The following is a 144179-nucleotide window of genomic DNA, read 5'->3' on the forward strand; positions in this document are numbered from 1 at the left end:
CACGACAATTCGGGGAGACAAGAGAGGGCGAGGAGGGGGGAAGGGGGGCGAAGACGGAGAGGGGGTGAAGAGTGGGAGGGAGAGCCGGTGAGGAGGGGGATGAGAGGGGATCGCCGTGGGGAGGGGTGGGGATCGCCTCCTACACCCTATAAGGCAGGTGATTAGTATGGCTGGCGTATGAGAAGTATTTTGATCTCACTTAATATGTAACCCTCTCTTATTAAACCCCTTTACGACCATCAGAGGTGAGGGGCCAAGGTTTAGTGAGGGTTGAGACCAAAGCTGCAGTAACAGTAGGTCTCTCTCTCTCTCTCTACACACACAGACACACACACACATACCGTAAACACAGACATATACATACACACACACATACAGTACACATATACTGTACACACACACACTCTGCGCACACACACACACACACACAAATAATCATAGTCATTTAGCTGTCAGTAGATAAAACATCTTAATGAAGTCTGTAAGGCCAGAGCCTGCCATTGGGCTCACCCACCGGCCTGACGACCCATGAGGGACAGTGTAGATAACAGCACACTGTTCCCCAGCCTGGAGTACACCAGCAGCGTCGGTTAACCTAACCTAACCAAACTATTTAACCTAACCTAACACAATCTAATCAAACAATTTAACCTAACCTAACCCAACCAATCTAATCTAACCCAACCTACCCAAATAATCTAACCTAATCTAACCAAGCTAAACGGTCTGCATCATTCCAGAAGCACGAATGGTTGACGACACATACTACACACCTCAACACCACACCCTCAGCACACCCCAGCACCACACCCCCAGCACTCCCGCACCACACCCTCAGCACGCCCCCAGCACCACCCCCAGCACCACACCCCCCCAGCACCACACCCTCAGCACACCTAGCACCACACCCCCAGCACCACACCCCAGCACCACACCCCCAGCACACCCCAGCACCACACCCCAGCACACCACACCAGCACCACACCCCAGCACGCAGCACCACACCCCCAGCACCACAGCACCACACCCCAGCACGCCCCCAGCACCTCAGCACCACACCCCTCAGCACCACACCCTCAGCACACCCCCAGCACCACACCCCCAGCACCTGACAAGTTTACTGTGAGCAACACGAGAGCCCGGACAGGTTGACTCAGAGCAGCTGTTGCTTGTCCCTCACGACTCACTGACGCGACGGAGCGGAAACAGCAAAAACTCCTCTGTGTGTGTGTGTGTGTGGAATCTATACGCCATTCACACAGACACACACAGTTTGAGCTTTTCCCCATCTAGTTATTATATATCAAATATGTATCACTTATGTTACTTGTATATTATTTGTAAATCGAAACCCATTCCCCAATTATGTAACTGTATATTTTCAACCTTCTGGCTGCTATGCTCTTTCCATAAACCGTTAATTATTATTATTATTATTACACACACACACCTCATTAGTATATGCAAATCCATGTAAACCTAATTAACGCTAATATGATGATTATCCAATAGGTCAAAGTCAGTGGGTCAGACGTAGAAATTACATAGGTGTCGACAGGAGTTCATCACCCAGGGTTGAGACTCCACCTTGTGTCCCCCGTGAGTCACCACACAAGACAAATGAGGTACTTCAGGTCATATAACTATAGGAATGAAGGAATAACGCCAGTAGTGAGGATGAGAGAGAGAGAGAGAGATTGAAAGAAAGAGAGAAGTGACAAAACTACACCTTATATCTCCTTCCTAATTACAGGTATTCTCTCCTACACAAGTTACCAACACGTGAGACTAAATAATTAATTAATATTCTTGTCGCACCTGAAGTGAGTCAATTAACTAAAACACCTCCTGACAGCATCAGTTATAGGAGATAAATTTACCGTGAGAATCATTTATGTCTCAAGAGGCACCGATTGATTCTGGAGTTGTGGTGATTCTAAAATGATTAAGTTTGTGTAAGAGTTTTAAGTGTGTAAGTGTCAGCTTTTGTTGTTAAGTCAAGTAGTGTAGTGTGTGTGTGTGTGTGTAGTGTAGTGTAGTGTAGTGTGTGTGTGTGTGTGTGTGTGTGTGTGTGTGTGTGTGTGTGTGTGTGTGTGTGTGTGTGTGTGTGTGTGTGTGTGTGTGTAGTGTGTGTGTGTGTGTGTGTGTGTTTGGTTAAGTACGCGTTTACAGTGGGGGGGGGGGATATTGCAAGTGTCATTTACGTACACACATATCAAACACATCAATACATACACATACGCACACATCTCAAAGCATCAATACACTCATAGAAACCTCACATACACACGCACATTAACACATACCAGGACACCTCACATACTCACGCAAACACGTCCACTAAAGTACCGGCACGCAAACTTTACACACACACACACGCATAAGTACAGATACACACACATCCACAGGTATATACACAGACACACGTACACATATACATACACATACATACATACAGACACATACTGTACATACACGCATACATACACACACACACATGTACACACCATTATCAACGACAGTCACAGCATAATTGAGCCCCGTTTTCTGTAGTAGTTAAGGACCATTTTCTATGACAGTGGCTTCGTTTTCTTTATGGGTGTGGGAGGCTGATCAATATGAAGGTGGCGGTGGTGTGGGCGGAGGGGCGGGGTGGGTGGAGGAGGGGCGGTGTGGGCAGGGCAGGGTGGGCGGAGAGAGGCAGGGCGGGCAGTGAAGGGTGGGGCAGGCAGTGAAGTGCAGGGCTGGCCAGGCAATGAAGGGCGGTAGGGCAGATAGAGGCAGGCCAGGCAGTGAGGGCGGGGTAGGCCAGGCAGTGAAGGGCAGGGCAGGGCAGGCAGTGAGGGCCAGGGGCAGGGGCAGGGGGGCAGGCAGTGAAGGGCGGGCAGGCAATGAAGGGGTGGGGCAGGCAGTGAAAGGCAGGCAGTGAAGGGCAGGGGGCGGGGGGCAGGCAGTAAAGGGCGGGGGCAGGGGCGGGGCCAGAGGCAGGGCAGGCAGTGAAGGGCAGGGCAGGCAATGAAGGGCGGGGCTGGCAAACGAAAGGCAATCAGATTGGGTGGTGGAGAAAATGGCTGGAAGGTGGGTGTAGGAGGTGCCGAGTGGGTGTAGGAGGTGCCGAGTGGGTGTAGGAGGTGCCGAGTGGGTGTAAGTAGGATTGGGCAGGTGAAGGAATGACTTAGTAGGCGGAAATTTTTGTCTCTGTACGCGCGCGCGCACACACACACACACACACACACACTTAAAAAAAATTATATTCCAACAAGTAATATTTGTCTTCAGCGGATTATATCAATCTATTTATCTATGAATATATAATAGACTGTACAATAGACTATACATTATATTTATTCATTGTTGTCCCGTGAATAATAACCTTTTCTGACGCTCCCCTGACAGGTGTTAATGAAATGAATGACTGATTATGAATGAATGACTGATTATGAATGAATGAACGAATGAATGAGTAAACGAATGAATGAATGAAAACTCATCTATTAATGGACCAAGCTTACCAGATGACAACGAAAAAAAAATTAAAACCACGCAAAAAAAAAATACAATACATAAATGAACTTATGTATGAGGATTGCCTCGCCGTGTGCTGGTGTTCATCGCTCTCTTGGTTATGTTCTATCGCAGCTGTTCAATGGCCAGTTTACGAGAGGCGAAACTGAAGGGAATTGAGCGCCAAATTCTCAAAACGCGTAAAATAAATTGTCAAGCGGCGGCCACGATGTTGACACGGACCGACCAATACAAACACCCACTGAAGGATTACTAAATTCTGATTGGTTGTTTATTGGTGTGTACGGTATACAGCCGATATGATTGGGTGTTTGAGTAACAGCTCGTGTGTGATTGGTTGTTTAGTAGTAAATAAAGGGAGATTAAATGTTTCATAACTTTTTGATTCGTCACTCAAGAGGTAAACAAACGCGAAGTTTGGGTGTTTTAAAACCAACATCGCATTTAATTGGTCAAGTATTGGCAAATACGCGCAGTGATTGGGTGTTTAGTAACGATCCCTAGCTCTGATTGGTCTCTTAAGAGGCCAACAAGCGTTGATTGGATATTTCATAGCCATCCCTACTTCTGATTAGTCAATTAAGAGACCAACAAGCGAGATGATTGGACACTCAACAGCGATTCCAGCTTCCGATCGGTCACTTAGAGGCCAACAAGCGATATGATTGGATATTTCATAACCAGCTGCTGCGCCCGACTGGTGAGGGTCAGCTAAAGTGCCAATCACAGGTAAAATATGAAGCATTATGTTATCCTGACTCGTGGGCCAAACACCTGAGCTGTATCAATCACAACCACCATATATACTGGCTGGTCAAATGGGCCCTGTCCTTAAAGACCCCAACAACCTCACTATTAACACTGGGCCCCACTCCTAATTGCAAGGTCAGGGGCCCACCAGGACTCATGTGACCAGCAGGTAAATGATGTACTGAATAATGTAATGGCTGAGCAGTGTAAGGTCAGTTGGATGTCATTAAGAACTAATTACCACAGGAAGGCGACGACCTGTTAGTGTGTGTGTGTGTGTGTGTGTGTGTGTGTGTGTGTGTGTGTGTGTGTGTGTATAGTGTATGTGTGTGTATGTGTGTGTGTGTGTGTGTGTGTGTTACATTACCTTACATTACCATTTATACCTAAACCTGTACACAATAGAGTTGAGCATCAAAACATCTGAACCTGAAATAAAATAGATCTAAGGGACGAGAGATGAAGGTCACAATTATAGCATTATTAAGTCACTGTCAGATAACATTAGTCACTGTCAGATAACATTAGTCACTGTCAGATAACATTAGTCACTGTCAGATAACATTAATCACTGTCAAAATATTTAAGTCACTGTCAGAAACCACAAATCACTGTCAGAGTATAAGTCACTGTCAGAAAACATAAATCACTGTCACAAATCACAGTCAATACACAACACAAGACAGGCCAAGACACAGATACAATCAACATGCCTAAAAATATTAATCTTGCCTGGCGCTCTCAACACAAAACACACCTCTCATGGGTAAAAGGAAGCATCAGTTGACAGAACGACACACACACACACACACACACCCAGAGAGTCAAAGTGTGTCACCCAAGACCCAATCGATACATCAGTAGGTTCACACACTCTCTGGGGGGCGTCACGAGAGGCTGGATGCCCTATGTAACTACTCTTCCTTGGTCTAAATTTTTCAATGATTCACCAGTTAATTCCAATTTAATCTATCACCAAGTAATTTTATTCCTTAATGGAGAAAAATTGATGACTTTAGTTACTTATTAAATGTCACTTGAGGTTTAGCAATCATAAAAGTTCACATGATAAATATTCTTCAATTTATGTAAGAATGAGTTAAATTTTTTCAGTAAAACTAAAACAGAAAAAAATCAAGATTATACCTCGAGTCTTCATTAACTAACACAAGTTAAGGAGACAGTAAATGGTTAATACAGTTTTAGTATAATTATAAAGTGTTTAAACTCACAGTCGAACAATAGAGAGTATCAAGTTAAAGCAGTAGAGTCACAACACCATCCTGACGCCATTCTGAGTCATTTTTTTACGCCTCATTCCCAGTCAACCAGTCAGGTGTATTCTCTTATCTCAAGTTACGAGGAAAATTAATCGTAAACGCTTCTGTGGGTCCGGGAGGCACAGACGGTCATTATATCTGCCTTAACTCCCTCAGCAACCTGGTGTGATGGAGTGAGTGAGTGAGTGAGTGTGATGGAGGAGAGTGAGTGAGTGAGTGTGATGGAGGAGAGCGAGTGATTGAGTGAGTGAGTGAGACAGGTGGTCGCTTTTCCTCCCAGGTTATGACCCACATCCTGTTTCCAATGTGATGTATAGCGGTGAGTTTGTCTGTTGCATGTGTAAATAACCCCTGGAGTAATGACCACAACCACCACCACCAACTACAACCACCACCTCGCTCTCACGTGGAGGACAAGTCAAGCAGGGTTCGATCCCCAGGCAAGGTGAAACTATTGGCTAAAGTATCCTGACCCCATTTGCTTCTGTCTACCCAGCAATTAATGGGAACCTGGATATTAAATGACTTGTGGATTGTGGTAATGGTTAGCCAGTGCAGTAGGCGAGTTGTCCGGTCTCCTTGGTTTACTCCTTACAAGAGGGTCATACAGCTCGTTACCTTAGACCTTAGGATGTGGTTGTAGTGTTAGTGGCTTAACTAAACAAATTCATGATTAAGTTTAGATCCTAGGGCTGGCGAGGGGCACCTCTTACTAACCCGGGGCACCTCTTACTAGCCCGGGGCACCTCTTACTAGCCCGGGGCACCTCTTACTAGCCCGGGGCGCCTCTTACTAGCCCGGGGCACCTCTTACTAGCCCGGGGCACCTCTTACTAGCCCGGGGCACCTCTTACTAGCCCGGGGCACCTCTTACTAGCCCGGGGCGGCACAGGGCACCTCTTACTAGCCCGGGGCGCCTCTTACCAGCCCGGGGCACCTCTTACTAGCCCGGGGCACCTCTTACTAGCCCGGGGCGCCTCTTACTAGCCCGGGGCACCTCTTACTAGCCCGGGACACCTCTTACTAGCCCGGGGCACCTCTTACTAGCCCGGGGCACCTCTTACTAGCCATAGTTAACCCCGGGAGACTGTAATAACTCTCGCAGACTGTGTGTAGTACGAGTTAAACCAGACTGTGTGTAGTAAGAGTTAAACCAGACTGTGTGTAGTAAGAGTTAAACCAGACTGTGTGTAGTAAGAGTTAAACCAGACTGTGTGTAGTAAGAGTTAAACCAGACTGTGTGCAGTAAGAGTTAAACCAGACTGTGTGTAGTAAGAGTTAAACCAGACTGTGTGCAGTAAGAGTTAAACCAGACTGTGTGTAGTAAGAGTTAAACCAGACTGTGTGCAGTAAGAGTTAAACCAGACTGTGTGTAGTAACAGTAAACCCTGGATGACTGTGTCCGTAGAGTTAAAGCGCCTCAGGATCAGATTCTCAAAAGTTTCCCAAAAGGTGAATTATTTCCCCTAAGTTAAGTCGTGTACACAGTTGGTGAGGAGAGAGAGAGAGAGAGAGAAGATAGAAGAGAAAAAGAAAACGAAAGAGGAAACGGGAGAGAGAGAAAACGAAGGAAAAAAGAATATAAGAGAGAATGACAGAATTCCCAAGAATGTTAATCATTAGGGAGAAACAGAACAGTTATTAAATAGTAATGAAAGAGTAAACACAAAAACCACTTTACACAAGACACGATAAACCAGGAGGAAGTTATCGCCTTACGTCCACGATAAAAGTGTCTACCCCAAGCTAGATGTTGACCTGACCTGACCTGACCTGATTTCCAACATTTCCTGCCCCACCGACACACACACACACATCGATCCCTCACTGATAACGGTTCATCACTGTCTCACCGCTTACACACACACACACACACACACACGGGTTACACTCACAAAACAAATACTGCTTCATAATCACACACACATCCACGGGGGTTCGTTATAAGTAGCTTTACCTTCGATCTTTAGTGTTAAGAACAGTGAAGACATACGGTACTGAACGAAATAGTTACGTAGAAATTATTAAATCACTTCCTCAAAATAAAAATGTTCGGTAATTAGGTCGAGAGAATAATAATGTTAGTTTAGGTTAGGTTGGTTAGGTTAGGTTAGGTTAGGTTGGTCGCCGTGATTTACTCCGCCCTTGGTATAAATTAGGTTGTGTGATCTATCCGGTCATAACTTACATTCAAGAGAGATTTGTCCTTTATCAAACACCAGATAGGCGTACTATCCACCTATCCTAACGAAACCTAACCTAACCTAATCAAGCATAATGGGTAAGACACCGTTGATATAATAATAATCTGAGGTTGAAGTAATCATAACCACAACAGAGAGAAGAGCTATATAACGTGCAGCAACAATGGGTCAAGTATTTTATCATTTTTTTAGGCGAAACTCGATACTTTTTTCTACACAGCTGTAGGATCTGGTTGTGGAAGTGTGTCATACCTTCTACCGTGTGTACAATGATCTCCACCCGTGTACACTGTCGGGGTTACTACGACAGGAAGGCGAGTATCAGTATTACCAGCAAGAGAAAGAGCACAAACTGTGTTAACAAGAGGAAGAAAAGATAGGTACAGCAACAAATGTGTCTACAGGAGAACGCTACAGCAGCAGGAAGAGGCAGGTGGCAAGGAGTATCGGGAACATGCGCCGTGGCGAGCTGAGAGGGAGGGAGGGAGAGGGACCCGACACACACCTCTCACTCAGTGATCCCCGGACCATCGGTGTGAGGCCGTCTTTCACCACCGCTCCATTTTACTACACAATATCTTCCCTACTCTCCTTACAACCCAAGGTAGGAACTGAGAGACCTTACATAGTGTTTATGTAGCAACAGTGTGCGAGAGAGAACAAGCGGGTGAGAGAAGGAGAACTATGAGGAGAGAGGAAGGGGAGGGAGGTGGCCAACGTCGCTACCATATGGTTGACCCAACACCTGTTTGTAGGTTACTGCCTGCCTCCACACCCACCACCCCTAACTTCTATCTTTATAAACAAACAGTAACTGCAGACCTTCCTGCTCTAGTGTACACGAGAGGGATATATGACAGAGGGATGATACAGGATCGATTACAAGATTAAATTCCAAATATAGAAAAGCGATACAGGAATCACCAGACACACACTCACTGATGCTTAACACTGGTTGAGAGAGAGAGACAGAGAGAGAGAGATTTCAATTATCTCAAAACAGCCTTGCCTACTAAAAAGGCATTAATCATCATCATCATCATCATCATCATCATCATCATCATCATCATCATCATCATACCAATTTTCTCTCAAGTTAAAATAATAAATAAACAAACATAATTTAAAACATCTCTGGAAGCTATTTAGTCACTGATTATATAATACACACACAGTATATGAGGCAGACTAAGAACATCATCACTACAGGAACCTGACTTTGTGTTACAGTCTAATTTAGCATTATTGGTTGAGTTACTACAGAGTCTACCGTATGTGAACCGTAAAGCTGACACACACACACACACACACACACACACACACACACACACACACACACACACACACACTAGTGGAAAGAGAAGTGTGTATGGTAATCGGTGTGACAATTTAGTTCGACTGTACGCGTAATGATCTGATGAGGGTGTTTTGTCCAGTAGAAAATGGGTGGTGTTTTGTCCAGTGGGAAATGGGTGGTGTTTTGTCCAAGTGGGATATAGATGGTGCTATGTCCAATGGGTGGTGTTTTGTCCAATAGGTGTTATACTGTCCAGCAAGATAATAACCAGAGCAAAATTGTCCAGCAGTAACGAGAAATAATTCACTTTTTTGTGGGGGTTAATTAAGAGGTGTTGACATTAATTACTGTAGCTAGGCTTTTATTTATTTACACTAAAATATATATATTTACTTTTGTTTGACTTCTATGTGTACCGGCTCCCATGATTCTCTCTCCCCACCCACGATTCTCTCCTCTCCCCACCCATGATTCTCTCCCCACCCACGATTCTCTCCTCTCCCCACCAATGATTCTCTCCCCCTCCCCACCCATGATTCTCCCCCCTCCCCACCCATGATTCTCTCCTCTCCCCACCAATGATTCTCTCCCCCTCCCCACCCATGATTCTCCTCTCCCCACCCACGATTCTTCTCCCCACCCACGATTCTCTCCCTCCCACGCATGATTCTCTCTCCTCTCCCCACCCATGATTCTCTCTCCTCCCCACCCATGATTATCTCCTCTCCCCACCCATGATTCTTTCCCTCCCACCCATGATTCTCTCCCCTCCCCACCCATGATTCTCTCCTCTCCCCACCCATGATTCTCTCACTCTCCCCACCCATGATTATCTCCTCCCCACCCATGATTCTCTCCTCTCCCCACCCATGATTCTCTCCCTCCCCACCCATGATTCTCTCCTCCCCCACCAGATTCTCTCCTCTCCTCCCCCGATTCTCTCCCTCCCTACCCATGATTCCCTCCCTCCCTCCCTACCCATGATTCCTCCCTCCCTCCCACCCATGATTCTTCTCCTCCCCACCCACCCATGGTTATAAGGCCACCTGTGACGCACCATTATTGGCCAAGAATTGATTCTTTTGCTGATCGATAACTGATAAGATATACCCTGATATTTTTACTGTGTGTGTGTGTGTGTGTGTGTGTGTGTGTGTGTGTGTGTGTGTCTGTGTGAGTTGCCTGTGTGACTATTTATTTATGTGTGTGTGTGTGTGTGTGTGTGTGTGTGTGTGTGTGTGTGTGTATGTATATGTGATTTATGTGTGTGTGTGTGTGTGTGTGTGTGTGTGTGCGTTGTGTTGTGTGTGTGTGTGTGTGTGTGTCTGTGTGTGAGTTGCCTGTGTGACTATGTATTTGTGTGTGTGTGTGTGTGTGTGTGTGTGTGTGTGTGTGTGTCTGTGTGTGTGTGTGTGTGTGTGTGTATGTATGTGTGATTTATGTGCATGTGTGTGTGTGTGTGTGTGTGTGTGTAACTGGGTGAAGCACAATGTCCACTGAGCCATCGGTACACAAGGTATCAGCGTGACCGTTAACACTGTACTCGACCGCCTTCACTTCCGCAACAGTAACGTCAGGTGTCCCCTTACTGTACTGTACAACTGCAGGGTGGACTGGGGATCGAACCAGTGACTCTCCAAGTCGTGAGGCGATCTTTGTATCCAATCGGCTACAGCTAAGTGACTGCTCTCTCCTCATGACTTAACTCTTGGTGCAGTGTGGCTGTTGTACTGATGGTGGCAGCTAACCTAACCTAAACTAACCAAACCTAACGTAACCTAACCTAAACTAACCTAACCTTAACTAACCCAACCTTAACTAACCCAACCTTAACTAACCCAACCTAACGTAACCAAACCTAACCTAAACTAAACTAAACTAACCTTAAGGAAAGTCCCGCATAATTCTTAACCATTCCTGCACTTTATATCTACAAAAATCCGGGGGAGAGGATATTTTGAAAAAGTTTCCCTTGAAAAAGAAAACAATCAACTTTCCTTCAATCGTAACTCCTTGAGGATGACATACCATCACCCAGACCTTTTATTTACAAACCAGACGGGATGATTGATGTGTTGCAACCAATCACAGAGCAGATCATTGTGAACGAGGTCAATGGTCATTATCGACAGTGGTAAATGGATTGTTTTTGCTTCGCTGGGATTGTATGGCACAAAGTAATAAATATTTTGACCTTGAAATCAAATATATGACATTATGTTAAATTTCATACACACTATATAGTCGCCGATATACCACAATAACAAGCTTCTCCTGCTGTATGAACAAGGTGCTTTAAGCTTCAATTTTCAACGTGTATTACTCAGTAAACATAGTGAGCTTCAACGTGCTTCACAGAGCCTCACAACACAGGTCAGAAACATTAGCCTAACGCGTGTCAGACAACCCGGGGTCTGGAGGAGGATGGAGCCAAGATCCTCACTGGGTTCTTTATCTTTTATCACTAATATGAACAAAATAATACCGTAACACCTGAAGAATAGAACCCCCCAGTTTATTTCACCTGATGATTAACAACAATAATTCTAATCCTAACCCAACCCGACCTAATACAACCCATCCTAACCCAACACAATCCAACCAAGGTTCCCACATTCATTCTTTCAAGAGAAAATAAAAGAAAATCCCCCAGCCTTAATCTGCATCTCCATTATGCCAGATAATTGAATTCCATAAAATATTTAAATTAAAATCAATATGGTTCCCAGATGGTGGAGCGCAGATGGACGATGTGACAAGATAAAAGTTTACAGTGGTAACCTAACCTAACCTAACCTGTAACATCCCCTAACCTAACTTAACCTCATGCAACGCCACCTGACCTAACCTAACCTAACCTAACCTAACCTAACCTAACGCCACCTGACCTAACCTTCACACGGGGCTGTAAGTTGAGGGAGTGTCTTTCAGCCTCATCAGGACAGGGAACTACTTACCCCGGCAGACTACAGTGTGTACTATGGGTAAATTAAAGGGTGGTACAGGGCGGAGGGCGGAGGCTGGGTGGGCGGAGGGCGGAGGCTGGGGGGCGGAGGTGGGGGGGCGGAGGGCGCGGAGGCTGAGGGGCGGAGGGCGGAGGGTGAGGGCGGAGGTGGAGGGCGGAGGCTGGGGGGCGGAGGCTGGGGGCGGAGGGCGGAGGTTGGGGGGAGGCTGGGGGCGGAGGGCGGAGGGCGGAGGCTGGGGGGGCGGAGGCTGGGGGGCGGAGGGCGGAGGGCGGAGGGGGGGTGGGGGGCGGAGGGCGGAGGCGGAGGCTGGAGGCGGAGGGCGGAGGCTGGGGGCGGAGGGCGGAGGTTGGGGGCGGAGGGCGGAGGTTGAGGGCGGAGGGCGGAGGCTGGGGGCGGAGGGTGGGAGGCTGGAGGCGGAGGGCGGAGGCTGGGGCGGAGGGCGGAGGCTGGGGGCGGAGGGCGGAGGCTGGGGGCGGAGGCGGAGGCTGGGGGCGGAGGCGGAGGCTGGGGCGGAGGAGGAGGCTGGGGCGGAGGGCGGGTTTAGGTTATGTCGCTCACACAGTCAACTAGTGGCGGAAAATTGTGTTAATGAAGGATGTAAACACGATCAACAACGCGTGGTGAACAGTGAGAGGAGGGGAGGGGTGGAGAGGGGAGGTGGTGGTGAGGGGGGATTGATTTTTATTTTGTTGCCAGTGGTTACTTTATTGTGCACCCCACACTCATCCTGTGAGAGCGGTAGCAAAAGGACAGAGTAGGGTTTACAAAGGGTCATAATAATTAACGGTTGTCAGGGGTGGTGGTGAGGGGAGGTGAGGAGGGGGAGGTGGTGAGGGGAGGAGGAGGAGGGGAGGAGGGGGTGAGGGGGAGGAGGTGGTGAGGGGGGAGGGAAATTATGGTACAGACACAAGTTAATGACTGGTCACTAGTCTCGGAGACCTAACTTATGTAACAGTCCGCCGTCTAGCATCCGTCCGCCCGTCTAACTGACGACAAACACTCATGATAATACACAAATTTGAGAATAAAACTGTCGAGCTGAATAACAATTACGACAGCAGACAAGTCCCCAGGTACACTCTACGGCTTTAAGGTAAAATTTGTGAGTCAAATTTTTATAGTGTAAATAATAATGATGAGTTGAGCCAGCCGCCCCTGGAGTTCTCCGACACACCGGGTGTAATTTCCGGGGCTCACGCTATCCATTAATAATTCAGAGGCAGGTGGTATAGGAAGTGCCTCCACGGAATTTGACCCATTCAGCGAGGGCCTTTGAGTGTTTCCGCGTCACCGCTGCTCCCCCTGACGGCTGTGACGTCTACCAAGTGACAGACGCTTCCCTAACACAGCTTCAAATAGCCTGACGGAGGAGGTCGACGGTGATGGCCTTGTGCCCGCCGCCCTTTCAAGGTGAACCTATATGACTTCCAGGTCTACTGCATGTCTCTTGTGTTTAAAACTCAGGGAGCCGTTATCTTGTGCCTTTTAACCAAGTCTCTTACTACGACACTAATAACGTGACAAATGTTACAAACACTTCCCAACAGGTCAAACTGCTCACCTTACTCTGACATGACACAGTGGGTGGTTAGGTTCCCTCACAGTCATGTCAGGTGAGGCTCCTACACACCTCACAGGGTCAACAGCCCCTCACTTGATCTGTCAGAGCCCGGTGTTCCAAGTAGAGATCTGAAAGTGCATTAGTTATTAGTGGCAGTATTTTGATTTCACGTTTATCGAGTCAGCTAACGAAACCCTTGAGTACAACAAATAAACAGTTCCAATTTATTCCATCAATACAAGTGACATCAGTTCACAGACTCAACCCTGACAAGACGTATTCTATCTCCACTTGACGAAGGGACGTAAATTAACATACGAATTCTTACCAATTTAAAAACCTGAACTTAAAGAATCTCATAGAATTTAGAAACTTCCAAAGGATACATAAATACAGCGAGGAATACAGCGAGGAATACAGCGAGGAATACAGAGAGGAATACAGTACTTAAGTTACGGCGTTATGGGAAGAGTCGTGACATAACCTTGTATACAAAATAACTAAAAGTGACAGGAGCCAAGTCACACCTAATTAAAATAAACCTAACCTAACCTACCTTAACCTAACTAACTGCCTTAACCTAAAGTAAACCAAACTCAAGCTAACCAGAGTAAACCTAAGTAATTATAAACTAAATAAAGTAAACCTCACCTAACTACCCCCCCCCTCGACAACAACACAAGTCAGTATCGGTTACAGTGTATAAACAATTAAGGAATAAGTGTTTGTCGTTGACCAGTTTCACGTTACAGTATCAGCAAAAATGTGTTAAAAAATTAAACTTTAGTATCATAATTACTTTCCATTTAACCATCACTATAAACATTAATTCACTCCACATTAAAAATAACGTCCTGTGTATTAGTCATGGCCACGATAATGTTGATGTGTTCACCAATATTCCAGTTTACGGTGAAAAAAATTTTGCGTCAAATATTATAATACTAAAATGTGCATTACAACCACTAAATTTGAATTCGTTTTCGCATTTAATTATAAAAAAATATATATTGAATGGGCAGCCGACTCTCCAAAATTCGAAAAATATTTAGATTCTAATTTAAAAATATTCAATGAGTATTTGAATCTCTATATATGAATATTAATAAGTATTTATCTTCCACTGTTAGTATACTTGCTGTTACACTTCCGCCACACAACACTATCACAGTAGGCTATCACCACCACAATTATATTTACGGGCGAATGGTTGTTTATTAAGTCACCTCTTTAGTTTATGATCATCACCAACTCCCTCCCTGTAGTATTTTTCTTGACTTAACCTTCATCAACTCGGAACATCACTTTCACGTATCTTACAGTTGAGTGTTTATCAAGGGGACGGCTCGCTGCACAGATATAACGAGGCACCTAATCTCTTTCTGCGTTTTTCATTTGTTTAAAAAAAATTATTGTACCAAAAAGTTTTAGCGTTACGGTGTTATCCAGAGCGGTTGATACACTATGTACTGTATTAGTAAATTTTTGGACGTGGCTAAACCTGGGTGCAGAGGCTTTTATTATTTTTAGCGAAGGGAGTAGAGTGAACCCGATTTGCTTTAATTTAGAGGCTCTGAACTACCTTATTAACAACAAAGTCATTCTCCTCAACTTGGCACAACTAAAGTCCATTATTGTACTCAATTTAGTTTTAATGAGAGCAAACATTCTCAAATCTACTACAAACAATACAGGTTTTACAACTGTCATTAACAGTTCAACGATAAAAAACATTTAAAGGCTTAGCCAACACAGCTCAGTGGAAAAGCCAAAATATCCTTACCATGAAAATAAACCTTATTTTGCTGGCCAACACCTCAATGTTCTTATCAATACACATTACTGTATTACGGCGACGGCAGTCTGGTAAAAGATGAACAGAATAGAAGTGACAGCTGACCAAGCAGGGGTGTTGTCTGTGAGGGCTGAGGGAGTGTACAGAGTTTACGTCACGGTGCAGGAAAACACAAGTAACAAATGAAGATCGCCATGCTCGCTAAGACCATTAAACCCTTACAATAATTCTCATTTCACACAAATACCATACAATACCTTTATATATATACTGTAAATAGATTCTTAACGATTAAAGTATTATAACTGACATGATTAACCCAACAATTATACTAAGAAGCACCAAAAAGGAGAACGGTGGATAGTAATTTACAAGTGATCGCGGGCCCTTCGTGCCCGGTGAAAGTTTGAACGCTCGTGACAGCCTACAGTGAATGAGGGTGCGCCAAATTCGTAGACTTGCATGGTTAAATTAGGGTGCGCCAAGTCAGTAGACTTGCATCGTTTTCCATCGTAAATAAAATGGTTAATTAATGCCTTCCTAAAGAAACCATCGACATGGGACCAGGTTTGTTCCACTCTACGAATTTTTTGCGATTTTTCCACCAAGTTTGATGAAAAACTATTGTGCCGTTTCGGCTGCCCAGAACAGACAGACAGACACACGGCTATTCCTATAGTATATTAGATAACAGGGCAGACTATAGTAATGTTGACTGACATGATTATAGTAAACAAACACAAACAATACTCTGTACAAGTGGAGGACAACCACGGAAATTACTAACAAAGCCTGGGTGGGTGGGGGGGGGGGAGGTTTCAACTGGATCTGACCTTCATTACTGGCAGGGCTTTGAAGTTGAGGGAAATAGTAGGGTAAAAAACAAAACCCTGACCAAACCAAACCTAACAAACCTTACCTAGCTTTACCTGACCTGATCTTACCTTAATTATCAGGACAATGTCTTTTTCTTGGGGTTTTGCGTCTTTTCGAGAAAACCAAACGTATTTATCTTAACTAAACTTTTTAACACTAAAAGGAAGTCTGGAAAACACCATTAGCCTTAAATATACGAAAAGCAGCGGCTTCATTTTGCAAAATACGTTGATTGGTTTACCATTCAGAGACAGATCACCGTTCACACAAAGAAGCCTTCTCGCGACTGACCATTTAAAAGCAAGAACTATATTTCTTGCGCATGCGGCAGTGCAGTAACGCAACAGGGAACTTACAACCCTCCAAATTGTACTTTCCTAAGTTAATTCGAAGTCCAAATAGATACAAATATAAATTTGCGCCAAAACGCTATACAGTAAAGTATTTGTTTTAAATAAAAATCAATATAGAGTTCCGTGGATCTTAACCACTCGTGCACAGGATTCCCTCTGTTGAATAAAATCTTCAGCATTAGACAAATTAAATATCAAGACTGGCGTCCCCGTAGTGAAGGGGTTAGGGCTGGAGTGTTAAATAAGGGACGACTCTGGGACGAAGAAAGTATTAAAAAAAATGGCCAGTCTCATCGGGGTTCAAGAGACTCTTTGTAATACTGGAATTGACGAGAAATTAACGGGGGAGCGGGGACACCTACCTGGTTTTCTACAATTTCCCACTGAAAGTTTGAAGCTTAGAACCAGCTTAGTTTTCTCGTTAACTAACTTGACGAATCATTACAGTAAAGGTGATCGGTGGTGGTGATAAGGGGTGGGTGTGAGGGTGTTGGTGGTGATAAGGGGTGGGTGTGAGGGTGTTGAGTATTGATAAGGGTGGGTGTGAGGGTGGTGGTGAGTGATAAAGGGGTGGAATGTGTGAGGTGTTGGTGGTGATAAGGGGTGGGTGTGAGGTGGTGGTGGTGATAAGGGTGGGTGTGAGGGTGGTGGTGATAAGGGTGGGTGTGGGGTGTTGGTGTGATAAGGTTGGGTGTGAGGTGGTGGTGGTGTGGGGTGGGTGTGAGGGTGGTGTGCAACTTGGTGGTGTGGTGTTGGGATGGATTTGTAATGGTGGTGGAAGGATGCTGGTGGTGACAGTGAGGGAGGTGGAGAGGATGAATTGGTAATGATGAAGGTGGTGGTAGTGGGGGTAGGTTAGGTGGTGCTCAACAAATGGGCCAGGTGGTACAAGAGGTGGGCCAGGTGGTACAAGAGGTGGGCCAGGTGGTACAAGAGGTGGGCCAGCTGGTACAAGAGGTGGGCCAGCTGGTACAAGAGGTGGGCCAGCTGGTACACCACTAAACAAGCTTCCGGAGTTCTCACACAAATTTTCCCTCAGCGTGTCTCCTCGTTAACACTGGGGTGGGGTGGGTGGGGTGGGAGGTGGGGGATGAGATTGGGGTGGGGTGGTGTGTGTGGGGAAGAGGTGGGAAAACAGTGCGGTAAAAATTCAATATAAATTGTCGATGTACAGAAGAGCTTCTGAAGAGTTTGATATACACGTTATAACATTGTATATACTTAATAAAACAACCGGGATGGATGAGCCAGCAAGGCCCTATTTTACTAAACACCAGGTCAGCTTCCCCACCCCGGGTGTTCTGGAGTCATCATGCCAGGGTAATGAGGGGCAGAGGTCATGGAGAGCTTAGGGTTGGGTTATGTTATCACCAGTTGGTTTGGGTTAGGTGGAATTAGGTTGGGTTAGATCAGCTCCAGTTAATTAAGGCTGGATTGGATTAGCTCCGATTAGTTTCAGTTAGATCAGGTCAGGTCAGGTCAGGTCAGGTTAGATCAGGTCAAGTCAGGTTAGATCAGGTCAGGTTAGGTTAAAAGATATTGTCGTAATTTAGGTAATTAATGATACTAATAACCTTAAATGAGCTGCGGTAGTACATCTATTCGTTGGTTCACTCACTCACTCATTCACTGACGGAGAAAAAACATCATCTACTTTTACTCGTTTTCTCCAAGATTAAAAAACCCAACAACAGTGAAATGTGTTGTAGGAATAAGGAACTTGGGGTGATGACGGACAGCCTAACTCTGCTGTTGAATCTTGGGACTTTAACTAGGAAGTGTTTTAATCCTTTCTTCAACCCCCCCTCCCTCCTCCAAGTCCGCTCCCCCCTCCTCCAGGTCCCCTCCCCCTCCTCCAGGTCCCCCTCTCCTCCCCTCCCCCTCCTCCAGGTCCCCTCCCCTCCTCCAGGTCCCCTCCCCCTCCTCCAGGTCCCCCCCTCCAGGTCCCCTTCCCCTTGAATCATTCCCGTTGGTGTGTCATGCTTCACCCACCTCCAGTAGTGTGTTACCCGAGTGTCACTAACAAGGTGCTGAAGGTGTGCTGGTTTGAGTATCAGCGAGTTGTCAACACGAAGGATTACACAAGTAGTAATGAATTTTAACCAGTCTTAGTGTGTGTGTGTGTGTGTGTGTGTGTGTGTGTGTGCGTCAGCCCTGTACACTTTTGACACTTTGGACTTTGTTGTGATGCGGGGAAGCACTTAACCACTTTTTCTGCCAGCCTTGTGAACCTCCTGCTGTTGCCTGAAGCATAATTCAACCATAATGATCCAATTACTGGTTAAGTAGCCCTAAACTGTCCTTGTTGGCAGTTATGTCTTGTAAACTGTGAAAGAATTATCATAACAGCCAACAAACTGGTTCCCAGGATATGGTGGAATTGCTGGTGCCCTCGTGGTAGTGATGGGACGAGTGCTTCACGTGCTCCCGGGAACTCTTGAAGGATTAACCTAACCTAGCCTAACCCAACATGTCCCTAACGTAACCTAACATGTCCTTAACCTAACCTAACCCAACATGTCCCTAACGTAACCTAACATATCCTTAACCTAACCTAACCTAACCCAACATGTCCCTAACGTAACCTAACATGTCCTTAACCTAACCTAACCCAACATGTCCCTAACGTAACCTAACATGTCCTTAACCTAACCTAACCTAACCCAACATGTCCCTAACGTAACCTAACATGTCCTTAACCTAACCTAACCCAACATGTCCCTAACGTAACCTAACATGTCCTTAACCTAACCTAACCCAACATGTCCCTAACGTAACCTAACATGTCCTTAACCTAACCTAACCCCCCAAAAACTAGCTTCTATGTAAAATTGGTAGATATTTCCATGGAATATTTAAAGTAGTTATATACTGTTAAATTAAGGCAGGTTGGATGATTAGGATAGGTAGATTAGGTTAACTTAGGTAATTAGGTTAGGTTAGGTTAATTTGGTTAGGGTAATTGGGTTAGTTTAGGTTAGATTAGCGTGAGGAGATAAGGTAATTAAGGAGAGTTAAACAAGGTAATTAAATCATGAAAAATGTTAATTCTCGCCATTATACTGCTGCCTCTTTCAGGGCCTCCACTTACACCATCCACTTTCTCCTCCTCCTTCATCACCGCTTCTTCTTCTTCCTCCTCCATCACCTCTTCTTCTTCCTCCTCCTCCATCACCTCTTCTTCCTCCTCCCCCTCCTCTTCTTCTTCCTCCTCCTCTCCCACCACCACTCTTCCTCCTCCACCTCTTCCTCCACATCCAATTCTCTTCCTCCACCCTCCTCCACCCTACTTCTTCCTTGTCCTTCTCTTCTTCCTCCTTCCCCTCCTCCATCCCCACATCTCTTCCTCCTCCCCTCCTCCATCACCACCATCTCTTCCTCTACACCTTCCCCCCTTCCTCCATCTCCTTCCTCCTACCATGTCCTCTTCCTCCTCCTCCTCCATGACCACCATCTATTCCTCCACCCCTTCCCCCTTCCTCCTCCCCTCCTTCATACTTACCATCTCTACCCTCCCTCCCCCCCTCTCCATCACCACCATCTCCTTCCCTCCTCCCCCTCTCACATGACCACCATCTCTTCTCCACCCCCTTCCACACAGCCTCCTCCCCTCCTTCCACCACCCACCATAGCAGTCGCAGTATATCTCAACCTCCACCACCACCACCACCAAAACATTTTATGGTACTTGAGAACTACTTTACATGTCGACCCTCGTAGCTAGAGCGTTGTGTATGCATTACGACCAGTTTAGTGATCCCGAGGGACAAATTGGTGTAAGTTTCGTGATCCCGAGGGACAAATTGATGTTGGTAAACGTAAGCACTATTTAATTCCACGGATTATAACAACACAGTAATGTAGTTATGGACGAAATTATCCCAGATTATTATTTTTTTTTAGAGGCAATATCTGTTGTTTATTGGATGGTTAGATATGGCGATTAGAATTTGGATATTTTTGTTTATTTGTACCTGTGTTTGTACCTGTACCTGTACCTGTGGCTGTGTGTGTGTGTGTGTGTGTGTGTGTGTGTGTGTGTGTGTGTGTGTGTGTGTGTGTGTGTTAAGTGAGTCACATACCTCCACATTGACTCTCTATGGCTCCTTAACAAAGGGTGAGGCCACGACTGCTGATGAGCAGGGAAAGAGGAAGAAGGGGAGGAAAAAAGAAGGAGGAAGAAGGGCAGGAGACGTAAAGGATGTAACCATGACTACTGATGGTGTGGTGGGGAGAGAGTGAGGAGGAGAAAGAAAGAAAGGACAAAGGAAGGGGAAGTAGAAACCCGAGGGAAGATGATTTAAGCAGGTGTGCAGGTAAACACACTCACACAGGACATATGGTTGGTGAGATACATGGTGTATATAAGCAACAAATGGCAAGGTAGGAAAGAGAAGAAGAGAAAAAAGGTAGAGGAGAGAAGAAGAGGAGAGGAAGAGGAAGAAGACAAGAGGGAGGAAGGAACAATACAGTTCATCACGCTATTAGAGGAGATTCATTACGGCAGAGTTCACGACCATCAACAAATTTCAAGTGATTCACCCAAGAAGACCCTGTCGTGTGTGTGTGTGTGTGTGTGTGTTATGTGTGTGTGTGTGTGTGTGTGTGTGTGTGTGTGTGTGTGTGTGTGTGTGTGGTTTATGTATGTGTGTGTGTGTGTGTGTGTGTGTGTGTGTGTTTATGTGTGTGTGTGTGTGTGTGTGTGTGTGTGTGTGTGTGTGTGTGTGTGTGTGTGTGTGTGCATGTGTGTGTGTGTGTGTGTGTGTGTTTTCCAGTGTGTATGTATGTAACAGAGATATATAAACAAATCTATGTATTCTTGCAGGTTGGTGGATCGTCGGACTGGCAGCGGCGTATAGGAAGTATCGTCCGGACCAGCCAAAACATTTCGCCTCCTCTGAATAAATGAAAGAAGAATTACATAGTCTAGGCTGACATAACACAACGAATGACACGTAGTGATATAATAATGGTTTCCTAAGAAGAAGAAGAAGAAGAAGGAGAAGAAGAAGAAGAAGAAGAAGAAGAAGAAGAAGAAGAAGAAGGAACAACTATAACGAAACACACAAGATTCTCCAACACCACAATGACCATCCAGGAGTTAAGAGTCATCGTCCATCTGGCATCTACAAACTCGGCGCTAAACAACTGACTTAACGACCCTTATTGCGGCGCTAAACAACTGATTTAACGACCCTTACTGCGGCGCTAAACAACTGACTTAACGACCCTTACCGCGCCGCTAAACAACTGACTAACGACCATTACAGCGGCGCTAAACAACTGACTTAACGACCCTTACTGTGGCGCTAAACAACTGACTTAACGACCCTTACGGCGCTAAACAACTGCGGCGCTAAACAACTGACTTAACGACCCTTATTGCGCCGCTAAACAACTGACTAACGACCATTACAGCGGCGCTAAACAACTGACTTAACGACCCTTACTGAGGCGCTAAACAACTGACTTAACGACCCTCCTTACTGCGGCGCTAAACAACTGACTTAACGACCCTCCTTACTGCGCGCTAAACAACTGACTTAACGACCTTTACTGGCGCTAAACAACTGACTTAACGACCCTCCTTATTGCGGCGCTAAACAACTGACTAACGACCCTCCTTACCGCGCCGCCAAACAACTGACTTAACGACCCTTACTGAGGCGCCAAACAACTGACTTAACGACCCTTACTGAGGCGCTAAACAACTGACTTAACGACACTTACTGTGGTGCTAAACAACTGACTAACGACCCTCACTGTGGCGCTAAACAACTGACTAACGACCATTATTGCGCAGTAATTATCAGGTGCCGCCAGTAATCAACAAGCACCCTGGAGGAAGCACTTTATATGCTGATTCACCGAGACAAAAAAACGTAAAATTAGAGAAGAAAGATTAAGAAAACTCGTGAGAGAGAGAGAGAGAGAGAGAGAGAGAGAGAGAGAGCCTACCGTACCTGAAAAACTAACCAGGTAAAAAAAATCAATTCAGCTTAATTACCCCCTCCACCCGACTGTAATTACCTCGTTGTCAGTAATTACCCCAAGCGAGGTTAAGGAACTCTTTTTTAATTGGATTTATCTGGAGAAAACAGAGAGAGAGTGAGAGAGAGAGCGTAAATTACCTGTGTATTTCGCTCGTTAATGAAACAGGTGTTATAGAGGTGTGAAGAGAACGCCGAACGATGTTGTAAAAATAACCACGGACGGGCATAGGACGTGAGAACTAGTTGAGACAGCGAAAGTTTTGTCAGCGGGAAAGTTAAGGATTTTTTTTTAGTAGTTTGTAATAAATGGTTGTAAACGTCTGAGAGGTGTAGATAGTTTTAAGACAATTTGGATTAAAGTTTTAGATGGTGAGGAGTGACTGACTGACTGACTGGAGAGTGACTGACTGGAGAGTGACTGACTGGCTGGCCTCAACCGTCTTATAAGGGAGGGAAGTGACTAACTGGCCGAATTTCACCAGTTTAAGAGGATTAACGATTTCATTCACCAGTTTAACGTAAATAATATCAATTACTTCTACATCACATTAACAGGATTATATTTTAACTGACGGTCTTAACTTAATATTAACAAAATAGTTGAATTAATGTTAACGTTAAATATCAACGGAATTAGTTAAATGTCTTCTCGTTTAACGTTAACAAAAACAACGATAAGGTTTAACGTAACGAGAGTAATTTAACAAAGAAAATTTAACGAGTATTCTAATTTAACCATAACCAGATTACTGAATTCATTTTCCGATTTTAACACGACAAAAATTAACGAGTTTGCCAGAAGGTTAACGAATTCATCCAACGGCACGATTAACTAGCAACAAAGTTCACTGTTAACAATATTACTAAAAGAACGCAAAACAAATTCCTTTAGTTAAAACAGAAACAAAATCAAGGTAAAAAGAAACACGTCAATACAGCATTAAGAAAGAATTAAATGCTGAGGATGAATATAAGTCGTAGAACTGGTCAAGAATTAGTTAACTCTTTCAAGAATTAAACCCGACTTGGCTAGTAATTGAATCAACAAACACCGGAGTTGAGAAGAATTTGACATGATAGAATTAACAGCGAAAGGTAATTAATAAAAAGTAAATAATAAATAATAATAATAAAACAGATATAACGGTAATAATAACAGAAACGGAATAAGCGTTTAACATTACTAACAAACAGAAACTAACGGCAGGACCATTTAAGCCCTCTGCCAGTAAGGGCATTCAAACCTCGCCAGGCGCTCCGTGTTACTCAGCCACAACGATCAACCATTAACAAAACAACGACAGACGTTTCTTCGCCAGGCCTTCCCTCCGCCAGCGATACTGTTTAAGCTGAGAAGGTCAGGTCGACTACCACAGCTGCCAAACACAACACACCAGTCGTCTCCAGCAACATGTCGGGCAAGACGGTGGACTGGAGCCGCTTCGGGTTGGCGTCTGATGCCGACCAACACGCCTCAGAGACCACACGCCTCAAAGATCCCGCCCTAGAGGAAGGTTACTACGGCGGCCAAGACGCTGAACTCTTCGCCGAGGAGAAGGTAAGGGGCGAGTGAGGGTGAGGGGCGAGTGAGGGTGAGGGACGAGTGAGGGAGAAGGACGAGTGACGGAGGGGGAGAGGGAGGAGGGGGATCGGAGGAGGTAGTCAATGTTTTATGTTGGGTGAAGCTGAACACATCATACCATGTTGACCTCACCACCACGACCCTCACCATCACCAAAATACCATAACCTACTACTGCCACTGTAAACAACCATGACCACAATTACCAACCACGAACACCATCACATCTACCACCAATACACAACAACCACAATCACACTACCACCACTACCACCATGTTTCGACTACAGTGAGGGTCGTAGGGGTCTCTCCGGTATAAGCCATTAATCACCTTCTAAATGCCTCACTGCAATGACACACACACACCTGTAACTTTTCATTTAGTTTCCATAGTAACCCAGCGATCTTGCACGGCAGGTTAGATTGCCATACTAACCCCTTTACGTTCGTCATTCTAAGGTTTTTTTCACGCTGCTTGTTGCCATCCTGAAAGACTTAGCCGTTCGTAACTTGCCATATCCCTTTAGATCTTTTCCCCCGCCTCTTGCCACATTCAGACCTTCTCGTCCTCCTGTTGCCATATTAAGGTCCTGTCTTCCGCACCCTTGCCATACCAAGACCTTTTCGTTTGCCATCTTCCCACACACACACACTTACATTCATCCAAGTCGCCATACTAATCCGGACATTCTTACCATCGTACCTTATGCCATCTTACTATTGTCATACTAATTGTCATACACACATGGGCGGCCGACAGGGGGACGTGCCGTGGTGGAAGAGCACATTCTTCGTCAGCGAGCGAGTGCTGTTTGGGACGTGGGACGGCGTCTTCACCTCCTGCCTCGTCAACCTGCTGGGGGTCATCGTCTTCCTCAGGGCGGGTTGGGTCGTAGGGGAGGCTGGTGTACCCCTGGCGGCTCTGGTGGTCATCGTCTCCGGTAAGTGATGAGAGAGAGAGAGAGAGAGAGAGAGTTGTGTGTTTACCCCTCAGTAATCTCGGTCGCAGATGTCCACCTAACAGTATTGTGTTCGTTCCTATCAGGGTGAAGAAATAATGTCTCTTGTCTTAACCTCTTTACTGAGAAGACCTGACCCCCAGCCACCGTCTGCCATCACCAGTAGCCTCCACACCACCACCCTACAATGTCATCACCACAATCACTTCTCTAGCAGCATTAACACCACTACCACCATTATTACCACTGCTATTACTACCACCTCAATCATCTCTCCAGCATCGCCACTACTACAATCATTAACATAACCACTACCACCACCTCCTCCCCAGTATCATCATCATCACTACCGTCATTATTTCTATGACCACTACCACCACCAACCACCACTCCAGCATCACCACTAACATTATTACTATCACCACAATCACCTCTCCACCACTACCATCCCTACTACCACAATCACTTCACCAGCATCATCACCGCCACCAACTACCTCCCTACACACCTTAACGACATTTCATTAAACTCGTTACAGTACAATTACCTGCCAGGTGGTGACAGCCTCAGGTGGCTCGGCTGAAACTGGTTTAATAAAGCTTTACATCATTATACTACTGACTGCGTGTGTGTGTGTGTGTGTGTGTGTGTGTGTGTGTGTGTGTGTGTGTGTGTGTGTGTGTGTGTGTGTGTGTGTGTAACCAGAGGCGTTGTTATGTATTGTGAGATTAAGGTGTGTATTAAAGTGGTGGCCCTCACACACACACACAGGTAGAGACAGTTAACAGCGATGTGTTTACAGTGGTGGTGGTGCTGACGTCCGTGGTATCAGCAGTAGGGATCTGTGAGCGCACGAGGATGGAGAGTGGCGGCATATATTTCCTCATCTCTCACGTCTTGGGCTCTCAGGTGGGCGGATCCGTCGGCCTCGTCTATTGCTTCGGGCAGGTAAGACACTCCGCTACACAGACAGACATCTACTCTCCTTACCATAAACATCAACTCCTAGCGGGTCCCAACAATGTTCTTATTACTAGAGTACAAATAACTGAGTACATTTAACCAAGCCTAACTTTATATAAGTATCTAAACAAACCAGACTTAACCTCAGCGTTAACACTAATGTAAATTTTGACATTGTTCTCTCAGTTTAGGCTCTTGATATGAATATGCACGGAGCTATACCACACACGGTCTTGTTGGCTGAGTCTGTGTCAATGTGTTGATGTTGTAGACTAGATGTTATGTACATACTAATTTGAAAGAACAATTTAGTTGACGTGTGTTAACCTGTGTAGTTATCACAGGATATGAGTTCACTATTCCCCTCAGTAAAATATACAACTTTTGTAGTGGTTATATACATGTTCGTCCGTCTTGTTGTTGCAGCATTTATCTTATTGTAGCATTTAGGTTAACGCTATAGACGTTCTGGTTATGTCCTGTGTGTGTCAAAAACTGTCAGACGCAGTGTTGAGCGGTGAAGCGTGTGTGTGTTCCGCAGACTTAACTAGGCCTTTACAGTGTTTACTAATTCCTATATACAGAACTGGGAGTGAATGACTAAAACATCATTATTTCTTTAGTTAGGAAGTTGTTTGTCTATTCTTACACATCATACTGAACACGCTCTCTGATACTCTAGTTACGAATCATTGGACAGTAACATCTCTCCGTACCTAACATTTCGCTATGCTCACACTGTATGTGCAGTAGTCTACAATAGATGGGAAATAATTTTCATCACTGAAGACACCAAACCTAATCATTTATAAAATAAAATTAAAATTAAATAAATACATAATACTACAGAATTATGAGACAAATCAATTAATCTTTCGGTTTAGAGTATTTCGTTGTGCTGTGCGAGGTATGATTGGCGCGTCCACTAGTGCATATTTAGCATTAAATATTAAATGCTTGTCATCTGTGTCCGTTTACACCGTTAATTCCGCTGGCTTTAGCAGCACGCTTACAGGAAATACGATGTTGACCGGATGTGCAATTATTTACTCGGAAAAATACTTCAGTTATACGCAGCTTCATCTCTTTAATTATATATTGACGTCACCATAATAAAATGATCGCCAAGAATAGAATGTTCAGTATTATAACGAAAATACATGTTTAGTTCTAATTTACTATTTCTTGTTAATGTTCTTTTTATTGTCACTTCTACTTTGTCATCAATATCATTACCGCCTGTACCAGTGTTAATATCCACATCGTGCTGCTTAAGCAAGATAGTTCGTAAATATTTTGTTCGTAAAACAAGTAGGAGTTATTTTTTCTTGTTCATTCAATAAAGTATTTTATCCTTTTTAGAAACGATGGAAAGATATTAGTGATCTTTTTTTTTTACTGAAAACTCATCAAAGACACATGGAAAAAATTACGAATTTTTTTTAGTTGAACGCGGCCGTCGGGAGGTTTTTGACATTTGTTGGAAATGTATTCAGCAGTACAAGTTTGGTATCATAGCTCTCAAAAAAATCAACTGTCTCCATTTATTGTTATTTCAATTATCTTTTATTTTTAGTTCCAATATAAGCTGACTGTTATCTTAACTCGAAAACATTCGTAAATGTTGCAGGGTCAGTGTTGTTAGATTAGGTTCATTCACAGAAATAAACTCAGCGAACTGATTTAATTTCGATATCAATTCCAATAATTTGCGGTCACGTACTGTTAGGTTAGGTGATAAAATACGAGAGCTGTTTCCCGCAGAGTTATGTCGACTAACCCCCCGACTACAACAGTAACATTACCAGATTATGTTCAAGTCTTTTAGTAAAGTATAGATATACTACACTCGTGCCAGTATAAATGCCTCTATATAAATCTAAAGGGTCATTAATATATGGGTTCTACATTTGAGTTGTCATGAAAGGCAGCTTATGTTACGGATTTACGGGGTGGAAACGACAGTTCTATGGCAACGAGTCGTGTTATTGTATCTGTAATGGGTAGTAACGACAGACCAAGTTGCCATATACACCAGCATGGCTCAAGAGATACATATATTAAGTTCCTCATTACCAATGTTCGTGATGAAGTTGCCATGAACGACGATTAGTTTCTGGAGCACACATGGCAACGAGTGGTGGAGCTAGATAGTTGAAAGTTGCCATAGACGACGCATAGCAGGTGACACGCAGATCAGATCAGTCAATTAGTAGTAGGCAGCTATTATCATTTAACCTTTAATTACCTCAGTTAAGGTAAGCAAGGACTGTACATGATCTCCAGTTAAGGTAGAGAACCAAGATGTAACTCAGTTTAGGCTTACCTTGCTGTAAGTCTGTACGCGATTCCTTACTCCCCGGCCACCGTTGCTATAACATTATCTCTTCATTTGGTAAATTACTTGCTTATTATCGTTTATCACCACCAGATTCACTTTTAAATCCACCAACTGCGAGTCAACTGACGGCAAAATGCTTGGTAGATCTTTGCACTCGAGTTCGTCGACGACACTAGCTCAGGTAACTGGCGAAAATTGCCATTATCACACCGACAGATATTTTAACCTTCTACTCATCGTTTTTACGAATTTGAAACTACTATTAAAATGTAATAATATTGTTTTTAATATTTTAACAAGAAGACACATACTACGATATTGATAAATCTTCTGAAGACAGAATTCTGCTCAACGCGGCCGTCTTTTGGCAGTGTAGGGAACATGACCGGTCGTCCATCTGTATTAGTTTGGCGTCCAACATCAACATAATTCTCAACTCCTTCTGTTATTGCCGTTTTATTGCAACATATTGTTTTTCACTCGAGGAATTATTTAAATGTGCGTTTTCTTTACGTTGAAATATAGGAGGCAGATACGTTTACATAAAGCCAATAAAATAATTTAATTGCCACGCCTTAACGTATACGTCTGTCTCTTTATACAGTACCTCTATCAGATTATTAATATTCTCGCATGTGTCTATATAACTAACTCAAGGGTAAATAAATAAATGGCATATGACAGTAATCCATTCTTCATCCTCATAACTACCACCACCAACACCATCCTCACCAATTTCTCACTCTCATCCTCATAACTACCACCACCAACACCATCCTCACCAATTTCTCACTCTCATCCTCATAACTATCACCACCACCACCATCCTCACCAGTTTCTGACTCTCCTCTCTCCACAGACGGTCGGCATCTCCCTCTGCGTCACGGGCTTTGGAGAGTCGATGGCTGAGCTGCTTGACCTGCCGTGGGTGTGGGCGGAGAAAGCCATTGGATCTGGGGCGCTGCTGCTGCTGGCACTTATCAACATTGCTGGGGTCAAGTGGGTCATCAAAGTACAGTTCTTGTTGCTGCTGCTGGTCGTTCTCGCTGCCCTTGATTTCGTGTTTGGAAGCTTCCTGGACCACTCTGATAGTGAGTACAGTACAACACTTGGTTACGTGGTAGAGGGAGTGAGATATTGCATATTAGAGAGACAGTGAGAGATGATGTGAAGCAAGACGCAAGAGAAAAAAGAGATATTATGTGAGTAAGAGTGATTGAGACTTAAAACAGTGAAGGTTGGGAGAGTAAGAGTGAGTTAAAAGAGTGAAAGATTAATAACAGCGTTTCACATGACGTCATAGTGTGTTTACTTTTCGAGGCGGCAAGAAAGCACAAAGTCGCTACACAGTTCTCCAACATTGACGTGATTTCTTCTTATTCAACATTATCTTATCCACTCTTCACTATTTTATTTGTCTCTTTATAATAATAATAACAATTATACAGAAAAGTTTGAAAACAGTCACACAAAATCATTAGCGGACATCAGATTGCTGTCTCATCAGCTGGTCTTTGTTGACATCTGAAGGTCGTCATGGCAACCAGACGGCGTGGGAGGGACGCACACGGTCTGTTGTGTAGTCGTATCGTAGTTTAAAAGCCACTGGTTGCATCAATTATTGCAACGGATGAGTTTGGCAAATAACTAAAGAAATTACTTTGAAAAATAAGGAATCTGCTTAAACACCAAGAAAAATAAACTATTTTTTTATAATGAAGATTTAATTAAAACTGATATTCTTAACAATGAAATAAGAGACATACTCAAGTGGCAGTAAGATAAACTTGAAATAATAAAAAACTTCGATGATATCCCAGGAATATTGTACAATGCTGTTCTAAGGTTTCTGTTAACTTATGTGAAAATCTATTCCATTGTAGTTTGTTTCGTTAAGTTAGGTTAGATTGTTTAACGTAGGTTAGATTAGATTATGTTAGGTTAGTATAGGTTAGATTAAAATTAGTTATGTTAGATTAGGTTAGGTTATTTCAATTCTGCCCAACATACTCAGAGGATTGAAATGGTAGGTTACAAAAAATACACAATACTATTCATACTAATACATAAATCCAACCACGGTGATTTATGTATTAATCTAGAGTTTCATCAAGAGAAAAAGAGCAACTCACGGATACAGCTCACCGTCATGCTTGGGTACAAAACCTCACAGTTACAATTATGTGTTTCCTGACGTCTTGTTCTAAGATACATGTTAATAAGATATAGTTAATGGGATTAATCTTGTACTATAGAGACAAGAGAGTCACATGGAGTCAGTCAGTCAGTCAGTCAGTCAAGTCAAATCAGTAGTCTTCGAGAGTGTCAGCAGGTTGTGAGTGTCAGTAAATAGTGGGGGTGTCAGCAAATGGCAAGCAGGTGGGGGGATGTCAGCAAACGACAGCCAGGTGGAGGATGTCAGCAAATGGCAGGCTGGGGGAGTGTCAGCAGGTGGAGGAAAAAAGTCATCAGGAAGTTGTGGTTGTGGAAATTATCAGCAGGTGATGGTGTAAGTGGTAGTGCAGGTGGTGACGCAGGTGGTAGTGGTGCAGGTGGTGACGCAGGTGGTAGTGGTGCAGGGGGTGATGGTAGAGAGCGTCTCACTTAGTATAGGAGCCACAATCCGCCATGGTGATTCTGGGATGAGGTTCAAACGAGCCCTGTTCACCCATCTGTGACAACTTCTGAACCACATCCATACCTTGTGTGACCTGACCCACCACACGACCTGACCTGTAGGTGAGGGATGGGTAGGGGTGATGGGTTAGAAAGAGAGAGGGGGGGATAGAGGAAGAGAGGGATAGAGGGAGGGAGGGATAGACAGAGGGAGGATACGAGCAGATCTACTTGGGGGTTATCAAAGGTGTCAAAATATTCAACAACTTACTACTACTTAATACATTACTGGTGTCATCTAATACAAATAATCAACTCTTGGGGAAAAAAACTAAAAATATGTTTACGAACGATAGGAGAGAAAGACAGAGAGACAGAGATAGAGAGGGATAAAGATGAATAAATATGATATGAAGAGAAAGAATAATAATAAGAGGGACAGAAAAACATAGAGATTGAAAGGGATAAAGATGACGATACAGACAGAGAGAGAGGAAGAAAATGAGAGAAAAACGGAGAGATGAATAGAGATAAAAGACAGGTAAACAGAAAAAGGTAAGACAGAGAGAGAGAATGACAGACAGAAACAGTGACAGAAAATGAGAGACAGAAACAAACAGAGACAGACACTCACCTGATGAAACTATCACTAAGACAGATCTTAAACTGTGGCCCTAATGTCCAACTCCAGGTATATCGGTCAGGGTCTAAGTGCAGGTCTGAGGCCACGGCCACCACCGTCCCCCGCACGTCCCCCTGCTTCAATTCCTGCTGGGGGAGACACCTGATTACTGAGAGGCACCTGGATACTGAGAGGCACCTGATTACTAAGAGGCACCTGGTTACTGAGAGAGGCAGCAATACTGTAGGTTGAGCTTCTTGTATCTCTGGCAATAAGGTGGTACAGTATAAGGTATTTATTATAAGGAGATATTGTGGGACGTAAGCTGTGGTCCCCTGTGAATCTGTACCTTTAAAGTACAGTCCCTTCACTTGTGCATTTACAGGGGCTCATCACAGTCCCCTTCACTTGTGCGTTTACAGGGGCTCATCAGCCCCCTTCACTAGTGCGTTTACAGGGGCTCGTCATATAAACATTCCACTAATCATTATTTTTGAGATATTTGTTTTAATATTGTTTTAATTTGATTACATTGTATGTTTAGTATTGAGAGTTTCCTTCTGTCGAATGTAAACAAACACAGCGCTGCCACACTGCACAAAATCTGACGAGTCTCTGTAAACACACAAGTGAATGAGGCTGTACATAATGTTAACCCAAACTAACTACTGTACCTGTAGGCTGTAACTCTCCCACCGGCCAACGTCACATATTTGGTTACGAATTAAATATTTTAGTTTAATCAAGGGAACGAGAGCGAAGGAGGGGAGTGACGGCGAAGGGGAGAGGTAAAGAGAGAGAGAGAGAGAGAGAGAGAGAGAGAGAGAGAGAGAGAGAGAGAGAGAGAGAGAGACCAGAGGGAAACAACAGTAAGGTGATCCAGGAATGTCACTTTCACCGTCCAATTAAACACGATCCTCGAGGTAGTGTCGTTTTTGTCGTCCCTGTGAGTCTTGCAGGATATGTTCTAGTCGTGTAGTCAAAGGTGAAGACGACAAGAATCAATACGACAACAATCAGGTCACAAACAACACACACACACACCGTCATGGAACGCAAGTCTGTGTCGAGGAGTATTGTGTTATGGTGTGGATGGGACCCTTCGAAGACACCCCGGCATCGACTCCCATTGTAAATCGACGGGAGAAAACTCTTCCTGGTGGCCGGGTATGTCTTTCCTAGTACCAGCCAGTGCCTACGTCTTCATACATACATATATAGATACATACATACACACATACATAAGCAAATCCACACACACACACACACTCGGTTTTTTTATTCATATATGTCACAGTAAATTTTGAGAGTTGTACAAACATTGCCATAAATTACAAGGGAGAACAAATGTGTGACTTGTCTTGTTGGTCCTCCTCACTCTCTCTCCCTTCCTGTTCACTCTTTAGTTCTACTTCTCTTTTTCTTTCTCCTTCTATTCTCTCTTCGGTCCTCCTCTTACTTCTCATCATCTCCCGTCTCTCTTCCCCTTACCTTTAGTCTCCTTATTTTTCCTCCTTTGTATATCCTAATAACACCTGATTATTCTTCCACATTACCTTATGGAAAAATAACCGGCTTAATTTTACTAGTAAGAACCTCGCAGGTGATAACAGATTTATATAACATTAATACTAAGAAAAATATATAAATTGGACAACATAAACATGAATTATATTGTAAGGTGGTAAACACTCGTTCGTGACCTGAATGCGGATTCTCAAAAACTCCGGCGTCTTTTCTACCGTAACTGTAAATTTGGGAACACATTTAAGTGGTTTATTTAAAATACGACTTAAAACTGGAGTCCAAAATGCCGTTGAAATTGCACAGAGAATCTTCCGTAAATGGATGCATTCTCGCAGCCGCAGTTTGAGAAGGAAAAAAGAAATAGCATCTGGGACTCCAAGGCCATGATCCCTTGAGTCGCGGGAAGCATTCATTTCAGCTGTGGAGACCAGGATTATGTAACTTTGTCGGTATATTTCATTGTGTTTTACCATATAAGCGACGCTATGTTGCCATCAGACCGCTACATTCAGCATCACCGTCATAACATCGCTACATTCACCCACATTCCTTACCATGTCGTGACCTCACAGACACTTAAACCAAAAAACAAAACAACATCACGCAACCTCATTATAATTTATTGTCACACAGAATAAAATCACACAGAGTCATGTGGCATTACAGAAACCAAGACTAACAATTCAAAACCGCATCACAGCGCTGTTATGACCTTCCACACAGCAACACAGCACCACGAACAAAGCACAGCAAAATATGACGGCTGACCTGACAGTCACCCTCCACCTATGTCATTATCACTCATCACCACAACACTCATTTACATTTCATTAATAAGGTCATTTTCCCGTTCCCTCCCCCCACCAACCTGGCCTGCACCTCCCCCCCCCCATCCCCACATCTACTGGGAGTCAATCACTGGGGTTGGTGTTCACAGTCACAGGTCTCTACAACACTCGGGACACACAGTAGTAAATTGAAAATCAGATGTTGAATACAAGAGTAGCTTCTGACGTTGCCACGTTATCTGATTCTCCCGCGTGCTATTTCCGTCTGTCTGTCTATCTGTCTGTCGCTGTCTGGGAGTCACTGTGACCTCAACAACGTACAGCACCCACCAGTAGCTACCATAACCTATAACCCCGAACCCACCCACCCCACAGCTCCTTAGTCTCCAGCCTCGTGCGATGACTATTTCTCATAACTTTACACAGCATCACTATTCTCCAAACCAACTGACTTTAGCGCCACACCAATAATAATGTATTAAACTAACATCTAAATGACACTGAGACTCTACCTTAACCAGATACGTCCACTTGGCATCAGTTAGGGAACAATATTGATGACGAGTTTCTTTGTAAAGGTCCTGTAAGTTGATTGGGTCTTAACTGGACATGAGTGAAGGTAGAGTATTTGTATCTAGGTCAACACACAAACACTTTATATAATTTCTAAGACAATCTGTACAAACTTGTTTGAGGGAAATTTTATTCTAAAGACAGATATACAGTCAGAGAGATAGACAGACTGATTGACAGATAAACAGACAGGAAGACAGAGAGGTAGGCATAGACACATAAGACTGACATAGACAAGCAGTTCTACAGACAGACAGACAAACAGGACAGATACAGACTGACACAGACAGACAGACGGAACATGCCTGGGTCTCGATGACTCCCTTGTATCCATGATGAAGGGTCCTGGGTGTAACTTCCCTCTCTGTGTTCCACCTCTGGTCGCTACGGAGGAACCTGCACTCTTCGTCATTATCATCGTCATCATCGTCGTCTTCTTCCAGAGGATCCCAGTCGTGGTGTGGTGTGGTGATGAGGACCTGTGGGGCATCGTACAGCAGGTCACCCATCATACACCAGTCGTTCTGGCAACAGGCGAACACCCTCGAACCCTTGTACCCGTAGCCTCGTTTCCCCGTCAGTAGAGCCATGAATTCCAGCCCCATGTTACTCGTCCCTTCCAGCACCTGCGGGACGGAGAGAGAAAGATATAAACGGTATTGGTGAGAAATTTAGACGGTACTGATCAGCGCCTCTGGGACGGGGGATACATGGATGTAAACAGTTCGTCTCTACTAACCTCCCGTGTTTATCCGTCTGCCAGTCTGTTTATCCCCCTGCCAATCTGTTTATCCGTCTGCCAATCTGTTTATCCGTCTGCCAATCTGTTTATCCGTCTGCCAGTCCGTCTGTTTACATCTGTCAGTCCGTTTGCATCTATCAGTCTGTTTACATCTGTCAGTCTGTTTATCCGCCTGCCAATCTGTTTATCCGTCTGCCAATCTGTTTATCCGCCTGTCAGTCTGTTTATCCGCCTGCCAGTCTGTTTATCCGCCTGCCAGTCTCTCCAATGCCTGAAAATTATTTCTTGGCGCACGTTAGGTAACCAAGGAGCTGGGAGGGAGGGAGGAGTCGAAGAGAAGGGGAAGGGAAGGAGGGGCTAATAGGGGGTGAAGGAGAAACCCGATAAGAATAAGCTGCGGGACAATGAGAGAAAAGAAATAAAACAATAAATCAAAGTTAAAAATAAGAGGAAAATATATTAGTAAAAGTATATATATATATATATATATATAGAGAGAGAGAGAGAGAGAGAGAGAGAGAGAGAGAGAGAGAGAGAGAGAGAGAGAGAGAGAGAGAGAATGAAAAAAATAAATTAATAAAAGTAAAAATGGCAATGGACATTAATTTGTAAAAGTAAAACTAAGTAAAAAAAGATTAACAAGACAAATTAATTAAACTAAAAATAAATAACCTAACATAACATTATCTAACCTAAGAAAAAATATAAATTACAAAATATATTAAAAATAAAAAAATACAACAAAATAAATACAATCTAAAGACTATAAACAGAATAAACAAAAACAATGAAAATAACACACACAAACAATACAACATACAAAAAAAGAAATATCTGAAATAAACCAACTAAAATCGTACAAGAAAAATAAAAGATCGACAACAATAATAATGAACAACAAAATCACAAAATATTAAAACAAATAATCGTAATAATAACCAGAACGTAAACACGAGCTAAAAAAATTAAATAAATCTGCCTCTTGCCTCCATTACAATTCTTCCCTGGGGCTGGTCTTGACAGGAGAAGTCAACAAAGAACTGCTCGCTGGAAGTGGCGGCGTCGGGGATGGAGCGGAGGGTTGGAAAACGTCTCTGTAGGTTGGGTGAGGGCTGAGGGCTACGGCCCAGACCCACCTGGACGATGATATCGGTCATGAAATTTGACAGCATCCTGTCTCTTCCTTACACTGCTGAAGAAACCAACACTGATTAATGTGCTTTATTTGTGTACTCTATTAGGGTTTTCAGCATGTGTGTGTGTGTGTTAGCCAGTGACAAAAAGCAAAAAAGTAACAAATTTCGAGTAATATTTGCGAAAAAGAGAGAGCACCTTTCCATTATGAGCTCTATTAACATTTAAGAACACTGGCCGTCCGAGAACACTAGTGTGATTGGCTGCAGGTAACGTATCATAATCCTCTTAACATGAATTCTGTTCGTTGCAGAGGAGGGCGTGACGGGCTGGTCTGGTGTGACGTGGGCTAATAACACGTCACCGGGGTACACGTCGGGCACGTCGTGGTTCACCGTGTTGGGCGTGTTCTTCCCTACAGTGACGGGTATCATGGCGGGCATCAATATGAGCGGTGACCTGAGGAACCCGGCCAGGGACATCCCCGTCGGTACCCTGTCTGCTCTTGGCCTCAGGTTCGTCACTGTCTGTATCAATGTGTCACTGTCTGTATCACTGTGTGTCACTGTCTGTATCACTGTGTGTCACTGTCTAACCTACACCAATGATATTTGATCATTTTCGTAATCCTCCAATTACCTATTTAACCACATAGAAGTCAAACCCAATGACTTGCTTTACTGATCTGCTTAGAACGTGTTTTTTCGCGCGAGGGAAACTTTATCTTAATATTCAAAGTGCAGCTTAAACACAGCCCAAAGACCATCTTCCTTCTTACACCGTTGGATCACGTCACCAGGAGACTCTTAATCTCTTCCTCCCCCAGCACGGTCCTCTACCTCGGGTTCGTGGTGGTGCTGGGCGCTACTGTAGAGCGTCACGTCCTGCTCACTGACTACATGATTACGGAGAAAGTGTCAGCTCTAGGTGAGTATATACTGGGTACTAGTATAAAGTATGCGAGTTTACCTCCGAATACTAGCATAACTGGCTTAACATTCCTGTAGGACAGTGTGGATACGATAAGGACACCTGTGTCAGATCACCTTGCCGATTACCGTGATTACTTGTTAGTTAAGAGGCTCCCTCGCAGGGTCTGATAAGTTAATTGACGAGGGATAATTTTTAGATGATAAGGCCGAAGGTGAGCACGCCTGCGACGCTTACTTAAAAAGAGAAATTATCAAGTTAAATATTGCTTCGTTTCTTTTCTTCCACAGTTACTAAGCATGTTTTACTCTAAAAAAAATTGTAAACTTCTACACAAAGTTGTATTTCCATTATTGTTTAAACAATATTATAAAATTCTTATTAATTCGTAAGTTTTCTATAAACTTTACGCGAATGTTTACACTTCAATCGTTTTGAAATTTATCCCGAGTGGCGTGAACTCGAATGCACTGGCTAGAGGGGGAACCACTAGTCAGACGGGAGAATCACAATTTTTTTTTTTTTTTTTTTATTATTTATTGGGCACCTCCCTACATCCTTGTTTAAGGTGAAGCGCAGAAGCGTTTACAGTGCCCAACAGGGAAGCATGCTAAGTTCATGCTTGCCTTATGTCTCATGAGTTAAGGGCGTAGAAGCCTGAAGAGTCAGTGGTTTATGTCATCAAGTTATTAGTTTTATCCTCTTCGCCACTGATCGGCCTGTTAGCCGCTAGGGCGATCGGTCACGTCTCTTTTCCTTTATATTCTTCACCAAAAGATCGGCTCGCTAGCCGCCCGGGCGATCGGTCACGTCTCTGTCACGCACTGTTGGCAAATACTGGGCATGCACCGGCTCCTGAATGTACCTGAACCCGCTCCAGTGTTGGTTATTGGAAGCACCAACAACTTGTCCCTGAATACGAATTCGCAACTTACAACAGGTACCTACTTTACTGCTAGGTGAACAGGGACTAATGGGGGCTAGGAAGTAAGACCAAACAACTTCCACCGGCCCGGGAATCGAACCCGTGACATCTCGCTTGCGAGGCAAGAACGGTACCGCTTCTACCACCGATCCCCCGGAGTATCACAATGCCATTAGTAAAAAGAAGCACCACTAGTCAGAGAGGATTACCACTAATAAGAGAAGGTGTCATTGTTAGAGGGAGTTGTCACTAGGCAGAGGGGAGTATCACTGGACAGTCAGAAGAGGTGCCATTAACCAAATAAGGCTGGATGCCACAAACCAGGTTGGGATAACACGGACAGGCGCGGCATCACATAAAATAGGGACATTACTACGCGGCCTATAGAAATACAATTCTTATCGTAGTTCAAAACGCTTTGAAAGCTATAAAGAATATTTAAGTTCAAATATGAATTATAATATGCTCGAATTTTCTTACGATACGAGAAAACCGTCTTTAGACTCACTGTGATCCAGGAGAAGTCGAGCTGAACACACCCCACAAGTAACTAGTTCACTCATCAGGGTTGGCGGATGTCAACAGCTCACAGAGCGGGTCACCAGTCCACTCTTCCTGTCACTTTATAGCTGTCATCTGGCACTTGTCATGTGAGATTTGTCACTTCGTAAGCCTTCTTCGGGTAAGATATGTTGCCGTATGTATATCAACTTGGGTTTTGAGTCTTGAAACCAATGTTTTAAATATAACAATAAGTAACAGGATGCAGTGTTGCCATCTTGTTTACTATTTGGAAATGTAATTTACTGCCTATTATTCAAATAAATTTTTTTTTTAGTTTGAGTGATATATCTTCACGGATTTGATAATGGGATCTTCGAGTGAGATATGCAAACAAACAGTTCTTGTTGATGCAGACGAGTGAATGAGGCAGTGACACCAGTGTGTTGAGATAAGCCAAGAGAGACAGGATGTGTTAGAGATAATTTACTCTCCACCAACGTGGCACTTTCCTGCCTAGACATTTTATAATGCGAGAAAAAGAGAGGGACTGTGGAGGTATGGGATGTTTGGGTTCACACTCAGGATGGGATGGAGAAAGGAAACTCACAATGTGCTCTCTGTATACATGTTGTATTGGATGTACAATGCAGCTTGGTGCTGGGAAGGCAGCATGGTTACAAGCGTGATGTAGAGAGAGCTGGTTGGTGAGGGTGCTCAGAGGAGGACAGCTTGTGGGTCTCCATGCTCGCCGGCGGGAGCGAGGACCGCCAGGCAGGCGGAGGAGGAGGTGTTGCTGGCTGGTTGGTGTAGGTAGAAAGAAGAGATCGATACGATACGAAGTCATTAGTTAAGAGGTGAAAGAAGATTATTAGGAATTGAAGAAAAAGAAGAGATCACCACGAGGTCAGGTCTTAAATAGCGTGGGTAGGCGTGGCTTAGTAGTTGACCCCCGCTCCGTGGGCGGCGTTGGTTGACCTAGACCACGAGGCACACACTGTGGAATTCGCGGGGTCGGCTATGCAGCGACAAACAGCGTTTGTAGGGGAGAAATCCACTACAGGACAACAAAAGGAAAGCGAGATGGAGAAGAGGAGGGGGAGTAAGCGACAGGAGAACAAGCGAGGGGAGATGTGTCGCCCTGGACGTTTTTTCCTAACTTAACCAAACAATAAGCCTAAATCGACCTGTACCAAAATTTACAATATTTACGTTTAGTTGAATAATACGTGCAGGAGATAATGATCGGTAATGTTGAATGGTGCTCAACCCCATTCAGAGCTTTCCATAACTTGCCCCTCATCCCACATTTTTTTTAAAAGGTACTTAGTACGTAAATAGATAAATAAAATCAATATATTGATTATATTTTATTATTGTATCTTTGTTAATCACACTATTCCAATATGTAAATGAGGTGTACATACATTATCTGCATCCCCTTGGTGGTTAGGTCAAACTTTCCTCATCATTGTTTTTCTTTGGCGTGTTCAAACAGTTGCCTAAAGATGACAAATAGCAGTTTACAGTATAACATTACTATTACTTTTACTTTTTTACTTTTTAAACTTTTATCCTCTTCGCCACTGATCGGCTCGCTAGCCGCCCGGGCGATCGGTCACGTCTCTGTCACGCACTGTTGGCACATACTGGGCATGCACCGGCTCCTGAATGTACCTGAACCCGCTTCAGTGTTGGTCAAGTCTTCTCTTGAAAGAGCTCACACTCGGTGCCGTCACAACACTCTCTGGTAGATTGTTCCAAGAGTTTACAACCCTAACTCCGAAAAAGTTTGCCCTCACGGTTTTCTGGACTTGCGGCTTCTTCAATCTTGAGCTGTGACCCCTTGTGGGGCGAGCGTCCGCCAGCTCCAAGTAAGGACACTCAACTGAGTAGTGCCCCCTGAGATGCTTATAAACCTCAACTAGGTCCCCCCTTGCCCGTCTGTAGTATAAGCTAGGCAAGTTCAGGCGCTCCAATCTCTCAGGGTAGCTGAGGTGCCGAAGTGCAGGCACCAGTTTGGTGGCCCTCCTTTGAACATTTTCAACCAACTGACAGTCCCTAGCATATCTCGGGGACCAGATGGGGTGACAGTACTCCAGATGGGGAAGCACTTCACTCCTGAAGATCGTCACGAGGGACGGACCGTCTAGATATCTGAACGACCTTCTTATAAGACCCAATAATTTATTTGCCTGATTTACCTTCTTCTCACAATGGCCCGAGAACTTCAGCTCATTGTCAACATACACACCTAGGTCCTTCTCACACACAGTCTCAACTAGTACATTTTCTTCATCCCGTTGGGACATATGGTACGCCTCCTTACCGTTGGTACGCCCCAGGTGCATCCTCTTACACTTCGTGACATTGAATCTCAGCAGCCATTCCTTCGACCATTCCTGGAGCCCACAGAGGTCCTTCTGCAGCTCTTCACAGTCCGCTTGGTTCTTAATTTCCCGAAATAACTTGGCGTCATCGGCAAACATTTGTATGGAGGAGTGTACAACGTCAGGCATATCATTTATGAAACAAACAAACAACAGCGGGCCCAATACACTACCCTGCGGTACCCCACTTGTTACAGGTACAGATGACGATTTCGTGCCATTAATCACCACACATTGCTTGCGGTCATGTAGAAAGTCTTCTATCCACGCTAGGACATTTCCCCGAATTCCGGCTCGTTAGCCGCTTAGGCGATCGGTCACGTCTCTGTTACGGACTGTTGGCAAGTACTGAATGATTATGTATCTGAACCTGCTCCAGTGCTGGTCAAATCTGGTCTTGAAACAGCTCACACTCGGTGCCGTCACAACTCTCACCCCAGAGGACATTACTCAGCAGAGTTCTTCGTCACCTAGGGGTTACAGTTTCAGGTTGAAGAGGCCACAGGTTCAGAAAATTGACAGGACAAACTTTTTTTTAATGAGTTGTAAATTCTTGTTACAATCTGCCAGAGAGCGTTATGGCAGCACTGAGTGTAAGCTCATTCAAGATCAGGTTACATTCAGGAGCCGGTGCATGCCCAGTATTTGCCAACAGTGCGTGACAGAGACGTGACCGATCGCCCCGGCGGCTAGCGAGCCGATCAGTGGCGAAGAGGATAAAAGTAAAGTAACACTGGCACAGGTACAGATACTTTCTGGAGCTAGTAAGTGTCCAGTACTTGCCAACAGTATGTGACAGACTACCCTGAAACGGCCACAACTGCTACTAAAGGTAAATACATGTACACTAATAATTCAAATGCATTTTAACCATCACACATTATTATTACAGAAATAAACCTTCCTCTAGCACCTCACCTCAGTCAGTGCAGGAGAATAACTGTGGTTGAAACATTTCCCTCCGGCAGGTGTATTGCTGCTGGCTGGGCTCTACACCACCACCTTGTCCTCCACTCTGGCCTCCCTGTATGGCTCCCCACGGGTCCTCCAGTCCATCGCTGCAGAGAACGTTGTCCCCATCCTGGCCTCACTGGCTAAAGGGGTATGGTCAGGTCTTATTGGATTAATGGAACTTGTAATATTATACTTGTTAGTATGCTTTCATGTAAAACTGAAATAGAGAAAAGAAACTGTCATCTTGAATTGCAGATAAACTTCAACTTATTTTCAGTAAAGTTTTTTCTGTGCCGTTGGTATCTGCAAAAACCGCAATACTGTACAGTAATTATGGTATTACTATAGCATGCAGTCCACAAGATAATTTGGTTAGGTTAGGTTAGATTAGGTTAAGTTAGGTCAGGTTAGGCAAGGTTAGGTTAGGTCAGGTCGGATAAGGTTAGATAAGTTAGGTTAGACTAAAGATATCTTTGTAAACTGTATAGTAACACCATAATTATATTATCAAGAAATCGCTATAATTGATACAATATAAAGAACGATGACATTGATCTCAAATGCTTCTCTTGTATGGAGTTTTTAGAAAAAAAAATGATTGTGAAATTTCTGAAAATAAATTACTGTACTGTACTATTGTTTGTGATATATGGTAGCGGTACAGTATATGGCATTGAGAAATCCAGCAACTGTCAAACTGCAGTGGGAAAATAAGAATGTACAGCTTATATAGCTAGGCTGTGTAGGACAGTATATAGTTAGTAGTGAAAGGGTTAACCAAACTAAGCCAAATATGATTAATTTCAACTTTCAGAAAGGGCCCAACAAAGTGCCGGTGTTGTCGCTGGTGGTGACGGTGATTATCACACTCATCTTCCTGTTTGTGGGCAGGATCAACACTCTGGCACCCATTGTCACCATGCCCTTCCTGGCCACATATGCAACAATTGACTATGCTTACTTTGCTCTTGCTATGACAGCTGACATACAAAGAGCACGAGAAGCAAGGTTCAGGTAAGGATGTGCGGGTTATGGGGCATAGGCAGTTTACGAACACAATTCTAATTTATTCATGTGATGATGTGATACTTTTTCACTTTACCAAATTCACGAAGCAATTAATAGAAAGATAAGTACTGTACTGTACTGATCTTTGTATTCCTTCATGTACTTGTGTTTAGTGAAATCCAGCAATATGTTCTTACTTTAACTAATTGCTTTTGTAACCTAATTTGTAATTCAGTAGGTGTGATCCCAGTGCTGACGTACCCGAACGGAGAAGTGATATAATTCTTATCTCAGCCAAACTAAAGAAGATCAAGGAAGCAGTTGATATTGAAGAGGTAAAAGTTACTTTTGATGTTACAGAGGTCAAACCTTTGGAACCCCGACCTTTGACTCGAGGGGTGCAGGAGGCACTAATGATTTGGACCACCTGTTTCCAGAGAGAATCACCCATAAGAAAGTCATTACGGTAAGTCCTGGTATTTGTACTGTACTGTGTTGATTCTGTGACTGACATCTTATCTCTATGTTAAATTCATAATACAGTACAGTAGTAGTAATAATAATACAGTACTGTATTATCACTGTATTAAAACTGTACATATACTATATACAGTATAGTAGTTTAATCTTTCCCCCATTATACAGTACTGGAGGATATGCAGAAATTAAGAACAAACACACACACACACACACACACACATATAAATTCTCCTTTAATTGTACGTATATTACTTTATTAATTATCACTATTATAATGTGCTCTATCATTGTGCTCTTCCTCTGCAACAAGGCTCCAAATACCTGTCTGGTTTATCCAAACTATTTCACATAACCTAAACATCACTCATTACCATAACTTTTTTCCCCAATAATTACTCATTGCCATGCAATGCATACTCAGATACATTACTGTTTCATGGCCTTACACACCTGCAACTTATGACAATAATAGATGACCTAACCATTTCCTGACAATGATTTCAAGTGTTATAACCACAGTACTAGAGAAACAAACACACATTTAATGGAACAAATGGCTTGGTAACCAGACTCATGAGACCTGGCAATGGCAACAAAATGTATCTACCCCAGTTGTACTTCTTCTTTCAGAATATCAATTATGTCAAAGTAGAGCAATGTGATTTGGTAGTAAACATTATACTGTACAGGTACTGTACTATACTGTACTACTGTAATGTGCTGCTTATGGAGATAAGCCTATGTGCTTGCCAGCTGTCAGGGATTAAATTCTCAAAGATTTTTAAGTTAAATGCTTCCTCAACTGTTGATGTGCACATATATCCAAAGTAGCATAAAGATTGCACAAAATTCTTTGGGGTAAAAAAATTATTTACAAATGTTTGGGAATCTAGAACTTTACCTCTCAGTACTGTATTTGTTTTGATAAGTGTTCTACATTCTCTCTCCTGCAGACAGCAGCCAGCTCAGGGACATCTAGCCTTGTGTCTTCTCCTGATGACCACTCAAGCATTAAGTCAGACACTGATCATTCGACAAAAGGTGAAACATGAATATAATATGGTGACCTTAGTTTTCATACGGGCCCCAGCTCTAACGGGGTTTCAGTGTTAACTGGTCCTAAACCTATAGGATATACAGGGTATTAGTTTAAGATAGGCATATTAGGACGAGGGCTCTTTTGACCATCACCCAAATGATATAGAAGGAAGTTGTCAGTGAAAAAAGAAATATATTAACAAAATAATTTTACTGTATTGATAAAAGCCACATGGGAATCGAGACAGAAAACGTTTAAGGAATGAACTTTGTAGAGAAAGAAATTTAAGTCAGAAAGAAGGAAAATGGAAGATTGATCGTGAAGACCCATTACCCTGTACTGTAAATAACCAAGAAATTGATAAACAACTCACTTGTTCACAACTGGCCAAGGTAACCCTCCATCTGAGGCCTAATCCAGAAGTTATCCCACTTTCCCAGCAACCATTGCCCTAAAAAAAATGATAACAATAATAATAAAATATAAAATTAATAAATAAACTAAAAAAAAAATAATATATTAGAAGCTATAGTATCCATGGACAACTTGGAGCCTGGTGAATCTTGAACTACACAGCTACTTAGCAATTAATAGCATGCCATTCTTTACACGATCCAGTCATAAAAAAATGCCTGCACTGTAGTGCTAACACCACATTTTTAGCTAACCTCCAGTGACATCCCAGGGACATGGATGAGATCTAACTCATTCTTTAGTTGCATATTTATGAGATACTTTTTGCAGGATCAAACCTTAATATATAACTTAAACCAATTTCAGACAAACTTATGGCCATCTATGGTTTGTGATAATCTTTTCCTTCACCTGATTTATGTTTTTTTTTTTTAGCAGAAGAAGAGAGTGTTGGTAGTGGTGTTACGACAGGTGAAGGGGTGACGCCTCACACAGGGGGTCCTGCAGGAATGATGGGTATCTCGAGCAAACCAGCCCATTGGTATTCTTATCTCTGTAACCGCTGGCTTTCCCTCCTTGGGGTGAGTTTTTCATCTTTTGGGAATTCTTTGAGCTCAGTGTTTAACATAATCATTTGGAACTGTTGTTACTCATTTCATCTGTACTGTATTGTATTACTGTACTGTACTTCTTTTTTAAACTTTTTTTTACCCATTGCATGGTACTGTGTCTGTATTTCATCTTGTAGCTTTTTCTACTCAATGTATCTTATAACACAAGTAATCCTGAACTGTACAGTGTCTCATATGTTTTGTGTATCGTAACTGATGACTTAACCCTTTAGGTGCATAATTAAATTTCGCGCCGGTTCCTGAAAAGTGTCAATTATCCTGCCAAAAATGAATTTCATATAATCACATTTTCTATATGTTTTTCCTAGAGAACTTTTAGTATATTTTCCAAATCTGGAACAAAAATTCACATATGTGTGCAAATTTTAGAGAAAAAATGACATTTATACCCAAAAATGCAGGAAATTGGTATAAATCAATGTCTGGTATATGGCAAATATATTTAATCAATTTGGTTACTAAACAGCAAATTTAGATATGTATTACATATTCAGATAATATCAAACAAAATAGTACAAAAATAAGCTATATTGCATTCAGGAAATACTTCTATACCTCAATACATAATATGTCCGCATGTCGTCTCATTTGGGGAAGTTTTTTCAAGGCCGTGGGATATCCCCGCTTGTCGCATTTAATTAATATAATATTTTGGGCGGGTTTACCCGCATGCCGCATCCAAAGGGTTAAGTTGTTGGGTCTCATGTTATTATTTAGTCTGATGTATGAATAGGATAGGTTCAATTTGCTGTGATTATTCTGAACATTGACAGATCCATTCAAATTAAACTTGTATGTCAATTTTGTTAAATTCTTTGAGGGCTAAAAATCTGCTGTATAGAATACAATATTCCTCACCACTATTCCATTAAATCCTAACCTGTAAAGGAACTATTGTTAAAAATGACAAATTGGGGTGAAGCTGCATAGAATAATACAAGCCATAATAAACAGACTGGCATAAAGTGATACCAGCCATGAATTACAGGTTGGTGTGAAGTTGGCGATGATGCTGTGTGTCCACTGGGCGTATGGTCTCATCACACTGTTGACAACACTGCTAATATACATATATATTGGTCAGGCAGCACCCGGCGGTCCTCCTGGTATTGCCACAGAGTTCGTCTTCCTTCGTTGGCTCAAAAACAAGTTTCTGAGATGCATTGGGTACGAGGAACTATAGAGTGTTCTTATGTACTGTATTACATAGACTTAAGTACCAGTAATATCTCCGTTACCCGGAATCCCTCTTGACCAGAACTCTCCAATAGCTGGTATTGGCTGCCTTGCTACAAACTGACCTGAGGCCTCAGGTGCAGAGTTCAAGTGAACAGATTATAACATCAGAGATATCCTAAGACAAATGTTTAGAAATTTTACTGAAGATAGAAAAATTAAATTCTGTACTGTATTCTTTATCATCATAACATCACTTTAAATTGTAACTATTTTCTCATTTAACCATGAACAGGCAGCAGTCAGCAGAGTACGACCAAGTGGTGGTCACTCCTCTGCACCCAGGTGTTGAAGTTACTGCTAACCAACTGACGGAAGAAAATGAAGACTTTGCTGCTCGTTCACGCTACCACCAATCAACACCAGGCCAGGCACTTCCTGATCTACCTGAGCCTCGTTGATTTGACCCTCACACCTAAATCTGGTACATGACTTAGTGAATTATAATAATCAATTATAAGGCCCAAGGATAATACCAATTCATTTACAGTACAGAACTATACTGTGCTTTTTACAGCATGTTTTGGCTATACAGTACAGTATACCTGAAGTATGGACACATCATCTTGTTAAGTCTCAGGGCAGTGAAGGGCATTAAAGGCATATCCAAATATTGCTATTGTCAGATTTTTGGAGTTAATATTTTGTTTTCTCCACAAGCCATATTCTGCCATGATGCAGGTGCTGGTCTCTTAACATTCAGCATCTTAATACATGTACTGTATTTAGATTAGATTTTTTAAGTGTTGTAAATTTTGAAGGATGGATATCATACCAAAGTACTACAGTACACTGGGGAATATCTATATTTAAGGCCAATATCCAAGAAAAGATTTTCTAAGACATGAAGTCTGAATGTCACCAGAAATAAGACAATGAATTCCTGATTTTATTGTGGATAAAATTTTATTAACACTATTGAAGGCATACAGTTACCCAGAATATATCTAGAAAGATTTAATTTGACCAAAGAATTAATGGTTAATTGAAACACCACTAATATACAGTACGCACTCTCAAGTTTACTAAATTATTGGCAATCTCATACGGTATCTGTGATTACACTTAACATCAATATTGTGCTGACATCACTTGGCACACTAGTTAAAGTACAGGTACTTGCCAACAGTGCGTAACAGAGACGTGACCGATCGCCCAAGCGGCTAGCGAGCCGATCAGTGGTGAAGAGGATAAAAGTAAGTAAAAATGAGATATAGACTATTTGTGTAGACTGAATCACTCATCACATCTTCAGGGTGTGTACCACATTTCCCTCACATGGTGCTTCATAAAGATTTACTGGTACTCTATTAAACTATGATTAGACAGTAAAATCTATTTTTGGTATTAGGAGCAGAGAGATTTAACATAGCGTTGCCTCACTGAAGTGTTCTTTGTACCTTATTTAATTATTCAGGTTTCTACAATTTTTTTTTGTCGTCCATTACATTCAACATTTGGTCATTAGCTAGGAGAGGTGATTAGTGTGTACAGTATGAGCCCCTGGCTTAATGGGCAGCAGTTAAAGGTAAAGGAAATTCTTGTAAGTCAGACAGTCTGTCAAAAACATTCATAAAGGTTATACAGCAGCAAAAATTCAATACTGTACTGTATAGTGACGCATCAAGCTGGGTCTAGAATTACCGGGTACGTAGTCTATAAAATACACTACACATATGGCCTGAAACTGCAAAAACGTACTGTCCCCCAAGTTTAAAATATTTGTGACCATCTCAACCCACCTTCGGTAAACAATGATATACTGTAGTTTGTTTGACAGTCATTATAGGGTGTAGGCTATGGGTTTTCACATACCATCTTTCGACCTAATTTTGGTTCATGTTTGTTACTGTCATGTGTCAGTGATGTGGAATTTGATCTGCAATGTATCTGATAGTCATTACAGTATTAATAAATTTGTGACTTATGTTACATGATTTCTGAACAAAGGTTCTCCACTTTTATGTTCAGGTCTTTATCACTTTGTATAACATGAATTAGCACCATGAGTGGGCTACTGGCTTTACAGCTAATACTGGTGTTTATCCAGTCATCTTTGGTATGGAATGAATAATTTAGTTAGCCCCTTGTGTACTGGGCCATGAATGAGTCAAAATGATATCTATTTTTTTCCTATTTTTATTTTAATATATTTATGGTGAGCATTCGTTTCATTCAACATTTAGTCATTATTACAGTATTGATTTTTTGTCTTTTTTTATTTAGTTTGGTTAGTTTCACATGATCAGTCCCAGGAACACAGCCTCCATTGTAGCAATATGTCTGGGAAAATTGCTTTCACTACATAAGTTTTTGCTTTATGCACAACTTTAACGGAATGGATTCCTTTCGTTTAGTGATAACTGCCCGTACAACGACTGTGAACACATCTACTCCTCGACTTATGACCACCCGGACATACGACTGCCCTAGTCGTACCAAAATTTGTTCAAATTACGTATTTTCGAGTCCCTACATTAGTGATTGTGCTGTGTACTGACAAAATTTTCGTTTGTAATTCCCTTTAAAATGGCTGGCAAGCTTACAAGTGAGAGTTTTGTGGTGATGAGAAGAAAAAGAGACACTCATTTTAGATTTTCTATGTATTATTTTTACATTTTCGACTTACGACCTGGATTTGGGTCCCTAACCCTGTCGTAAGTCGAGGAGTGGCTGTATTCTCTTTTAAAATTGTATGGACGATCATGTGTATACAGTAATTATAATGCAAACCATATATGAATGGTGTCCTTAGTTATTGATTATTAACTTATTTCATGATCTTAGTATGAATGTTATGGACATTTTTAGTTATATGCCATAGTATAGCTGTACTGTACTTGCCTGTACAGTACAAATTTATTTTTTATGGAAAATGCTTTAAATTTAACTTTCAAATGCACCAGTGTGTTGGTAAATATAAATCATTTAAGAACAACAACAAGGTAAAGTCTTGATACAGTGTTAATTTTGTATAAAATGTTGGTGGTGTTAATTTGGTGTTACATATACTGTACCATTGTGGATCCAGCACTTGCCTTCTATCCTAATGGTTGCTGGTTTAAGCCTGAGGCAGCACCAGTTGACCTGACTATAGTTGGGGAAGTGAAGGCAGTTGAGTACTGCACTGTACAGTGCTGGCTATATTGCCTTCTTGTGTGCTGAGACTTATTCTTCAGTGTGCTGTATCCACACAACCCCTAAAGGCTGACAGGCACATGGAACTCACTCACTGTCATGTGTACCAGTGGGTGAATGGTTTTGATCATTGACTCCCCGGCTACATCTGTCACTATGGACCCACCATTTGTCAACACAATAACAATAGCCTGTTCTTATAACTTTGTAACTCAAATTGGCTCTTTTAATAACATTTGTAGTAAAAACACAAAAATCTACTTATCATAAAAAAAAATTTAATTGCATATTTTACAAAATTAAATATTAAGATTGTTGACAGTAAAATAAGGGTTATAATGGGTGTTTAACAAGTTTGTTGGAAGCAATGTTCCTTAAGAATGTACAGTATAGTAGATGGATTTGCTGTATCAATAGCATAAATATTCGTAAATAGACAGTGATCACCAAACACAACAGCTTTCAATGAGGTCACAATCACTGATATACAAAAATCAAATCATGTATACTGTTTACATTGTTTTCCCTAAAATCCTTGAGGCAGGTAAGAGTTAGCTTATCCTGAGCCATGGTTTGATGGACTATGGTACCACTGTGGCAAAGAAAAATCTTCAACACAAAACTGTTACAACTAAGACTGTTAGATGAAATCTTTGATTGAATTGTCTTGTTTGGTGTCCGTCCAATCAACCATAGTAAAAAAAAAAATTTAATGAAATTTTATTAAGAAATAATTTGGTTTGGTTAAATATTGTGAAAGGTAAAGAAAAAAATTTGGTCTGATGTATTTTCATGAGCAAATAGCGATTCATGAGATAGATCTCACTGATTCATGAAGCATGTCGAGCACAGGTGCCGGGTATAATTTACAGTATGTTGTTGAGTGGAATTATCAAGAAAAAATTCAAAATTTTCTTGAGTCCTAACATGCCCAGTTTTGCCAACAGTGGGTGACAAAGACGTGACCGATCGCCCGGGCGGCTAGCGAGCCGATCTTTTGGTGAAGAAGATAAATGTAAAGGAAAAGTAATCAGAGACGTAACCGATCACCCGGGCAGCTAGCGAGCCGATCAGTGGCGAAGAGGATAAAAGTAAAAAGTAATATGGAGTCGGATTATAGCTAAACCTTCTCAAGAATACTGTAGTCTAAAAACATTTGTGTGGTCATTCTTGAGGGGTCCCCAGGCTAAAATACTAAATTCAAATATCCGCCAAGAAAATCAGCTCCAAATACCGTACATGTGAACTTAGATTTATGCCGTATCTCTTTGCTACCGTATATAATTTTTTCTGTATTCCAACAAGCTAAAATTTTAAACTGTTTACTGCTATAAAACTCGTATAGCTATTGTACAGTTTCACTCATTTGGTACGAAATTTGTTTCACTAATAAACACTATTAGGTGATTTAAAAGAGTAAATCAAAGAGAAGGTGTAACACCAGACAGAGGAGTTTTGGAGTTCTCTTCCCTCCCTAAAAGTTACATTTGATTCATAGAAGGGCTAGATGTACACTGTGCAATATTAAAGAAGACTTTATAAACATTATTTACGTTTTCATAAAGAGAAAACACTGCTCAAAACATTGATAAGCTCCTACTATAGTACTGTACTGGTGAATGTTAGGAGAAGTTTAGATAATATATACTGTAATCACCACCAACTGCTTTCATCTCAGAAAAGCTCAAATATCAAAACTGTGCTGCCTATGTTGTACAGTACTATATACTGTACAGTGTTATGGTTCAAGTGAGAAAGGGACAGGCTCGACTATGGAATATACAGTACATAGATAATTTATTCAGGAGAAATTTCGGTATCAGCACATACAAGTAGCATAACTTTTGTAACATATTTACTGTATAACCTTATGCCGTAGACTGAAGGACTGAAGTATTTATTAATTCTAGCACACTTTATCTGTATGGAAGGAAGAACAAGACAAAGTGCTAAAGTAAACAAATCTTTTATGAATCAGAAAAGTGGATTGTTTATCATGCTCTTACACATGTAAACAGGTGTATGCATTTATGTACAGTAAGGTTTTATCAGTACAAAAAATGTGAGTTACAATTACAAACTTCTGAGTGCTTGGAAAGATTCACAGTACTGTACAATATTGCGAACATAAAATTGGACATCAAACCCACATTAATGCTTTAATATAAGTTTCTGTCTTATAGTGTGGGTTTGATTTCCAAATTTCTGGGTGATTAGCGTTCATTGTTCAGTTTACGAATATTTCCACTATTTAGTACAGTATGTGTTAAAATACAAACCTCTCTGTGTGGTACTACTGCCTGTCATATATCTTGGTGTATAAATACTTAACAGATGTGTAACTTGTAATATTAAGAATATATATATATATATATATATATATATATATATATATATATATATATATATATATATATATATATATATATATATATATATATATATATATATATACAGCTACTCCTCGACTTACGACCTACTCGACTTACGACCACCTGAACATACGACCGCCTCAGTCGTACCAAAATTTTGTCAAATTACGTATTTTCGAGTCCCGATGTTAGTGATTGCACTGTGTACTGACAAAAAAAAATTTTGTAATTCACTTTAAAATGGCTGGCAAGCTTAAAAGTCAGAGTTTTGTGGTGCTGAGAAGGAAAAGAGACACCCATTTTAGATTTTCTATGAATTATTTAAGCATTTTCAACTTACGACCTGGATTTGGGTCCCTAACCCCGTTGTAAGTCGAGGAGCAGCTGTATATATATATATATATATATATATATAGTATATATATATATATATATAGTACTGTATATATAAATATTGTATCTATGAATATACAGTATATACTATATGTCATTTACATACACTGTACTTAATTATTTTATTGGTACGTATTCTTATGGAGATCCAGATGTGTATGATATCTAATAAATATTTTTATAAAGATTCTCATTTTTTCATTCACATTAAAAAGTTCTAAATAGTTTTTGAACCATAAAACCATTTAAGGTACTGTACAGTCCCTCCAAAAAGTGTCGTTACTTTTTTGCTTTAAATTATGAAACGCTGAACAAAAAGCTTTGACGAATGGCTGCTAAGATTCAATGTCAGGCATATTACATGTCCCAACGGGACAAAGAAACTGTATTAATAGAGACCGAATGTGAAGTTCTTGGGCCATTGTGAGAAGAAGGTGAATCAAGCAACTGAATTACCGTAATAAATCTTATAAGAAGGTCGTTCAGATATCTATATGGTCAGTCCTTCGTAATGATCTTCAACAGTGAGGTGCTTCCTCGTCTGGAGTACTCTCACCCCATCTGGTCCTCGAGATAAGCTAGGGACTATCAGTTGATTTAAAATGTCCAAAGGAGGGCCACCAGATTGGTGCCTGCAATATGGCACCTCAGTTATACAGATAGATTAGAGTGCCTGCAATTGCCTAGCTTATACTACAGACGGGCAAGGGGTGACCTAATTGGGGCGTTTATGCATCTCAGAGGGCACTAGTCAGTCGAGTGTCCATACCTACAGCTGGCGGATGCCCACCAACCAAGGGGTCACAGATCAAGGTTGAAGAAACCACAGGTCCAGAAAACTGAGGGTAAACTTTTTCGGAGTGAGAATTGTGAACTCTTAGAACAAAATGCCAGAAAGCGTTGTGGCGGCACCGTGTGAGCTCTTAAAAGACCAGACAACCAACACTGGAGCAGTTACAGATACATTCAGGAGCTGGTGCATGCCCAGTAGTACTTGTCAACAGTACTTAACAGAGATGACTGACCGCCCAAGTGGCTAATGAGCCGATCAGTGGCGAAGAGGATAAAAGTATAATGTAAAAGATATACAGTATTCTCCAGGGTATCGATCTGCTCAACAGTATCCAAATGCACACAACGTATGTATCTATATAATATCTGCAGAAGTAAAACTTAAATTACTGATCATTTTTAAATTCAGCCTGAATTTGTGCACGTTTACATATATTTTGTGGCACTGTGCAGGTACTCTTTTATCTAGTAAACTTCTGAATATGACTGTTAGAGCAGCACTTAGTTGGTCAGCCAACTCTTTTAGTGATCTTGGATGAACTTTGTCAACTTATTCTTGACCTCTTCTTCTCTCCCCCTCCTCCCCTGCCGCCCAACACACCCTAGCCGCCGTTGCCGGGCTAGAACAAACTGATGACATCCGTGTCAAGTTTCTTTGGATCCCGTCACATATAGGAATAACTGCCTGTGACACTGTTGATCGGCTTGCCAAAGAAGCTACACAAGAAGAAGATATTGAAGCCACTCTCGCCCTCTCCCTGAATCATCTCAAATCTCACATACACGCCACACAACGAGAGGCATTCAACGAAAATTGGATACACCTGAAACAACGGGGTAGCGTCACACTATGCCACTATGACGCTGTAACCGGTGACGACAACCGCCACTACAAAGAATATCAATCCCTGACTCGATCTCAACAGCTTATATACATGAGACTGCGCCTAGGGTACAGGTACCTATGGGAGTACATTGGCAACCCTGAGCCTCACCGCACTGTTTGTAAACTTTGTGGCCATCCCGACTCTCACACCCTCTCTCACTACATCCTCACTTGCCCTATGACCTCCTCCTATAGGTCCCCAGCCGTTACCAACACCTCTTCCCTCCCAGACCAGATATCCCTCCTCCTAGTCACAGGCCTGGCATTTGACATTATTAGGGACCTGCCACTCTTTGCCATAAACAGATAAAATGTACCGGGAGCTTTCCCCCCACACACTCATCATTCTCTCACTTTATGTAACTTGACAAAACCTATGACCCTTCAGGCTTTTACGCCCTTAATGTACGAGTCATAAAGGCAAGTATGAACTTTTCATACTTCCCTGTTGGGCGCTGTAAACGCTTCTGCGCTTCACCTTGCACAGGATGTAAGGGGGTGCCCAATAAACTAGCCCCCTCGGGGGCAAATCTGAATCTGAATCTGACCTCTTCTTCTGTACCTTACAGTGTGGCTATGGGTTGAAGGAAGTCATTTCCTGTTACTGTCAGTGTTATTGTGTCTGGTTCTGGGGTGAACACACTGCTAAAGAAAGCAGCTAATGGAGTGACTCAATTGTCCAGACTTCAGTTAATCTGGACTAGCCAGCTGGCCTAGTGACCACATACAGTACAGTATATGCAAATTAAAACTCACCGAGAATGTTTTGAAGATGCTATTATCACCCAACACCTAACCGAGCACAGTATTATCAAAGCATCTCAACACTGTTTCAAAGACTGTGAACGATAGCTTGTGTTGTGTAGTAGTACATTAATTTCTTTAAGGCGTTTGACAAAGTTCCACATGCATGGCTAGCCTGTAAGATCCTGCAGGTATTTGGCACTGAGGAAAATATATTGAATTGATTTAACAATGGCTGGAAGACAGGCAACAAGTCATAAAAGGCATACATTCAGAATGTTAAAAGGTTCTCATTGGAGTATACAATAATATACCTTTGGACCTAATTACCCAGTTTGTAAGCTGAATTAACGATATTGATGAAAATGTATGGAGCCACATATTATACAAGAAATTTAAATAAATATGTAAAAGAAGGGCATTATACTACAATTGCAATTGTGAAAGACTTTTGTATATTTCGTGGTAGTCGTTTATAGTTCTCTTGCACTGTAAGTGCAATGGTAGTAGGTAGTAGGCAGCTACCAAACAGGGAGATACGACCTGGGAAGATATTGGAAGCATAATGTGTTGTCTAACGGTAGACCCTGCTGCCATATGGCATCACGAAAATTGTGACCGAGTCCCAGGTTGCTCATCTGACTTTCTACCTCATTTACACACAATTGCAGGGTCTCAATTGCTTCTCTTAGGCTACTATTGACAACACAACATACATGTATTGTTTCTCACTTTTGATCTTTTTTTTTGTATTTCTTTATGGCTCTTATTATTATTATTATTATTATATTTTTATTATAAATTTAATTTACTATGAATAATAATAATTATTATTACATTTTCGCCCCCCCCCAAGGCCCCAATGTGGGTCAGTGACCTGTGCCTGGGTTGGCTCATCCCCGTAAAAAAAAAAAAGATTACAAGTACAGTATTTGCGATTTTCTTTATACATATTACTGTTACATTTCAATTATTACGAGCCAGATGTTCAAACTGAATAAAATTAGAGTGCATTAATTTTTGAATAGCCGAGAAACTGTCGATGTCGCCCGTATTTTGTCACAGCATTGTATGAAGAATGTGATGCTAGAGATATATGCCGTATGATGTTTTAAAACATAATATATATTTCAAGACACTGGTGATTAAAGATCACTGACCATTAACTCTCTGCACATCAGAAAACTTTTCTTCCATGGAGTCAGTATTCACCAATAATGATGGAATAAGAGAGCTTCAAAAGAGCATACAGTATTGTTGAGGTGGCGAGAACAATGGTCAACGAAGGAATTGTGAAAGTGGGATAGAAATATCCTGTGAGGAAATCCGCAGGGTTGGCATGTTTGATACGAGGTAATGATGGTTTAGGGCAAAGACTATATAGTCTTTGGTCTAGGGCCATCGGCTGATTTAGTCAGGCAAAAGCTTCCGAGAACCAAGTGACAGTCTCTGATCAAATTACCACGACGCTGGTAGGTATGTTTGCTCCTGTTGGGTTAGCAGCAACTAGACCGCGCTTGTCATGCCATGTACTACAGTACCTTTATTAATCCTAATCAATTTAAATTAGAACCACTGCTGGCGCACACTATCTATGTTTTAAGTTAAAAGTAGTGCGATATAATGTAAAAACGGACCCAACAAAACCACATAATATAACCAAAACTATTTACATCTATACAGGGAACCAAATCCTCTTTCTTGGCATTTACTTCATGTCGCCAGAGTATTTAATAAACAACAGAGAATTTACCTGAAAAAAATTACATAATAAAAGAAAGAGCATCTGCGCTATATAACAGACCCTATACCCCCAAAAAAATTTCCCGTCCTCCCATGAATGAGTGTTCGATCTCGCCTTTCTTACCACCACTACCACTACTACTACTACTGTTAGATAGAGTGGAATCAATGGCATTTCGTGTTATTAACTCTCCTCCTTTAGTTGATACTCTTTCATACCTTTCTCTTCTCTGCAATGTTGCTTCACTCTCTCTTTTACAGGTACTTTAACGGGCAATGTTCGGTAGATTTGGCATCCTGTGTACCGCCGGCAGGGCCGTGGGCTCGTAACACTCGTCTTGCCCGCGGTGCCCACCGTTTCTGTGTGGAAATTACTGTGGATATCGGTTACACTAGATTCCTAGAATTACCCGTTATAGTACATCCTTCTTTCCCTACACAGCCAAGCTGTGGAATGCTCTGCCTTTCTCTGTATATCCATACTCTTACATTGTCTCACTTCAAAAAGCTGGTTTTCCGGCATCTTAGTAGTGTAGATTAATATAGTTTCTTCTTTTCTATTTTTAATTTATTTTTTCGCCCCCCTAGGCCCCGTTGTGGGTTGATGACCTGTGCCCAGATGGGCTATTCCCCGTAAAAAAAAAAATTATATGGATAATCCACCCCCTCAACATATTTTCTAAGAAATCTACATCAATTTCATGGTCATTTCCTAATGCAAAATATTCAAGAATCCAGGGATTTTTCACATGTCTGTAAAAAAACAAAAAGAATCAATCACCTTACCTAATTTAATTTGAACAGTATCCATAATCACATCCAGTTCCCATCAAAACACCTTGGACATAAAGTAATGTTGATGTATCGTATCATCATGTATTCCTCGCCAACTTCAACTGGAAGATACGTTCAGATACGCTGAAGGTTTCAATTAACACTTTATCGGGACCTTGTTAAAATCCACGAATTTTGTAAGCTTTCTCAATCACATAAGTTATTTACTAGATCACCTAAATGTAAGTATGGGACACATTTGTCATTGGGGTTTCTCACTATAACCAAATAACATCGTTGCACACACACTGCGACCGCCACACTACACAACTCACACTACTCAATTAGTCCACCCGGACACAGGTCACTGACCCACAAGGGCCTGGGGTGGGGGGGGGGGGGCGAAATGTAGTAAGAATAATAATAACTATTATTATTATTATAATTAATAAAAAATACTAAAATACTAAAAATATAAATAAAATACTAAAAATAATAACCATAAATAAATACAAAACGAAAACAAATGAATCAAGAGTGAGAAACGATATACATTATGTATGTTGTGTTGTCAAAGTAAGAGAAACAACTGAGACCTACAGTTATGTGGAAATGAGGCAGAAAGTCAGATCAGCAACCTGGGACTTGATCACAATTTTTGTGATGCCATATGGCAACAGGGTCTACCACTAGACAACACATTATACACATTATCTTCCCAGGCGGTAGTGGAGACGTTTAAGTAAAAATTTTCATTGTACATAAACAAACTCTGGATTGCAGCCAATTTTCTTTTTAGTAAAAAAGTTTTATTTTTTAACATGTTTCAATGTTACCAAAGAACAGATAAGTAATGAAAAGCGAATCTTTAAATGCAAAATATTTTGAATTTTCGGTTACTGCATTTATAAATAAATGAGTAAAGACTTGTCTATTCAAATAAGTTTAATTAAAAATTCTGACAGCACGAATTTGTTGCGTGGCACGTTTTTTACTTACAGTGTTACGTTTTGCAAGTCCTTTATTTTTTTATTATCGCCATATTGCCGAAAAAGTTCACCCTGGGATTATCCTACTCCACACTGGACATTACCAGGAATTGTAAAATTCTTCATTCAAACTTTACAGGTCCATATGTCAGAGGACTACAGGAACTCGAGTGCCTAGAAATATTTTGTGGCTTGTGAAGGATGTTTGTAATTACAGTAAAGGTGGCAACAGAAAACTTTAAATCTTCATATACACTACCTGTTGCCAGGATCTGCAGTTGCTGGAATTCGTCCATGTGGTGTTATTGATTTTTGCATACACGAGTCTTGGTGCTCGATGAATGGAGTTACCAGTGAGTTATAGTAATGTTTCTTCGTCCATGCAAGATAGTTGAACGAATCTCCAGGCTCTAGTTTCACCCTATTCCAATCTCTTTCCTGTTGCTGGTCTTTTGTACACAGCTCAAATTTGCAAACAGCACAACAGCCTTGTAACACTAACACTATTTAATTAATTAAAAACTCGACTGCATTCCACGGAGGGTTCTAAGGTTTGAAATAACAGTAAATAAAATGCAATTATATTTCACCGTCTAAGAATTTTAAGCCACGTTTCTTGCAAAGATTTTTAAAACTACTGTGTTGTCTCACGTATAGTAAATTGTAATTCTAGGTCCAGGGAATAGAAGTACTGTATATAATCTAATTAAATATTTAATCCCATTCTAGAGTAAATTTCAAATATTCATTTCAATACACTATTAATAGGTAATTATAAAATACGCAATTATGATATAATTTTATTCATAAATTGTTTCAGCCATCTGAAACAGCACCGACTGGTAAAACAAATTAACCTTAATCAAACATTCATAAAATTCATCAGTAATGTCAGAGCTAGAAGTGAAGACATTCATCAGTGGTGACATTTTGTGTTGACATGCAACCAGCAACAATGTAGTTGTAGTAGTGAAGAAACACAGCAGCTATATAGATGGGGATGTGATGACGTACACAGCGGATGTGATGACGTACACAGCAGATAGCACATACACACACAGCCGTTATAATGAAGTTGTAGATGTGATATACACACAGCAGCTTTGTTAAAGTTGTGAAGCCACTGTAGCAAAGGTTGATGATGAAATACACAGTAACTGTGTTGATATAGTAGTGATTACTGATGTGCAGAAGTGATAGATGTGATGAGCCACGACCTTTTCATGGGAGAATGGGTAGAACAAACTCAGATGCAAGACATATGAAGACGATCCTCTGAAAGTGCAACTGGCCGAGGTGATGCCGTGGAACATTTTCAAAGTTGTGGTGTACCAAACATCCTGTCCTAAGAGAAGACCTGAAGAATCACTACAGCTTCGAATACTGTAACCTGACCTGGATATTACCAGAGCGTGGATTTTAAGAAGGCGGTCATCAGATTCCTCTGACGACTTCCTGTTGCAGCTGAGCCGAGGGACAAGGTGGAGTTGATGTGGACGTCAACGGGACGCGATTAATTTTTGACGAACTATCTTCAGTAATAACCACTTCAGTTTGAGATCATGAAAAATCATTTCAATATATGAACTTCGCAATTTCACTACTCAGTATACCAGAACATAAAAATACTTTATGGAAAATTACTTCTCATGAATACGCTCTAAATAGATAGAATATTTACGTAACCTAAAATTCGTCCTAGTGCCCTAGTTCGAAAAGATTGAGGCTTTGTAACGTCCATCTGATCTGGTTAGGGTAGTAGCTTCTTTTCCCACTGTTTATCTTCTCTCCTCCACAAAGTGCGCATCTACAGTGGGTCCAATCCACACACGGCCCCCAGAGTTGTCTGCTCTGTATTGCCTACGAATGACTGTTTCTTCATCTGGCCCTGCCCCATGGCTTTCCTGTCTCAGTCCCTGCCTTGCTCGGCCATGTCACAACTGTCCCAGGCTCGCTCCACCCAGTCTCAACAATCAAGCCAAAAAGGGGGAACCTGGAATTGGTGAATTTGGGTGAAAGAATATTGCCTTTTAGAATCTATTCATGACATCTAAAAACTGAATAATTGATAGGGTTGACATCTAAAAACTGAATACATGTACGTACTATAATTGATAGGGATATCTAGTATTGGTGAATATGAATGGAAGAATTTTGCTTAGTGAACTCTGAGCGACACTTACCAATGCCTGAATCATTAAGATAACTCTGTAGTGAAATTATGAAACACATTCACACAAAACAAACATTATGATTACCAAGGAGTAAAAAAAAAAGTAGATCCTCAGAAAATACAATTTTATACTTACCACATAAAACTGAAATGATACAAACACCTTACCTTGAGTGGTCTTGTACTGTAGCACCAGTTGTCTCTCTGGAATAAGAGAGATTTGATTGTCTAGGACACTCCTGAAGGACCGTCCACGACCGTCAAGTTGGTGGGTGAATCTCATTATTTGCAAGCAGTGCAGTACTTGACAATCCTCTTCTCATAACGTGGGGATAACCAACACCTCTCTATCCTCCTGGCACTGAAGACATACTTCTGTCAAAGTCCATCTTCTTATATCTCTCAATGACTAAGGCCTTCCTTTACTGTTGTACTTCAAGGCTGAATATGCTCAAGTCCATCCTCTTCATTTATAACTTGAGATTTGTGATGACTGAAGGCTACTGTGAATAACCATCCTCTTCTGTTTTGTGATGACAGGGCGATGAAGCCCCTGCTCTTGAAGAGTGCATATTTATCTTCAATTCATTCCTTACCGAGATGAACATTTAACCCTTTTCCTCCTTTCCCCAATCCTGTGGACAAATTCCTCCACTCTTGCTTACCTCCTGAGTGTTATTGCTATTACTCTCCCTTGCCTCCTGATAATTAATGCCTAGCACATATTCTTCTCCCTAGCAAAATCTACTCTCTCCACCTTAATAATCAGTGGCCAGTGATAAAATCTATCTTTTTCACTTCCCTGTGAAATTATACTGTAATCCACCTGGCTATCATAATGGGATCCTTCTTCATCTCCTTACAGCTTTGTACAGGGTCTTCAATATCTTCTTGATAAACCTGAACCAATTTTCCTCTTCAAACCAAGGCCAATCTCTTGAAATCCTGATGTTAAATGAAAGTGCCTAAATCAACCAACCACACTACCCTCACCTTTTTTTACACCTATTAAAGTGGAGGCCCATCCTAGTAGTTCCTGCCTGATGACTTTACATCCACTATCTAAGACAACCACATATGTCCTCTCACCAAAGACATCTGCATCCAGCCTTATACTTCCTCTGGGGTCTTGAATTCTTGAAGTTGACCATTCTCCTTTCCCCCATCAACGACAATGACCGTCCTCTTGTACCTCCATCACGACCGTGCCCACCCTCTTGTGCTTCCATCGACGACGACGACCTGCCCGTCCTCTTGCACCTCATCAACAACGTCCCAACGGCGACCATGCCCATCCTCTTGTACATCCTTCCCTCGTCAGCACCTGTGAAGACCACCATGCCCATCCTCTTCCTTCACCTGTGTAGACGACCATGCCCATCCTCTTCCTGCACCTGTGTAGACGACCATGCCCATCCTCTTCCTGCACCTGTGTAGACAACCATGCCCATCCTCTTCCTGCACCTGTGTAGACGACCATGCCCATCCTCTTCCTGCACCTGTGTAGACGACCATGCCCATCCTCTTCCTGCACCTGTGTCGTCGACCATGCCCAGCCTCTTCCTGCACCTGTGTAGACGACCATGCCCATCCTCTTCCTGCACCTGTGTAGACAACCATGCCCATCCTCTTCCTGCACCTGTAGACGACCATGCCCATCCTCTTCCTGCACCTGTGTAGACGACCATGCCCATCCTCTCCTGCACCTGTGTCGTCGACCATGCCCAGCCCCTTCCTGCACCTGTGTAGACGACCATGCCCATCCTCTTCCTGCACTGGTGTCAGCCATGCCCATCCTCTTCCTGCACCTGTGTAGGCCACCGACCATGCCCATCCTCTTTCCTGCACCTGTGTAGATGACCATGCCCAACCTCTTCCTGCACCAGTGTAGACGACCATGCCCACATCCTCTTCCTGCACCTGTGTAGACGACCATGCCCATCCTCTTCCTGCACCTGTGTCGTCGACCATGCCCAGCCTCTTCCTGCACCTGTGTAGACGACCATGCCCATCCTCTTCCTGCACCAGTGTAGGCGACCATGCCCATCCTCTTCCTGCACTGGTGTCGTCAGCCATGCCCATCCTCTTCCTGCACCTGTGTAGGCGACCATGCCCATCATCTTCCTGCACCTGTGGCGTTTACCATACCCATCCACTTCATGCAGTGAATAAATTTACAATGACTATTCTCTAATATTTGATGACAAATTCATGTACAATACCTATTCTCTAATATTTGATGACAAATTCATGTTATTCTCAAACATCTTACCATACTTTACAAATTATCCTTAATTGGCTAGCAATACATAAGTTCTATTTACAATAACAAAAATAACCTTGCCTTTAGTTATAATGTATTATTCTTCAAGTTGTTGATCTGTCCCGCAAGACGACCTTCAAAAATTTCTCAATTCGCCATTTATTTTGGTGCTTATGCAGATATATTCTTTCCATGGTGTACCTTTCATCTTCCTTCTCGACTGGTGTAGGTTTTGTTCCATATTCAAGGGAGCTAATTTTAATTGGCTTGAATATTCACTTAAGACAATTCCGTTGAAACTGCCATAGTTACTTGTCAAACGGTGTAACTTTCACATCATATTTAAGTATGGTTACTTCTCAAACGGTGGTTACTTCAGAAAAACTGTAACTTTAGCATCATATTCATTATGTTTACTTCCACAATGCTGTAGTATTCAACTACTTAGGACCTGCTCATTTACTTCAGTATGGAGCCTTAAACATTCAATATATTGGTACTGTTGTTTTATCATTTACCATGAATCAGTCTAGTTTCCATGCTTATTTTCCTGACTTTTCGTCATTGTCAGACTTCAGTAATAAAGATATTCTTCTTTCAAATATTAATTTACTTACAAGAATACCAACTATGTATAGATATTCAAGAGTATGCAATTCATTAGTAATAAAGCCAATTTACTCACCAAGTGTGACTTTTTACTTACTGGTCCACAAGTTCACTTTAGAATATTGTCAGTCATTGTTCCTGTAGTCAGTTAGAATGTTCTTTAATATTTCCTAGAACTGTGTTTATCCTTTCACTTAATCTTCGTTAACCTTAGGGTCTACAGGTTTCAATATAAAATAACTTTCCTCTATACAGTACAGGTACTGCAATTTGAAATTCCATGGAGATAATCCTTGCACATTTAACTTTACTTCTCTTTTAACTTAAGTCTTCTTGAATTAACCATTTATAGTATGCAAAAGTTTTGTTGGTCAGTTACACAGATTGGTTTTAAAGGTTTTTGTTTGCTGGTCATTTGCACTGGGTGGGTTAAACACGATACTGTACCAAGGCAAGACTGCCATTTCATATGGGATCTTCTATCATGTAAATCTATAAATTATTCTCATTCATTTCCACTGTTACTTACAGTCTTCACAAATCTAAATTTTCAATTAAGTTAGATTTGGTACTTTCTCTACTTGGAACATGTTAGTCTTAAAAAATTAAGCATTTCATACACTGCAAGTGAACAGTACTGTACTCACTTTCACTGATCACGAGATTTTAAGCAGTTAATATATCCATCACTGATCTGGAAGCAGTTTGTAGGTGTATCCATTCCTTCTTCACTATCAAAATCTTAAAAGTAGCATATCAATCCATTCTTTCTTTAAACAATGAAGATGTCTGTAATTAGCATGTAAAATCACTTTTAAATGACATTGCAAGAAGCAATATAGTATATCCTTTGTTTCACTAACAATCAAGATACTTATCCTCAACAGGAAGATCTTTTCCCTCGTAAGACCGAAGATATTCATCTGCAGCATGGTACAGTGTATCCATATAAAATTTTAGTCCTCTTAAGATCCAAAATATGTATCTGCACAATGGTTGGTCCAATTCAAGTTTTTTACCCAGAAAATATTAGCAATGAGCACTGCAATTAGCGGCAAATCCATAAGAAGTGGTATTTTCTAACTTATAAATACCATGTAAAATGGTATCTATTGCATTCAAAAGATTGTATCCAAGGCAGTGGTTTTCAGTTTTACATTTTGATATACAGTATGGCTATTTTTTTTTTACATTCTTCTTTTTTCTCAAATTTATCTACTTTGTGTTTTTTTTCTGTCAATGTTCTGTGTATGGTCATGAGTTGTGCAGTAGTCAAGGTCAAAGACTGAAGGAACTACAGTACTCAAGTACAAAGATACAAAACTACTGCTCCCGGACACCAGAATGATAGATAGTACAGTAATTCATCACATGCATAAGAAGTTCTAGAGCCTGACCTGTCCAGGAGCATCTTGTTCTTTCTTGATATTTTTCACAAAAAATCTTCCTGTTCCCAATTCCAATACTTGTATAACATGCATTAATTTTTTCCCAGAACAGAATGGCAAGTCTACAAATACTTTTTTATAACTCCTACGAACAAATGCTGACCTGCCGTCCACAGCCAAAATGTCTCGCCACACATTCAAATGTATCTGAAACAAAAGAAAATGCATTGAAAAAATATATAGTTTGCAAGCTTAAACTATTACCAATAATTATAAGTGAGTTCATCATTCAAATTATTCCATAGTTTTTTAAAAAGAAAATTTTTGCCAAAATGTTAAAAAAAACTTTGCCAAAGTAAACCAACCTTTCAATGGCATCGTTTTGCTGATGTTCATAGTACAAGTCTTGTTTGACAACTTGATCTGTATGTAGCAAGCTGACAATTCCACTGACAAAATTGGGTGAAAAATCCCACAGTACAGTATTTCCTCTAAATTTGTGAACACACCAGCATAATCTAAGTCCCTGCAGCAAAACTGCACATCCTGAGGATCCTATTTCAACCTGAAGTGATGATTCAGTCTCAACACTCCTTTGCAAACCAAGTGCTGGATGACAAACTTGACGACATACCAATATCCATGCATACAACAAACTCCCTGAAAACAAGACAAATTATCAGTTCAAAATCTTCAAACCTTAGCAGACATATTTTACACTGTATACACACACAAGACTACGCAGCATTAATACAGTATTAGTTAGCAAAGTATTCATAATAACTCACCTTTAACTTGAAGAGCAGCAACACCCGAACTTCAGCACATCATCTGGCCACCACTGCAGGCTGCTGACAGCTACCACAGTTCTTCAGTGGTCTCTTTCGCTGCAACTGTTGCTCCCAGCATGATTTCAGACAACCACTTCAGCTCCTTAGTGGCTTCGACTTACTCCGCAGTTATATGGCCTCTTTGTCTGGTCACCAAAACTCCCCGACGCGGCTTTCTAACTCCTCCACTGGTTTCTCAGTAGTCATTGATGCCCCTTAGTAGCTTCCACACGCGGCCTCCAACAGCCCACTAGATCTCCGCACGGTCCCAACCTTGGACCTCAGGAAGAAGGGGTACTTCATAATGTTGTATCTAATAGGGATATGTCACTCTGGCATGTGGTTTAGGCCTAATTTAACTTACAGCTACTGATCTATCCAACTAATCAGGGCAGGCGTTACTTCACTTCATTCTTACGTTTGACAATAAGTTATAAATTGTGCAGACTAGACAGCAAAGAGTAGTTTCACTTCTACAAAACATTAAAATTATAGTAGCTAATTGTTTTAAAGAGCACAAGTTTTATTGATATACATTGCCTACAGCACACTGTCTTTACAAAAATCCTTAGTGGTGAATATTTTTATATTATACAGTACCTCCTAACTATAGAGAAATTTAAAAAGCCAGAGCACCATACCCCAGTAAACAAGTAAAATGCACCCCCTCTGTCCCTGTGTTCCAACCGTCATCCAGGCTCACACTTTGATGTCCCAGCACGGCATCCGACCCACTTCTACGTCTGACCCACTTCTACGTCCCACTTCCCAGCCCGGTCGCCGACCCATTTACGTCCCAGTCCTGCTGCTCAGCACTAACCAGTCTTAGCGCTACATCCGACTATTCTCGCACGTCCACCACCAGTCACAACTTCACGTCCCAGTGCTACCATTAGTCACAACCGCACGTCCCAACGATGCCATCGGTCATAACCACGTCCCAGCGGTGCCATCGGTCATAACCACGTCCCAGCGGTGCCCTCGGTCATAACCACGTCCCAGCGGTGCCCTCGGTCATAACCACGTCCCAGCGGTGCCATCGGTCATAACCACGTCCCGGCGGTGCCATCGGTCATTACCACGTCCTAGCGCTGCCATCAGTCACAACCGCACATCCCAGCACTGCCATCCGTCACGACCACATGCCCCAGTGTCGCCTTCAATCATACTCAGGACAGTGCTGTCTTTGATGCTGCACATAGGTCCCACTGCTACCTTCAACTGCACTCATCTCCCATTACAGTATCCATCAACACGACTTAACAGGGCAGCCTGCAACTACGCCTTCATGACTACAACGACTGTTTTTAAAGACTCCAGGATACTCAGCAGGGTCTCCACTGAGCAGCAACCAAACCTGAAAGTAATGATTTCATACTGTACTGCATACAACAAAGTTATTGTTGATTAATATTCTCAACTACAATATTAATATAAAATACAAATTAATTTTAATAAACGCCCACAAATAAATTGCCAATACAAACCTTAAGTTAAAATACAATCGTAGGCAACACCCGAACTCCTTCCACGAGAGATGAAGATGAAGAGATATCCAATCTTCAAAGCACTGCAGTATCTGATATTTCCACCAAGTCCTATCACAGCCCCAGATGAATCAAGTGCCCTATTTCCTAGTTGACTTCTGGTACTGCATAAATTTAGCTCCCAGGAACCATTCTCGAAAATGCTGACTAAACTTCTGGTCTCATGTTCCTGCAAATAATTTAAGAATTTAAAATTGTTAGATGGTCAATGTTAATGACAAAAATATGCTCACACAGCACTAGATGCAACTCCAATTAAAAATAACACCTACTGAATACAGCATATAGTACAGCAATGACATTACAACCACCATCCCTTATGACTGCTTTATGATTTACATTTAATCAGCAATTAGTAGTAACATGAAAATTAATTTAGAATTTCTAATAAAAGAACTAACCTTCTTAGGGTTGTTCTTTGGCTTTGGATCCATCTTCAAAATCAGCATTACACACTCATGGCATTCTACATTATTTGAATATAACAAAAAAAAAATTTTACTTGGAGGAAAGGTCCCACCCTCTTTCCCACTCTCCTTATAATCCAATTAGGTTTATAAGAGAGTGACCGACACTTGAATTAATGAGCCCAGATAATGAATCCAAACACATTAATGCAAGGTTCCAGTTCCTCCAAGTTTACAAGATGCATCTTAATCTAAGGATAGTATATCTCATTTACATAATCAGTATATCAATATTTCACTCAATTCAGCCAAGATTACAGGATGTAAAAGTTCATACAAAAACATCACATACACACTATACATATATAAGCAACAGAACTGTGTATCATAACACATGGTTTGTTAAAGAATTGTAGTAACAAATACATTTTGTCAAGTTTAAAGCATATTTTACTGCAAACATGTTCGAGTAAATAATATTCTAGTAGAGATTATTGGCAAAATTCACACAAGAACAGTTAACAAGCACAGCATACAAGCCACTCATTTATCAACACTTGTACAAATTGAACAAGGGAGAGTGAAGATCACATGGAAATGCACACTATCATAGCTAGTTAGAATTTCACCATTCCCCAAACAGAATATGATTATACTGTGCATTGCAAAATATACACACATTCATATATCACAGAGACAGGCAGAGGTGAGGGGCAAAGCTAACCAACTGGTTAATACACAAGTCATAGCATATTCCTATACTGTACTGTACACTTTGTACTGGAACCCTAGCGTGTGTTGGACATTCAATGTTCAGCAGAAATACAAAAGCTACAAAAACCATTCCACTGTTAGCATTCGAATGTAAACTTTTGACAGACAAAATATAATCAGTAATTTTAAATGAAGTCAAGCACTAAATTTTACCACTACAGGTATCAGAAACCAGATACCCTGTACTGCATTCAAGAACAACTGCCAAACCTAGCATTCCCACATAAGCAGACACTTTACAGCAGTAGTAGTTGTGTAATGCATAACCCAGTTAGATAACTATCCACCATCTTCTTTCTAAATTGTGCATACAGCAGTGCAACCCACTCAGCAAATCAATAATTTAAGACAGCAAATATGTTCCAGCTATTAAACTAATCCACTATTACAAGTTAGGAGTACAGTATGTACCATTCCAACATTCCAAAGACTAACAATGAAGTATGTTATTGTGATATATAGTTAGAACAAATATTGTTACCAATTAACAGGAAGAAAAGACCACATTAAGAGAAATATCCATGTCACTATAATACTTAAAATATGAAACTTTGTATCACTCAACATTTATCAATAAGAAGATTTTCAAGCAACACAGGCATTAGTGATGAGTTTATTGAAATGAATAAGGAAAAAAGGGTCCAACAAAACTATAATCTACACTCATACACTTTAAACACTGATGTTCACTTGCACTATGGGTAGAGATATTAGATGTATGCATCTTCTGAAATCGGAAAATGTCTATCTTTAGAAAGCTACGATACAACGTTCCTTAAGTCTCAATATGATACAACTGAATATACAAATTAAATACTACTGTAATGTAATTCATATAAGAATATGCCTCAATCACATTGATGCCTTTACTAACCAGCGTAACTAAAATGTTGGTTTCGGGCTCTGGAATTTGATGCCGTAACTTCCAGTCACTGAAGTCTACCCTGTAACTAGAGAAACTGCTTACTCCCCCCCCCCCACCTATATTCCTTATTCATCACATATTTTCCCATGTTCACTGGAGTGTACATCCACTCTTTCTCAAAAAAAAAAAAATTATATATATATATATATATATATATATATATATATATATATATATATATATATATATATATATATATATATATATATATATATATATATATATATATATATATATATATATCAGCAAAGCTATGTCCTTTAAATTTTCTGTTTTGTACAGGGTGGCAACTGTATAGAGATTACACATTACTGGCTCCAACAGTACCAAAATATAATTACAGTAAATTAACAAGCAAAAGAACAAGATATTAACAGTAACCCAGTGCACAAAATAGAATTGACAAACAATAGTTATTGATAACAATTATGTAATTCAAATAACTTTTGCTCTAAATTAACTGATAATAGGAGGAACGTCTTCCACATACCAATACTGTATACAGTTAAGGTAAAAGCTGCAATTAAAGCGGGTTGCCAGGAAGGTTGATCAGTTCACGACGTTGGTCCTCATTTCCTGAACTTCGTTGAGTCTTTAACCACCATTCCTTTAACAGAAAACTAAACATTTCCCTACCTAATCCTACCCTATTCAAAATCACTTTTGCTATCCTTCTAAATAATACAAACTCAAAAGATGAATTTCAAATATAGTGCATACAATTTCCTTTAGATGTTTAGTCAAGTAAATATTTGTTATGAATATTTTATGGAAAGACGTCTAGCGTAGAATTCAAAGTTAGTGAGAGGGGCTCTAAGACCCGGTTAATCCATCAAAATACACAAAACAATAAAAATAAAAAGACTACTGTGGCAAGTGTTTCCAAGCTTTTACAGGCAAATTTCATATTAGTTGTGACCCATCCAATATAGCTCCATGAACTACTTGACTTGTTCATACATGCTAATGAAAATCAACCACATAGCAAACCTGTGCACATGAAGACGATGCCTCTTAATTCTGTTCAGCCAAATGTTTAGTCAGCCACAAACATCAGTTGTCACCACAGAAGATCATGCTGCCGTATATAGCAGAAGAGGAATAAGTTACCCCCCCCCAACCCATGGTACAGTACTAATCCCAGTTAAGCCTTTACTAAATTGCACCCAATGCAACCAATTCTGTGTTACAGATAAGAATACTATATATACTTTTAAAGATTTAAAACAAAAATGTTCTGGAGAGCGATTAAATTACATCTACAGTTAAGTAACCACATAGTAAGCTATGATGCACAGTAAAAATTTTAAGGTCATGCAATTAAAACGTAGTACTGTACTGTACAAGTGCCATGTGCAATGTAAACCATAACTGTTTAGAGTGGGGCTAAGCAGACTCCACAACTGCCTTGAAATTACATCTCATAAAGTATCAGCCTCCCACAAAGGATTAAATCACACAATGCTTTAAGAGATAATTAACTACCTACAAAATTACATAAAGGTATAAAAACATAACGCTGTTACAGGAATGAAACTTACTGAATTACACCGTGTGCCTATCACAGCTATAGCAGTGCAGTGCCGTCTTATTAGACTTGATCACGTGGAGTTCCCGATTGTAGCTTTGGAAGAGCAGCCTCACCAAATAATGACAAGTATATTTTTGATGTTGACCGCTTCTGTTCAAAGAGTCTGAACAAATGTTATTGTCCCTCACCCACCCCAGCTCCATAATTAACAATACTTCTATCCCCAAACAACAATTTTTTCACTTATTTTAGCCAATACTGATTGATGGTAAGTACTGTATAATGATTTAAGAAAATCCTTCATTGTGTTATTGAACAACATTATTGTTAATGCACCCAAGTTACCGAGAATCTCGGAAAAGCTAATGATAAAAGGCTCGAGATTCTAATGAAAAATTAAGCTACTACTGGCTGTAGTTTACAGAGAATTTATATACAGTAAGTGTTTGACTTCTCTCTTACTTACTGTACTTACAAAATATGGATACCTGTGTGCAGTCTTCATATGATGCGAGATAAATGGAGCCATTGGTTGCACTATAGCAAGTATGAGTTGGCTGAGAAGTATTACATAAAGTATGAAGAATAAAATGATCAGACATTGTTCTTAGTTTATGTTATATCAATGCCGAATCACTGTTAATGCATATTCTATTCATATTTTTTCTAAAGAAACTCCAGCAGAGACTTCAAAAGAATATCAAGTTGTCACAAATACCTTGTGTCCTCTGTGAGAAAGCCAATTCTGCTCCATTCTGTTCTCAAAACTTGGTTTGCTTCCCAAAGCAAACCTGCTCCATTCTGGTGTCAAGACCGTCTCACTCCCCAAACCAATGTGTAGAATTCTTTAACAGGAAAAACTTTGCAAATGATAACCCCCTCCCCCAAAACTCCCAGCAAACAAAGTTTCTTATCTTTTTAAATTTAAGATTACTATATTGCAGATAAATTAAAAAAAATAATGAAATTAATTTGTTTACAAGAGAGATAGAAAGCATAATTCTTCAAAACCATAGATAACACTGAAATACCTTTATGTTGTGAAGGGATTAAAAAATCTAATGGGGTGGATCCTTGGTATGGGGATTGAAGAAATGAGACTGTACCTTCATCTGGGACTCTAGGTTACTGTTCATTCATCATGCAACATCACAAGTCAGCTTCTTGATGTTTGATAGCAGCACACCAAAATCCACTGCCAATTAAACAAGTAATTTCCCATGCCCCAACCCATAAGCCATTTCCTTTTTCTTTATCAAAAGATTTTCTACATTATCTTCAGTTTTACTATACAATTCAATGCACATATACTGTAGTGTTTTCCAAACGATATTAACAACTTGAAAAATAGATAACGAAGTAGGATTATACTATTTAACAAATCATGCAACATCAGCATCAAAAGCCAATGACAGTACAAATCGCATTTTTACCTGTTTGTTGAATTCCTGCAACACTTATTGGATGGTGTTCTGTTCTGGAGACTTACGGGTATTGTTGGCCAGACGTAAACGTTCAATCAGAAAAATTTCAAGGTGGTTTCACCTCTGTTGGACCCTCTGCATTCCACAGACTTCCCAGGGAAAGCGATGGTCAACAATCTATATATAAATAAATGATGGGGGTCATTAACCCCCACCCACCCCCAAAATACCAGACAAGTGTCCCCTTAACTTTAACACTTCATAAATCTTGATATTCTAGTTGAAAGTGAGAATTTAATTTCTCAGATGTTGTTTAAAAAGATTTTCGTAATCAAAATGAATACGCACAATTCAGTTGCCACAATACTGTACAGTATAAGGAAACACCAATACTAAAATTTTTCCATAATTACTTCTGTTCAATTTAAGAGTTGCTAGCAGTTGGTAAGCTATTATGTCATTTGAGTTTGTGTCTCCCAGTTGGTTCAATCCAGTAAAAATACTTCTGGTAATTAAAAAGAGAGCTAATGCTTACCAGGTACAAGTGTTATTACAAATTCACGTTACTTTGCTCAAGCAAAATTTCCTATCCAGTCATTTAGATCCTCTTTAAACCAACAGACAAACCTTGTCTAAACTAAGTTAACAAATTACATTACTGTATTTACCCCTTTGATTTGGGTGCATGATATTGAAATTTCCCTTAACAGGGATACCAGTCTGAGAGCTAACTTTTCACACATTTATGAAGGAGTCACAATGCTCCATTCCACAGACAAATATGGTAAAATCAGAATGATTTTTCCTAACTAAAATAAAGGACGATTCTGCAATCTTTTTTCTTTACAAGTCTTTTTCCCACATAGTGCAGGGTGACTGAAATTAACAGCAACATGGAACTTCCATCATTCCTTGTAATTTCATATACCTAAATAAATCAGGTAGCATTCAAACTGATCCAATTCAAAATACCGCTGTACAGTACATTATTACAGTGATAATTTCAAGAAACGTGGATTGGGGCCTAAGAGAATGTTCTAAATGACTGGTTGAAAATTTTTTTTATATATTTTTGGCATTACAGATTCTCAACAAATGTGTTACCTTCACCGCTGGAGTACAGTACTATCTCTTGTAGATGGGCTCCTTCAAGTTTAAAAAATAATTGGGGACGAGGAGGAACTGTGTCGGCTCCAATTCAACTAGTCAGCACATACAGTACAGAGCGAAAATGATGCAACTCCAATCTGTGACCTGATAACGGCTGCAGGTAATGCCTACTGAAAAAAATCTTTGCTCCTATCCCAAACCCTCTGGCATTTTAAACTACATTACACAACTTAATGACAAGCAACAAGTTGAACATGTTCCTTTCCTTTATTCAAGTATATTTAAATACTGTATCGATTATACTTTTTTTTTTAATAATTTCCATAGTGATGTACAGCATTTAGCCGAATACTTTACAGAAACTTACAAAACACCAGCCAATATAAAGAAGAGTTCTACACAGTACACCAAATTTACCTGTCATACTGAAGTGAAGATGGCAGACAATGGGACCAAATTTTCAAATGGGGTAAAATATGTTGCAGTGGAATCGACCACCCGGGTAGAAACTGCAGTGGACTGAGACAGCAATATTCAATCTCACTCACTGGACGAATCCAAGATTCTTACATCCATGCTCTACAAAAAATAAACAGCCGCTTTCCCCAACCCAATGTACCATATCACATTCTACTACAGAATATAAAATAAGTTTTAGTTTTCCCTTATTCATTGACTTGAGCCTGTACAATACTGCAATATACTTTTATGCTGGAAAAAGCATTCAACGTAAACTTTTCATGAATTAAAATAATCCAATTTACCCCTTTAAATTATAATTTAGCAGTAAATTAAATCACCGAAAATTACACTTCCCTGGTTACCTCCAATTTTCTTGATATTTGCAGGGACACAGGGTAGGGACGACAGTGCAGGAGGGGAAGACAAATCATTCCAGTAGCTCAAACCTATGTTTCAGTGCACAAAGTTCAGTGCATTAGGGTGTCCTCGGACAGATGCAACCAGCCAGAGGTGACTTACATGAGCGACCAACCGCAGGAGATCCTGGGTATGTCTTGGTGAAAAAACATCAGTATCCTAACCTACCCCCTCTATACTGTACTCTGCTTTATAAACATTCAAATGTTTGAACCCAGTGATCTAAATACAAAAAAACTTGAAGCCAGAGCTAACATAAGCTTTCAGTGCTTCCCATATGAGTGGGGTAGCTTTCTCCACTTGTGAGGGTATATTACTTCTTACATAAGACGACTTGTGACCATTTGTGTATATCAGAATAAAACAAGTGGCTTTGCTATCATTAAAAAAATTACTTGCCTAAATTAGCCTTCAAATTACGGAATACCAAAATGAACTTTCAAGTCAAAAATTAATAATACCCGTTGTTATAAGCTACAAAGATAATTAAATTACAAGTACTGTATAATGCTAATTCTCACAAACTACCATTACCTGTTTCTGTAGCTTGACATGGTCCATACTTCTGAATTCCGCAGACCACCGTATGTGCTAATTTGACATGTTGCACAGCAATCAGACATAAAACGAACCTTGTCAAGACCGAATACAAACAATTCCAGGTGGGCCACGCAGGCTGGACACACCAATCTGTTAAAATCAGGACAGTTCTCTTCCAACACCCCTTCAATCCCTCCAAATAATTACAAGACTTTAAATACCGAGTCATTTGCCAATGCTACCCATATTCAAACTACATTCATCCACTAACATGAAATTAGCTGCTCAAATTTTTCAACATGGAATTTAAAGTGCCAACCTTTGGCAAACTGGTAACAAGATCTCAAATATTGTCAGTAAACGGATGGCTGGGTATTTATTATCTTCCAGAGCAATGTCAATTTTTAATGTCATTTAATACAGGAAAAAATTCCAAGTCTCCATAACCAATCTCGGTGTATACTTTACCCAGTTTTACTATTAAAAATGGTACAGATCCAAAGATAATAAGCAAAGCCAGTAAACTTCAACTTTCAAATAATTATGCAAATCAATTGATTCACTTCACTTTAAAAATATGTAATATCTTCTACTGATTAAAGTGTACTGGTTACCTTTTTATGTTTACCTTTCCATAAATACCTTTTATCTACTTCCAGACCTTGCCTGGAGCTACTTGGACTATAATTTGATCTTGGAATGGATGCGTCATACAGGACCCCATGCCTGCAGTCATCTCAGATCTCACCTTCCATGTATGTTGTTGCCTTGTGTACAGAAGCGGAGGTCCCTATGCCAGCCGCATGACAGTATGCAATTCATAGTCTTGTATAACTCCAGATAACTTCTTTCAACCATTGTTTTTTTTTCCTTTGTGTGCAGTAAAGATGCTCCAATCTGTAAATGTACCATATTTCCCATCCCCAAGCATTTTGCCCAATAACGTAACAAAGTGAAATAACTATTTATTCCTTTAACTAAATAGTTGACTCCAGATTCTCAATATATCTTTTAACTAAATAGTACTGTACTGTGTCCAGATTCTCAATTATGTTGCAACTAATAAATAGTGTCCAGATTCTCTATGGCAGCCGTATTATCTCTAGTTTTACAACTATGAGCTTCACAATTTTCATATTTTCTAAGCCGTGCAATCCTCATACCTTATACCGGGAGTTTCAACTGTTGTCGAAGACGGGCCACAGGGGTTCGGGACCAGACATATAGGCAGCCGCGACAGGAACGGGGAAATTTCGAGGCTGGAAATACTCTGTTAAGTTCATCCCCCACCAAACCCTAATTCCCAACATGTTCTTAAAAACAATTAACTACACATGTGCAAAACCAACAAATTCTTCCATCAGCTATAGATTGTTACACAATTATTAATAATCTCAACCACTACTATGAACAGTTAGCACTTCCACCAGATTTGATATCGACATCAAATCTTGTAACCATACTGACATCTAAACTAAACCCATAATCTTTTCCCAGCAAGGTCTGAGCTAACTACACCTGATGATTGAAATAACTATACTGTATCTCTATCTGGAATCATTACGTGTTGGGGGAGTTGGTGACGAGGACATTGGCAGTGCATCTCTCACCTCAACTTGGTGCTGGACATTCTTGGGTCTGTTCGACTGCAACTGCGACAGGCAACTACAGCCCCACAGCACAGACAGGCCTCACTGAAAATACTGTTAAATATTTTCCCTAGCATACCTACTTGTTCAATACCTACTAACAGCATATGATAAAAACATAACAGAACAACATGCAGGAGAAAGTAACTTTCTAAATGTTGAGGAATCGAAACCAGAACTTGGAAATTATCTTAGTCTGAGAAACTTTAGTCGAAGTTATAGCCAAGTACACATTATACTCTGACTTGGGAATCGAACCCAAGGACTCGCAACTACAGAGTACGGTACACATTCTAATTTGCCTCGGGAATCGAACCCAAGTGCATGAGTTTTAAAATTCGGTAAAACTTTAAAATACACTCATCCGAGACTACTGAATATTGAGCGAGTTTAACAGAATTGTCAGTCACTCAGTAGCAGGATACCGCCCATACCTCAACCCAGCCAGCGGCAGACCGTCGCCTCACTCGCAGGCCAGTAGCAACTCCATCTCAAGTCGTTCGTCCGAGCAGGACAGATACAGACAGCCCGTGGGAGGGTAAGAGAGAGCCATGATAGCAGTGTATGTGGTGGATGATGATGGTATGTGATGATATATAACAGATGAGTACCATAAATTACCAAAAATAATCTCTTAAAAAAATTATAAATAATTCTGCACCGGAACGACAATGAAATTTGATCAGACCAAAGAAGCAAACCACTTTTACAGTAAATAATCATGCAACAAACAATTCTAGAGAGCAAACTGTTTATTAAATTTAGTAATGAACCAGTTTAGTATTCTCACCTTAACTTGTTGGGAAAGACGATTTTTTCCAGAAGTATTTTAATATTTGAAGTGTACATATATAACACTGGGCGATGCACAACATTCTTGCCCTACGCACCTTGGGACTAGAGAAAAAAAATTGCTCGATTTTTGCTGGAACAGCCTACTGAACAGTATAAGCTTGGTACACTGCTCAGTTGTTTGTTACAGCTAAACTCGGGACAATTGTTTTTTCTTCTAAGTCCTACAGGTAGATGCTTAGGTATAAGTTATTCACATCGAACAATTCAAAATCGTAAACTACAAAGAGACATACTTGGTGAAAAAAATCGTAGTTCTAAATAATTTATGGTGAGGGTACCGATACATTTACCTTTAATTTTTGCAGAAACCGACTGTATGTTGGAAAGAAATTAAGGATCTAAATCAATATAACATTACCGTTCCTTACTACAAAAGGAGCAACTAGAATGGAACACATGATCGATCAGTGGGGGATACTTGGCAGTAACACGAGGCCCTGGAGGGGGGCGAGATGATCAGCAAGAAAGCTGGCTGACCCGTTCCGGAACTCCTCGGCCACAAGAACCCATCAGGAAGGCTGCAATACAGAGTGAACACGATAGCCCTTCCCGTGACACAATAAAAAAAATATATAATTATAAATTATACCACAACACGTTCAGGTAAGGCTCGATAATTAAAGTAGCCACATCAATAATATACGAAGAGGATTGCACAGATGAACCGTATTATCCGTGTGTGTGTGTGTGTGAAACTGGCCCTGGGCAGACAGGACAAGTCGCGTGTTATGGGGAGGAGTTGGCCGCTCGCTTGGACACTGGAGTACCTCAAGGAAGACATTACACCACAACAGCTGGAAAAGGAAATTATTTACTAATACACTGAATTACGATTCACTGGTTTTCACTTTATTGACGTAAATTCACAATACACTGCACTTAATTCTAGAGTCACTGAACTTATTTTTAACAATTTAATTCACTGATAACTGATCGCAAATGTAAAATTCAATCTGATTAAAATTGAAGTTTCAGCTTGTTGCTTGAAGTCGCCTCTGCTCTCCACGTCCAGATCCACACTCCACACAGCCACCAGCTCAATGCGTGGCGAGGTGGGGGTGTGGATATATATATAGCCCCCCTTCCGCCCAAATCCACCCATGGGTGCGCGTGTGTTCTTCCGCGATGGTGAGAGAAGTAGATCCTTAGCTTTTGTAATATTTTTCATATCAAACGTTATTTGTTCCAGTCAATACATCAACTAATAATATGAGCAATTGTTTTAATTTCATAAAATGTATTTAAATCTTTTTAATTTAACTTCTTCTATATTTCAAGCCAAGGCGTGTCGCGGAGGAATAAAAAAGGGTTAGCGGTGCTGCGGTGCGCGTGGGAGCGTGGAGGGGTGGGGGGTGTCGGGATAATGACGTCACATTCCTGGGCGTGATCAATAATGTCATCATTATTTGACATTATTTGAAACAATTGATAAAATATATATACTAATAATTATTCAGTTTATGAAGTAATTTATCACTGATGTCACAATTATTAGAAATAAATATGTATAACTAACCAAGACCATTATGAACAAAGAAATTCATTAAAATCACCAAAGACGTTCACAATGATTTAGCATGAACATAGAAAGTATAACTATAGACTGTACATAAGCAGTGCATGTAAAGAGCATACATACTGTAGACAGGTATACAATGTACAGTACAGTACATAAACTGCAGGTGAACAATGTACATACACAATGCATGTACACGATGCACAAACATCTATCCAGACACCAAAATATTGCTTGTATATACTTTTAGTAGAGACTTAACATATTTTAACTACAACAAATTCCACCTGAATTCTAAATGCGCCCCAGAACTCACCAGAAAGGTCCAAACCTGACGTAATTCCACCAGACGTGATTTAACTTGGTGGAGTGACTCAGTGTGACTCACTCATCTATCTTTGTCGAATCATTTGGCTTCTTTAACACCTAAAATTTCACGTTGAGTCCTGTCATTATGATTATTTAATAAATTCGCTGTAGAGATGGTAAGTTTGTTGATTGCATTTGCGTTATGTCTAAAATTATTATATGTATGTTCTTAAATAAGAAAAAAACTAAATTATATCGGAAAAACAGAGTTCCTTTATAAAGATAAGGAAATTACGTATGTATGTATTCGGCAGTTGGGAAGACAATGGAAGAGGAAGTATTTATCTTATTTCCTTTCTTATCTTACTTCTGTTCTCTCTCGTTTCTCGTTTTCCCCTCTCCCTTTTCCCACCATTTTTTTTTCATTTGTTTTACTGTCTTTGGTTCTTCCTGTTTTTCTTCTATCTACCTTTCCTTTTCCTCTTTCTCCTCCATTCTTTCTGTCTTCCCATACTTTCTTCCTCAATCTTTCTCTTATCGTTTCCCCTATTCTCTTTCTCTCACGCTCTCCTTCATTTTTCCTTTTCCTTTCTCTCTCACGTACTCTCCCCCATTCTCTCTTGCTCACATGTCCTGGCGCGCCCCACCTCGACCTGTATAGCCTATCGATCCTCTCGTTAAAGTAGGCCAGTCATGTGTTACCCCAGATGTAGAGTTACATACAGTATATTTCAACGTTCATATGTTTTACCTTCAAAATTAGTCACATATACTAACTAAATCTACAGTAACTTCTGATCGAACTAACTCGGCTAACGAGCCACACAATGACGAAGAGGATAAAAGTATGGGCCAATAGGCCCGCTGCAGTTTCCTCCATTCTTATGTTCTTAAGTCAGTCTGACATATAACAGTTTACACGTTTGCCTTCAAAATTAATCACGTGTATCCTAGTGTGTGGATAGTTGCCTCCAAAACAAGTCATATATATCCTAATATGCAGACGTTTGACTAAAGTAAATCCTTTATCAGTGCGGATATATACCTCAAGTCATATATATATATATATATATATATATATATGTGTGTGTGTGTGTGTGTGTGTGTGTGAATACAGTATGGTCATATATCCGGTAGGTAGACGTTCGTCGCTCCAAAATGTCACAGTTATGCCCGGGTGTGCAGGTGTTCGCTCCACAGCTGACCGCCTCACTTTATTTTTATAATATAACTTATATAAGGGTAGTCCCAATGATAACTAATTATTTCTGTGTCAGTGCGAACGTCATACAGATTAATACAAATTGACTGTAATATTAGTTAAATATTTTTGTGAGCAGGTTAATTTTATAGTTACATAATATATAAACGTAAAATAGGCACTAACTAAATACCATGGAAGTATAATAGGGTGGAGGCGGCATCTGGGTGCTCGGTAAAGTGAAGCCAACGTGAGTGCACGGCGGCCATCTTATGGTTGGCAAAAGATGCCTGCCACTAGCCAATAGAACTTACCTCACTCAATATAGTTTTCTTAAAAAATCACCATTGTTGTAAAAAAATAAATTACACAATAATTGCATATTTTGACGCCAAGGCAGATTTAACATATACACGGGTAGTTCTGGTGATTTAGTTATAAAGATTGGATCCTACAGTATAAATCATTATGGTTCGAACAAATAATGGAAGGAATACTGGAAAAACAGGTAAGCGGATGTCAACCGGACTTTAATCATCACCCCTCAGGCACGCTTGTGTGATGCCAACGGTTCTTCCATCCTGTGTCGCTTTTCATTCCACTGTACTGTATTTTAAATCTTATCAGTGGCATTTTTCCAATTCTTTAAAAAACATAGTTAATGTTTCATTTTCTGAGTGCTGAATAGTGTGGATATACTTTGGTTACGAATAACAGAGATGGAGAAGTATGGCGTGGGTTGAGAGGGTTGCTTGGGGTGTGGCGGTGGGGTGGGGGATTTATCTGTGGCGTGGTTGGGAGAGGGAGAGAGACTGTCTGTACGTGTGTGGGGGGTGAATGGGGAGGGAGAAGTGTTCATGCGCAGAAGAGCGTCGTAGAAGGTTCCACGTGGTAGCCGCAGCTGCTCCACGGGTGCTCGGTCCTCACCTGCCTCGCTCCTCCCTCCCTTCTGGCCGCGCATGGAAATTCCCCTAGCTTTTTTATATAAGTAAATTACCTGCATAATATAAAGGGTCCAAATCCCCTTTGACCTAAGGATAGTCCATCTATTGTTAATCCTGAATTTCACAGGGAGGTCTTGATGGTTTTTTCGATTTTTATTCCTCAGGGTACATTGCCAGACAACAACAGCTGCGCAACCTCAGTCACACTTCCCGCCCCCAGACTTTCTCTGCTCTGACGTGCCATCATGTGGGTGACGGTTCCACCTCCCTCCAACCATGTTACCTTTCTACCGTTGCTCATATACCTGTCACTTCTGTTTAAAATTTCTGTTTATTCCTACTGCCTATTTATTACCGCTGCTCGTATGGTTGTTCATTTAGCTTTTGTTCACATTACTTATCCAAAAAGCATAAGTGCTGTTAACAGACTGATACTGTACTATATTCCAACTTTTACCAGTAATATGCAGGTAAACCATTTTTTAATATCCTGGCAGTGAGGATCATGGCTCTATCAGTCTTTTGTGTGCTACCGAGGTGGCTAGCCTATTGACCGAGGAGGTTTAATAGGGGTGGAGGTGGCCTACGCAGTTTTGAATAAGGTCAGTGGGGGGGATGGAGGGGCGGCGGCGGCCATCTTGGTGCGGGAGACAAGCTGCAATCACTGTTATGTGTATAGCTGGTCTGTACTTTTACATATTCCATAATGCCTATGTTGTGTGCTGCATATGGGTGTATAGAGAAGCTAACCAAGATATGTAATCCTTCTGTTACATTTCACAGGTAAGTTATAAGTAATATTTGAATACGTGCGGTATGGTATAATATGAAGACTTATGGAACTTACTGCTCTATTATTGATGTGTGTAGGCAGGCATTTAGATAGGCTAGCCTACAGCCTTCATAAGTTTGGTCTAACACGTGTCAAATGCAACTTAAAAAAAAGCTGCTTATATCAAATCCCTTACTGGTGAAATGTCCGAGACGTTAAATTGGCGGCTGAATAAGTATTAAGAGTCCGTATTATGCAAACATAACTTTTTTGCGGGGGTGAAAAAGATTGTATGCAATTCCTCACTGTATGTGTCCACAAGTCTAGAGGATAAACGTGCAGAATATATTCGATTTCTTTTGTTTTACAGTTTTTCAAAAGATGAGAGGCTGAGAAGAAGACTGGACGCAAGCAACATGGAGACGTATTTTATTCCTACTAAACATTCTCGTCTGTGCTCCAGGCATTTCAGTGAAGAATTCGTATTAAGGCTATATACCTAGTATATTTTAAGCCTTCCCCAAACACTTACAGAACAATATCACAAAGAGGAAATCACCCAAAAGTATTGTATCTGTTACCCAAGCCGCCTCCACCCTAATTTAACCTCCTTGGACGAACAAAGGAAGAGAGGGCCCTCACCTCATACACCCACTATCCCATGTATTCTTTGTTGTTCTTTTTCTCTTCCCAGATGCAGAAAGCTGGGCGTTTCCTCTCCTTAACTAATTAGCCGAATTTTCCTTGAGTAAGATACGGGAAAAGCTACCATGTAATAGACTAAATTCCTTCTGCAATGCCAATAACATCTTTACAGACTCCCAGTTTGGATTTAGAGCTAGAGGGTCGACTGAGAGTGCTCTGCTATCCTTTACTAATGACATCTTAAATTCCTTTGATGACAGTCAGTTCACAGTCGGCAAGTGGACCTCTCTAAAGCCTTCGATACTGTCGACCATACCATCCTCCTTTCAAAGCTTGAACATTACGGCGTTAGGGGCTTGTCCCACAATTGGTTTACCTCATATCTGTCCAACAGGATCCAGTATGCCTGCTATAATAATCACCAATCTGACTCCTCGCCAATCTTGTAACCAGTGGGGTTCCCCAGGGGTCAGTACTAGGCCCACTCTTGTTCACAATCTACATAAACGATCTAGATACTGGGATCAGCAGTGACATAAGCAAGTTTGCGGATGACACCAAAATAGGGCGGCAAATTAATTCAGGGCAGGATGCAAATGCATTACAGGAGGATCTAAATAAACTGCAGGGGTGGTCTGAAAAATGGCAAATGAAATTCAACACCAGCAAGTGCAGCGTACTTAATATTGGAAGAACAACTACTTATAATGTATACAGCCTTAACAACATCAACCTAGAGAAGTCGACTTGTGAAAGAGACCTAGGGGTACTTGTAAGCCCGGACCTACGGCCTAGAAAACAGTGCGTTAATGTTCGAAATAAGGCAAACAGAGTATTGGGTTTTATATCTAGAAGTGTAAGTAACAAGAGTGCAGAGGTCTTATTGCAACTATATCTTGCGCCAGTCAGGCCGCACCTCGATTATGCGGTTCAATTCTGGTGCCCCTATTATAGAATGGATATAAATTCACTAGAGTCGGTGCAGCGAAGAATGACAAAAATGATTCCGGGACTTAGAAACCTTCCATATCAGGATAGGTTAAAGAAACTTAACTTGCATTCCCTAGAAAGACGAAGAGTGCGGGGAGATATGATAGAAGTATTTAAGTGGGTGAAAGGAATCAATAAAGGGAATATAGATAAAGTTCTTATAATATCCGAGCAGGATAGGACTCGGAGCAACGGATTCAAGTTGGATAAGTTTAGGTTTAGGAGGGAGATAGGAAGAAACTGGTTCACAAATAGGGTGGTGGACGAGTGGAACAAGCTTAGCAACTTTGTAGTAAGCGCGGGAACTCTGGAAAGTTTCAAAAGGAGGCTGGATAGATTCATGGATGATAGAGAGTGGTAGTAACTCGCGACAGGAGCTGCCATGCACAGGCCAACCGGCCTATTGCAGACTCCTTATTTTCTTATGTTCTTGTATGGAGTCCCCCAAGGTTCCATTCTCGGTCCAGTACTGTTTTTGTTGTACATAAACGACATAATCCACGCCAGCTTACTCATAAAGTACAAATTATTTGCAGACGATAGTAATCTCTATGCCAGCAACTCAGACCTCCATTCCTTGATGAGAACTATGAACACTGAATTAACTAAAGTCAGGAGCTTGGTAATACGTAATAAACTGACCTTAAACCCACTACACGATCTTTCACAGAAGGAAAAACTTACCCCCAGATTTGGACCCCCTGTACCTTGGTAATACAGTCCTCAAACGCGAACAAAATACTAAATTCCTCAGCATTATTGTTGATGAGAAACTTAACTGGAGAAACCACATTCAAGCCATTCACAGTAGAGTCAATAAACAGTGCGGTATCATGTATCACACTCGACAGTCACTCACTCACAGCAATGAAAGAAATCTATCATGATCTTGTCTACCAACACCTGATACACTGTCACACACTATGGGGGGCCTGTGGCTCTTCAAAAACACAATCTCTGGTTACTGCACAAAAGAGAGTTGTATGGACAATGACCTACTTGAAAAAAAGCAGATCACATAAACGATACATTTGCTATTTTGAAAATTTTTAAATTCGAAGATATTAACACCTACTGCTGTGCCCTCTTTGTTTACAAATCTATCAATCACTTGCTTGATAATAATTATTTCCAGTTCCGGAATAATCAGAGATACAACTTAAGGCACCCAGAGCTACTAAGACCACCCCCCATGCGCTCCTCTCAGTCCCAGACCTTCATAAAATATCATGGTGTGAAGGTGTGGAACTTACCCCCACCCATCCGAGCAAAGATTACGCTCCCTCCCTTTAAATCATCTCTTAAAAATATCTATTGTCTAAGTATTTATATTTCTTGTAACACCTACTATATTTACAGTACCTGTTTTTACTGTACCATCAAAACCGTTTTATCGGAAATTATCATGTAAATAGATAAGTAATTACCATTGCAATAAACATATTTGCCAACTAATCATAATCCTGACAGCTCTGTCCTCTTGTTCAACCTTGTACAACCCATGTTGTACTGCTCCCCCATTCTACTTGTTTTTCAATTCAACTGTAATTTATGTATAAAAAAATAAATTAATAAATAAAATTAATAAATATTGAAGTGATAACCGTGGTAACATTATGAGATGTTCTTATTACCACCATGCTATTGTACTATTCTAGATGATACTAAATGTTACATAATACTTCCCTGAGATAAATGTACAGTATATATCAGGTGCCTTCATGAGATCTCAGGCTCTAAATGGCTCAGCCATGTTATTGAGATGAAACAGTTTATTTAGCCAGAAGAACAGTCGATAATAAAAGTTATTATGCAGTATTTAACATGATTGAGCCAGTTGAGAGCCTGTGTTCTACTGGCTAAATAAACTGTTTCAATATCAATGGTATAATTGGGTCCTGGTAACGTCATACACAGAGCTAGTGTATTTGGTATCTTGAGTCCTGTGTCCCTTGCCTGCACCTCCTACAAGTTCTAATTTCACCTTGGCCGCGATTCCCAAGGCGGGTGTTGTTGCCAAACAATACAGACATAAGGCTCAAATTCCCCCTCATACAGAACAGAAAACTGGCCCGTAGCGACGCAGAGGTGGCGCGGCCCATGGTAACTTCCACTCTGAAAGCGTGCTCTTCTGGCACGTAGGAGGCATGTTATTGATCAGCACGAAGAAGGACTACAATCCTACCCAATACCACAGCATTATAACCTTTATGTTCGTGGCGTGGGTGCTGCTGCCTTCTTTGGTCTTCTTTCTGACTGGATATAATAGTATTGTAGCCCTTACGGCTGAGGTAAGGCGGCTGTGCGCTGTAAGGAACAGTTTCGTGTGCCGGAAGCTGGGGTGAAGAGCCGCCGTAAAGATGGTGGCGACTGGCCATGGTGCACTGCAGGCGGGAAGGAAGGGGGGAGGGGAAAGAGGAACCTGTGTAAAGAGGTAGGTGGGAGGTTCTACAGGAACGTCACTTTTACCATTTTATCTGGCTACCACCTGACAATTTTATGCAGTTCAGAAGCGACCCCATATACAGGGGGTTAAAGGGAGAGGCAAGGTCAATGTAGAGAGGTCGGACGGCGCACAGGTGAGGTACGAGGCGGGCGGGAGTGATGACGTCAGCTGATCCACTCTGCCTTTTCCTTGACAAGTTGACCCCAGTCAGTCTGACCCGGGCCATTTGTGTGTAAACACAACTGTCCGAGGCAATCAATATATTTTGGGACGTGGTACATTTTCTTTGAACTGGCCTCAATGCTGTAGATATGCCAAGCAATTGCTCAGTATATGGATGCAATAACACAAGAAAAAAAACAACAGGATCAAGCATTAAATATTTCCGCTTTCCAAAGGAAAAACAATTTAGACAGCGGTGGATTTACTCCTGTTGCCGAGCTGATGACATCAATGCAGACAGTGCAGTGGTGTGCTCAATACATTTTAAGGAATGTGACTACAAAGATGACCTGAAATGTCGTCTCCTTGAAATTGAAAGGCCAAAGAGACAACGAACGTTAAGGGATGATGCAGTTCCATCCCTCTTTTTGCCTCAAGGTAAGTTGCAGTTACACCTTTTCCATTATTACTACTGCTAATAATAATAATGATAATAGTAATAATCATACAAATATAATAATTATTATTATTTTTATTATTAAATGTTCTCCATAGTGCAATATGTCCTTGGGGAGAGGACACCAGCGTTGCCCTGTTCACGTGTAGACTGTGTGACTCCCAACTGTGTGGTGTTTGTGTCCACACTCTCGAAGGTTCTCCTGATAAATAATTTTCATAACTGTACCTACAGGAATGAACCTGGTTGGCGGCTGACTTGAGCTTGTACTGGCATTAGTAAATAGCATACAAATGACATTTGAAGATTGATCCCGGTTTATTTCACCTGCTCATTAAATAGCCTGACGTTACCTGAGGGTTAAGTTAGTATTTACGTGTTTAATCATCAGGTAAAAAATGGGAGTAACTACAAGTAAACATACGTGTTATAATATGGATTTTTTTTTAATATTTCATACATTGGATTACCTGTAGACCCCCCCCCCTGCCCCTTCCCCAGAGGATAACCCACCAGATCTTCCTCCCGCCCACTCAACCTAACCCAATTGAACAGGTCTGACAGCGTGTTCCTCCCTGATCAGGGGCTGACAGGGGCACATACGCCAATGCTATTTTTCTGCAAGATCCAGGGGTACTTATAAGCCCGGACCTACGGCCTAGAAAACAGTGCGTTAATGTTCGAAATAAGGCAAACAGAGTATTGGGTTTTATATCTAGAAGTGTAAGTAACAAGAGTGCAGAGGTCTTATTGCAACTATATCTTGCGCTAGTCAGGCCGCACCTCGATTATGCGGTTCAGTTCTGGTGCCCCTATTATAGAATGGATATAAATTCACTAGAGTCGGTGCAGCGAAGAATGACAAAAATGATTCCGGGACTTAGAAACCTTCCATATCAGGATAGGTTAAAGAAACTTAACTTGCATTCCCTAGAAAGACGAAGAGTGCGGGGAGATATGATAGAAGTATTTAAGTGGGTGAAAGGAATCAATAAAGGAGATATAGATAAAGTTCTTATAATATCCGAGCAGGATAGGACTCGGAGCAACGGATTCAAGTTGGATAAGTTTAGGTTTAGGAGGGAGATAGGAAGAAACTGGTTCACAAATAGGGTGGTGGACGAGTGGAACAAGCTTAGCAACTTTGTAGTAAGTGCGGGAACTCTGGAAAGTTTCAAAAGGAGGCTAGATAGATTCATGGATGATAGAGAGTGGTAGTAACTCTCGACAGGAGCTGCCATGCACAGGCCAACCGGCCTATTGCAGACTCCTTATTTTCTTATGTTCTTATGCTCACCGAGAAGAAAACGAGTCCACTATAACACTATTAGCATTAGAATGGATAAACTATTTATCTTACGACCAAAAAGCTAATATCCTAAACTAAGACAGAACAGAAAAATATGAGTGTGGTTTTGTCCTACCCATTTCTCACAAACAAATCAAAGCTGGCTGGCAGGGTGAGGTGCCTCCGTTTGACGTTACGCCTGTTCCCATATCTGAGTGTGAAGCCTACCTTGATTTTAATAAAAATCCCGAATACTGTACTCGTACTGTGTTTGGGTGGACAGTACTATGGTATGGTACTGTCCATACTGTAATTAATATATTTTGAATCAATTTATCTAATCAATGAATTAGGTAGAAATACCATAGATAACTACTGTATGTTTGAACAAGGATTTGTATCGTTTCAGTTACGAGTACAACTGGGAAATCTAGCGTTCCTGCAAAAAGACGAAGACTGAAGAAACCTGCACGATATATTTTACGTAGCAGCGATTATAAGGTATGTACACTGTACAGTGATTGCGATGGTAATGATAAAATTTAAATAATTATTTGTAAGGTAATTTTACTTACATATTTTACGTGTCATTGTTATATAATGGAGTAGTTTCTTCTGTAAAAATTATACTCATAACGGTTTATATATATATATATATATATATATATATATATATATATATATATATATATATATATATATATATATATATATACTCTGTGTGGATACTACCAATATCTTTTTAAATGGAGTAAAATATTATTATAGGTAATACGAAAGTGAAAAGCATGTTTAAACCAATGTTAAACAAAACACAAATACTTGTTATCACCAAGAAAAAGAAAGTAATGGGAGTAGTGATCTTAGCCTAAAGTGCGGGGTGAGTGAAGCATCAGCATACACATACACACCACAAACAACACACACACAAGGCAACAGGAAGGGAGTGTTGCTGAAACAAATCCTGATCTAAATAAACAGGAACCTGACTAACGTTACCACACAGGTGGGTGAAATTACCAGCAGTTGTAATTTATAATAAACCTTATACTTGTCGGTTAATAATTATACCAATTATACTACTAATGTCACAACCAAGTAATGATAGTAGTTACTGAAAGGAGTGTAAATGTTGTCTATTCTTCCGTTGAGTAAGAGAGGAAGTTGTGCATGACGGTGGTGGCCTAGATCAACAAGGCCAGCTCCACCTCCCCACTCACTATTGTATGAAGCCCCGTCCACGCTAACTTCGTGTTATCATATCTAGCATAATTTGGTGCCTGGCATAAATTCTAACGTAGTGAATCTTTTAGCATAATCCTAACATTATCCTGCCGTCTGGAATAAATATAGAATATTTCTTATCTGCAGACCCAAAACTCTAAATTTCACTGTTCCACTGTAAGGCTCAAAAGCAACACTGACAAATGAATTAATAAGAGGAGAGGGCATAAGACACAGTGGGGAGTGAAAAGTATGAGCCAACAGAAGCCACGATAAAATCAATGAATAAAGACATGTACCCTCACACGCAGTGGTGCCACAGTTCCATGGACGTACAGTACAGTACAGTATATCGAGGATTAAAAACTGTATTATAGTCCTTCCATTATATGACGTCACAATTCCGTACATTTTTTTCTGGTGATCGTATGTAAAAAAAATATATGGTATAGGCACAATTAATTTTATTTTAGTTAGTTATTCTGCTTATAAGATACATATACAATAAGTTTCAAATTATAATGTATATCTTTCTGCACTTCGCTAAGTATTTTATGAATTTTACTGAATTTCTCAGGAAACAATCGTTTAACAGCCAACAGCTGTGTTTATATACACTTTCATTGTCACACAGAAATTCATAATGCACATTAGTTTACAAAATAAAATTAATAAAAATCTATAATAAAATAATTTTGTAAGTATTTATTAAGTGTTTGATGTAAAAATTGGCGAATTTAGAAGATTCTCAATTATTCCAGATAAGCAAAAAAGTGAGGTAAAATTCTAATGCGTCGCCCAAAGTTCATTTGTTTTCCTTACTAGCAGACGAAATTCCGTAAAACGGCAGCACTGCCCCCATGACGCTCGTGGTGTTGCACTGGCCTATGTAATTAATCCCAGATGTTGTAACTGTGGCGGCCGGCACAATGCTGACTCACGGCAATGCCCCAATCGCCCGTCTGTCCCAGGGGAAAAGCCTCCCCGAAGGCCAAGTCTACCACAACGCCCCCCCCAGTCTTCCGGGCCACACCCCCCTGTGTACCCTGTGTCTCCAGCAACGCCTTCTTCAACAACACCTGCCTCTGCCTGGCCTCTCCTGGCTACAACACAGCAGTCCCGGCCGTCTCCTAACTCAACTACTACTGGGCCTCCTCCCCGTCTCTACTCTGAGGCTGTCAGGCCTTGTGCTCCCACCGGTGCCCCCAACAACCCCCCGCCAGTGACATGACACAGATCATATCCCTCTTCCAAGAATTTACCAACCGTATTGAACAACTCTTCGCTACACTCTGTACCACCATCTCCGACCTACTCTTGCCTTCTGTTGCCACCCAGTCACTCCTCTCTTCTGGTTTGACACAAGCTGGTAGTCCCCCTGTGAGCCCCCACTGCTCACGGCCTACTCCACCGCCGGCGGCCTTCACTACTGGTGTAGTGCCTACCGGGCCTGCCCTGATGTGTCCTGCTGCCCCCGAGCGAAGTCCTGCCTCATCTTCACGACACTTGGTGCCTCAACCCGCTCCTGTGTCTGAGCTGTCTCCATCAGGGCTACCTGGACCTGAGGACACCACCCCCTGCTACCTGTACCCCACCGACATGTCGACCCACACACCATCACAATTACACTAAAAGGTGTGCCCCTCAATGTTGTCAATGCCTATGGGCCTCCCTCCACCCCTACTGTACCTGCCCCACCACACCATATCACCTCCACCACCCCCACTGTACATTGGCATCCCTGAGCCTGGCCGCACTGTTTGTAAACTTTGTGGTCAAAGAGACTCTCACCCTCTTTCACCACATCCTCATTTGCCCTATGACCTCCTCCTACAGGTCCCCAGCCGTTACCAACACCTCTTCCCTCCCTGACCAGATATCCTTCCTCCTAGTGACAGGCCTGGCACTAGGGACCTGCCACACTTTGCCATAAACAGAGAAATTGTACCGGGAATTTCCCCCCCACACACTCATCATTCTGTCACTTTATGTAACTTGCTGACAAAACCCATGACCCTTCAGGCTTTTACGCCCTTAATGCATGAGTCATAAAGGCAAGCATGAACTCCGAATGCTTCCCAGTTGGGCACTATAAACTGAGGTTTTCACAATGATTAATAACTCGAGAATAAAGCCCCCAAGGTAGGTAGATACCAGGTAGCCTCACTCCCATAGGCTCTACGCTAATGAAAATAAAATTGAAATTTTTATTTACGTATTTTTAAAGGCTTATGATGGTATTAAAAGTTGTACAATAAATGTATGGAATGGAGATTTTTTGTTTTATTTTAATTGGAGCCACAGATTAATTATATAAAATAAATATAAATATCTTTCTTGTGACGCTTGCGACCGCTGGATTCAATCCAACGTCGCTGATTGGCTAGCGATGACATCACTTATTAAGCTCCGCCCACTTCGTTACATCAAACAGTAGAAGCGGGACATTTACAGGTGACAGTGGGGGTGTTATTCTTTATAACAATGATTTATTGGGCAAAGTGGCTAGATGCCTGTAAAAGAAAAGATATAAAAAACACCAAACAAGTGAAGGCGTGGCATACGATATGTTCAGTGCATTTTAAATCTGAATGTTTTAATTACCATTTAGCAGTAGACAATGTAAAGCTTTCTTTAAACCCGCACTAACGTCCAACAATAACTCTACCGGGATTAGGAGGTCAAATCAAGAATGCTACAACGTACGAAGATCATATATTGTAAGTACATTAAATGTGCACACGTTTTCTTTCCTGTTTTATATATAATGTATTATGCATTTTCAATTATCAAAATATACAGTACCGGTATTGTAAAAATCTACAACAATTATATATTTCATGGGAAAAAATTATCTACACCAATATATTTTGCTTCAGAAAACTGCTGGGAATAGACAGAATGCCAGAATAAAATTAAAATGGGAGGAAATGTAGTGAATATTTTACAATTCGACCCAAGTTCTCGTTTTATTGTAAATTTCGTCAAACATTTTGTTATTGTATAATTTACATGGCAATATACACTGTATATTACACATTATTAAATATATATCTGATTAATAACATTTTATGCTAGTATATTTTGACTAGAGAAAGGATCTATACAGATAATACCACAATATTACAAACACATGAAGTGGCAAAAGGGGCGTGGCTTAGCGATCTCGAGAGTAGAGTTGCCAATTAGTGATTTCCTATGGGCCTGCGTGAGGCTACCTACCTTGAGAGCCCCGTCCACACTACCGGACAGTGACCGTCGGGCACGAGTGATGAGTCCGTCATCGCACACTTTGTGGCAACTTTGACGGGCAAACCAGCGGACAGCCCGTGCCCGTAGTTGAGCGAAATCAGCAGACTGCCCGGTGGTTTGGCGCCAGGCATAGACCGACGACGCTGTCAGTCTCTCACGGTCTCACCACGCACCACGAGCCACAGCTGGTGGTTGTTCGGTTTACCTCGTCATCATGTCTAGCCCTCCGTCCACGTACACCACAGAACCTGCAAACCTCCACTGGTCCAGGCAAGATACTGTACGGTTAATAGACCTTTATCGCCATTACCCGTGCCTATGGAATGTCAAAAGTGACATGTACAAAGATAGAGACAAACGTGCAGCAGCACTCAAGGGAATTGCAGAGGAGATAATGAAGATTACTGCCTCCATTACCACAAGGGATATAAAGCGGAAAATAGAGACACTACGAAATCAATATAGACGTGAAATGAGACTGGTACATAAATCACAGAAGTTAGGAGCTGGGACAGACGAAATTTACAGGCCAAAATTATGGTGCTTTAATGACCTGTCATTTCTGAATGATAGTGACACAATCAGAGCATCTGTGTCAAACATGGATGCCGGTACCAATCACACTACTGAAGATGTGGCTACGGAGGTATGTTCTGATCATGAGGTACGTAAGCATTCTCTCTCTCTCATTGAATCCAGGAAAAAAAGTCACATAAAAAGGCCCTGAAAAAACTTAACCTAACCTACGTGCATTGCCATATATATATATATATATATATATATATATATATATATATATATATATATATATATATATATATATATATATATATATATATATATGTCTCGTGTTGTCAATGTGTACACAAAGAAATACATCATATTCATTAACAGTATATATAGGTCAGATTCATGTGGGTGATGTCACTGTTCACTGCCATGCAGAACAGCTGTTCGAGCGAATGTGGAGCGTGAGTTGGCTCAATGTGATGTCTGATTTCATGTTCGGAGTCGCGAGTCGCGCAGTGATAATAGCGTCATGAGCGAGTCTGCACTAGATAGAAAATTCTTGGAAGAATTTATTGAACTTTATAAAGAAAATCCATGCTTATGGAAAATTAAGAGTAAAGAATACATCGACAGATACAAAGTCAGCTGCGTATGACATTTTGATAGAAAATTAAAAAAAAAATTAAAGGAAAAAGACGCGACAGCAACCAGACAGTCACCAAAAAACTCAATAATATTATAAGTGCTTTTCGCAAAAAATGAAAAAAGTAATTGCTTTAACAAAATCTGGAGCCGGAGTAGATGATATTTACCAACCCAATTTTTGGTATTTCAAACTGCTATTTTTGCAAGACCAAGAAGCACCCCGACAAACCGTTTCCATTGTCAATGAGGTGAATTTGACCCAAATACATTACAATTGACAAAGAAATGATGATTGAGAAAATAATTTTTCGACACCTTTACCAGGACCCGTAGCCTAGGAAAAAGTGATTGAGGGGCAATTATTACCCCCCCCTCGAAATCCTGGGGTTACCAAATGTACTATTTCCATACAGTCTAGTAATAACTATGAGGCTTACATATATATATATATATATATATATATATATATATATATATATATATATATATATATATATATATATATATATATATATATACACACACACACACACACTTCATTTTTAGTCCATATAACATGCGGACTTTGAACATATAAGCAACAACCTCACCAGTCTTCAGTGCCCTTGTGGCATGTTTGGTAACGTTCCCTGGTCCCAAACAGTAGGTCGAGGGTTCGAGTCCTGGCTGGTGAGGTGACATGCATTAGGCTTTGTTTATTGCCTAATTTGTTGACCAGTTTGTTAAAGAATCAATACTGTACTTAGCCCTTAATAACTTTTTTACTGTTTTACAGGAAGCGGAGAGTTCCTCAGATGTGAACTCGAATCCAGGTACTACCTTAGACGCCGACGACCCAGTGGCCCAACCCTCTTCTTTTACTTGTTCGTCAGCTGCTAGACCCATAGGAGGACCCAAGAAAAGAAAACGTCAAGATGCTTGTGATAATATTTTGTCTTTGATTGGGGAACGGCTTCAATCCTCACGCCAAGACGAGTTTGACATTATAGGGAAGAACGTTAATAACAAGTTGCGAAGGCTGTCTCGAGAGCAACAACTTTTTGCAGAAAGGTTGATAAATGATGTGCTTTTCGAGGGAGGACTGGCCAACCTGAACAGAAATAGCAAGATTGCAATTTAACTAATCATGACTGAAGACAGAATTAAATTTATTATTCTGTACTTCTCATGCCCTTATAAGAACATAAGAATGGAGGAAACTGCAGCGGGCCTATTGACCCATATTGGGCAGTCCCGTTTATACCCAACCCCTATTGTCATATAAGCATCCAACCTATGTTTGAAGCTATCCAGCGTATTCCAGTTAATAATGATATTTGGTAACTTGTTCCATTCATCCACTACTCTGTTTCCAAAACAGTGTTTACCTATTTCGCGCCTAAATTTAAATTTGTCTAATTTAAAACCATTGTTACGAGTTCGCTCCTGGTTGGATAGTCTGAGTACCTTTGTAATGTCCCCTTTGTTTAGCCCTGACTTCCATTTATACACCTCTATCTTGTCCCCTCTCGCTCTACGTCTCTCATGGCAGTGCAAATTAAGATGATGTATGTATGTGTGTATGTATGTATGTACAATTAATTTGAATAAAGCATGAGTGAAGTGATGAAATATGTAAATTGTACTGTATAATTATGAATACCTGAGAATATATATTTATAACTTGAGGAAATGTTATTAATTATGAAGGAGAAAATGTTTTATACTTATGAATACCAGAGAAAATTTTATTAATGTATAAATATGAAAAATTCTGTTTTGTAATTATGAATTCCTGAGAAAATAATTGTCATGCTAAGTTCACCTGGTTTTGGAACGCATAAACCAAGACGTTTAGGTCACAAGAGGCTAAGTTTTACTTCCCCATCTCTCTGTCTCAGTACTCATGTTACTGTCGCAGTGTAACATTTTATCGCTGTTCTCTAAATAATTTTTGTTTTATCTTAGGTTTAGCAGGTAGGAGCATTTTTTCTTTGTTGTCAAATATGAGGACTGTTCATCCTACGAACCTCAAGAGAAGTTATTTATTAAGAACGTAAGAACATAAGAATGGAGGAAACTGCAGCGGGCCTATTGACCCATACTGGGCAGTCCCGTTTATACCCAACCCCTATTGCTCATATAAGCATCCAACCTTTGTTTGAAGCTATCCAGCGTATTCGAGTTAATGATGATATTTGGTAACTTGTTCCATTCATCCACTACTCTGTTTCCAAACCAGTGTTTACCTATTTCACGCCTAAATCTAAATTTGTTAATTCAGATGAATGATGAAGGTTGGGTGTAAACAAGGAGCAGCACTTGAAATACCGAGAATTTAACGAGTGTGTTGAACTTCCACGAGAAAAAGATGGAAATAATCATCGTTAAGATAAGTTGAGTGAGGTAGGTGGAAGGGCTGTTATGGTGAGCGCTCGTCCGGTTTAGACAACAATGAAAGAAAAATCCCAAACAAATGTGTTGCTTATGGCATGTGGATGGAGTTTTATAGCGATATTCGTAATATTTATGCAGCTACAGTATGTATGCCCCATCTGCCCACGTCGCCTTATGTAAACATATGATTAATCTTGGTAAAATATTTATCCCCCAAAATAGGGAATAAATAGCACAAAAAAGACTTTAGAAATCGAATTCGGGCAACAGGCAACTCTGTTCCTCTCTGGCGAGTGTAGGGAGGCAGACATGGGGAGGTCTGTACTCGGCTGCTCACCACTTCTTCCTGCTAAACCAGGCTTCTCTCGAATATCAGGATGCCACGTAATTCAAAACGTAAAAGACATATCAAGAAAACGGTTGTCATGGCCATTGCTAAATCCAAGAGGCGTAAAACAGAAAAAGAAGAAATTATCACTAAGACTGACGACGGTAGTACGCAGCCAGCTGTTCCAGGGGACATGGAGGCAGCCCAGCCCTCCCCTCTACCTCACGTACATCAACACTCCCTCCTACCTCTCGCACGCCACCTCCCTCAGGTGAACCCGACCAGCAAGGCACATCACGTTTATCTCCGAAAAAAATTGATAGAAGCTGAAGTGAAAATGAGTATGTCCTCATCAGCAAGAGAAGATTGAAAGATCTCACTGCCTCCCGATGCCTCTGCCAGGGTGAAAACTTTGTTCTTGAGTTTCAAGAAGATGGATTTGAGAACATCATCACACTACACTGTGAACTGTGTGGCCTGGAGAAGAAATCCAAGCCTTCAGAAGCCCAAGGTCATACAAAGAATGTACCCTTCTTCAAGACTAATGTTGGGCTCATTCACCTGTCAATCACTGAACATATTGGCCTTACTGGAATGAGAAGACTTCTGGGTGTATTTGGCATGCCAAATATGAGTAAATACAAGTATTACCGATATCTACATGTAAACGACATCTCCAATGCCATGAACACACACTGTACAACCAAACAAGAAAAAGTTCGTCAGGTAATCAGGAAATACTATGGAGAACATGCCACAATTGTTCCTGATGAAGATGGGGTACTCAACATCGATGTATCATATGATGACTCGTGGATCAAGCGAGGTCACACATCCAAAGTTGGCATGGCCGGTTGTCATCGAAGTATGCTCAGGCTTTGTTGATTTTGAAGTCATGGGCAAGGACTGTGCGGCTTGTACACTCAAGGAAGGACAACTCCAAAGAAAGAAGATAATCGGCTCAAGACTTTAGGATGTGGAAGACCGATAACATGAAGGTAAATGCACCAAGAACTATAAAGGCACATCTGGGGGACATGGAAGCAGAAGGAGCAAAGAGAATGTTTGGAAGATCTCAAGACCTGAAATTCAGATACGAAAATTTTGTAGGAGATGGCGACTCCGGTGCTTACAATGCAGTAATTACCATGGGCAATGGCAATGGCCCATACCAGAGCGTGCAAGTGAAGAAGCTTGAATGTATCAACCACGTTCAGAAGCGGATGGGAACAAGACTGAGGAAGCTGCGGGATGAAGAGATGGAGATAAGAACAAAGACAGGTGTCCAAAACAAGCTGTCTGACAAGGCCATTGACACTTTAACAAGCTACTATGGAAATGCAGTAAGATCAAGTGCTGGAAAAAGTTTTAGACATGAAGATGACAGTAATGAGCGCCTTCCACCCAGCACTGACGGTCACTGCCAACATGGACTTTCCTCTGAGGGATCTGACTCCTGTTGTTGTTTTTTCCAGAGAGGATTAGCAGAAGGAAAGGGGGAGGAAGGCGTCTCACACAAAGGGAGTTCTCTTGTTATAAATGTTTCCAAAGAGACACACAATAAGATAAAGAGAAGTCTGCAAAGAATTATCATCAAGGGATATCTTGGAGAGATGCCTTCGATTGTTGACACAAAATACAAATTAAAATTTTCATGCCAAGATGTGGACACATGCACTCAAAACCAAGTTTGTTGGGCTTCATCGTGCCCAGTTTGTTGCAAAGACTGTAATCTTGGACCACAATTATGGCTACCAGGATGCATCGCTTCTGAAAGCAATGAAAAAAGACTCATTGGCCCTTGAAAAATCACTGAAAGACCAAGACGTCATTCGTCAGAGGCACGCAACACTGAGGGCAAGGCCTAAAAGAAAGACTATGATGAAAAGCACACCAGGCTATGCACGAGGAGCCTACTGATGAAACCTGACGACAAAGAGAAGTGTGGACACCTCTGAAACCCTCTCAACTGAGATAATACCCTACCCCAACGAGGTAAGGGGGGGGACCGGGAGCCTGAAGAATAAGGAATATGACTGGAGTTCAGTTGATGTAAAAATAAAAAATAAAAAAAAACATGATATTACATGTGAACACGGCTCAGAATGAACATTATGTGGTGGTGGTTGTGTGCAGCAGTGGTGGTCCGGTAGTTACGGGCAGCCTCAACCACCACAGGTGATGGGTGTTGTGTGAGCACAACGTCGATGCTCCGTGACAAGGCATCGACAGGGCCATTATCCTGATAGCTAATATGCCTTAAATCTGATGTGAACTCTGCAATGTACGACAGTTGTCTGACGACTCGTGGAGAGTCTCCGAGAAAGGTTGAGAAACTTTATCAGCCTGCATCTCATCTTGAACTTTTTCAACACTCAGAATGGAATTTCTCTGCCAGTTTAACTGATTTCAACGAAACGAAAACTCAGTACAAAAGAACCTTTCCTCAATATAATTACACCTTCAAATTTTTCTATCTTGTAAGATTTATTTTTAGTTGAATATTTTGACGAAAATTTCTACTGAACTTTAAAAATTTATATCCCTAAAACCAAAGACAAAATCAAACATCGACGTGCAATGTTCAAGAACAATAATAGATCTCTTAGAAAAAATGGTAGAAGGGGTTTATAGGGGTAGAACTGATGTACATATGATCCTTGACTGATGTCAGGAATTTCATAACAATCGACCAAAATTAAAAGCACTTACACCTGCACCTCAGAATTTGTTTTCAAAAAGTTGAGGAGTAGCAGCCAGCCGTGTGTTGTGGTGGGTCTGCTTTAATGGGGTCTCACCAGTAAAGGTCATTTGGCCACATCTCCACACTATTATTTTTGTTTTCATTGATTACGCTGCAATAGTTTTCTCTTCAGCTGTAAAATCTACTCTGAAGTTTATGCATAACAACCTTACGTAATTCCCCAGTAAGAAGATGGAATTGTTGGCCACGGAAAGTCCCCAGTTTCGGGCGTGTACTATTGGCACCACCGCCAAGCCACCCTGCGCCACGGCCCACGCCACGCCGCGCCAGCTTGTTCTCGAATGTTCCCACATTGGTATTTTCATAAAACATTTGTTTATTTCACAATGCGTTATTGATTTTCCTAAAAGTATATTATTACTATAATTAGCAACATATAATAGTTAGGTTCACAGAGTTCGATACAGATCTGAACTCTAAAAATCCTACAAATAAAAATCACCACTTAACACTAAACTGTATCATAAGAACATAAGAAAATAAGGAGTCTGAAATAGGCATGGCAGCTCCTGTCGAGAGTTACTACCACTCTCTATCATCCATGAATCTATCTAGCCTCCTTTTGAAACTTTCCAGAGTTCCAGCACTTACTACAAAGTTGCTAAGCTTGTTCCACTCGTCCACCACCCTATTTGTGAACCAGTTTCTTCCCGGGCATTAGGAACCTTGAGTATAGAGACAGGTTAAAGCTTCTTAATTTGAACTCCCTTGAGAGACGGAGAGCGAGGGGCGACCTGATAGAGGTGTATAAGTGGAAGGCAGGGCTAAACAAAGGGGACATTACAAAGGTACTCATACTATCCAACCAGGAGCGAACTCGTAACAATGGTTTTAAATTAGACAAATTTAGATTTAGGCGTGAAATAGGTAAACACTGGTTTGGAAACAGAGTAGTGGATGAATGAAACAAGTTACCAAATATCATCATTAACTCGAATACGCTGAATTGCTTCAAACATAGGTTGGATGCTCATATGAGCAATAGGGGTTGGGTGTAAACGGGACTGCCCAGTATGGGCCAATAGGCCGGCTGCAGTTTCCTCCATTCTTATGTTCTTATGTTCTATCTCCCTCCTAAACCTAAACAATAGATGTTTATCACGCGTACGTAAGTCAGACTGTTCACATATATTTCTCTTTATTTTTACTGTTGAACTGACTTAGAATATGAGCTATTAAGACTACAGATGTTGAAGAGCAATAATACTATATATATTATCAACATCAGGCAGTGTGAAGGCAAGTTACATGTGGAGGTGGGTGGGCTGTTGCACATGATTCCTAATTACTGTATTGTATAAATACAAAGTAAAATTATAGAAAAAAGAATCAAGGAAAACCATTTTATATAAAGAAAAATAAAAGTCGAAATTCAATTTTGCATTGACAGTCGAAGTAGATACTATAATAATAAAGGCAGAGACGTAAACATAAACAAAATGGACAGAGCAATTACAAATAAGAAAAACAGAGTAGAGCAGACAGATAGTCCCTGAGACCACATGAACACAGCCGACATATACACACGAGTATGGAGTGTAGACGTACAAACAGTAGCAAACAAAGACATACATTATACACCACAATAAGTAGACATGAGACTGCTTGATGACAGAGAAAACCTGGGGATATAGGTAAATAGAAAAAATACTCATTTACTGTACTTAATATTCAACTGTGTAACAGACAACACAGAATGGAGGGTAGCTTTTGTGAGTCACCACTAGACATTGTGGCAGACTGTGTATTAAGAAGAAAGAATCGCAAATTGATTCAGGGGTAGAACAGACCGATACACACACAAACAGATCACACACCCATTCTATCAGATTCAGAGTACAATGAACAAGCGGTGGAGAGAGGGACTCAGAGTGACGGCATACTGACAGGAACTGGGTGGTGAAAGACCTTGGCTGTGTACAGTGGTGCCACGCGTTCATACGTCGTTGCCACACCGCCTACTCGTTCGAACATCGCTGCCACACTTAAAGTGTGCGAGGGGTGCTGGTGGTAGAGTGGTACCGCTCTTGCCTTCGCAAGCGAGATGTCACGGGTTCGATTCCCGGGCCGGTGGAAGTTATTTGGACACTTCCTAGCCCCCATTAATCCCTGTTCACCTAGCAGTAAAGTAGGTACCTGTTGTAAATCGAAAGTTGCGAATACGTATTCAGGGACAAGTTGTTGGCGCTTCCAATAACTTGATGACATAAACCATTGACACTTCAGGCTTCTATGCCCTTAACTCACGAGACATAAAAGGCAAGCATGAACTTAGCATGCTTCCCTGTTGGGCACTGTAAACGCTTCTGCGCTTCACCTTACACAAGGATGTAGGCCCTACATTATCAATTATGGTTCTTTAGCTGTTCAAGGGGTCTAGGCTTTTAGATAATTAGTTAAATGAGGACCGTCCTAATACTTTCTAGGCCTAACTAACCTATCCACTAGAACCGGGCCTCAGGCAGTTTCTCGAACCCTAAAGCATAGATTTTGGTTATGACTCGGTGAGACTAGGGCCTATAAGAAGCCCTATTTGACCTGAAGCTATTTTACATTGTCTTTCCTCTAGCAACACCGCAAAGATACTAGAGGCTTTAAACACGAACCTTCTCATACACACATTCTCCCATCTCATACTGTTGTAATAGACGCGTTCTGCAATGGAGTTTCCCTTCCAAATCCCTTTCACCTCTCGCTTCACAAAGCCTAGCAGTAACTCGTCCTTCCCTAAGATAAGTCATACAGTAATAGTTGCAAAAAGGACATTAATGGTACAATGAATAGTGAATAATTACAAATTTACACCCCGTAAATGGTGTTCTATACAGTTTAAGTAGGTACACAGCAAAAGGAAACTTGAGCTTTCTGTGACTTTGCTCTTATGATTTCTTAGCTCTTTTGTGTTCAGACATCCGAGGAACCATCACCTGAAAAGCTAACTGTACCGGCGTGACTAATCCAAAATATATTTCCGGCTTGTCATTAAATGAATAGAGAAGGTAAAGGTTACCAGAAACAAAACAACTGACTTAACTCACGAAGGAGAAATTTGGCCTTAGGTGCTCGCAAATTTACTGTCTCCACAACTTAATATTTTTTTTATATATCTGGCTCTCATGTATTATTTTATTTTAACATATAAAAGTATAAAGTTATCAGTGATACTTCACATAAAGACGTGTGTAGCTTCTGTCACCTTTACCACCTTTCTGTTCCTCAGCCAACCCTACTACTGGAACAGTGAACAAAATTAAGTTTTCAGGAATGTGTTGGATACAGTTTATGTCTCATGCTTTTACACATTGTCTTTTCTTATCATGTTTTGACATTCACTATGTCACATCCCAAAAGTTGATACAGTAATTACTTAATTATTATAGGCTTAATAGTTAAAGTGTGTTTGGAAAGTGTGGTGAAAAGCCACGCTAGAGAAAGTATAAGTGGTGTGTATAAGTGGTGTGAGCGTGTTCACGGGCCGTTGTATTCGGGTTTGCTCGAGCAAGAAGTGAATATGAAATTTTGTTTAGGGAGAATAATGCAGTGAACAATCGCAACAAAATTATTGATATGGTTTAGTCTTTCGAGTGCCGGACCTTTCTTGAAGGCACACGGTCCCCGAGAACTAACTTAATTCAGAGAGATAGCTGCGATAATTACTCATTACTGACAGGTATGTCTGTAGCGATCATTAAATTTCCATACACACTGTAAATATTTAATTCTATACATATAACTTTTTAAGGTAAATTATTTGTTTGAGAAAATCTAGGAAAAACAGTCACAGGGAAAGTCAAGAGAAAATCACCTAACCTAACCTAACGAAACCTAATCCAACCTCGCGAAAATTGAATTTTTTGCCACTTTCCAGGTGGCCTATTGACAGTGGGCTCAGCCATTACGTGCCTCCATTGTGAGTAGTTCAAGTGCGTGGCTTCTAAAGTATTGCCTAAAAATTTCAGGTTGCTGTTAAAGGTGTGCAGCCGTCATAAAGTATAACATATTTTAAATTACTGCTTTAAACTACAATAATATCTTGTAATTAAAAAAAAAAAAAACTTCGTCAAACTGAAAAGACCCAGAAAGTTGTCTAGAATGATCAACACTAACCTAACCTAGCTTAAACGAACTTAATCCATTCAAATCAAGATTTATTTTGAGGCGTGTTCTTATATTGGAAATCGAAGCCTAATCCTACCATTTCTTTTAACAAAATTAACAGTTCATCAAACCGGGACGACTCAATGACTATTTTTATTGACATTTAAACGTACAGTACATACCTGAAAATTAATGTTACTCGTCTTTCTCTGGCTTAAGTGTCTGTAATCTAATGTTCATCTGGGGAATGATAAGGCAATGGCTTCAGGATTACACTTCACCTTTGGGAGTCGTCGATTCAGATTCACTGTTATATATTCTTGTTATAGTCACGGAAGGCCATTTAACTGACCAGGGAAATATAGCTGAATCACAATTTAAATGTTTTGCTTCGTTTCATCCTGTTCGTCCCTAGAGAACTCTTCCCTCGTGGCTTGCAATCGCCTCATTCACTTTGACTATGCAGCCAGGGCAATACCAGCAACAGCCATCATGCTTTACGGCAGTTAGTAACGTCCTAAACGTTGCATTAGTCAGGCCTGTACCCTCCATATCCAACGTCTCCCTGCAGTAATCACATATTATACTCATGGTTGTTGTTGTGGGGGGGGGGGTGCAGACTGTAGATTACACCTATTTAAAAAAGTAAAGAGAGAAAAAAACAGAACAGTACTTACCTACTCTCTGTTGCCTATAGAGTTGTCTTCTGCGACTGTGTACACTGTATCTCCCTGTGAATGGTGTATTGTAGGCAGTTTCAGTCCTTGAGAAAGCACACACAAAATAAAATTTAAAATCTGTGGCACGAATAGGCTGGTAAATGCAAGCTGCAAACGCTAGTCCATTTAGATTAGTCTCTTTGGTTTACCCGGCACATTCTTGATAATTTGTTCCCAGTTTTCTATTTTCATCTACTGATAACTGATAGAATATTAAAGGCGGCGTTCACTTGTCACTGAAACAAGTGATGAAAACAAATATGGCCGGGCAGAAATGGTGACGTAATTGTGCTCAAACTTCAACGAAAAATATATGTGACTGACATCTGAGACACAGCTCCTAGTTTGAGAGGTTAAGTACACTACATACCTTAGTTATATCCCTTTATTTAACCCCAGTTGCATCAGTAGAGTTAGAGGAAGATTTAAATTTGTAAAAGTTATGTTTTGTTCGCCAAGTTGTAAAGAAAACGGTAATTTCAATTGGAAATATTTGCTAAAAAAAGAAAATCCGTTTTTAAGGTTTTCTATTACATTAAAACACGTTTAAAGTAACGTTCATACAGAATATTATTTTTGAGAGGCAAATATTTTTTTTATTAAATGTACAAGATTAATTTATTGGTTTAGAAATGAAAATGTAAAAAACAATAATTTCTTTTAGTCTTTTATTGCATTAATACATGTGTCAAATAATGTTCGTAATAAATGTACGAGTTCTGTCAATTTTGTTTGGGCGTTTTATAAATGGAACTTTCATATGAATGAATATCATTATTACAAACCTAATTAACCTGTCCTAATTTAGGTACTGTATAGTGCACTAGTGAAACACTTGTACAGTACCTGCTGGCTTGGAAAGGTCACCTGATTAAATGGAAAATTATTTTACTTCTTCCAACTTCCTAGCAATCTCCACTGGTTAAGTGCTACCACCACCACCTGACAACTTCTATTAGACACTTGCTACCACCACCTGACAACCTCTACTTGATCCTTGCTACCACCACCACTTTACATTTTTTGTACTTGTTTCTTGCTATCACTACCACTTCCTAGTAGCCTCTACCAGTACATTCTCTTCTCTGCCATCTGCTAGTAGCCTGTACAAGATCCCTGACAGCTAGTACTACTTCTGTTACATCCACCTGCGCTATGGTACTATAGTATGTACTTGTTGCTTGTTTCTTCCACCACCAACTAGTAACATGTACTATTTCCTTGGTACCTCTATCAACTAATACTTGCCAAAACTAGCCGTTTCCACAATTTCCTTGAAGTCTGTACGTACTAGTTTCTAGTCGCTTATACTACTTTCTATTGGCTTAAACTAGTACTGTAACTGGAAGGAAGGAAGGAAGGACAGACAGATGGATTGATGGACACACACAAGACTACCCTGCCAATTTCTATTTTTTCAACTACCTACTGCAGTACTTGTAAATCCCCAAAATCCACTTTCAGTAGTGTAGTACATATTACATTACTTTCCCAATAGGGACCTCAAAAATACTTCTTGGAAGGACTTGTAGTTCCCTGTGGAATCTCACTTTATCTTGAGTCCTCATTACCACTGCTCCAGATAACAACTGGCTCAGGCAGGTTAGAATAATCTTATCATTTTGTACTTATTGTTCGAGTGTTGCTCAACCATAACAAATCACCAATGACCTTTATGATAGGGATCTGGGAGTTGTAACTGTTACACCATCATTTTTAAATTAACCTTTACTGTTAGTAATCATAAAAATCCCTTTAGTGATTCAATTGTTATTGAACAGATATGGAATATGGGACGAATGAACACATGATTGGACAAAGAGGAAATGCTTTTCCTTTCAATTTAAAAATTTTAACCAATCAGACTCGCAATCTCATGATGCAAGCATACAGATTGTCTTCATTTATACTGGGGGTTGTGCTCTTGTAAAGACAAATGTTAACAAAACTGGTGTGAGTGAAACCAGTATACTGTATGTATAAGAAGATGGGTTCCCCAGAAAGTTGGTTATGTGCCCACTTGCCAACATCCACCATTTGATAAAAAAAAAAATTTGAGGGCTAACTCTTTATTTGTAGTCTCAGGTGAATTTCTGTATAAATACAGATACTTTACTCAAACTACTTTATGCTAATTTACAAACTACAGCTCTAAAAAATGTGAAATGCAGAACAAAACAGACAGAGAAGAGGTCACTACAGACAATGCTCTGCTATGGGTCCTGGCTTGATATGATGGCCCTGTGATAGTTGCTGGTGTCACAGTCACAATAGCATAGCTAGTCTGTTTAACACCTAATAATTCATATTATGCTCCACGCCCACACTGGGACAGAGCTGAAATGAGAATGGCGAGATGGGTGCACAGCGTTTACACTCACCTACCGGTATTTACATTTAGCTATCCAATGCTGGCAAATACATTATCACCTTAATGGTGTAAATAATTAACTTAATTTATTTAATGAATATATACTACACTATGTATAGTAGCTAAAACATCTATCTGTGCAGGTGGAGGTCGATATGCTCCGAAATTTTACGTGTGACTAGTGACAGCCCTCATATACCCAAATTTGTCGTCCATGGTCTCATATGGTTCCCACAAAGTATGCACAGATAGTTGTTTTAGCTACTGTACATGTAATATGGAATATAAACCTTTATTTTATGCGAACGAATACAGTTTATTATTTATTGCATATTTTGAAGGCAATTTGAAGTGAGACATCACCTCTTGTTTAATTGGGTAGGCATGAAATGCTTTTCATTTTAAATAAGTTGTCCCAACAACTGCTTTGCAAGTGAACACCATGTTCAAATACTGTATAGGTAGCATACAGTATAGCCAAGGAGAAGTGTTGTTGGCCTTGCTGCTGAAGACAGAGATCATAAAAAACAGTGTATATTCTCGCTCTGGGGCTGCACACAAATGTGAAACAAAGAGTATATGTGGTAGGAAGAGATGCTTTGCTTTAACTGGCTGAGAATGCACTGTGTGCTCAATGCTGAGTTATCATTGGCTGAGAAACAAAGTATAAAGTAATGAGAGAACCAAAAAGATAAGAAACAAAGTAAGATTACTGATAATTTTCTGAATTTTGAGTCATGTAAAATTTAAAATACTGACAACTTACTTCCAAGGTAATTTTATAATGTAATATTTAGGTTCAGTACAGTACTGTATGATATTTAGAGATGGGTTTTGACCAAAGCAAGGTGAACCTCACAACACAACAGTACAGTTAACCCTCACTTTACGCGGTTAATGTAACCCGGAGGGTACCGCGGAAAGTGAGGAACGCGTAAAGTGAATAACATAACATATGGGATTAATTGAAATGGAGTCCGGGCCGATCCCCAAACTCCACTTTTTGACGACACACAACTATGTTGTAGTAAAAATTTTATCTTAACTTTATGATGGTATGAAAAAACAAATAATATAGAAGAGGTTAGGTTAGGAAAGATAAAGGTTAACATAGGAAAAATAAAGGTAAGGTTAGAAAACTAAAAATTAGGTGTAACTTACGGTAGTAGAAGAGATGGGTCGGCATACGGGGATGGAGGCTGGTTCCGAGGCAGAGGGCAGATTACTGGCCCTCAGGTGAATCACCATTACTAGGTGAATCACCATCACTGTCACTTACAGTTGTCAGGGCTTCCCTGACAAATCCCTCAAAGTCATCTTCACTGTCACTATCACTGGCTTGGGCTGGCTGTGGTGGGTTGCGGGCGAAGAAATCTGTTATGCTTTGCTGACGGCTGGCGTTGATGTTGTCGTGATACACCTTGATGTACGGCTCCATAGCCTGCACCAGCCGGTTATGGAAGACTTCATAGCGGTCATCGTCATTGTCGCGGGAAAGGAAGGACTTCATCTTCTCTGCACACTCCATGGCACCCTTAATATCACTATGACTTAAATTGTGTTCTTCGGAGACTGACGCACCTTCTTCCTCCTCTTCACTGACGTGTTCTTCTTCCAACATCTCGTCGGCAGTCACTTCAGGATCTCTGATCACCTCCAGGATGTCGTCATTGGTGGTCTCGGAGAAGCCTGGAACTGTAACAGTCTGCGCAGCTTCTCTGGCAAGGTCCACTGCTACTGCAACATTCTGAACCTCACCAGTCACAGATTGACTCCTCCTCTCACCTGGTATTCCATGCAACACATGTCTCCATGCGTGACGAATTGTAGCAATAGACAGCTGATCCCATGACTCCACCAAGAAGTCCACAGCTTTCTTGATGTTAAATACTCTCCAGAATTGTTTGAAGAGTATTTTTTGCTGTTCTAACTGTTGATCCTCATCTTCTTCGCTCTTGCTATCGGTGGTGGTGTCACTCAGGTTACGCAACTCTTCCCTGGTGTTGGTGTAGTCGTTCAGGAGCTGGAATTTTTTTGTTGAGAATGCAGCTTTCACATTGCAAATCAACTCCTGGTCCATGGGCTGGATTAAAGACGTAGTGTTGGGAGGAAGGAAGACCACTTTTACGTTGGGGTGACGATCTAACAGTAGGGGCGAGTGTCCTGGTGCGTTGTCCAGCAGCAACAAAATATTAAATGGGACATTCTGTCATCAAACAGTCATCAAACCAGGAGAGGGACAGTGTAGAGAACATCCATGCCTTACGTGTTGTCAGCCAGTGGACATTTAGCTTGGTCATGTCCATGCTCTTGTAGGCGTGCGGCTTGCGGGCTGTGTGGATCACCGATAACTTGAGCTTACAGGTACCGGAGGCATTGGTGGTAAACAGGACGGTGATGCGTTCCTTCTGCATTTTCCGGCCCCGAATCCTGCTGGCATTCTTCACAACGAAGGACTTGGAAGGTAGTTTTTTCCAGAAAAGACCAGATTCGTCCATGTTAAACACCTGGTCGTCACTGTACTGTCCTTCCTCCATAATCTCACGTAAAAACGGAGGAAATTCCCGAGCCGCAGCACGATCAGCACTCGCTTCTTCACCACCAATGTTTATATTGGTGATCTTGTTCCGGATCTTAAACCTCTGTAACCACCCAGAGGAAGCATTAAAGGGTTTGGGCTCTGAAGTTCCCATCTTTCGTGCCACTGCCATGTACAGTTCACGTGCGTAGTCCTTAACAGAGCGCGTGTCGACCGCCATGTTCCGTCGCGCCTGACGCACCAAGTACCTCACAAGTAATTTTTCTGTCTTGAGAAGCACCTGGTTGTGAAAATACTTGATCATAGAAGCACCTGTAGACTTTGTGATCTTCATGTGCTCCTTTATCTTGGCTGAATCCTTCTTTATAGTCCGGATCGTAGATTCGTTCACGCCATGCTGGCGCGCCAAATCAACCTGCCTTGTTCCTTTCTCCAACTCTTGGATGATGCTATACTTCACCTCGTAGCTTAAGGAACGTCGTGTCTTCTTTGGTTTAGTGCCGCTGGGTCCAGGTAAGGAAAGGTTTCTCTCTGGGGGTGGTGGTCCGGCGGAAGCCATTTTACGGAACAATGGATGCGCGTTTACACGGAGTGGCCTTGAGGGATGAAACTGCCGCGGCTAGGTCAAGCGTCGTCTTTCCTCCCTCCCTCCCTCCCCCGGGTGGACACGTCATAATACTTTAAGCCAATTACAGCTAGCAGCAGAGGGGGGTAGGGATGCATGGCCAATCACAGGTCTGATACGTCATATGACGTCAGTGATAACGCAACAAAGACACACACTGCGCAACCTTACCGCGCCGCTTGCCCAAGCAGAGGGAGGAGGAGGGAGAGGCAGGCAGGCAGGCGGGCGGGTGGCGGGTGGGGCGAATCTAAAAATAGCGTCGCGCCGGACACTCTCCGCGTAATGGGGTTCACGTACCGCGTAATGTGAGCACGTGAGGTTCTGGCAAGGCACCGCGTTAACGTGGAAACGCGGAATGCGGGACCGCGTGAAGTGAGGGTTAACTGTACTGTCCTAATATAGGGATAAAAATGAGACATGTGTTTCTTCCATCATTCCCTTTAATCACTAACTGAAGAATGGCAATTGATTAGATGATGAAATTAGTTTACCAAATCTTATGAATTTACACAGTGACACTTACGCCCCGAGTTATAATCACCCTCTCCCGCTGATGGGGGTCATCGTGTTTACAACCAGTTTAAAAAATTGAGTCACAAAGGACACTGCACTTCAGTGCCTGACAGGGAGGCGTGGAGTAAAATTAACTAATAATATCGGAATTGGTTCATTTTACCAGCACACCTCCCCATCAAACACTGTAGTGCAGTGTCCTTTGCGACTCAATTTGTTTAAACTGGTTGCAAACACAATGACCCGTCAATGAAAGCGGGCAGTTAAAACTCTGGGCGTTACTCTTTGCACAAGGGTGTGAATTTTTTAAAGTAAGTGTAGTAAACCTAAATGGATTTATAACTTTATAACTATGTGCATGATTTTTCTCATTAAACTATTTTGCATAAATTTAGCAGTATTTTTTAGCCGAGGATTTAATAATGGCAAGTAAGAGCTTTTTGACTAATGTTTTATCAACCAATGAGTTACGGTAGTTAATATGCATCTATTTTCAATCATAAGAGGTCACAGAGTTAGATGAATGTACCAAAGAATATTACAGTATAATATGAGGCCCCCCGCATCGTAAGGTGCGTTCAGACCATCCGGGCAAAACCCGTTTTTTGTTGGAAAAGCACAATTTTCGGCCGAGCTCTATACGATGATAGTGGATAAGATCTCCTTACTAGACTGTAAATAAGGTTGAAAGCCCTTTGAAAATAGGGTGTAACATCGATTTGTGGCAGACAGAAAAGTATGGGCTCCAGGGCTTGGCATTCGCACAGTCAAGTGCTCTCTTCCCGTCAGTGAGTGAGAGGAGCGGGCGGACGGCCAGCAGCCTCCTCCCCGTCTCGGCCAATGACAGTGAGAATCTGCTATCTACGTCATGGCCCCTCCAGCTAATGAGCGTAGAATCCCTCCCTCGGTTCTCTTTTGTTGTGGCGGGATCTACACTGTGATATCGATTAAAGTAAAAAAAGCCATAAGCGGGTGGGGGTTTTGTTGCTTCAATTCAACATTGCAACAACCCAGTACATTACTTCATGACACGCTACCTACCATCTGCAAGTCCAGTCCTTTAGCTTCAAAATGCATAAAAAATGAATGCTCCATCTATTAAAACAACAAAGTTATGCAGTTGCAAAAAATTTTAAACGCGGTTTAATTGGTTTCAAATTTTGGCGCAAGTTATGATTTGGGGGGGGCCTCATATATAGCAAGCATGTTGTCATGGCAACTGCAAGACCGAAGGACTATAAGACCATAACACTTTCTTCCTGACCGAGGTGCTGTCTTGACAACCATTTTCAGTTTAATGCTGTACAGGTAATGATCAATATAAGTTCCAGTAATCAAAGAGGTTTGTGAAGAAACAAATTTTGAGTAATTATTTGTTAACTTAGTTCATACCTATCAGAACACTTTGCAATCTATACAAAGAGAAAGCTTAAGAGTGATTTGTGTACAAATATTAATACTGTAGTATAGGACATGCTTAACTGGCTTTCACAATTACAGCATTTGTATCTTAATCATCTCTCGTGAACCTTGTGTTCAAAGGATTTTTATTCCCTCATTTGCAAAAAAATTTCTATTCCTCAATAAATAATTATAATTTGATCATCAAATGTTAAATTTGAGTTTAAAGTTCTTTGTCTCACTAGGGTGTCTGTAATTTAGTAAAAATGTATTACTTACAACAGACCTCAAACAATCTTATTTCACATAGGTATACAGAACATTTGAAGTGCCTTATGCCGTACTGATGGGGTGAAGCGGTGGAGTGGATGCTGCTCTTGCCTCCTGTCCTAATGGTTGCTGGTTTGATCCCTGGACACTCCCAGACCATTTAGCTGTAAATGGATACCTAATATTACTTTAAGGGAAGAAAGCCAATTGAGTGCAGTGTTGGTCAGACTGCCTCTTTATGTAATGAAAGTTTAGTATGCACCATGTTGTATCCAAACGTTGTAATGGACTGGCAGGTCTATGGGAACTATTTTCATTTTAATGTTATAATTACGTGGTACAGTGGCCAAGCTGATAACTGCTTGCTTCCTGTCCTGAGGATAACTGGTTTGTGCTAAGGGCACCTCCAGTCAACACAGCTGTGAATGGGTATCTGACCTTAATGCCTTCCTTGCATACCAGAGGTTGAACATTCAGTGTACTGTAACTACACTACCCCAACAAAACATCAGTATTATGGGACTAACTCTTGTGTTGTGATCAACTATACAGTACTGTAATATTTTCTTTAAAAGTATAAAACTTTATAAAGTACAGAACAGGACCAGGGTAAGTGAGAATTATGGGATTTTTTTTCTTTTCCTAACACTGCCTATTACTTTGCAACAACTACAGTACTGTATAGTGCATGTATATGTATACAGAGAGTACAGTAAATTGATTATCTAGCAAGTTTGGAATTGGAAACAAACCAGGTTTAGAATTTTTCTGAATTTTGGAAATACAGTACAGTAGTAGGTCTGAATACTATACTGTTCTATATGTAAATTGTTGGTAACACACTACTGCACTGTACTATTTTCAAGAGAGAAACAGAACTAAATTATAAAAACGTGTACATTTTTACAATGTGAATGAACACCGATTACTACTCGACTGATGCACCTGCCTCTGCTAGGTTTATACACTTCCTAGGGAAATGTGTTTACTGGTGCCAGTGAAGTCGGTCTATGGTAACTTCAACCCACATTCAGTGGTGACCTCAGCCCAATCATAATATGGGCAGAGATCACCAACAATAATATTCTTGGCTAATAGTTAAGCCATATGAAAAGTATCCAATGAAGGTTAGGTTAGGTTAGGTTACGTCGGGTTAAAAATGTAATGGTAGTGGAATTTGTAAATCTCTCACACACACACACACACCACTACTGCCTTTTCCGAAGTCCCTGACCCCCAAAGAAAATACCTTGCGAAGCTCATGCATTATTGTTGGTGATTTTTACCCATATTACAGTATGTTAGGGTTGAAATCACTAAAATGGGCTCCACATTCTTAAATACACCCCATTGTCCAATATCTCAGTAGATCCCGCCTTGTTCTTGATAGTCTTTTCAAGGCCCAATTTAAAGCCAATTAATGATCATACCTCCGTAGCCTAGAGCTGGTGTCCTAAAAACCCTTGGAAAATTTTCAGTTGTTTTGCAACCAAAATTACACACCTCTGGTAAATTGTCTGTTAGTTTTTTCTATTATTATGGCTATACCTGTTCCAAAGTCATTCATCACTTTTATTTGCAATTTCAAGAGCAAAAGTGTTTTGGGTAAAAATATATAGATATACTGTATATACAGTACTGTATATATTTTGCAACCCCAATTATTAACTATAATTATTTTATACTGAAATTTTGGAGTGTTTCAGTTATTCTGTCAATCCTGCATAGTACTGTACTATAGAGCTTACAATACTTTACATTACTTCCCACACAAATCTTTGTGCAGGAGTAAACACTCACATATGGTACAGTATTGCTGGTGGATGAAGGTAAAAATGTAGCAACATATACTTTATTTAAACAATGCTGTTCTCTGCTATTTCAAGAATTGTAAATGTGAAAGTACATAATGAAAGAAAGGGAAATGTAAATTTAACTTTTGGTAAGTGACACTTCCCCAAAACAAAAGTTTAATTGGTAAGGCTGGTGTTTTAAGGCCCATTTATCTACAGGTGTTGTAACTATGTATTGATAGTAAGTGTAGGCCAGCTGTCACTACTGTGTTGACTGTGACCCGGATTCAAGAAGCTTCCAGCACAAGAGGTAAGAGAAGGAAAATGCAGTATTACAAAGAAAGCTAATAAATTATCAAACAAGTTAAGATGCAAGTACAGTAGATGCATTATTAATAACAGTTCATACTATTTGCATCTGATATCTATGAAAGCCTTACCCTGCACTACTTCCTGATGACACCATGGAGTACACTTATAACTCCACAGTATACTTTAAACACAATGTAGCCATAAAACATGTACAGTATCTTAATTTATTTACTTTTTGAATACAAGAAAATTCCATTATTACAAAAAACAATGATTATATATAGTTTATAGTGCATAGCTAACAACATACCCATACTAGATATTAAAACTTGTCTAATTTCTATTATCTGAGCTTAAACAAAATACTTTATGGCAAGTTATTTACTACGTATATATAGATTAAAAAAAATATTGTATTGGAAGTTAAAAACTGGCAGAGGCGGCTGCCAATTGGCCAAGTGACTCTTACTTGGTTGAATTCTTGGCTCAGAGAAAAGATGAGACTTTTACATGCTGCATGATTCAAAGTATGAATTTTATTAATTATTATTTTTTTGGTTTATGGTAAAAATGAGCATTATTGTATAATGAAACAGCATTGTATACAGTACTGTATATATAATGGTTAATTATGGATAAATTAATGAACACTCCGCAGATTACTGAATCTCACATGTTATATTTCAGTGTTGTTTCTTCAATCTCTGGATTCTAAAAGAAGCATCCGATGGGCTGAGGCAGCCAGGGCCTGAACATCGGGTTGTGCATCTCTCCGTGCCTCCTCAACACCAGACAAGAGCTCCATGCGAAGTCGTACCACCAATGTCTCGCAGACTGTATGTAAAAAATATACCTGTATTATATTAAGATACAGTACAGTACATATTGAAATATTATTATCATTACTAAGTGCCTTTAAAAATACAAGTGGCTAGTACAGGACCAATTCTGTATGTGAGTTTAATTCTTCAAAGCTGGGCATCAGATTTATCTTTTGTTCAGAATGTGTCAAGAACTGATCATGCTTGACAGCTGACCAAGTTGGATATCATGTACAGTGTACAGGTACAAACTCTAATTTCAAATACTGTACTGTACATACACATCACTACACAAAAGACCATGGTGTTAGACGTTAGTGCTATGCATCTTAAAAGCACTATTTTAATTATACATAAGACCACAAGAGAACCTCTCATAACAACTGTATTTATACATACAAACAAACAAACATGAGCCTCTCGTGGTTGTTACATATAAAAGTACAGGAATCCCTGGATTTATAAAGGGATGCTTTTCTGAAAACTTTTGTAAACCAAATTTCATCAGATCAAAAATGATTTTCCTATTAATTTTCATTATACAGTACAGTACAGTACCGGTATATTGGGAGATATGTTTCTATAAGGGAAAATCTTCCCGAAGACAAAAATAAGATTACACATAAAACCAATTTAAGGACCATCTTTTTATGGAAAACAATAATTTCATTCTAAATTATAATGTAGTACTGTACAGGTTAACTTTATTGACTGAAGGTTCATTATGGCTCTAGCTCTCGAAATACGAAAACGAGGATACTGTAGTACAGTTTTTCTAATACTGTACAAAGAAAACCAACAGAATAGGATGTTCTGCCTTTGTGTCTATCCTAACCTTCTGGTGGATAATAGTGGTATAATAAAACCTGTTGTGTACAGTAGCATGCACTCTGATACTGAAGCATTTTACTTACCCTTTACCTTTTCCAGGAATTCATTCAATACGACAAGGGATTCTCTTCGAAGGCTATAAAACTTGGCAACACCTAAAAAAAATATTTTTCTGAATTAATTAGAAGAGAAAATTATGTAGAGTTGAAATATATAGTTCAGCAGAATTTGCAGTATAATGTATACTTACTGCATCTCCAGGATATTTAATTCAAGTCATCAAAACAGAAAAATTATATTACCTAAACAATAATTAAATATTTTGCAGGAGTGGTGTAAGAGAGGGTCAAAGAGAGGTGTTCCTAAGGATCCAGGAAGCTCTTGCAAGAGAAAATGTCGACCCCAGAAATGTTTCAGTGCTCCCACGATGCTCAGCTGTGTCTTACGGGGAACACGTGACGCACTGTTGTTCAACATCTCTACTACTTGTTCACTGTATTTTTCTGAAATAAAATATTACAATTTATTTTAAGTTTCTTCACATTACAGTATTATTCCTACACTGACTATCTATATTATTGGTGCTATTAACTTCTGTACAGTACTTTAAACATATGATTGATCTATCACTATTTTAGGTTAATTCTGGTCTCAAGGAGTGTAAAATAGCCGAAGCCAGATTAGCCCCTGGGGTGATATATGGCAGTCAGTTAGTTTATACCAGGGGTTTATGGTAAAATGGTCTAGGTCAGAATATACTGTACCTGGATATCACTGGGCAGAGATGTAATATAACCTGCTGTACTGGGTTCAATCCTCCTCCCTGGTCACATGTAAGAAAGGTATTATCCAGGGTGATCTTACAAAAGATTACAGGTTTTCTCCGAGTAATCTGGGTTCCTCCTTTATTAACACTACACAATAGCTCGTGACAAAGAACATCACATTCATCCTTCCATCAAATGTTAATATCAGACAATGACAGGTTATGGGAATAATACTCAACCTTGGGTGTCCTTGGTGAGGGGCCAGGCACGCCCTAATGAGTGTACCATCTCATCGATTAGGTCCCACCGCAATGATTCTTCTTTTTTGTTGCGTTCCACATCATCTGCATCCTCTTGTTCTTGCTTATCCTGAGGAGGGAAAATTCACTATTTAATCTTTCAAAAACTGGAAAGAATATCCACTGAAAAGCAAACAATATATATTTGCATAACTTTTTTTCCCGTCTTATTTTTTTACCTAAACTATTCATTCTTGTTTACTGATACAGGTTGGGAATCCTTTATCCCAAAACAAAAAATTCTAGAAGGCTCAGATGATGTTGGTCACCCAGCTGACCTGTGCCTTAGTTTCCCGGGAAACTCGATTGTCTGTCAAAACTGTTTACAGTCACATATTGTGTACTATACTGCCTTATTATGATATTTGTGTATTTTTTTTTAAGTTATCTCAGCTTTTATAATGGGAGTCTATGGGAAAATGTGTTTTGATTTACAAAAGGCTTTTCTGGAATGCAACCCTTTCATAAATCAGGGAAAACCTGGCAAAATGATATAAAAGAATTGATTGATTTACATCACCAGGAGTAATTTACACTATTGGCATTAGAGTCTCTTTACCTCATGCACCTTTAGGACTACCTGGTTAGCAACCAAGTGAATTTTGTAAACTAAAAAAAGTTATAATATAGGTTCATTGGCTTATGGGACCACCAAACCAATATATGAGGCACATATGCGCATTATGTTTGCACCCAAAGACCATAAACACAAGTTATTACCGGTTAAATGGTGGAAAGGTACCACTGAACCTAAGATCCCAAATCAAGCTAACAAGGTCTGAGATGAAAATACCCTGTACTGTACTGTACTCTACTGTAAATGTATCAGTAATAAAATCCAAGCTCACCATCCAAGGAGTTACACAATTTATGATAAATGCATTAAGATATGAATACTGTACTGGCACTGAACAGTACTGCTTCAGTCATCAAGTGACAAATGAATTTTTTTATCCAAACTTGTGTGTGTATTCTTACATCACAGGCAACTGGGTGATCAATTTGAATCCCTCCTATCCTCTGTTTCAAGCCTTTAAGTCATAAAAGATGTATGCTCTTGTCTTGTACTGGCATCAGGCATCCCCCCAATTTAACCATATAAAAGTAAGAGTATACTGGACAAGAACAGGGATAAGGGGGAACTCCTCACTGATATCTGAAACAGAATGAATAGACACATAGAGGAGTGATGGCCATCTGAGTGAACTGGAGTTGTAAAGTGGAAGACAGTTGAACATGGAAGCTGAGTCACACAATACTCTGGGTGTTCCTCTAGGATGAGATGCTGTCGAAGCAACTGAACATTTTCTATTCCTGTTGTTTTATATCCATATTTCCATTTCCATAAGGTATGGTAAATTAAAAAAATTAAGTACAGTACACTGTATCTCGAATATACCCTGCAGTTCACAAAAGCATCAGTAAAAATAAGAACGTGAATATATCACAATAAATGACCTCTAATACTCACATGTGTCAAGTATGGAAGACAAATGTTAAACACTTGTTCAAATCTGTCAATCTGGTACTTGTCAAGGACAGTTGTGAGGGCTTTGATGGCATGTATCTTGTATTCCATCTTTTCCTTGCTGGCTTCACGTGTAAGAACTTTTACCACATCCTCTACCAATAGTTCATCTCTATCTGGGTATTTCAAGGCGCTAAGAATAGACTTAGTATGCATTGCTACATTTGAGAGTGCTGTTACAAGGGATTCTTTTCCAATCCACGTTCTTCCTTGAAGACTATTGATAAGAAGCGTGACCAAGGACGTGACAAGAGCATCGTTCATACTTGGCCCAAGTTTCTGAGACACTGTTGACAAGGCTCTGCCAGCCTGAGCTTTCATTGCCCAATTTGAATTTTGTAAAGCTTGTTCACAAATCAAAATAATCTCATTTAAATAAAGTCTCACTGCAGATTCTGTTCCAGGAGTGTTATCAGACCAAATTTCATCCCAAATTTCAACACCACCTGGGTCACCTTCAATAGTTTTCTCAGCATGCATAGCTAAAAATGCCAATGGCATTGCTTGGCAGGCATGTTGTTTCATTATATCACTATTTTGAGCATGCATACTGCGAATGGTAAGAGCACCACTCATCCTGACACTATCATCTTCCTTCTCCAGGTACCAAGTTTGTAACTTAGTGAGGATCTTTTCAACACTTGAAGCTTTAGCAGTTTTAACAAGATTGCCTATAGCATTGGCATATACTTTCCGTACCACAGCATTTCTATCACTCAGACCATTAACTAGAGCAGCCAAGAGCTTCCCTGTGTACTTTTCCAAGGGTGCTGGGCAAGTGTGGGTCAGTGTCTCCACAACATGAGCAGCACCTGCACGACTAGTGAGACCAACAGAGCTCTTGAGAACATCTACCAAACCTCCAACTAATTTTTCCAATGAACTTTCATCTACAAATTGTAAGACATAGTTAAGTGTGTCCATCATGGGTGTGCTACGAGCTGCAGCAACTCTTGCTATGTCCAACTTCTCTCGGTCATCATCATTTAGCCTCACAGAAGTGTAGCTCAGAGCTTGAGATTCAAGTCCCGAGAGAGCCTCCAAGAGTGCAGGGACTAGAGTGCCAAGGTGTGGCCTGACTAATGACCCTCCAGAGCGGCACAACTTGGAGACAGTTTGTAGGCTCACACTTCTTACTTCAGACACAGTGCTGGTAATGCCTGATGTTAGCAAAGTGGGAAGAACTTCTTTGAGCATCTCCTCACTTTCCTCGCCAGTACCTTCACATACCTGAAAGATATGTCTCCTTTTAATTTGTTTTGAAATACATATTAAACTATCTTATGAGTAAATCAGGGTATGCAGTATAATGTATGCTAAACCTAAGTGTCACAATAGTATGAAAGATGAATACATTTTGCTCAAAACACAGTCATAAACTTGAACACTACTGTAAACATAAGTATTTTATACTAGTTAGGGAAACCAGCATTGCCCGGGTTTGTTTTTGAGGGGTAGCTCATAGCCTTTGTCTATGACCACACTAACAACTATTTTGCATCCACTACACTATCAACAGCACAGTGGAGTCGCGATAATTCCCAAAATACTAATTCATCTTCTTACAATTCACAGGTAATGTACCTGTGTGTTTAATTTGTTTTTCTTGCGGTCAGAACATTCATAATTCTTGGCTGAAAGCTGAAGTGTTTATTTATATAAGAAACCATAAAAATTCTGGAAATATCATTTCAACATTCTGATGTGACTTAGAAATAAAAAAAAAATATAATATAAAACTATAAAATAAGAAAAATGAAGAGTGGAAAGTGTATTCTGTGTGGCAGAGGTGGGAGGTAGAGTAGCTGTGTAATGACCACGGTCGTACACGTCAGTTAACGTAAAATCAGACAATTCATATTGCGCTCAATAGCCCACAAAACATGTAGCTATGCCTTCTTTACCGAGTCTCCCATCTGAGGCGTCCGTTTTCTCATCGCTCCCTAGCTTAGGTGCTGTCCATTTTCTCTGACTTCCTGAAACCAACCTCTCTATAAAGTAAATGTGAATGTGAGAGAGGACACCAATGTTTTGAGTCAACTTAGATATGTTTGATTACAGTTAAAGCATTCAAGATCCTTTGTGAGTGATGTTGAAAGCTTTAACTGTCTTTCTTGTTAGTAACATTGGTTAAGTAAGTGAGTGTCGAGTCTGCCAGTACGAATGGCATCCCATTTTGATACCCAAACATCAGAGAATCTGATGTTTGTAGTTTAGTTAGTGTCAGTTGTCTATTCAAGAAAGCCGTTATTCTCCTGAAAGAACATGTCAAACTCCTTATCTCCAAGATCTCAACGTATACCCATAGAGGGTCCTTGTCTAGAAATTCCGCTTATGTTGGGAGAACTAGTGTTAACAGCGTGTGTATTTGACGTCAATTCCACTTTTTCCTGGCAAGCCCAATCTCTGATTAGATTATAAAAATAGACTTAAGAAATTTGCCTGACCCATGGCATTGAGTTTCATAGTTAAATGTTTAGCAACTGAGTAGAATGTAATTTCTGTCATTGCGTGATTAGCCTTTCTGGCATGGGTAGCGCACAGGCCTGAGTTGCCAGTTAGCCGTATATAAACTCGTGCCCAAGGAGTAGCGTCACATCTCTGACGCTGCTTTATCATTATCATAGGTATGTGTATGTTCCCATGCCCGCCACATTAAATCAGTTTAACTAGGTGAATTTTGTGAATATAAGTGTTCATGTTGTAACAGTGAAATTGTCATTTACCCAGTGAAAGAATTAATGTAACGTAAATATCGTGTGTCGTTGCTAGACGAAAGATTGCTTGTGATCGAGTTATTTTTGACACATCTCAGGCACTTTGTGTGTGTTAGCTGAATACCCAACAGTCACCGGGGGGACCGGTAGCTGCATACCAACTGGCTGGCTTTGGCACGATTAAATTGTGCGAGTCCGCACCCTGGGAACTTGGCCTGAACTCCCTCGCAGTGTATCGGACTCCAACCGACCCTAACAGCGCTCTTCGTTTGTTGTGGTGACACCAGTGTTACACCCTCGGCACTCCTTGCAGTTATGTGGGCCAAAGTATTATTGTTGTATATGATAGGGGATAATTAGGAGAAATATAATTATCCCATGTTGGGTAGTGAACCCATAAATATTGATAGTATCTGTAAATATGTTATGTGCGTTGAGTACATCAACTGAAGGTAAAGTGCCATGTTGTTCATTCCGAAATAACATGATGTTATAAATAAGTTAATTTGGGATATTGTCAAGTGTGTCATTGAACCAACTGTATTGGCAATGAAATAATATGATGATTGTTTAATGTTGTTACCAAGAATTGAAGATTTATTTTGCTACTTTTAAAAGTAAGACCTAAGGGTCCAGTCCTATCTGAGCGTGTAAAATAACCATCTTATTTGTCAAAGAAATACTTTAACAGTTGTTTAATGATGTAATAAGTAATTGAAGATCTATTTTATGAATGATAAAGTAAGACCTAAGTGGTCCAGCCCTATCTGAGTGTACTTAATTAACATCTTGTTCACTCATGTTAATAAATATTGAATTAGTAAACTATGAGTATCACCGCTCTGTTCCTTCTACCCATTGGTTCTCAGAAAATAACTAATGTAACTCATGTGCCTAGAAGCTCGCTAGCACGCCACCAAACAGTTCAATGAGATATGTTATATTCTAATAAAAGTCTGGGTGGTGGCAGGCTACCGTTGTAAGTATAATAAGTGTTGTAATAAGAATGACATGGTTTCCCAGATTAATCCATGGTTTAAAAAATAACTAAAATAGGATATAATTGAGAGAAAGTAAGGACAAAACTCAGAAAATACAATAATATATATGAAAGAAGAAATGAAGTAAAGAAAAGAATACTGACTTAGAAAATAGAAGCAAAGAAATATAAGATAAATAAAATGGTCCCTCGGTTAACAAACGGTTCGATTAACGAATTACCTCCCATAAGGATCCTCAATTCGGTTAACGAACAAAACTTCGATTAACGAAATCCTTACGACAAACACGTTTTGTTGTGAGCATCAGCTGATCAGCTGATGGGCTAGTCCGCCAATTCAGTGATCTGTTCTAAGTTTACATTCATTTCCAGTGGAGTAAATATCAAGAAAGTTGTGCTCTTTAATATTTTTGCATTTTTTATATTAAAATTTTTAGTCATTTTAAAATTTAGTTAACATATTGATAATATATGCAGTACAGGGAACTAGTTTTTTGTGCGCCCATCAGCCCCTTCACTCATCTACCAGGCGTCAGTTTAGCTTTGTTTACAGTGGAGTGAACATCGATTTTGTTGGTGTCTTGAATATTTTTGCATTTTTACATTAAAATTATTGGTCATTCTGAAATTTAGTTATCATATTGATAATATATATAGCTCAGTGCAGTGTTGATTTAAATAAAATAATCTTGAATTACACCTAGTGATTTTAAAATTTTATTGGAGAAATTTCTGCATCAAGTATGGGTCCCCAGAAAGGTGATTTCTCCTCCATCCCCACTTCCTTCTCTTCTCCCTTCTCCTCCATCCCCACTTCCTTCTCTTCTCCCTTCTCCTCCACCCCCACTTCTAATTCCCATCGTCATCATCAACCAGGAGCCTTCTACATACACACCTCAAAGTAAGTGTACTTTACTGCATTTTTTTTACTTTGTATGTACTTTTCTGTGAGCTGGAACCAATTACCCAATATCCCATTGAAAGACTCAAAATATAAAATTATTAATTTTTATGCACAAGAATATAAGTTTTTTAAGTATTGAAGAGAATAAATATATGAAATAGGATATATAGAAAAACCTGCCCCCTTACAGCTGGACTGAACTGAGCAGAAAATTCCCTCCCTCCCCTCTATGTTCTACTGTATTTATTCATGTATTCTATTATGTATCATATTCAGTGCTTATTAAATCAGGTTTGGAACACCTTGTGTTTATTTTTGGCCACAAAAACATACTCTAATGGGCTAAGATATTCATTCACAAGTTTTAATGAAAGATAATACCTTTATTCCTCTTTCACTTTTGTGTGAGACAGATCAAGATGCAGAATGAACTCAAAGTAATATTAGACAAGAGTAGAGAGTGAAAGGTTCTGATTAGTACAACATTAAGTAGACACAGTTGGTGCTCATCTACTTCATCACATACAACAACAGGACTGTATTACCTTAATGCAACTTTTACTCAATGCTTGTAATGTTTTCTCGGCTGCTTGTCTGACAGATTCCTTAATATCATCCCGAACTCTAAAGAGTATTGTCCATATTTCAGTGATTCGGTGTAATGCTTTTGAGGCCGGCTGTCTCCTTAATAGATCTGTGAGAGCATGACAAGATGACTCACGCACTCTCCAAGAACTGTGAGTCAAGTTGGTGATGAGGTCACACAGGATGGGGTCATAATACTTTTCAATCTGTAAAGAAAATAAACTTCAAAAGAATATATGAAACTAAAATGTTTACATGATTGAAGTGGAAACACACATGACAGATATCTCAAATTCTGAAAGTCCTCTTCTGTTATATGACAGGGTGACGGCAACCATGTCCATCATAGAGCTTCCCCTCGTTTGTCGCCAGTTATTCTTAACTACAACTTTCTAGGCTGCATGACAAAATTTATTGTAAGAAGGGTAAATTATTATCAAACTTTATAAAAGAACAAATCATAAGTCATTTAAATAAGATATAATTTATTGGAAAAATACAAAACAAAATAAATGCTATTTTTTTAAATAAAAATTATATGTACTGAACCTGCTAAATGAAACAGAATCCAATCAAATTGTAATCTAGCTATACTGTACTTTAAATTCATTAAACAAAAAAATTATTTTTTTTATACAGTAACAATGTACTTTTTGAAACAATTGTTTTTCACGACCTTCTTTAAAATGTCAGTTATGCTTTACACATTAGTTCTGAATCACTTTTATATACATCTGCTCAAGACTATAACATTTAACCACATTAGTTTTCACTTTCCAGAAAAATGCCGTAAGTCGTCCCCAAAACGCCCGACCAGTTTCTTTTGTTTCGGCAGATGAGATCATGACAGGTTTTGTTCAGATTTCATATAAAGGAAGTTTTTTACATGATGATTAAGGATCTGGGTTCAGAATTTAAAAAATTTACTCGGTACTGTAGTGTTAATTTATGACCCTTGAAACAATTGAACACATTTAAAATATCTAAGACATCAATAATTATGCCATGCCCTTAAGTTGAAAATCACCTTTATAAACATTCTACCAAGACTATAGAACAACCATCACAGGGACTTTCAACTATGATATACATTCTGATATATTTTTCAAGAAGAAAATGTTAGCAGACAATACTTACAGTTTTTGCATTATCAGTGACTAGAGCATTCCATATAGCAGCCATGGGTTGCTGGATCTTCGGTGTAGGGTCGTGCTGGTACCTATATAGCTTAGGAACAATTTGGGGAAGATAAGGTTCCAGTTGGGAACCAGCTTGTGATGCTAGAGTCCCAAAACCAAAGGCAGCTCCCTGAAATATATATGGTATTAAAAGTACAGTACTGTATTGACATTTGAGAGAAAGACACTCATAATTTTTCTTATTTTAACTGAACAGTTCTCATTCCTCCCCATCCCAAACAGGATAACTCTCCTTCCTTTCCAATTATGACATATAAATATTGTTCAAAATATACTCTCAACCTCCCTTGTCTTTACCATTTTTTCTAAAGTACAGTACAGTAAAAACCCCAAGTACATGACCACCTTAGTACTGACACGTCTGAATAACGACACGAATCTTGAAAAAAATTATTTACAAAATTGAAAAAATAAAAATAAAAATCTTACTACCGGGGGTAGTCATTGCTCTTGTGGAGCCACGAGACGTGGACCACACAGTCCCGCACTCATTATAACAACTCAGCCACGCTGTACTCGGTCTCCATGTGGCTATTACTAAGTGCATATATGCCTGTTTTCTCATGACATACAAATACACACATTGTGATCAAGCTTAATTAGTCCAGTACTCGGGGTTTGACTGTACAGTATAGTATTCTTTCTCTCAGCCTTACCTGCTGTTTCCAGTTGTCCTCTCAGTTTTTTCACCCTTCCTTCTCACAAATTTTATATTTGTCTTTAAAAACACTTTATTAACCTAAATATAAGCTTTTGAATGCATTACCTTTCTAGAATTCCAAACAGAGTTATGGTTTGCAAGATTCATGAACTTGTAAATAAGATCAGGCTGATTGAGGTCTGTTGCCAAGGAACACAACTCGCGATACGTTGACAGTTGTCCTCTGAAAAAATAAATAAATAAATTCTTTTTTCTTTACAGTACAAAGAAAATTTTGTCAATGCATAATGAAATTTAATGTTGGCCTAAGTCTTTCAACCATCCAAAGGAACACGCCTAGTCCCTACAAATGCCCACACCTAACATGTTTCAAGACCTCAGAGTGTGTGTGTGTGTGTGTGTGTGTGTGTGTGTGTGTGTGTGTGTGTGTGTGTGTGTGTGTGCGTGTGTGTGTGTGTGTGTGTGTGTGTGCATGGATGCGTGTGTGTGTGTGTGGTGGTACTTTCTCTGAATAGTGGGAGGAGTTAGTGCTGACCAGCTGTTATAGGGAATAACTAGAGGATCCACTGCCATCCTGCCATACATTTCCACTCCATACAGCCATTGTTTAAATTGTTATCAGGAAGATGGAAGTAAGAACATCTTGCTAGACATTCAGTACTATTGTTGGTGGGGATAAAATGTCTAAAAGCCTTGTTTTTTGTATTTCCTTCTTATTTATATTTTAATAAACTTATTTTCGAAACTCTCAGGCTTCTGTCAAGTGATGTCTGCTTCTAGGGTTATATAGCACATGACGATGGATCATCGGGGTAATTGGAAGCTCAAAAAATATTTCATTATGAAATCCCCATCTTGTAATATATATTCTTGGCAAATTATTCAATTTACCTTTACAGTATTTTAATTTTATCTCAGTATTCCAAAGGATAACCTCTCTAGTCTTAGTTAATGATTGTAAAAATGTGTCTCACAAGAAAATTTAATTTTAATCACAATTAGAAATTAATAAAAAGGAAATGATACCAAGTTTTAAACAACAAAGTAAAGTGTAACAAAACTTCTATTTAACAATCTAAAAGATACAAATTATGATACTTTGTACTGAGAGAACTGAAACACACATTAAATTCAATATAAATCTATGACTCAATTACTACACAAATAAATATGAATATTACAATTGTTTTAAGAAGATTCCACTGCAAACAACAGCATCACTGTTGCTTACAGACTGGAAAGAATCTAAAGGGTTCAATGAACAACAAATGGTAACATACCCAGAGGGAGCCTTGCCCATCTCTCCTTCTTGAAAGATCTTTGTGTCATCTGTAACATTTTGGATGGTGCGTTTTCCTTCTGTCAAGGTCTGAACAAGTCCTTCCACCATGGACTGTCTCGTAGCTTCAGAACAACATTCATACACAACACCTAATCCTTTTGAGGCTGCATCTTGAACTAAGTCTGTCAAAAAATGAAAAAGGTTCTTGCTATAGATGAGATGTCATCGGACAAGTAATTATACAGAAATCAAATTGCAGATAACAGATCCTTAATTAGCATGTTCAGGAGTATACAGTATATACAGTAGTACCAAATTTACGCGGTCAATTGAAACCATGGGGTACCGCGGAAAGTGAAAACCGCGTAAAGTGAACAACAGAACATATGGGATTAATTCCAATAGAGACTGGCCCGACCCCCAAACTCCACTTTTTCAGACACAATACCTACGTTGTAGTAAAAATTACATCTTAATTTTATGATGGTATGCACACACAATTAATAATTAAGAGAAATATCAATAATATTAGTTTTTTTAACACTTACATTAGTAGAAAAGATGGCTGGGCACACAGGATAGGGGGTTGGTTCCGAGGCAGAGGGCAGATTATTGGCCCTCACCTGTATCAATTGTATCACTATCCACCACATAGGCTTGCAGGGCCTCTTTGTCAAACCCCTCAAAGTCCATATAAGTCCATATCCTCACTATCACTATCACTGACTTGGGCCAGCTGTGGTGGGTAGCGGGTGAAGAACTCGGTAATGTTTTGATGACTGGGCGACCTTGTGCGCATCCTGCCCGCGCCGCTTCCCGCGTATATGAGTAGATGCACCGCGTAAAGTGAAAGTCCGGTTCTGGCGAGGTACCGCGTAAATGCGAAATCGCGGAAAGTGAAACCGCGTAAAGCGGGGTATTACTGTATTGATATTTTAACAAAATCGGTGAGATCAAGATTATGGCCGAAACTGTAAGCCTTATCCCCTTATAGGATTTTAGGCTGAGCAGAAGTATAGGGAACCATAATTGCACAAATGTGTTGCTTATCAATACAGCTTCATGATCTCACTGCAAGTGTCAAGCTCCTCCAAGTTGGACACAGTAAGAAGCTTGGTCTTGTTTATTGACTGGGCATTCAATTCCCTGCATTATGAACAGTGCATGCCATATATTCAAGGATGAAAGCAAACTTAACACATTTATTTACCATTATTGTCACCTAGAAGACTCATGAAGGCCTGCTGGATACCAGACAGTCGTTGTTGGATAATTGGTTTCTTGCGGCATCTCTTCAGTAAAGCAAGCAGCCAGATGCAAGTAGCCTGGGGAAAAATATGTATATATTTAATTAAGTTACATTATAATTATGAACCATAAAGGTATAACATAACACAAATGGACATCATGCCAACACAGTGCAGTTAGTCAGCATCAAATATCACAGAAATAGTGGCAAAGCATACCACAAGCACACTTGATGTACCACTGAGTCAAATACTGTACTGTACAATTCATGCAAAATTCTCTCAAAAAGTGCATGTCTTATCTTTCTCACTAGACTTAATTAAATGTAAAATAGTAAAATGCTTCTATCATTTTTTTGTCTTTCAACTACAGTATTATTTTTTGTCAACTCCCACTCTTTGTGGATGGAAAATAAGAAGCAAAATCCTCAAAAATGGGAGGAAGGAAGAACACTGTGTGAAAAATTAGGTAAGCAACAAGAGGGAGCAAAAATAACAAGATATATCCAAATGCTGTCGAGTGCTGGTACCCTTAACTCAGTGGTTCTTAACCTTTTTTGAGTCACGGACCCCTTTGAGAATCTGGTGAAAGCTATGGACCCCCTCCCTAGAAAAATGCACATAAACACAACTTTGCATGCAATGAATATACTTATTTTATTGAAAATTCATTGCCTCATACAGTGTATGACATACACAAAGTATGAATAAAGTAAACATTCTAGAAGTCAAAACCTGACGACGTTGACGACTGTACGTTACCTGACCGTGTACAGTAGCATCCCATGCCACCCTACAGATTTACTGGTTTTCTTCAGTAACCAAAACTACATACATAACATCTGGTATATACAGGTATTGACAAAAATTGAGCAACTTAATATAAAAATATAGTGAATATAAATGTTAAATTTTTATCTGACCTTCACGGACCTCCTGAAGCCCATCCATGGACCCCTTGGAGGTCCATGGACCCCAGGTTAAGAACCCCTGCCTTAACTTATAAAAACAGCCTCAAGTAAATCTTAGTTTCACTTTTTCTCACTGTCTGAATTATAATACAGACAAAAATAATAAGGGATTAGAAATTAGTCATAAACTACTACCACAACACAATTGACCTAAAAGTTTTCTCAGTCAGTAATTGAGTGCAAGTAGCAAGGAACAGAAATAATGAACAAATTTAACCCACACACTAAAGTAGGGATGGGATAAAGGACACATTAAAAATTATGTTGGTCATCCAGGAAGTATTGTGCAAAAATGATTGGAGAACAGATGATCAAACTTTTCAAACTGTCTTCCAATGACGGTCTTATCACTTCTACAAGAACTGTTAAGAAAACTGTAACAAAATCAAGAAGAAAATAAAAAATTTTAATTGCTTGTAAGCTGATAGTGCTAGATAGAATCAAGGGTGACGGCTCACTACACAAGATCTGTGATGTGTTGGCAATAATATCAAGGTGAAATAAAACTACAGTACAGTCAATGATGTCAACTTCGTGAGTGGCGTTGTACACACTTGAAGTTCATGTGGGCTAAGGTAAGGCTTATGAGAGAGACAAAAATAATAATAAAATCAGCTGAATAAAGAAAATGTTACAAACCTGTCTCACACTTGGTTGTGTCTGTCTCACATACTTATCAAGAAGTTCTCCCAAAAGCCACGTTAAAACATCTTTCTCAGCTTCTCCATGTACTACTGCTCCCTCACCTTCAGTTGTGTCCATGGCTTCTTCAACGGTATGTGAAGTTTCTAAAAAAAAAATAAAAACAATTACCAACTCCTTCCAAAAATTTTTACTTTGACTCTTGTATACATTGTATGTGCCACCCAGAGCATAATGTTGGTGGAGTTAGGTTAGGTTATATTAGATTAAGTTAAGGTACAAAATCTTCTTGAAACAATTTGGTAAAGTCCATTTACACACTCTGCAAAAGACGACCCATCACTGTACAGTACAGTACTTTGAAATGTAAAATAAGTCACTCACACATTTGTCTATTGATCTGGAAGATAAATGCCATACTTCAAGTAAGACAGATACTGCATATCAAATCTTTCCTTGACATGCTAATCATTCAGCATCTTTATATGTTCTACACAGTGAAGACTAAAGAGCAATTACATTTTCATGTCTTCTAAATGCTGTTTTCTGAACACCAACATTCCTTCTCTCTACCAATGAATTATGAATATTGTACTGTACAATTCTCCAGCTGAGTGCAAAAACTTTAATTTTTCAAGAAAGGCAAAAAATTTCAATTCCTATTATAAAATCAACTTTTAGGCAAACCTAAGTTGACTACACATCTCTTATCAGTGATATTGCCCTTCAGAGTGCACACTAACATCTGTATCTCCCTTAGTCCATCACATGGGTTCAAAATAAAATAAGTCTCCTGAACTGTGGTATACTTACGGTGACACACAAAAAACAAGGGTTTTGTAATTGCTTATTAAAGTTCATCCGTTGAAGTCCAATGAGTTAAACCCCAAAAAACTCACCCAGACAATAACAACAGCAACACCAAGGTGGTGAAAATAACTGTACATCTTCTAAGACAACAAGGATGTACTGATACACAATCATTCGTAAGTTAAACTAGTGCCACAAATTCACCCGTGAAGAAAAACCTGCCAAAACAAATTTTCTTACTTTCATCTGACTTTACAAAGTCCTTTTCCATAGCTTCATCTGTGTCTTTTTCTTTTTCATCTCTGCCACCCTGTAAAAGAGGTTACTGTCATGTAAACTTTACCACACAAGAACTTACATCCTCCTCTTTTCAGGATTTTAAACTAGCTTACTGTCTTCACACAAAAGAAGTAAGAATGGACTAGTGCTTGTGAAGTCTTATTTCATGACCCTAGTGCAGTATACCATGTCTGTACAGTATTGCAACTAACAAAATATCTAGTTACAGATGTGCTATAGACCTTTTCTATCTCTCTCTGCCATAAATCAATAAAGTTACCTCTTCCATGTTTTCTTCACGGTCTTCATTGGTCTTTTCCTTCATGGGGTCATCATCAGTCCACAGGTTCCTTGCTGATGGAGACTCAGTACCCAGAGCACAGTCAGCCAGCGACTCACCAACAGCAAAGTGAACTTCTATTTCATTTGTCTGAAAGATAAATAAGTGTATAGTTCCCTCTTATTCACATTTCTATTGAACGATACTCACTTGAAAAAATGCACAGAGCAGAAATGTAGGATACTGACTGTTACTAATAAAGTAATTTCTTACTAAGAAGAAAAGCCTATCTCACAGATAAGATTCATGTTTACCATATTACATGAATGCTCAAGGACTTTCCATTATCCTAAATATTTACAATAGTATTTTTCCAGATAATGGATATAACTCAGTAATAAAAACTTAGGGCAGTTCTGAGTCATAAACTTACGAGGTAACTGGTAGTGTGTTAGTTTAATCACAGTGTAACACTGTAGACCCATTGTCAGGCAAGTAGTGTTAACCCAGACACAGATTATGACATGGGGAAGGAGAGATCTGACATCTGTAGTTGGTGCTGAAAGTGACACAGTTATCACCTCAAGTTACCTGAGGTTATGCACAGTAATAGGCAATCCAGGTCAACTGTGGTGAAACATACTAAGTACAACCCTGGTCAGACATAGTGGTACAGTATGTATTAAAGTCTTTATATTCAAACATGATCTTACATACACTACTGTACTAGGTACAGTGACTAAACTATAAGTCTTTGTATCCTTTTTATGTGTGTGTGTGTGTGTGTGTGTGTGTGTGTGTGTGTGTGTGTGTGTTTGTTTGTACATTCTTAAATTACATTAACTTGAAATTAAAATAACTTACTTCCTTTGCTAAGGCCAGCAGGGCTTCTAAAACTTTCTTTTTGTGTGGAAACTCTTGTTGACCAACACAAAAGTACCCACAGGTAGCTATAGCTTGTTCCCGAACCTTGAAGGAAAATATGACAAATCAGCAGATATAAAGATAAAACAAATTATTATACCTGTACTGTACTGTACTGTACAAGGTTACTGGTAATTCTCAACTGCATTATGCACTTCTGTCTATCGAGCATAGTGCTCAAAGAATTGTAATCTATGTAAAGGTGGTTGGCTCTAATATCATCTCGTGTCATTATGTTATCAAAGAAATCTGTAATACATTATATAGTTCACACTGGGCGACCACGTTATAACAAATCAGATGGGCAATAATAATGACGCGCAGAACCACGGACATCTACTGTAAAAACACCAACGTTATACTGTAACAAAATGATGTTGGATATGACTGTACTTTTGGACCACATACTGTAGTAATCCCAGTTATTTGTTTAGTGCTTTAAGATAATTTTTTTTATTCATATCTAAGTTATGACACTTAAGTTTATAATACATTTACTGAATAAGGTCTCAGTCTGAATACAACATACCTTGGAGGGCAGTTTCTTGTTATTGAAAACCTTGATAAGATAATTCACTACAGCTAGCGATGACACGGGTTTCTTGTCTCCTTCAGGCACACCAACAGGCAGAGGAAGGGGGGACTGTCTGGCCATCTCCCCAAGTGATATTACCAAGGCATTCTGAATAGGGCTGTTCCCACTCAGCAACTGACCAACTTACAAAGAAAAGAAAATGTCACTTAAGCTGTGTCCTGCAACGTAAGTTACATAAATTTTCAATAAACTTATTTATCAAGACGCCATAATTGATCTGTAAGGTATATATACATATAAAATACAATATTTAAAAGAATAACACTCCAAAAAATAAAAATAATCATGACATAATTTAATCACTAACAGCAGATAAATTATAGATGCAACACATGAAAACTGTGGCCAAATTTAGTGGGCAACAGTACTTAATATATTGGTTTTACTTCAGTGCAAATATGTGTAAGATGCCAAGATAAAAAAAGAAAAAAAAAAGAGAAAAAAAAATCATAAGTGAAAATTTGTCTATGGGTGCCATTAACTTTTAAAACACAAGAAAATTATTGAAAATGTGTGTAAAACTTGGTTCTAACTACCTACATAAGTGTACACCTTTGTGGGTCTTTCTAAATTTCAAAGTAGAATAAGACCAACAAATAAAAAAAATCTATAAATTCCCTGTAAAAAAAGTAAACAGACATCTTACCGAGCTCCTGAACAACAGACTCATGTGCCGGCCAGTCCTCCAAGTAGACTCCATACTTCTTCATGCTGTTAATATTGTAAGCGTAACTGTGGCCAAGTGCAAGCACACAGCTCTCTTGGCTATCCACACGCTGACAGAAAAGAACATTTCCTTAGTTCAATATTAAATGACTAAAGAAATATTTTCATTGTTTATAGGATAGATATAGAAGCCAAATTATGACCCCTATAAAAATGTGCTATAGTTCACAAGTAAGTCAATACTGTTTATACCTTCTCTTGTTAACTCCTATAAACAATGTTGTAGTATTATCCTCACAAGCCATCACTAAGAACTAGACACAGTAATGGGTACATCCTTCTATACACACGAAATAATCTGTTTGTAAGAGTTACTTTACTGATGAAACGTAAAAATGGATATTGTGTTGTATGAATGCTTGTTAACTGTAAATTCCCGTACTCATAATGTTATTCTATTTAAATCAATTGTATATGAATTTGCATTAAGTATTTATTCAATTAAAGAAAAAAGACTAAAATATTCCAGCCTTACCAAATTCTTCATGTTTGTTATATGGTAGATGACCTTCTCAAACTCCTGTTGACTCTTCACTTGGCCGGCTACCACACCAAAGAGATGGGCAGCCACCTCCCCGTAATGGCTTCCTCGCACGATGAATTTCTGAGAAGAGATGGACAGTGCTCAAATAAACAAATGTCATAGATGCCACAGGTACTACAAACAGTATATACTAATGTGTTTTTTTTTTTAGTTTTTCAGCCTTTTTCTGTTACGCTGCAAATACAAACTGATTAAAATAGTAAAAAAAAAAAAACTAACAGATGGAAAGACCCATAGTGGAACACCATTATACATACATATCAACCAACTATTGTACTATTATTTTGTATCATCTTGTGTGAGAATTAAAACTTGAAAACTGTAGAGTTGATTCTGTAAACTTAAATACGGATGGATGGACTTATGACAGCCAAACCATCAGGGCATGAACACCTCACCAATACCTATACCTGTACATTATTCACAATTTGTAACAAGTTGTGGGAAAATTGGCTGAAAAATGGTGGTCAAGTTGACTCGCCAATATTATGGATGACACAAAAAGTATTAACTGGAGCAAAACATTTTGGCCACGCGCATCAGTCATATGTTTACATTATTATCTAAAACAAGCAGTTTGATAATCCTATGAAAACAGACAGATACAGTTTTTGAAGCAGAACATCCCAATCTTCTCTTGCTATGCTGTATGGTGGTCAGAATCGAAATGAACAAGAAAGTTTCCTTTTCCTCACCTCTGTCCATTCACTTTAAATGCTGTGACACTCCATACACCTATTAATGCTGTGCTTTCTTGCCATTCATGCACTCTGTAACATTTTATGTATCATGAAACAAGTAATCCACCATAGAGTAACTTACCCTTATCCAGTCCATCTTCAGAGAATAGTGGTCAATGAAGAGTTCTGGGGCAACTGCCACAACTCTTAAGATAGATTCCAAGGCAGAAGCAGACCAAGCATTGGCAGCTAATTCAGCAAACCCAACATATCTCATGAATGGGTTTTGAGCTGAAAAGGGAATGTGATCAGATGTTAGTCATCACTTGGCTAACACAAATATAACTATCACAACAAGGTCCCCTCTTACCTTCCCAACCCACACAAGTGTAATCCTCCTCCATTTCTAACAACCTGTAATACAAAGACTATTGAATATGACACACAGTATTCCCCAGCTGAGGCAAATCAGGCAACAGAGGACCAAAAGTGTGTGCAATAATGAACAACAGTACCAGATTTCAGTCCAAGAAATGGCAAACACAAAAGAAAAACTACAGGTACGGTACAGTACAGTATAGCCAAATATCAATTTTAATGTAATACTGTACAGTAATTATAATACAGAAGAAATTGCAATACTTTACACAATAAAAGACATTTACGTTTTATTTTAGCTCCTGAAGCCAGTTTCCTTTGGTGTTCCTCCACTATCTTGTGTACCAGTTTCCCTACAGTCGGTGGATCAGACCAAAACAGCCCCTGTTCCTTCCCACTATGATTGCCCGCCTCCACCTCCAGACAATGTTCCAAGTATTTAAGCATCTGCATGAAGAAATCAGTATGCAAGATCTATTAGGGAACAGGTTAAGACAAAAATGTAAAACTGCCCATACATAATACAGTGTGCTCAAGACACGAAATGTAAAGTCTACTAGTTGAATAATAAAGTAATGTATACTAATATAAATTAATATCTACAAATAAAATTGACACAGTGCTACCTACAGGAACAAAATTTGCCTGTAACCTTGGAACTGCACTAGTTAATAAGCAGAGCCAGTTAGACAATCCCATGACTTAATAAAAAAGTATAGTAAACCAAATATTCTGGACTCACAATAACTGTGGTGTACGACGTACCTGCTCCATTACCGGCAGAGAAAATGGCACTGGCTGGTTAGCAACATCGTGCCATTTACTTTTTGGCAGAGAGTCTACACGTTCTAGGACATAGCCAATGACAGCTGAGAATGGTGGTGCTTGGTATGTTGGGGTTCCATCTTTGGCTTCTTTAATTGCCTTATATAATTGTCTTCTTGATTCTATACGGATGTCATCATGGCTGGTAAAAAGAGTTATCATAAAAATCTAAATACCGTCCTGTACTCTAGTCAATATGCATCAGTATGATAACATTTTATGAGACAATACGTAACAAAAATATTACATGTAAAACTAGGACTATCAGCTACAAAAAAATAAAAATTAGGATTAGAACAATAAATACACTTACTTATCTCCTGTGGCCACCATGAGAATGAACCTAGAAGGCACATGATCAGGAGGAAACACAGAGGCAGCATAATGGACGGCCGTGCGTCTTAGCTGGGGATTATGATGTAACACGTGATCAGACAGGAGGATACACAGCTCATCCTGGCTAGAGGGATTCAACTGTTTACAAACAGGTGCCACCATTGACAGAGCCTCCTGCACCGACAGTAACACGTCCCCCTCCTCCTGCGTGAGTGCATTCATGAGAGTCTGCAGATAATGAAGCTGTGAATGATGTGATAGCAAAAGGTTGGGAAGTTTAACTGAGAGTTTTGCTAAAGCACCATATGCTAAAGATCTTAGCCTTGCATCACACTTCTCTTCTTCAATAACCTTAACAACTCCACCAAAGAGGACACTTCCCACAGGAGCCAACTTCTCTTTGATAGCATTAAAAGCAATGTGATGCAGAAAAGTCACACCCTGTTGCTTCAGTTTTGTATTAGAATTCTGACCCCATAAGCATTCAAAAAACACCTTCAGAGCAAGTGGGGCATAGTTACATGCTTCTTTGGACTTCAAAAGGTACGGCATAAGTTTTAGGCGAATTCTCGTGTTTGCCGGATTTTTAAACTTGTCCACAGGCGTTTTATCTTTTGGCATTAGTGTGCCCAGAAAGAGAACATATACTGGTGCAATTACTGCACTGCTGTTCCAATCCACACTGCCATCTATTCTTTTCAGCTGTAGATCAGCAGCATTAGCAACAGAAAATCTTGTATCTGCTGCTCCCACTATTAACTGCAAGACCACAGAGAGTGGTGGCAGTACCTCAGAACTCAAGAATTTAATAACTGACACTTTGAGTTTCTCCAAATCTTCTGGTTTTGGTGTTGTTTCTCCCATTACTCGCTTAAAGCCATGAATACTCATCCCTGCTGGCACACCAGGAACAGGTGGGCCATCTGAGTTGTCCTGTGCTCCTTCATTCACTCGTTGCTGAGACAATGGTGTAGCACTGGGACGAAATAAATTTATGTTAATATGTAAAATAATAAAATACGAAACTCGTACAATATAAAATAATTCACAAATTAAATATAATCACTACTGTATACAGCCCAAATAATCCCAGTTCAAAGCCTTCTATAGGTTGACCCTCTCTTATCTGGCAACCTTGGGACCAGATGATAGAAATTCCCATTAAAATGAAGATCAATAATTAGTGGTACATTAGCCAAATGCCCTATAATGTAATGGATTTCTTTGTCTACAAATATGACACACACTATCAAACCCTGAAAAATATCCCCCATCCCCGGAATTTTCCGGGTACCGGAAAAAACTTCCCCATCCCCAGAATTTTCCAGGTACGTACTGAGAAAATTCTCTCAAATTTTCCAGAAAATGTGCCCATCAGAAAATCATTCCCAAAGCCAGAATTTTCCAGAAAATTCAGCTTTGGGAACTATTTTCTGAGAAAATTTATATTCTGGTTATCAGAGAGTTCCGGGTTTGAGGGATTCCAGCTAACAGAGATAATACTGTACATACAGTATTTATTATTATTGCTTTCTTTCTATTTTCTGGACCAATGCATCATCCATGTCCTCAACAAACCTAACCTAACCTATAGAAACAAACTATGTACTGTACTGTACTAACCCATATGGGAGCAGCAAGATGTCCAACATAAAGTCAAGTAACAACTTAGCAATGCCTGGCCTCTCCCTCAGTCCAAACAACGAGGCTGTTTTCTCTGCCGTCTCTGGGATCTTCATGTGGCCAAACACTGGTACCATCAACAGCAGCAGACTAATGGCACACAGATGGTTAAATCACTTATTAACAAATTCTATCTATAATTTCTTAATCCTCTCAATTATCTTCACACTTCTCCCACGTCTGTGTGAGGTGGATCGAGAGGCACAAGAATCTCAAAGATGGAGGACAGTTGGGATAGTAGTGGAGAGGAAGATGAGAGAGGAGGGTGAACACATAACAAAGATACTCTCACCATCTTCATTAACTGTACTACCCAGAAAATACCGATGATATCACTTTATTTACCTTCTGTATATAAATGTATCAATTTCATATTTATAATAATGCCATAAAGAAAGAATTATTATTATTACAGTAGAGTACTGTCCCTATAAGTGTGGTCAGGTGACGTACAGTACCAATCTTGTTATCTTTAAACTGTGAGATAAAATAATTCACCTGTCTTGGTGCTGGGCGGGCTTCCCCTCAAGACTGTTGAGCATGGATGGCAGGAGCTCCACCTGCTTGTTGATGTCCAGCCTTGGATACCCCATTTTAATATAAATAATCGAGAAATTCTGAAGAAAAATAAATACAACAGATATTACACTTCATTTACTGGTATTAATGTTTTTATTTAATCACATTTCTTTTCATCAATGTTATTTACTCTGCAGAAATTGTCCTAATTATGACTGTTAATTTTATCTAGTCAGTCAGCAATGGTCATCACCTCTGTAAAATTACTGTTGTTTTGCATTAACAAAATTAATTTCCAACATGTGCAAAGCAGAACTTACTGTGACAAATGCTGTAGCACCGGGATCCTGATACTGGACCAGGAGAGCCTCAACAGGCAGCTGGATACTTTCATGATCTTTAACTCTACGGTTCACATGAATCAACAATTCCATCACCTGTGGAACAAATAAAACCACTGGTAATGTCTGAGAACACCACTACCACCAGAAGGAGTTGTTCGATCTCATTCATTCTTTTCTACAAATGGTCTTCTCATTATAGTATTTTAAAAGAGGCGGCAATTCATTATTTTACTTATAAGTATTTTTTCTATGATCATAAATCGCCTGTAGTGGGCAGGGCATGAAGGATGAGGGAAATTTCAAGGTAATATACAATGAAAAACTGATCATATGACACTAAAATTATGTTTCTGTGTGCTTTGTACGTGAAGAAATTAATTCTGTACCATATAATAATACAACTCCAAAAAATTTGCCAAGTCAGCGCATGTTTTCATCTGCTCTGTTTGTTTACAACCGACCAGCTCAGTCCAAGTGTACTCTCACGTCCACAAAAAACATAAAAAATTACTGTACACCACGAAGCTTCAACAAATTTTCTTTCATTAGTGCCAGATATAATAAATAAGTACTTTCTGTTTTATATGCCGGGGGTTCCATCCCCTGGTTAGGAAGTTGGTAAGGTTAGGTAGGTTTTTATGATTGGTTAGGTCAAGTTCTATTAGGTTCTAGTAAATGTTGCCTCTTGTAAAATACTTACTATAATGATAAGAAAATCTGTGGAAAAAATGAATGCAATGAAACAACTCCATCTGGTGGTAGTGATATTCTCAGACATTACCAAATAATTATATATTGATTTCTTATTTCAATCAATTCTATTGTGATGGCAGCAAGACAAAACAAACCCGAAATAGATCAAGATGTCACGTAAAGTTCCAAAACTCTGGATCACCACCGCCATCAGCTGGATACATAGACCTAACACATTTGTATAATGAAAGTAAGTAAATACTGTATTATATAGACCGATGTACTGTACCTTCTTCCGCACAGGCTCATGTGGCGAGGCCAGTTTAAGGATCACAGGAGAGAGGAACTTGAGTAATTCCTCCTGCAACACATCATCAGTTGCTGCTGAGCCAATACGAAGAAACACTCGCTCCACCAACACTACAATAAGAAGAAATAAAATACTGTAGTTAATACCACCATCTACAAAAAGGAATGTCAAGACCAACTTACTAGAGCCTTAAACCAACCCAAACTTTATCGAAATACTAGCATACATTACAGTACTCTAATTGATATTAACACAAATATAATGAAGAATGCAATGTTGGACGAGGTTAACGATTAAAAGTATTTCAGGATGATTAAAAAAACAGTACAATGGGGGAACGAAATATTGGAGAACAAAATCCACCAGTATGATTATGCAAATCATCTTCATTTTGCGCCAGAAATATATTGCACTACCCTCCATTATGCAAAACAATGTTGTTCGAATTAATATACACTTACAGAGCTCGTCCTGCAGGTTATGAACAGCTGGAGTCGTCATGGCGAGGATACTTCACTCCTGCATCGTCACAGCTGAGCCTCGCAGCGTTCACTACCCGGCCAAACAAACACAAGAAACAAAGTCTGTCATTAAAATAAATACCTGTAAATGTTTGTCTTTTAATCATGAAACGTTTGAATTTACTGTAATTAATGTTTTGGATCATAGCATATTTTTCATTTAAAAAAAATAGTAAAACTGCACCAAGTTGAACAAACTGCTTTAACTCCATAACAATATTTGACCTCATGACTTAGAGTTAAAAGTACATTATTATATAAATCCTAAACATCCAGACAAATACAGGTAACAGCAATGAAAAATATCACACAAACGTTTAAGCACCACAGGTTAGACCAAGGTGTTTATAGACTTCTGTTAAGTCTCCCCTTGCTGGACTATAGTGTAAGGTTCCGATGCCGGTGGTAAGAACGCGCCTAAGTGTTCAATTTAAAAAGTATTTTATCGTGAGTATTACATTGAAATTCTCCACCATTGTAGTAAACAGCTTTCCACTTTCCATGACTCGTTCATTCAATCGGCAGTTAACCGCCCAACCCGTCGAGACATAAACAGTGTCATCTCTCACAAGGAGGGCCACCAGACTGGTGCCTGCCCTTCGGCACCTCAGCTACCCTGAGAGATTGGAGCGCCTGAACTTGCCTAGCTTATACTACAGACGGGCAAGGGGGGACCTAATTGAGGTGTATAAGCATCTCAAGGGGCACTACTCAGTCGAGTGTCCTTACTTGGAGCTGGCGGACGTTCGCCCCACAAGGGGTCACAGCTCAAGATTGAAGAAGCCGCAAGTCCAGAAAACCGTGAGGGCAAACTTTTTCGGAGTGAGAGTTGTGAACTCTTGGAACAATCTACCAGAGAGTGTTGTGACGGCACCGAGTGTGAGCTCTTCCAAGACAAGACTTGACCAACACTGGAGCAGGTTCAGGTACATTCAGGAACCGGTGCATGCCAACAGTGCGTAACAGATACGTGACCGATCGCCCAAGTGGCTAACGAGTCGATCATTTGGTGAAAAGGATAAAAGTAAAAGTAACTCTCAAACTTATCTTGTTAGTTCGGCAGAATAATTCCTTTGTTCTTACAACTGCTTTCCAACTTTGAATAGAACATACATTTTAATTTGTTCTAATTTATTTACCATATGGGATCCAACTATAGGTACAGTAACTATTTCTGACACTATGCCGGGTACAATATGTCATAGCGGCGCAGCTTCCTCAGCGTGTATACCAGTGGAAGAGATTAGATTTTTAGTACCATGAGTCTACGGTGTGTAACTCATGTGTTAATTATCTTCAGTATTCGCTCCCACAGTCCTTGCAGAACCTTTGCTGCAGTACTGTACAGTATTTGTATTCCAACTATTTTTCTCGATTAGCGCATCACAAACTAAGTGAATCACGATGTGTAAATTTATATTATGCTTCAACACACAGTGATCTTGAACTAATGAAGGAACTTGGAAATAGTGAAACTATATTCAGAATCACGACGTCGCGCGGGGTCCTGGAGAACAGCACAAACGCTTGACTCCAGCATCCACCACCACCACCAACATGCAATATCAGTCAAGTCCATAGCCACATACGTCCATCACATCTAATACCCATATGGATGAAGTTAGCAGAAAGGAAACCACAGTAAAACTAACTTCTCAATCTCGGACAGCTTGAGACAGACATCCCCAAGTGTGTAAGTGTGTAGTAATTGACTGATGAACGAGTGTGACCAGTAGTGGGGAAATAAAGTCTTGTCAGGAGTGGCTGAAGTCCTGGGGAGGGGGGGGGGCGTTGTCAGGGGTAACTGAGGAGGGAAAGGGGGAGCTGACAGGGTGGCTAGTGTCTGGGTTGACTGGAAAGGGGGAGGTGCTTATGTTAAGGGGAGGCTGATATCGGGGGCGTGGGGGTGTTGCATCATGATGGTGGCGCCCCCATGGGTATATATGAGTCCCCTACACCTCCCCACGACCAGGTCTTCTCAAGGCTTCCCTCACACTGCCAACTCTCCTCCGTCCTCACATACACTTCCAGACGTCACTTATTAATCTTTTCAACTAAAAAAAAGTGACAGCCCTTCAATTATCTCTAAAACGGTGAACAACTTCTCAAACTAGTAAGAGATTTTTACATCATTAAAACATAAAAGAGTGTTGTTTATCGTCTCCAAAACGCCAAGGTAACTCGTATACTGTATCTTCAAAGACGCCAAGAGACTTCAGTTATATCCATATTGGTAAGTGATAAGGGAAAGTTAACCCGCCATTTTGGTTCTTTAACTTCTTGACTTGGTATATGGACAGTGATTTATCTTTAGTATCAGAGTCAATAAGTTTATGCAACACAATGACAGACGCGGCCAATAAGTACAAGTAAAGTATAGTAATACCCGCGGGGGGGAAATCGCATGTTTACACCACTTAGCTTTGTCTTACACACAATAATAGCACCTTGACTCATTTTTTTTGTCTACGAATCCTCTAGCAGTGGAATATGTGGGCGATGCTATGGGCGGCTTCATGGTGGGTGGTGTGGGCGGCAATGAGAGCGGTGTTGTGTGCTGGGGTGGTGACGGGCGGAGTGGCTGCTGGGGGAAGGTCCTCAGACCCCAACGTGCAGCACGGGGACATGGGCCAGATCCTACTTGACCCTAATGATCTCTCTGACCTGCCCCTCGGCTCCCCAGACACGGTGAGTAACCCCTCCGTCGGTATGAGCTAACTCTAATAATCAACAATGTCTACCATCACAGTACAGAGTTATATGGCTCCCTGGACTATGTTGAGGTGCGGTGGGGAGCTTGGCCACCTTCAGGGACTTCTGCAGTGCACATGATTCACTCCCAACAAATTTTAATAGGAAAACCACGACACCATGCCCTTTCTGTCGCTAATACTTAACTTATTTTTTTCTTTACTTTATACCGACGAGCATGATGAAATATTTTATCGTATGTGTTGCCCACAGATGGACACAGACATCCCTGGTTCGCCTCTCAGTCCGGCCGACTTCGAGAACAGCGCCGAGATGAGTGAGTTTCCCCTAAATGTTGTCCGTTTTTTATACAATCTAAAGAAAGAAAAACAACTGACAGTACCTAATTTAAATTTATGTTCGAGGTTACTATAAATTTAACCATTCCCTTTAACATCTCATTGCCTATGTTCTGGTCACATCATAATAATAATCTTTTAAGTCCTGTTTAAGTTTAGTCTCTAATGTTTTAATTCAGCCCATTGTCTAATGTGTAATTAATGTCTTCTGTAAATATTATAATTACAGATATTGCCATCTCCAATTCCTTTGCATTCCATTGCATTGTAACTTAACAGCCAATGGTATATACTCTAGAATTTAGAGTATACTCAGAGTCTAGATATTCCTTGTAGCTTGTTATTTTATGATAAACATCTTTACATTTACTTGGTTCTTAAAGTTGCTGATTGGTTATAATAATAATAATAATATTAATAATAATAATAATAATAATAATAATAATAATAATAATAATAATAATAATAATAATAATAATAATAATAATAATAATAATAATAATAATAATAATAACAACAATAATAATAATAATAATAATAATAATAATAATAATAATAATAATAATAATAATAATAATAATAATATTATTATTATTATTATTATTATTAATAATAATAATAATAATAACAATAATAATAATAATAATAATAATAATAATAATAATAATAATAATAATAATAATAATAATAATAATAATAATAATAATAATATTTATAATAATAATAATAATATTAATAACTGCCTCATCGCCATAGTTCACGACACGGTGGACACTAACAGCCAGGCTGACCCCATAGAGTTGGCTGGCCTCTTCCAGGGTGACATAATGCTGCACCATGGCGATATACTCCTCGACCTGCCTCATGGGGTGAGTCTCCGGGGGAGTATTGGGGTATGTGGTGGAAGAGGGGGTGTTTTGGGGAGGTCTTGGGGTATGTGGCAGGGAGAGGAGCAGTCTTGGGAAGGTCTTGGGTATCTGGCGGGAGAAAGAGAGTCTTGAGTATGTGGGGGAAGGGGGTGTTTTGGGGAGGTCTTGGGGTATGAGGTGGGAGTGAAGGTGAGGGAGTC

General features: G+C 40.1%; 6 protein-coding genes and 1 long non-coding RNA gene across 22 annotated transcripts in view; 4 read left to right on the forward strand and 3 right to left on the reverse strand.

Moving 5' to 3' along the window:
• Positions 1 to 8028: 8028 nt before the first annotated feature.
• On the forward strand, positions 8029 to 21590 carry LOC121876089. Its single transcript, XR_006090716.1, has 2 exons — positions 8029 to 8362; positions 21432 to 21590. It is a non-coding gene; the product is annotated as an uncharacterized LOC121876089 (long non-coding RNA).
• Positions 21591 to 22834: 1244 nt separating this feature from the next.
• Positions 22835 to 49459, forward strand: LOC121876090 (solute carrier family 12 member 8-like). Of its 5 annotated transcripts, none has more exons than XM_042381015.1 (13): positions 22835 to 24157; positions 24941 to 25121; positions 25942 to 26087; positions 29303 to 29534; positions 36759 to 36960; positions 37272 to 37372; positions 42160 to 42293; positions 42960 to 43159; positions 43514 to 43619; positions 44587 to 44674; positions 45522 to 45667; positions 46707 to 46885; positions 47190 to 49459. In XM_042381015.1, the coding sequence occupies exons 1-13, from the start codon at positions 24011 to 24013 to the stop codon at positions 47353 to 47355; spliced, it is 2028 nt and encodes a 675-aa protein (XP_042236949.1). In that variant the 5' UTR covers positions 22835 to 24010; the 3' UTR covers positions 47356 to 49459. The 5 variants fall into 5 exon arrangements, 2 of the variants coding, with proteins under 2 accessions (XP_042236949.1, XP_042236950.1); XM_042381016.1 differs by having other exon boundaries at positions 45525 to 45667; XR_006090717.1 differs by lacking the exon at positions 47190 to 49459 and having other exon boundaries at positions 43389 to 43619; positions 46707 to 46823.
• LOC121876091 lies at positions 30415 to 39351 on the reverse strand. Of its 2 annotated transcripts, none has more exons than XM_042381018.1 (5): positions 38809 to 39351; positions 36298 to 36500; positions 34875 to 35195; positions 31694 to 31827; positions 30415 to 31176 (listed from the first exon to the last, which is right to left on the reverse strand). In XM_042381018.1, the coding sequence occupies exons 2-5, from the start codon at positions 36481 to 36483 to the stop codon at positions 31044 to 31046; spliced, it is 774 nt and encodes a 257-aa protein (XP_042236952.1). In that variant the 5' UTR covers positions 36484 to 36500; positions 38809 to 39351; the 3' UTR covers positions 30415 to 31043. The 2 variants fall into 2 exon arrangements, with proteins under 2 accessions (XP_042236952.1, XP_042236951.1); XM_042381017.1 differs by having other exon boundaries at positions 36298 to 36503; positions 38809 to 39350.
• A 10113-nt stretch (positions 49460 to 59572) lies between the features above and the next one.
• LOC121876248 lies at positions 59573 to 69819 on the reverse strand. Of its 8 annotated transcripts, none has more exons than XR_006090738.1 (8): positions 69651 to 69819; positions 67997 to 69503; positions 67536 to 67764; positions 66007 to 67405; positions 65584 to 65878; positions 65382 to 65425; positions 62665 to 63053; positions 59573 to 62597 (listed from the first exon to the last, which is right to left on the reverse strand). XR_006090738.1 is itself a non-coding variant. In XM_042381263.1 (4 exons), the coding sequence occupies exons 1-4, from the start codon at positions 65612 to 65614 to the stop codon at positions 62314 to 62316; spliced, it is 816 nt and encodes a 271-aa protein (XP_042237197.1). In that variant the 5' UTR covers positions 65615 to 65772; the 3' UTR covers positions 59573 to 62313. The 8 variants fall into 8 exon arrangements, 1 of the variants encoding a protein (XP_042237197.1); XR_006090737.1 differs by having other exon boundaries at positions 62665 to 63113; XR_006090739.1 differs by having other exon boundaries at positions 59573 to 62317; positions 62423 to 62597; positions 62665 to 65425; positions 69651 to 69818.
• Positions 69820 to 86512: 16693 nt separating this feature from the next.
• On the forward strand, positions 86513 to 95345 carry LOC121876281 (52 kDa repressor of the inhibitor of the protein kinase-like). Of its 3 annotated transcripts, XM_042381320.1 has the most exons (3): positions 86513 to 87112; positions 88829 to 88920; positions 94826 to 95345. In XM_042381320.1, the coding sequence occupies exons 1-3, from the start codon at positions 86824 to 86826 to the stop codon at positions 95168 to 95170; spliced, it is 726 nt and encodes a 241-aa protein (XP_042237254.1). In that variant the 5' UTR covers positions 86513 to 86823; the 3' UTR covers positions 95171 to 95345. The 3 variants fall into 3 exon arrangements, with proteins under 3 accessions (XP_042237254.1, XP_042237253.1, XP_042237252.1); XM_042381319.1 differs by lacking the exons at positions 86513 to 87112; positions 88829 to 88920 and adding an exon at positions 92861 to 93541 and having other exon boundaries at positions 94826 to 95343; XM_042381318.1 differs by lacking the exons at positions 86513 to 87112; positions 88829 to 88920 and adding an exon at positions 92861 to 93559 and having other exon boundaries at positions 94826 to 95342.
• Positions 95346 to 110292: 14947 nt separating this feature from the next.
• Positions 110293 to 140099, reverse strand: LOC121876386 (proteasome adapter and scaffold protein ECM29-like). Its single transcript, XM_042381459.1, has 27 exons — positions 140001 to 140099; positions 139519 to 139649; positions 138513 to 138629; positions 138172 to 138290; positions 137614 to 137763; positions 135968 to 136966; positions 135595 to 135796; positions 135117 to 135276; positions 134594 to 134742; positions 133703 to 133831; positions 133148 to 133277; positions 132436 to 132623; positions 131847 to 131951; positions 130983 to 131132; positions 130664 to 130733; positions 129611 to 129759; positions 127964 to 128078; positions 126752 to 126935; positions 125577 to 125694; positions 124749 to 124919; positions 123572 to 123817; positions 118349 to 119635; positions 116818 to 116947; positions 116114 to 116314; positions 115895 to 115966; positions 114833 to 114993; positions 110293 to 112218 (listed from the first exon to the last, which is right to left on the reverse strand). Exons 1-26 carry the CDS (start codon positions 140038 to 140040, stop codon positions 114857 to 114859), a joined length of 5649 nt encoding a protein of 1882 aa, XP_042237393.1. The 5' UTR covers positions 140041 to 140099; the 3' UTR covers positions 110293 to 112218; positions 114833 to 114856.
• A 1949-nt stretch (positions 140100 to 142048) lies between these two features.
• LOC121876317 (zinc metalloproteinase nas-4-like) overlaps positions 142049 to 144179 on the forward strand; it is an 8024-nt gene continuing 5893 nt past the window's right edge. For both annotated transcript variants that reach the window (XM_042381372.1, XM_042381373.1), the window contains exons 1-4: positions 142049 to 142293; positions 142542 to 142748; positions 143025 to 143088; positions 143867 to 143979. In XM_042381372.1, the coding sequence (XP_042237306.1) occupies positions 142551 to 142748; positions 143025 to 143088; positions 143867 to 143979 (375 nt within the window). In that variant the 5' untranslated portion in view covers positions 142049 to 142293; positions 142542 to 142550. The remainder of the gene's footprint in view (positions 142294 to 142541; positions 142749 to 143024; positions 143089 to 143866; positions 143980 to 144179) is intronic.

The sequence above is a fragment of the Homarus americanus genome, unplaced genomic scaffold, assembly GCF_018991925.1.
Source record: "Homarus americanus isolate GMGI-L3 unplaced genomic scaffold, GMGI_Hamer_2.0 scaffold34921, whole genome shotgun sequence".
Taxonomy (NCBI): domain Eukaryota; kingdom Metazoa; phylum Arthropoda; class Malacostraca; order Decapoda; family Nephropidae; genus Homarus; species Homarus americanus.

Excerpts from the sequence above, each read along its gene's own strand:
- LOC121876090 (XM_042381015.1), top strand. The coding sequence starts at position 24,011 with ATGTCGGGCAAGACGGTGGACTGGAGCCGCTTCGGGTTGGCGTCTGAT. Across the intron at positions 25,122-25,941 it reads TCTGGTGGTCATCGTCTCCG|TGGTGGTGGTGCTGACGTCC; the intron begins GTAAGTGATGAG and ends ATGTGTTTACAG. Across the intron at positions 43,620-44,586 it reads CCCATAAGAAAGTCATTACG|ACAGCAGCCAGCTCAGGGAC; the intron begins GTAAGTCCTGGT and ends TCTCTCCTGCAG.
- LOC121876091 (XM_042381018.1), bottom strand. The coding sequence starts at position 36,483 with ATGCTGTCAAATTTCATGACCGATATCATCGTCCAGGTGGGTCTGGGC. Across the intron at positions 31,828-34,874 it reads AGGGAGTCATCGAGACCCAG|GAATTGAAGCAGGGGGACGT; the intron begins GCATGTTCCGTC and ends CTCCCCCAGCAG. Across the intron at positions 31,177-31,693 it reads CTTAGTGATAGTTTCATCAG|GTCAGGTCGTGTGGTGGGTC; the intron begins GTGAGTGTCTGT and ends CCTCACCTACAG.
- LOC121876248 (XM_042381263.1), bottom strand. The coding sequence starts at position 65,614 with ATGAACATCAGCAAAACGATGCCATTGAAAG. Across the intron at positions 65,426-65,583 it reads CAAAACGATGCCATTGAAAG|ATACATTTGAATGTGTGGCG; the intron begins GTTGGTTTACTT and ends CTTTTGTTTCAG. Across the intron at positions 62,631-62,664 it reads GGGCATGGTCGACGACACAG|GTGCAGGAAGAGGATGGGCA; the intron begins GTGCAGGAGAGG and ends TCGTCTACACAG.
- LOC121876281 (XM_042381318.1), top strand. The coding sequence starts at position 93,110 with ATGTCTAGCCCTCCGTCCACGTACACCACAGAACCTGCAAACCTCCAC. Across the intron at positions 93,560-94,825 it reads AGGTATGTTCTGATCATGAG|GAAGCGGAGAGTTCCTCAGA; the intron begins GTACGTAAGCAT and ends ACTGTTTTACAG.
- LOC121876386 (XM_042381459.1), bottom strand. The coding sequence starts at position 140,040 with ATGACGACTCCAGCTGTTCATAACCTGCAGGACGAGCTCT. Across the intron at positions 138,630-139,518 it reads ATGAGCCTGTGCGGAAGAAG|GTGATGGAATTGTTGATTCA; the intron begins GTACAGTACATC and ends TTTGTTCCACAG. Across the intron at positions 135,797-135,967 it reads ATGGTGGCCACAGGAGATAA|CCATGATGACATCCGTATAG; the intron begins GTAAGTGTATTT and ends TCTTTTTACCAG.